The 111,618-nt window shown below is 28.4% G+C and overlaps 3 protein-coding genes across 13 annotated transcripts; 1 reads left to right on the forward strand and 2 right to left on the reverse strand.

Moving 5' to 3' along the window:
- Nucleotides 1–522: 522 nt before the first annotated feature.
- On the reverse strand, nt 523–23,965 carry Rad23 (UV excision repair protein Rad23). Its single transcript, XM_016062109.4, has 8 exons — nt 23,757–23,965; nt 13,507–13,585; nt 12,280–12,359; nt 11,819–12,021; nt 10,318–10,501; nt 8,504–8,594; nt 3,249–3,628; nt 523–998 (listed from the first exon to the last, which is right to left on the reverse strand). Exons 1-8 carry the CDS (start codon nt 23,820–23,822, stop codon nt 888–890), a joined length of 1,194 nt encoding a protein of 397 aa, XP_015917595.1. The 5' UTR covers nt 23,823–23,965; the 3' UTR covers nt 523–887.
- A 269-nt stretch (nt 23,966–24,234) lies between these two features.
- LOC107447246 (sperm-specific sodium:proton exchanger) lies at nt 24,235–73,669 on the forward strand. 11 transcript variants are annotated; one of them, XM_087163716.1, is made up of 24 exons: nt 24,235–24,333; nt 25,207–25,366; nt 26,096–26,350; nt 27,166–27,306; nt 30,865–30,981; nt 32,598–32,868; nt 34,668–34,811; nt 35,700–35,871; nt 36,530–36,611; nt 37,702–37,880; nt 40,000–40,146; nt 43,423–43,520; nt 47,553–47,613; nt 48,544–48,849; nt 51,656–51,847; nt 53,209–53,394; nt 55,917–56,081; nt 57,248–57,373; nt 58,904–59,002; nt 63,608–63,805; nt 66,090–66,218; nt 68,070–68,267; nt 73,091–73,240; nt 73,570–73,669. In XM_087163716.1, the coding sequence occupies exons 2-23, from the start codon at nt 25,234–25,236 to the stop codon at nt 73,235–73,237; spliced, it is 3,546 nt and encodes a 1,181-aa protein (XP_087019842.1). In that variant the 5' UTR covers nt 24,235–24,333; nt 25,207–25,233; the 3' UTR covers nt 73,238–73,240; nt 73,570–73,669. The 11 variants fall into 11 exon arrangements, 9 of the variants coding, with proteins under 9 accessions (XP_087019842.1, XP_087019838.1, XP_087019843.1 ...); XR_015433691.1 differs by lacking the exon at nt 73,570–73,669 and having other exon boundaries at nt 66,090–66,222; nt 68,108–68,267; nt 73,091–73,499; XR_015433690.1 differs by lacking the exon at nt 73,570–73,669 and having other exon boundaries at nt 68,108–68,267; nt 73,091–73,499.
- Nucleotides 73,670–73,845: 176 nt separating this feature from the next.
- Nucleotides 73,846–103,453, reverse strand: LOC107447244 (uncharacterized). Its single transcript, XM_016062112.4, has 11 exons — nt 103,201–103,453; nt 96,439–96,587; nt 93,015–94,220; nt 90,627–90,737; nt 90,043–90,132; nt 82,748–82,943; nt 81,013–81,172; nt 78,062–78,246; nt 76,707–76,818; nt 75,740–75,806; nt 73,846–73,998 (listed from the first exon to the last, which is right to left on the reverse strand). The coding sequence occupies exons 2-11, from the start codon at nt 96,566–96,568 to the stop codon at nt 73,907–73,909; spliced, it is 2,349 nt and encodes a 782-aa protein (XP_015917598.2). The 5' UTR covers nt 96,569–96,587; nt 103,201–103,453; the 3' UTR covers nt 73,846–73,906.
- Between the last annotated feature and the right edge of the window lie 8,165 nt (nt 103,454–111,618).

The following is a 111,618-nucleotide window of genomic DNA, read 5'->3' on the forward strand; positions in this document are numbered from 1 at the left end:
GTATTTAAGTATCGTAGTGTTTTTTATAAAAAAAAATTATATGCCTTTAATTCACATCTAGAGTACAGAAATTTATTCCTTCGATAAAGCTAAAACATTTAAGTTCAAAATAAAAAAATAATTTTGTCTCGCAGGCTGATAGCACACACACAAAAATTGATTGAATTAATTTGTTGCGTTTATAGATAATAATTTTTAAAGGAGAACCAGGAATACAAAATTATTTTGCCAATTTCACTCTAATCAGTTCAGCACATTCATCAAACTCTTTCAGAATATCTATGTTATTTTGAAATAAAATTGCTTTGATTTCAAGACCTTTCTTGAAATAAAATGCAAAGTGTGCAGCACTGACTGCCCTATTGAAATGTAAATGTTTCTTTTCAACAAAGAAACTTTCAGTGACCCTGGAATGACCACCCACTATTCTTAAAGAGTTTCTTGAAACCGTCTCAAATATTTATGTACTTAACATTCAAACAAGAATATTAGTTTTTTTTAAGAATGAAATCATAGACGAAATTTCTTTAAAACAAGTTTATTGCAGTAAGCAAGCTGAAAATGTCTGAATAAAATGTATCAGAGCTTGCAAATTCGAGAACAAAACTTTATTTCAGTTAGCAAAAAAATATTTTTTTATGTAATGAAATCAATTAACATAATGTTTAACGAGAAACGAAATATGTACATATGCATTCAATCATATAATGATCCAATGTACTCTATCTTCAAGTTTAAAATATTTTCATCAAAATTAAAATAATTTGTTTAATAATAATAATTTGGTAAATTTTTCAAAGGTTCTAGATGCATCAACTTAATAGTAGATAACAGAAGTATAAAACAATGTTCATTCTGCTGGATGTTAATACATTAAGTAATATAGATCAATCATCAAAGTTTTGAGACAAAAGGAAGTTAGCAGCAAGATTTTCATTCTTGTCACAGGCATAATAAGCTTGAATTACCATGTATTCAGGAAATCCCAAGGCTTTTAACTGAAAAACAAATTAGGAAAAATTATAATTTTACATCAATTAACAAAATTTTAATTTTCAGAAACTGCAGAAAATTTTCATTTTAGTTGATTAATTTACAATACATAATTACAGGGGTAGAAAAAAAAAATTTAGTCACTGGTCTGTTTACATGTCTTTTCCAAAATACTTTTTTTCTTTTTTGAAAACCAATGGGCCACTATAAATTTAGATTTCTGAGATAATTTATGCCAGACTTTTAATAGGGATATATATATAACTAAGCACTGGATATAAAGTTTTCCCCCAGGTTTGCATTTAGCAACATTCATGAGAAGTTTTGCTGTTGTTTCTAATCTTTCACAATATAGCCTCAGCTATATCAAACCCATGAGTCCAAACTCTTTGGCAAAGTCACAGACCAAAATTGGTCAAAAGAGAATGTCCTCAAAGGAAAATTCCAGACAATCAATGATGTGTGACAGGGAAGCAGGTTTCAATTTTTACTTGCTACACGTTGAGAAGATTTTGAGCCTTAATTCTATTTTAAATGGGCATTGATGGATTATGAAACTGACCCTTGAACTCTAGAGAACCACCAGGGTTTTTTTCTGTCAAACCAGTGGCGAACAGGAGGTTTTAACCTTAGTTGCCTATTGAAGTTTTTCTTCAGAGAGAAAATATCTTGATAGATAATGAGGTAGTCAGATGGTGCCCCTTTTAGCCAGGCTATCTGCGACTTCATTACCAGGCATACCAACATGTGACGAGATCCATTGTAAGAGGACAACTCCAGTTTTGGTGCGGTATTTCAATTTGATTATTTCTGTGCCTACACGCTTAGTAACCAGATTCTAATCCTTTAAGTTTTGTAAGGAACTGCAACTGTAAGTCAGGATCCAGATGTCACCAGAAGCATTAGCTCAAATACATACCAAAGCTCAAAATGAAAGAAAAATTGTGATCAGCATTCAAGCAGACACACATATGGCTTCAGAGAAGAAAATTCAACAGGATTGTTAAAGACCTTTATATTATACCTCTGACCGAAAGGGCTGCTCTTTTTTAATCTTTGACTGTTTTTTCATTCAGATAAATAGGCAGAGGTTCAATTTTGATTTTCATCACTTTAGTTTGAAGTATTTTACCACGTTTGATTCTCTTAGAAGACTTAAGGGAGGTAAATCATTCTTATTAAGCGCTACAGCATTCAGGCAGCTGTTTCTTAAGCCTGTGATGATGCAGCTGCACTTGATTGAACATGATCTAATTTAAGAAGTTCGGAAGGAGAGGTACTGGAAATTCATATTCAAGAATATGCCTGATTAGCATGATGTACATTGCTATGAAGGATTAGGCACCTGCACCCCAGTCTCTACCAGATATAAACTAGAGAATAAATTACACTCTCGTTTCAACTAAGGTTTCTTTTCTCCGGTTTTCACAAGATACCTATTTATTAAAGAGACCTAAACGACCTAAGTTCACCAAACATGTACATGATTTTATTTTACTCATATAGACTTCCTTTATATGAGTGGCTACAGCCGGAAATAATTTAAAAAGAGGTACAGAAAGATTGAAGAAATATGTATGTAGATGTTAAAACAGGACAACTTACTAGTTAAATGTAATAAAAAATTAAAACATTTAAAATTTCAAAAAGGCTCATGAAAGATTTTTTTAAATGTTTCTAGGTTGTAATCCACTTGTACATGCATAAACATTTAAATATATCCTTTATTAACCTTACATTAATTATAAAAAATATTTTAAAATAAATAGTAGAAAAGCTACATAAAATGAAAAACGTTTATCTTTTGAAAAATCCCTTTTCTTTGCAATGTCGAAAATGGACTATTTTTTTAAAAAAAATATTACAAATATGACAAATTATAGGGGAAAAAAGGTTAAAAAATATATTTATTTAAAATTAGACTTATATTAATTAAAGAAAATTTTATAACTCCTCTTCTTAATTATGTGCTTTTTGTTCTGTTTTATTCAACAGAAGAAAAAAATTTTGAAATACTGCAATAGTTGGAAAAAGAATAATTTTTCGTAGATTGTGAACAGAGAATGGAAAAGCTTTTAAGAATTAAATAAAAAGTAAAACCCATAAAAAATTATGCATCCTTAACGTAAAGAACATATTTTTAGTCTATTAAACAATAGGATTTCAATACAACCTTTAAATAGCATACACAATACTATAATACACAGACAAGAGAATTTCATGAAAATGTAAGGAACACTAAACCATCTTCTTACTCTTTCAATGGCTTCTCTATCTTGCGGAGAAACTTGAACTGAAGCTACTTGGCCACCACCAATGGTAGGTTCAAAAGTTATTCCGCCAGCTCCACTAAGAGCAGCAGCAGCAGCAGTTGCAGCAGCAGCACTACCACTTCCTCCTCCTCCACCACCCCCACTTGCAGGAGCAGCAGTATTGCTAGATTGCCCACCACTCGCAGCAGGCTCATTTAACATTCGTACAAAGGCCTCTTGATTTTGAGATATTAATAATAGTAGTTGTGGATTGTTTTGTCCTATTTGCTGCAGTACAACATTTAGTAACTGAGGATTATGTTGTATCACTTGACGCATTTGCTGAAACTGGGGTTGAGTTCTAAGAAATGCTAAAGGTTCAGCTGAAATGAAATTTAATATCTGTTACAATTAACAATGCTTTACTTAAACATTTTTCTTATAGTATAACCATAATAAGAAATATCTGAAAACTGCTAATAAAATTAAAAATATAAAACAATCTTTAATTTTTTAAAGCAACTATTAAAAAACAATTTTTTTCCCCACTACACATTACATTGAGTGTAGCATATTATACTTTGAAAATATTTAAAGAAAAATTAAGCATAACTATCAAGAAAAAATAATAGCTTATTTTAATTCACACAATAGCAATTCTGTAATATTTGCTTAATTGTCTATGAACAGAACTATTTTTTAAAGATAAAGAATATATAATTGTCCTTCATAAATAAGATGAAATTTGAAAAATCAATGATTTTAATTTGGGCACAATCAGGGATGGTAAGCCACCTCCACAGTTCTCCCCCTTAAAGAAATTTTTCCCCCCCAACCAAAGTGGAAAAAATAGAAAAACTCTTGGTAAAGAAATATCAATACAGTGCAACCTCGAAAATCCGGACTGCTGGGGGTTTGGAAGGTACGGATTTCCGAAATTTCCGGATTTTAGATACCTTACTTGAATTGTTAGAATTATCGAAGTTTCGAATTTGCCAGGCCGATTTCGCGATTAATCACGCGTGTGTAGACCTCCGACGTCAATTTTAACATAAATATACTCTTTAAATAATAAATAAAAGACATTAAAAATCAAACTTTCGTCATATTTCCCCCACAATCGATCGTTTAGATAACATAATATTAGCAATTAAAACTAAAAATATATGCTTAAAACGCGAGCTGAATTTCAACTTATAACCGAAACAGATGCTTCTAGACTAGACTGTACCAGCTGATACTAATCCTTTTTTGTTGGGGGATGAAAGAACTTGTCCCTGCTTCCTAATCTTCAAGGTTAAGAAAGAACCAGTTTTCTTTCATCACAAGGAGGGAAAACAAGGAGATGGAAGAATTCCTCCTTCTGAGGGGATTCCCTTTTGTATTCTTTGTTATTTATACAGAACTGATAAGAATGACTGGAATTTCCTTATCTGCTATGAGCTTTCATTCATTCCCCACCTCTACCTCTTCATCTACTGCTTCATTGTTGCAAAAGAGTTGTGGGATTCCCCTTCAGGAGGAGGGGATTTCCCTTTATATTCTTTGTTATCCATACAGAGCTGATAAGTATGACTGGAATTTCCTTATCAGCTATGAGCTTTCATTCACACCCCACGTCTACCTCTTCATCTACTGCGTCATTGTTGGAGAAGAGTTGTGGTTTTGCATTAAAATTTTTATTCTAAGCGATTTTTTTAAATTTTTTTCTTTTGAAATTTTTTTCTGAGGAACTGGACGTATGAGTCCGGATTTTAGAGATTTCCGGATTTTCGAGGTCATACTGTATTAAAATTTTAAACAACTTTTTAAATATTGTGAAAACACGATATATTGTATAATACTACAAATCACACACAGTATTCACAATTGCAAATAGAATATTAATTTTGATAATCAAATTTTGTTGTCTAGTACTCATTAGCAGACGTGCCAACCTAGCAAAATTAACATTCAGGAGTTTCCCTAACAAGAATTCAGGAGATTTCAGGAGGGGTAAAAAAAGGTGCATGGTATGCAACATTTGGCACTTCTAAGGAATTTTAAGTAAAAAATTTATTAAATATAAGAATGCAAGAAATTTTACACACTAATAGAGCAATAATTGTTTAAAAATATTAAATGGAAATAAAATAATTAAACACAGATTTAGCAACACAAAACTATATTAGGTAGATACTCTTTAAATAAATACCATTTCCTTAATAAAACATTATTCAAAAACCCGACACTGTAATAAAAATACACAAAAACTTTTAAAAAATAAACAAATTGAATAAGTATTTTATTTTAAAAAACCAATTCAATACTAATGTCCGTACAATAAAGAACCAATTATCCGGGATGCTCGGGACCATCGCTATCCCGGATGTCTTAATTTCCCGGTTTCCTGGATCGACAAAAAAGTGTCGTTAATCGATGTTTTATCAAACCCAAATTACAATGAAAAAATGTAAACACATTTTAAAGTAAGAGAAAAAAGAAAAGCACTCCTAAATCTAAAAAGGAAAAAAATTGTAGAAAAATAAAATTTAAAAGAATAAAAAAATTTGCAAGTTTAGACAAGAAAAACAAGTTTAAAAATAATTACGATTCCTAAATCAACTAATAAACAAAACCAATGATTAAATAACGGAATATATTTCATGGGGGGGGGGGGGCGAAAATAAAAGGAAAACCTATTAATCTAAATAAAAACAACACTTGAAAATTATCGAACCGAAACGATAGTTAAAAAACGGCACTAGCATAAATATTAAAACCTAGAACAAGGCAAGATCAACGGACTTTAAAAAAAAAAAAAAAAAACTAATGAAAAAATTTGGTAATACAAATAATTTTATTGAGTGCAAAATTTATCATGAAAAAGAAAAAAAAAACGTAGTGGAATCAGAAAAACGAAACTGCAATCTGCTTCATAAAATAATTGTATGCTTAAATTAATAAACAATTCTCCTTTTTTTTTTTTTTTATAAAAACGCGATTTTTAATTAAAGCAGGTGTGATTCCACATCAAGAAAAACTTGCGAATGATACCGCACTTCCAAAGAATCAAAATTTATTCAAAAGAAAAACATTTTATTTTTATTAATCGATGTCAAATAGATAAATATATTTTTCTCTTTCATCTTCTGTTCACCGATATGCATGTGCAATGCATTTTCCCCACCCCCTCGTAAATCAAACTAGCAAACGAAATCATCATGCCACTCCTTTGAGTTTAACGACCTAAAAGAGAATAAAGATCTAAAATCTTCAAGGTCGCGGAAGAAATGACGTTTCTCTGGGTAAACGGGGAAAAAAATTCTTCCCTTCCTCACATTTTCCTCTACTCAACTTCAAGGATTAGTCCAGTTTCCGCTTTTTTTTTTCATATCGTTTTAGTTCAAAATGGCGGGAGAACCGAGCAAATTTTTTTTCCGGATTATCTGGATACCAGATAAATGGTTCTCTACTGTATGCATGAAAAAAAGAGTTGCAGACTTAGCTCTCCGCAATTAAGTCTTGCTAAAGTCATTGGTACATGATTTGTTGAAATTGATCCATACTTCCGTTTCGACTTAAGACATCCTTGAATTTTTTTTTTTTTTTTTAAATATACGAAGACTAAACGAATAATTGATATCACGTTGCTAGTTTACGAGCTTGTTGAAAACCGTGGAAAAATACGCATTAAAAACTATAAAAACAGCAAGATACAATATCAATTCCAACTATCGAGAGTACGAGTTTCCCCACTCCTGAACGGACGTCACTCGATAACGACATGTGACGTCATTGCATTCAACTCCACACGAAAGAAGAGGAAGATTTCACCCGCCCCCAGTGTAAGGGGGCGGATGAAATAGGAGTGTTTTTAGAGGTAACGTTGAAGAGGGGGGGAAATAAAGCATGTTCAGCTACGCTTCAGGCAGATGGTAGTTTGATAAGAGGGGATGGAATTCAAGCTGAAAGAAGATCCATGAGAAAAACTTACCTTTGCACTCGCGGAAAAATTAGGTAATTTTGAGTTTGGCCGTCGATTGCAGTAAAATTCGGGAGTTTTTCAAATCAATTCCGGAGGGCGGGAGAATAACTCAAAATTCGGGAGACTCCCGCAAAATGCGGGAGAGTTGGCACGTCTGCATTAGTTTTTAACCTCCAAAATTTTTAATACAGATATCATGTTTACATACCGAATCACAAAATTATATAACTTAATTATAATTTCCTTAGAAAACCAAAAAAAACTTTCGATTTTTATTCACTAATTATGAAATCTCATTTTCAAATTAATGATTAATTACATAATTTTTTTTTAAAATATTGGATTGGGGGCATACACAACTTTAAAGCTTTTTAAACATTCGAATAGTAAATTTCGTAATTATTCATGAACATTTTAAAATGCATTTTCAATTTGTTTTTATTTTGAATAAAACTTGCAAGCTCTCAAATATAAATGTTACATTTTTTTACTTCACATATTGGTTGCTTTACAGTATTTTGCTTATAATTTAATTATTATAATTTTAGTATGACAATTTAAATCTCTATATTTTATTGTTAAATAATATCAGTTTATTGAAAACAAAATTACAATCTAAAATTTTTAAAAAATGAATTAGCATTGAAAAACTTAACCAGTTGAAATTTTTTCTTAAAGAAATAATTTTTAAATTAAAAATATTTTAATATGATTCTTTTAGATAATTGATTTTTTAATTAAAAGATGCAGGAAAGCTTAATTATACATAATTTTTCTAGGTATAAACGTAAACTTTTATTTCAGAAAATAATCTTTTTTTGAAACAATTAAATGTTGTTAATTTACGTAGCACTAGAGCTGCACAATGGGCTATTGGCGACGGTCTGGGAAACATCCCAGAGGATGATCCGAAGACATGCCATCACAATTTTGATCCTCTGCGGAGGGGATGGCACCCCCGCTTCAGTAGCTCGACGACCTGCACACGAAGTTGAGCACTTTAAGGTAGAACAGTTTAACGAGGACCAATAGAGCACACCCTCGGTCCCTACGCACACTGATACAAGTGGTCACCCACCCGCACACTGACCGAAGCCAGTGATGCTTGACTTCGGTGATCTGCTGGGAACCGTGTCTTAACGATCAGTCCACTGCGGGACAACAATTAAATGGAAACATTTTTATATATATACTAAATTTTATACATCTTAAAATTTTTTTTTTCAATGCAAAGAAAAAGAAATATTAATAAAGTTTAAAAATCATTGGAAATGTTAAAAGCAAAACATACCTTCATTACCAGCAGGAATTTGGATAGTACTAGGCTGACTTTCACCCTGTGATTCTTCTGCAGGCTCAGCATTCTCACTAGGAATCATACCCTAAAGTCAATCACAAATACAAAAGTTGTTAATGAAAAGTAATCTGAAACTCTAGCTAGAAATTAAAAGGAAATAGCAACCTTAAACAAGGAATACAAAAATTAAACTTTTTCAAACTTTCATAGGTTGCACAGAATAGTATGTAATTCACCCTCTTACCAAATACCAGGTTAAACAGAATACAAGACTTTATCGCCTGTCAAATATTTGGACATGTACTTTGTCATATAAATCACTAATTTACAAATTTTTTTTTTTTTTTTTACCATTGATGAAAAAATAACTTCATAAGTTATCAATACTAACAGGCTACAACTGAATCAATCAATGCAGAAGGAATGCAAGATTAAGATAAGCAAACATTTTCTTCTTTTTCAACACCAAACAAATCCAAATGCATTAGTACATTAAGTTTTACACATTTCTTTAAAAAATATTTCTAATGTTTATCAAATTGACAACTATAATTTTGCAAGATACTTTGATAAAAGTTAAAATAAGTTAACTTCAAATCAAACAGCACACGATTTCCAGTTACTGCAGAATTATGTGAGGGGAAAAATTTATTCATGTTGTGTAATACTACTGAAATATAATAAATGGTTGTAATGTAATAAATTCTTAAAAAATAGTATTAAGTTAATTAAAATAATCAGCTACATATAAATTTGTTGAGAGATTATTTTAAGAACAATTGACCACATACCAAGATTATCTCTACAAACCTTCAATATCAGACAGGAAATTACAGAGAAAAATAAGAGATTTATGAGAAATAAAATTAAAATAATACATTCATAAAATAATCAAGACTGCAGTCAATATTGTGTGCAACAAATTCATTAACTAAGATCTACAAAATAAACTATTCATTTAAATATGAAATATATAAATGGCAAAATTAAGATCCTTTTGTTTGAGAAATAATTTTGAAAAGAGCATAATGGAAGTTTTTAGTACTGTGGTCAATTTTAGTCATCCTAAGATATGTACAGAAATGCCACTGCAGTTTTAAAAACAGTTGAACTTAACACGGGTAACTAAAACTTCAGGAACATTATTTCTAAGTCAACAATTAAACCATAATAGAAATTACAGTTTAAAATAATTATATTAAATAAAAGAACTATTTTTTATAAATATATTCAGTATTTTTCACTTCAAATAACTACTTCCATTGTTTCAAAATGGTACTACTTTTAATTTGAATAACTTTTCACAAGGAGAATATAAGGATTAAAATTGAAATTTGATTACTACTAATCTTTTTAATCAGAATGAAATAATTTATTCAAATGCAATTAAATACTTTTTTATTAGTTTTATCAGCAAGAAATGTATTTTTTGGTGAAATAATTCAAACTTTAAATCAAATATAAAATTCAATTTAATTTTCTAAAAATAGTAAAGTAGTATACAATAGTCCCAAATTCTACCTAATAAACTTTTATAAAAATCTAATAATTTTTTATTTTTATTTATAACATCATTTAACAGTATTAAAAATTTTGGAACAAATGAGTTAGAATAGCTAAGGTACCTCAATCACTTTATACTACTCATGGATGGTTGTCCAGGATAATAGAACAAATCCTTAACAATTTTGGAATCTGTATGGAAATCAGTTGTTGTAAAAAAAAAAAAGAAGAGATAAGTCAGGGGAAATCGCAGATCAAAGGAAGAACCCTGTGCCTAATAAACGAAAATGCTTAAAAACACATACCGAAAGTAAATATTCCACAGCTCGATCTGGATTGTTAAAACTTGCTCTAAGTGCACGCTCAACATCATCTCTTTCGTACCCCATCTCCATTATTTGAGAAACCGTCCGCTCATAATCTGCACCAAGAAGAAGAGCAGATTCAGCTGCAGATATATTTAATGCTTCAACATTTACACTGGGAAGGCTGAAACGGAAAATACAGTTGAAAATAAAAAATTACAAACATTGAATAGTTAGATCATTCATATATATATACAGGGGTTGGACAGAATAATGGAAACACTTCCATAATAGTAAATTTTTTCATACATCTACAGAAATACATAATGAAATATTTTATAACATCAGAAGTGTTTGGATCATGCGATTTTTTATACATGTCAATGAAGTTTTAGAGGAGTGAGGGACCAACAGTAAATTACAAATGGAAAATAATGTTTTTGAACACCCTATGCCAAAAAATGTAGTAATAGATTTGTAACAATTACTAGATGTAGAAATAATTAAATAATTTTCAATAACTATCTACAAGGATATTTATTTAAACTTTAAGAAAGATAAAAAAGAATATATAAAGAAGTTTGATATAAATACATAATTCTAGACGTAGCTACAGATTAATGAATATAATTTACCTATTAGCATATATACTCAAGTCAGACGTATGATACCGAATAGAAGCTTTCAATCCTAAGTCTGTTTTTATTAAGTTTACATCCCTTTACATTGATAGAGAACATGGTTAATACCTTCTTGAAAGTAAACCTCCCATGATTCACAGTTAAATCATGAGGACCTATGGAGTTGATTATTCACAATTGATCACCTATCAAATGTCTGAATAATCGTTTCGTTTATATGAACACATCAAAGATTATATTTCTGTTCTCTTTTTTATCCAGCTGTGTTGTGTTAAATACAGTCTTCAAATTGATAAGAAAATTAAAGAAATTTTCAATGGGGAAGAAGCATTAGGAGCATTTAAGTCATCATTTCAACTTGAGGGGTGTGGTCCAGATGAAAAGATCAAAAAGTGCTGGTGTCCGAATTATTTCAGGAGAGCAGTATCATTTTCTCTCTCTTTCTTTTTACAAGGATAAAGGAAAGTGACAAGAGAAAGATTGATTCTTTAGTAGTGAAATAGCTTAACAATATTTTTAGTTATGGATAAGGCAAGAAATTTACATGTTTTAAAAGTGGTGAAAAGTTGCATTCAATGCAACTTAAAGAAGAAATAGTTCTTTTTTTTTCTTTTCAAATTTAGAAAAAAGTAGTGTCCAGTTTCGGTTATGGGAGCGTCTGTTTTGCGGAGAATGTATATAATGGTTTATGCATAAAAGATTCCATGGTATTAAAAATATGTCTGTATTGTGAGACGTACGTTTAGCAGGAGTTTCCATAACAGGAGGTTTCACTGTATATACAGATTCTTCCACGAAAGATATATTGAACAAAACATATAAAAATTTAAAATTAATTAATCAAAATAATTTTTTTAAACCTGGTATCTGAACTTTCAGTCGATTCTTTTGGCTCAGCTGTTTCTTCACCTTTTGCTTCAGCAGGTTTTGATTCTACTGCAGAAGCTTCAGGGTTTTCCTTAGGAGTTGGGGCTTTTGCAGGAGTTTGACTAGCAGGTTTAGCAGCAGCAACAGCTGCTGTGGCACCTGCAGACGTACTTTCTTCTTGAGGAGAGTTTTGAGGCTAGAATTGAAGAATGCGCAATTATTGTTTAATAAGAAAAACCCGATAAAAAATCTCAACAATAAAAACAAACAATACAACAATGAAAGGTCATTAAAACAAGAGAGTGAATGAAAAATACACAAGAAAATGATAAAGAAAGGAGCAATGAGAAAAATCATAATACACCCACCTATTGCATGTTCCAAATAAACAAATAATATAAATCAATGAAAAATCTTTAAATTTATTATTTTTTTAAAAAATATCTTAACTTACCTTTGTTACCATAATAACAACAAATTTCTTTTCATCAATATCATATTCTCCAATTTTTGTGTCATCACTTAGAATTTTGCCTGAAAGAAGATGAGATTAATACACAGAAAGATGATGAGATAATAGATAATTAAAAATGTCCAATATCTTTTAATTTAAATATAATTGTTCAACAAAGAAAAAATATAGACCAGTGTTCAGCATTCTTCAAGAAGAAACCTATAGTTTGTCTAAAATAAGAACTCCCCTAGACATTGTCTGGATCTGTGGTGGTGACTATAGTAACAAGGTATAACTATTTCAAGTTCGGGTGCGGGGATACTGTTTTGGAGTAGTTTCCTCTCGGGTCGGCGAGAGGAAGGGAATCATTTTCTTCGGTCTATTGTGTTAGTCCTAGAGTGAAGCTACCCTCTCTAAAATGTGCCATTCTTGTTTCCGTAGCACCAGGCAACCTCAGACTTTGTGGCGGGAGGACTTCTTAGCTTAGACAAACTATATTTCTTCCAGGACATTAATAAAACTGGAGAAAAAAAGTAGAAGTGGAAAATCCGCAGGAACTTTAGAATAACCAAATAAACAGAAAATTTGTCTTAAGTTGAGATATAATTGAACAAGTAAAAAGTATTTATTGTTTATTATTTATCAGTTAGAAAGTTGTTTAAATTGTTTGGTCAACGTTTAAAATTTTATTATCTATTTTAAAAGAAATATTAAAATTTTTTTTTGTTTCATTTACAGCAACAAGTATTAGTTATATATTTATTTAAACTTAAATATCTGTTACTGTAAATAATGATAGTAATAAATATAAGGATCATTTCCAGAAGAAACCTATTTCTTCTAGAACATTGTAAGAAACTGGAAAAAGAATCTTTTAATGATCAATACAATTGTTTTGGAATAACTACTGTAAGATCAGCTTAAATTTAAATAAATAAAATTTAATGTAGTAAAATAAAGTTATAACTTTTCAATATAAACTTTTTATCGAAATTTTTATATTTACTTTTTTTTCATAAAATATATAACCTATTATAATAATTATTTTTAAATAGAGAGACTTATGAAATCCTAATTTTTCTTAAATAAATATGTAAATTATTTATAGATAAATTTTTTTGATAAAAATTAAGAAGTTGGGCAAAAGATGTAGCATTACTAATATTAAAACATGACATTGACAGTTTAATAAATAGCAAAAAATTCAAATGCCAAAAATTTTATTACCTGCATATATTAATTTCTGACAGTTGGCTGGAAATTCACCGCCCTTGTGAGCTTCAATTTTTTCTTTAAATGTTCTAACCTATAAGCAAAACAATTATATTTCTGCTAAGTTGAAAATAACTTTCTCATAAATAAAAATAAGGTGAAAATATTTTTTTGATAGACATTTTCACGTAATATAATACAATTAAATAAAAAAGATAAACTAACGGTCTCATTAACACAGTGTTATGCCAGCTACCACTTTTTTTGCAAAATATTTTATACAGAGGTTCGCAATTAAAAACTAGAATTAGAGCAGAGGGTGCACAACCTTTTTGAGTGAAGGGGCACTTGCACAACAGATTAACTAACGAAGGGCCACAAGCATATTAAGCCAAGTCAGCGGCAAATATGGTATTTTTCATATAAACGTTAGTGTTCAAAGTACTAGATGCTCACAGAATGAAAGTGTAAAAAAACATATTTTAATCAGGGTTCGTGATTTTTTTGATTTTTTTAAAAAAAATCAAAAGAATCAGATTTTTTTGATTTAAATCGGATTTTTTTGATTTAAATCAGAATTTTTTGATTTTTATTCAAATACACTGTATGAACTTTAATTTATGATTAAAAAAAATTAAAAAAGTTTAATCAAATTAACTTAATATTAAAACTATATTGTACCAATACTTTAGAAGCTCTAACTAAAATAATTTTGCATTATAATACATGGCTTTGAATGCATAGCAACCATTTTGAAAAAAATGCATGATTAAAATTTAAAAGACTAGATGAAATAGAGAATTTAAAGAATATTTCAGGGGTCTGTTTTGGTTTTTCTGAGAGGTACCTATTTTGTGAAAATTAAAATATATATTAAAAGATCAACACAAATATAGTAAAAATATGGATTTATTGTTTCTTACGAGACACAAAAATAAAATTTTAAGAAAAAGTATTTTGTGTGACTATTCTATCATTTTTCCTGAAGTTGAATTTGTAAAGGTACCGGCTTGGACAGACCCCTGTGCTTTAACTATTAAAGCAAAGTTTCAGTTAGCAAACCATAACTTTAATTTAAAATTGTGACTTCTTTTTTTTTTCTCTTGATTTTTAAAATTACAAAATAAATGTAGCAGACTGTGTTTATAAATGTAGCCATTCATCAAAAAATAAATAAGCATTTAATCTATATATTTTTATATTAAAATATTCATTTTTAATTCTGTATGAAAATAGATAAGTTAAGCTAAAAAAAAAAATTTAAAAATCTATGTACTCATTGGAATTTTTTTTCACTTTTTTTCACAAAATTTCTTTAGAGAAAATCAGATAATGTCAAAGATACTGTAAACATATTATGATAAAAAAAATACCAGTTAAAAACCCTACTGCATCAAATAGACATCGAAAGAGTTTGAAAGAGAAGAATGACACTATATTAGGAAAAAAAAAACATCTGAATTCATCAGCCCTTTCCCCCCCCCTCTGTTTTTGGCATATTAGGGTAATTTCTTTTTAATATAACCTCAAGCTTCAGAAATATACATTTTCCACCAATAAAATATGATGTAGATTTTAATTCACGCTTTTTCATTCAAAAGGTAGAATTTTAATTAACATTATTTGTATTATTTTTTGAAAAAAATTCATGTTTATTAATTACTTTCTACAGCTATGCAAATCTATATTAAGACAGCATTAAATGTTTACTTTAATCTATACTTTCAATCTCAAGAATCAAACGATTTTTAAAATTGTAATTTCAAATGTGTTGGAATTTAACACACACCAAGAAAGTAATTTTGTTAACTAAAATTAATTAATGCAGCAATTTATTTAAATTAAATTTTAATACTAAAAAAAGAAAATAATAAAAGTATCAAAAATTTAAAACACTGTTTTTTAACTTTTGAAATCAATATATATAGATAAAAAAAATTAGTTGATTTAAATCAATGATTTTTTTAAAAAAATCATTTGATTTAAATCATGATTTAAATCGTGATTTAAATCAAGCTGATTTAAATCAATGAACCCTGATTTTAATTAAAGATAACTTATAGGGTTTAAACAAAACTATTATGTACAAAATAAGATTCAATATTTATTTAGTACTATATTTCAGATATTTCTATTTCTTGAATTAATAAACCTTTTATGAATTTTAAATAGGAATTGTTTTCTTTTTCACTTTTACTCAAAAAAAAAATCACCTAAGCTATTAAAAAAAAAAAAAATTACAAATTAGAGTTCTTCTCTAGTTTTCAAATTTCAGGTTGCAGTAACATTGTATAAAAATATTGGGACTCTAAATATGAGGTACAAATGCACAGCGCTTACAGTAGAAAAAAAAGAAGAGAGAAACATAACTCATATTTAAGATGAAATATGCACAAATAAATAGAATAAAAAAGTGATTAATTAAATGTGCGATAAAAAACTCATGTGTCGTAATAACAGAATCGTGAAGATAACACGGAAAAACATCGCAATAATTGTTATGATGAAATTGGCACGAATAAAACATGACAAGTTATTATTTAAATGCATGCTTTAAATTTGTGTGTTGCAATAAAAATCTGAATTTTTAAAATCACATGGGAATGCAAAGCAAAAACTGTAAAAAAATAATTAAACTTGGATTTATGATTAAATCGGTGAAAGAAAAGCACAGCAATAACTGCTTATATATATATATAAAAGCAGTTATTGCTATATATATATACAAAAATTTAAATTTATGATGAAATTGACACAAATAAAGCCCAACAAAAAGTGATCAATTAAATGTGATTTTTAACTCACAAGTCATAATAAACCTATCAAGATTTCAAAAACCACTTGAAAATTGGTTACTAAAAAAAAAAAAAAAAAAAAAAAAAAAAAAAAAAAAAAAAAAGAGATTGAAGCCTCATTCAGGCTTACAATAAAATTGGAAAAATAAAGCTAGTCGAAAAGTGATTGATCATTTTCACTATGATTCCTGCATCATAGTGAAAATGTTTTTATTTATTTAAAAAGAACAAGTTGAATTTCTTAGAAAAAGTGATCGAGAAACAGATTTAGAATAGTTCACGTGCAAATTGTTTCCATAAAGCAGTGTTTCCCAAAGTGTGGTACGCGTACCCCCAGGGGTACGGGAACAGTTCAGTGGGGGTACGCGTTCTTATGCGAAATATCTTGCAACAAACGATAATTTCAAAAAATTTTATTTAAAAACATGAAAATTTACTATTGCGTATTTTTCTATTAGCTATTTTTTGCAGAGTTAGCAGTTAATAAATAGTGGTGTCAACAGCCAGCTGTGATTTTTAATTTTCGTGCAATTTTTTTATGGTAAAATATTTATAAATTTTTTTTCGGGGTACACAGTTTTACGAAAAATTTAGAAAGGGTACACAAAAGTCATAAGTTTGGGAAACACTGCCATAAAGTGATACTCAAATAAATGACTAACATTTTTTTTTATTTCTGAAAAAAAAATGATCACAAGCCTTTGCAGGTAGTTTATCAGCAGTTGACGGGCCGCAGGTTATGCACCCCTGACTTAAAGACTTTTTCTAGCATTTAAAAAACCTAAGCAAAAGAGCTTAAACAAAGTGGCATTTCACATGAATTTTTGAATAATTATAACTTTAAATCAAATTTACAAAACAATGAATCACATATTAAAACAAACTTAACTACTAATAAAAGAAAATTTTTCAAAAAGCATAGAAAGTACGCAACCCTGAGTATGAAGCATGCCTGGTCACATAATCTGGTTGAAGAGCACAATGATCAAAAATATAGATAGACTAAAATTGTCACAAGCACAGTATAACTAGTCACAGTCAAAACAGCCAGTGTTTCTAAAACCTTAGAGCAGTCTTTAAAAGTGAGAACATTTTTAGTTCATTTTCTAAAAGAGGATGCAACTCTGAATCGCTCAATTCATTGCTCATAAAAAAATAACTTTCTCGCTAATGAAATAAGGAAAAAATACTTTTTCAGACAAATTCTAAAACAATTTAGAAAAATTTGTTTTTTTTTTTAAGTAATTTTTCTAACACATGAAATACACTAAAAGGTTTCATTAACAAAACCATAATGCATGTTAAATATTTTTTAGTAAAATATTTGAAACATTATTTGTAAGCTTTCATAACCTAGCAGTTACTGAACTGACTTATAATAAATTTTAAGCTTTTTAACTGTTTATTTATACCTAATAAAAATTATAATATAGGATTAATTTGTAAATAATATTTGTTGAAAAAAGAAATTAATTTAAAAAACTTACACTTTAATACAATTAAAGGGGAAGGATTCTGATCAGGGGTCTGTCCAGGTTTTTCTGACAAGTACCCACCTATTTTGTGAAAATTTAGACATAATTTGTGAAAAATAAAAATATTAAAAAATCCACGCAAAAATATAGATTTATCATTTCTTACGGGATACAAAGTAAAATTTAAGAAAAAGTATTTTGTGAAGGTACCGTTAAACAGTAGTAAATTTGGCCTGAAAAGGCCCCTGCTGATAAATCGAATTTACAGCAAGGTGGAAACTTAAGTTTCATACTTTGTCTTTTCATAACCTCAATTATAAGAAAGATAAGGTATTTACAACAAACAATTATTTAAATAAGTATTTTTCTTCTTCTAGATATCTTAAGTTCTTTAATGCAACTTTATAACTAGAAAACTTCTTCAGCAGATATTTTGTTCTTATGTACAGGTTCAAATTTCAAAATATTGCCTACAATAAAAGGCTTTATTCTCTAAAACATTTCTTTTTATCATTTGTTAAATTGTATAAGAAATATATTTAATCTTTGACCTAAACCAGGGTTGAGAAGTTTTTGACAAGTACCAAAAACTCAAAATTTTGTGGCAAGGATAATTATTAGCTATTATAAATATGAAGTATTTATAAATAAACATACATATAAAATTACAAGTGATTGATCAATTATGAGTTTGAATAATTTTAACTTTTTGTTTTGACAATTACTGTCAAAAATCCTAATTTTGATATAGAAAATATTAAATAATTTAAATAAAAATGAGGAAAAAGTGCAAATTATCCAATCTGTTAATTTTTTAATTATTGATAATAAAAATAAAAAACCATTATCTTCATTATTTGCAGTGTTTTCACTACAGCGCGAGAACGCGAGAATCTCGCATATTTTTTCCTTTTCTCGCAATAAAAAATGAGAAGTTCGCACACTCTATTGATCAATTTCAAAAGGAACGAATTTTGGAAAAAATTTCGTCTTTTGCCATTTTGAATAAAATCCGTTTAACTTCCTTGATCTTTCATTATTTTGAACATTGGTCCTTGTTATCTAGCTTCCCTATTTACCAGTATTGTTCAGAATCGATGCGCAGAGCAGAACATCACACCCCCGAACCACGGAACCCCTTTCAGAACACATTTCTCTGCAACCGCGTGTTCACCGTAGGTAAGGTTTCTTCATGTAAGACGCTTACATTTTTTGTGAATGAATGTAAGATGGATAAATACCCTGTTAAGGCGACATCTTCTACTCCATAACGGACAAATGAAAATGAAACGAATGTCGGTAGAAAGGTCAAAACGAAACAAATACGGATATTTTTCAGCCAAATAAATGTAATAGCTGATGAAAAAGTAGATATCGAACATTTTCCATTTGATGATGCAGCAAAAATATTCAATTAGAAGATGTTAAAAATGTATTATAATTAAAGAAATAATTTTTTTCCAAGTCTATTCGTGTTTTTTTTTTGTAATTTTTAGAAATCTCACCCTATTTTTGAGAAAGTGTGAGAAATTCTCTCCCATTTTTTTTCTGTACTGAAAACACTGTTATTTGTAAAATTAATTTCCATTTCTTCCCGTTTTGACTTCTTTCCCTTAGCATGTGATTACAAGAAAATAGCCCTGTGCACCCCAAGTTAATTTTTCAGTTTCATTTATGTATGAATAAGAGCAAAATTCAAAAATATTATTTTGGCTGAGCTGCATAGACTAGAAATTTGACATAATATAACAATAAAATAACATGTAATTAAGAAATTGATTCGAATAACAGTGTACTAAATATTGATAGTAATAAGTAAATAATCTGTAATAAATAATCTGTATTACAACATGGCCCTATATCTCTCCTTAATATTGACTCATAATATTCAAATTGTACCACATATTATATTACCGGGTACTAGTGTACCCCACCAGAGGAAATAATTATAGGTTTATTAGGGGGTTCACAATGTGGCCCTATAGGTTACTATAATTAAACTCTTGAGATGATTGATTTAAAAAAATTATTAACTCATTTAAAAACAAACATGTACATTTTTTGTAAATTATATAATTAGTCTACTTATGAGGGAATATATATAATCACAATTAATATTCATGTACTTATAAGCAGGAGTGCAAAAAATTCTCAGTAGGGATGTAACGAATATTCGTCCACTATTCGGTTTTCGGCCCTTTTGCCGAATATTCAGCCTAGCCGAATACTGAAGTTATTTGGCTGAATAAATTCATAATAACAAAGAAAGATATTTTTTTAAATGTGCTTTTAAGTATATTTAATCATGAATATTGCAGAGTTACATTTCATTGCATTAATTATTAGAAAATCTAACAATTACTCAATTTAAGTTGCATAATACATAAGTGTATTTAATAATGTTAAACAAATAAAAATGTTTTCTTGTTGCAAATTTATCATCATATGTATTTAAACAAGCATTGGAATCTTTTACATTAAATACAAATATATATAGTTTGTTAAATAGAAGTGTGAATACTATCTGAATCGGCAATTAAAATGTATTTGTGATTCCCTTAATTATATCTATTTATCAATAATAGCACTAGAAATATATGATTATATAATTTTTTATTATAAATGTAAAACATTAATTATCCATTTAATGGATGTCTTGATACTTAGAGAAACAAGTTACTTAACAAGCTTAATTTTCGGGGTTTTAATAATTTTTCTGACAAAAAAGAAAGTTAAGAATACATTTAACAGCAGTAATGAGTTCCTATTTTAAATAAAATAGCATATATATTACAAGTATAACTATAACTAAAATATGCTATTATTAATTACTTAGATTTATAAAAGCCATATTGCCTTGTTATTGGCATCAAGATATTTAAATTATTACAAAAAATAAATCAAGTTGTTAAATTTTTTTTTAAATATACAAAGAATAAAAAAGCAATTTTTTTAATATTTATTTCATTCTTAATTTAAAATTTGAGAATTACTTTAATTACAAAATTACAATCAAAAGACAAATTTTTAAAAAGTAAGTATTCGGCCACATCACTAATCTCAGGGTCTAATATTTCTAGGGTTGGCAAGTTTTTGACACATGACGGTTTTTACCGTCATGTCAAAAACCCATAGTTTTGGTAAAACTATTTTTATTTGAGTTTAACTGCTTGTAATTTAAAATTAATTCATTTTAGGCAATAAAATTAGAAAAAAAGTTGTTAAAAGATATTTAAGAACAGATTCTTGCATTTTCCCAACATGATTATATTAAAACATACTATTAGAAGTAAAATATTAGGATACTAAACAAAATTTTCAACATTTCCGAGCATCATTTTGTTTGGCATATTACATTACTGAAGAATGTCAAGTCATTCTTGACTTAGAGTTTGTTATTAGCTACAAGCCCTGTGGCAGAATTTTTCCGAGCTATCTGCGACAAAACTCTTCAGCACTAATATTTTTCTGCAAGAACTTTTAATAATAACAAGCATATATATTACTAATTTGAAATAATAAAAGCTCTGTGTTTATAATAAAAAACATAATATATATATTTTTTAAATGAACATGTAATAGTTTTTTATTCTAATATTATGGTGATATTCTTGAATTTTATTGAGGGGGGGGGGGGTAAACGCACACATTATTTCCCTCTTCGCATTTTGTAAATAACCATCACAATAAAAAAAATAATTAAAAACCATAAAGTCCTTCATACTATTTGGCAAAAGAAAGAATCATGTGAATCGGACTCCTCAAATGCGTGGTTCGCTTCAAGATTAGATTGTTGCACTTAATAATATTATATTAAAAATATCGGATTTAAAAACTAAGGAGAAATCAATAGTAATAGCTGTCAAAAATTCGACACAATTATTACCTTAAAAAGTAAATACTCAAACGCACGATTCGAATGTTCCATATTGCTTGAAATATATCGGGATATTTAAAAACCACATGAAAATCAATATTCCTAACTGCCAAAAATACAATCGAAACATTACACCGATTTATGATAGTATCGTACGGCGTAAATTGAAAGCGTCAAAAAGTGATTGCTTAAATGCATGATTCAAATATTCCTTTCAAATTTTTCTGTAGAAAAGAAAATTAAATTTTTTTTTTTGCTTTTCAAAAGAAAAATCTTTCTGCAAGAACTCTGCGACAATGTCGCCGTGTCGCTGCAATTCTGCCACTGGGGCTACAAGTTCTGAAAGTTTTGTTTAGCTTATTTCTAATATTTAAGAAATGCCAAATTTTAAATTCTTCTTTTTAATTCTTGAATTTGTTAATAGCTCCAAGCTTTTTTGTTTATTTGTTTACTTCTAACAATTAAGAAGCGAAAAATTTTGAATCCTTTGCAAATCAAGCTATAATAATAAAAATAAGTATCACTATTTTCAATAAGTATGTAACAATATTTCTATATGAATGTATATCCTTCTATAAGAATACATGTATATAGTTGCAAAATCAATAGCTACATTCATTTATAAAGGCAATTATGTGAAAATAATATATTGTCCGCTATATGCCATAAATTAAAGAAAACAGTAGGTTTTTGACGGTTTTTACCGGTAAAAACACTGTTTTTACCACTGTCATGTCAAAAACCAGTTTTTGACGGCAAAAACCCAACCCTGAATATTTCCCCAGAACAAAGTTTTCTTTGGATCAAAATTTGGATGTCCGAATTTCTTACAAAACCTCGTTTGCAAGATCATGAACATATTCTGCTTTTTTGCAAATAAGTAATAATAAATATTGAGGATCAAAATAAATTTTATAAGTTGAGATCAGACATTTATTGACGAACACTTTTTACTCAATCTAAAAAATCAGCTTAAATTGTGGCCTAAAAGAATAAAAATCAATATTTATATTAATAATAATTAATGAATTACCTATTATAGAAACTGAATAGTTATAATATAGCAAATAATATTGATCTTAAAGTATTAAAAGTACCATGCATTTAGAAAAACTAAGTTTCAATAATTTTCGCTATATATTTTATAAATGACAGATTATAAATCATAATTATAATAGTATAGTGAAAACTTTAGGGAGTCACCACTTTCTGTTCCCAAGTAAAATGGTCATTAATGGAGGTTGGTTGTTTTTAAAATCTTTAATATCTAATAAAATGTCCTCAATGACGACAACGAAACTTGACCCAGGTTTTTCTAAGTTTTTGTCAGATTTCGACAGTTTATTACACTTTTCAACATGTTATGTCACAAATCAGTCTTTGACGTCAAAAACCCAACCCTGAAAACACTACAATGCAACACAAGTTTAATATGAATACACCAATACAAATTTTTAAGTTTTTGACATAATGGTCATATTTATGGTTAAAACAGTTTTTTTAACACATGCCAAAAAACCGAAAACCATGCTCTTGGAAAGCAAGTACAATTCAGACAAAAACTAGATTTAACATAGCTAGTTTAATGACAGACATAGCTTATAAGTACAATATTTAATTTCAACAAGAAAGAGTATGAAATCTATAGATATCTAACTATAACCGGGCTCTATTTATAAAACTTTCAGCAGTACAAATTTTACTTACCTTGATATGAGTTTACTGGGGTTTTCTACCAAGTACAAAATATTGAAAAAAAAATGCTAACGAATAACTAAATGAAACATTGTACACACTTATAGAAACCTGGTTTGTATAACAGAAGCTATAAGTTAAGCGAGAAAGATAAGAGACAATAAAAGAACATTTGTAATCGGATTGCATTAATTATGCTACTTTAACTGAAAATATTTAAAAGTGATAACTCACAACAACAAATTCAATTCACTAAACCCCCCAAAATAATTAGTTTAACATTTCATTTCTGTTAAATGATCTCAAATATAAAATACAAATTAATTCGGGGGGTGCTTGGGATTAAAGAGACACGGCAGTTAAATGTATTTATTTTGTACCATCCGTCAAGTCATCAAAATAGAATGATTTAAGCCTACATACCAACTCCGATTCATCCACTTCTATTTTGAAAGTCTGTTGTTTTAGAGTTTTCAAAGTAATTAACATGGTTTAAAACTGATGAAGAACAACTACAAAAAATACAAACTAAAACTTCCAATGAACTCTAAAAAAGAAAAAACTTTCCAAACTGCACAATCATTCGAAGCGTGTTGTCGGCATTGGATTTAACGTCATTGCCAGAAATTTTATTCTAATATAATATACAAATCCAAAACATTTTGCATTCTTTTGCTAAATCATTTAAAAGCCGATATAAAATTTATATTACATTGATAAAAATTTATTAGTTTCTAAGAGTTTATTATTGCTAGTTAGTAAAATAATTTTGTGTAACTTTTAAAGAAAAAAAAAATGGCAAGTCAAAAAACCGATGTTCAAAATATTAAACTTTTTCTTCGGAATAAATTTAGTGATCCCGTTTCGAATATTCGCGTAATGAAAAATAGAAGGCAGATGTCTATTTAAAAAACCATACAGTCGCGCGGTTTTTTTCGAGACTTTAAGTTTATTTTGCGGATAACCAAGTTCTCTTTTTGATTTCTACCTTCTGTTTTTGGTACTTAAAAATACTGCAAATTTTTGATGTGTATAAATAAATAAAAGACTCTTATTTTATAAATTAAACTATATTTAAGTTAGAACGTAATTAAAGCTTAATATTCCAAAATAATTTTTGATAATAATTTTTAGAAACATGATAAAAATAATTATTCATTTTTATTTTTATAGATTTAAGAACAGTGGTATTTGATTTAAAAATGCCCATGAAGAGGCTCACTAACTCACTCCTTTCATAAAATATAGTTTGTTTCTTAAATTTTCAATTTAAAATATTGTCTTTTACTCTATTTTGGTATTCATGTTTGTTTTCCTCAAAAATAATTGAATTCAATATCAGAAACTGAGTCTAAAGATGTAGTTTTTGGATAAGAAATAAATATTCGTTTTATCATTTTCCTTAAAAATAGTTATTTGCTTTCTATTTACAATGCAGTTTATTATTTAACTTTTTAATGATGTATTAATTATCTATGATTAGTTCACAGTGTACCTTAATTGTTTTTTAACAAAAGAAATTAATTAAAAAAATGTGGAAAATATTAGATTTTTGAGACAATTCCATACCTGGATCCTTATTCCGCGAACTACAGCAGCCAAGAGCCACTGACTAGTTCTTGTACTTGTAGTTAAATAAAAAAAATATATGTTAATTTTGAGAAAAATTATAGGTAATAAATATAAAGGAAATATTCTCACCTTATTATGCCAATATTATTTGCTGCCTATATTTTTTAAGTTTGACTCCTTTTCAAAAATAGATTTTATAAAACATAAAAGTTTAATCTCTATTTATGTATTTATTTTCCTTTATGTTTCTATTATGTACTAAATTCACCTATAGTATTAAGATTTTTTTTGTTATTTTTAGGTTTAGCAAAATTCGGCTCTTGCTTTAATGGGTAATGAAACTAATATGAGCTACTCAGTTGCTGAGAATAAAACTTTTAACAGCTCTAGTTTTTTTTCTGAAGAGTATTTGTCTGGAGCTAGAAGTGTACAATTCATCATGTGTTGTTTATTTGCTGGAAGTATGTAATCTTATTAAATTTATCATAAGTCTATATATTTATTACAGTAATTTATCGACTTTTTTTAAAAATGATTTGTTAGCTAATTTTTTTAATAATTCTGTACTTATGTTCTGAAAAATCATTAAATGTAACCAATAAATGGGCTTACAAACACAAATTCATTTTTCTCACAATGTTTAAATTTCTAATTTGAAGATGAAGTTTACCAGTTAATGTAGTATTACATTTTGAAATGATTTCTATCTATTCAAATTGCAAATTTTAAAGTAAATGACACACAAAAAAAAAAAAAAAAAAAAAAATTAATAATGTTTGAAGTACCAAGTTTCTTTGTGTCTATAAATAATTAAAAATATATAATTTTATCAATAATTAGTTATACTTTTTAAGTTCTTAAATTAGCCTTCATATGGCAGGCAAAATATTTATAATAGATGGTGCTGCTAAAGTTATATGTCTACTTTGTTGAAAATAAACCAAGAAAAGTTAGTTGATTTTATCTGTTGGTCCTGTCGAGTTATTATGTTGAATAAATAGTAAACATTGTCTCATCAATATAGTATCAATTTCTTTTCTTTAATTTCCACAATTAAAGGTTGTAAAACTTTAGAATAAACTTCAGTTTAATAATAGATGTGTTACATTGTTTTTTTCATGCGTTTTAAAAAATGTGTTATGTATATAAACATGTATAATTATATTTAATGTTTATGTATTTTTTAACAGTAATTATTGACTTTGGTTCCAAGAAATTTAATTTTCCTTATACTGTGAGCTGTTTCATATTTGGAGCTTGCATAGGACTCTTGGATTTATACAGCAAGTTTATACATAGTTTTACACTTGTGGCGAGAATGAACCCCAGTGACATAATGCTTCTGTTCCTGCCATTTCTAGTTTTTGAATCCTCATTTAATATGAATCCACACATGTTTAAAAAAGCTTTACCTCAATCTTTAGTGGTTGCCATTCCAGGAACAGGTAAAATTTATTTTAATTTATGTGCTTATCATATTGTACAATTATATTATTTCCTTTGTGCCAAAGTGAAACTTTTATTTTGAAAGTTTTTCTTCTATTTTATTATTTTTTAAAAAGTTTTGATAGACCACAAAATTTGAAAAATGTTTAGTTGGTTGTACGCTTAATTGGTACATTTTGCATTTTACCTGAAAGTTATTGAAATAGAAAATATACAGTAAATTTTTTCTCTAAGATCAATTTAGTTTCTTTTTTAAATTTTAACTTTAATACTATTTGTTAAATTTAATTTTCTTCGTGAATCTATTTATTTATTTTTGTCTTCATCTCTTTCAACCTTTGCATCAAAATAACATATTTCTAATTGTAAATTATAATGTGTTAAAAAGGTATTTATATATAGAGGGAGGCTACTTAATGATTTTCTAAATTGGTCAGAAAATGTATTAATTTTCATTTTGAACCTACGTAGTATTTTTTTAAAAATTGAAATTCAAAAGTTTATCTTCATATTGAATGATATATAAGCTAATGATGATGTATATTTTTAAAAAATATTTTTTTGTATTTATACTAGCTCAATGACATGCTATTTTTGGTTGGGGGGGGGGGCGCATAGGTTGCTCATCAATGTATTACAGTATTAGTGGTTAAACTTGCTATAGGGTAAAATATAGGTAGAGCATTTTCAATTATCCAAAGCTAATTTAAGAATATTTCAACATTTTGACCTGGAAGAATTAACTACATCGCTTAAAGCATATGTATCACCACAGTATATAAATATGTTGTTAATATTTTTTTTAAAATTTCAGTATTCTGTTCTGTTTTGAATGGTGTTTTTGCAAAATATACTCTTTCCTATTATAATTGGAGTTGGCTTACTTCTTTTCTATTTGGTTCAATCGTGAGTGCAAGTGATCCTGTGGCTGTTGTTGATCTCTTGCATGAAATGCGTAAGTGCATATTCAAAGTTTGTTTTAATTTAAAAAATATCCGTTAGAAAATTAATAAGAAATTTAAAATTAATGTTATTTACTTTATTTCTTAATTCTTTTATGATTATTTAAATACTTAAAGGGGAAAATCAGTAAAAGTTTAAAAAAATAAGTAAAAAAAAAGCATTTTTTTTTTTTTTTTTTTAGTTTAGTTTTTGTTAGTTTTTTTAGTTTACCTTTTAAGATTCTTGTACCAAAATATTGATTTTGGTAAAGGTTATAGTTAATATGCTAAGTGTGGCGCATGTGAACTTGTATGTTTAGTTGATTAATATATTTGCTCACTCCTATCGAAACATTTTAGTTAGATACTTTCATTTTAACAATTTTATTGAAATAGTTTGTTTAAATTGTGTAAGAAACAGAATTACAATCTGCTTTCTATATAAATAGTTGAAATCGCAACTTATTTAGCTGTAATATTTTATAATGAAGATTGCAAAGATTATTGATAGTTTTGGAACTATTAGCAATAAATGTAGGCCCAGAATATAGGTAAACAGAAAATATAGGTAATCAAAATGAAAATGACTGCAGAATTTCAGCTGTTACTTTGAAAACATATGAGGGTAGATTGACAAGAAAAAAAGCTATGTACTAGCACTTGAGATTGCTGAAAATGATGAAGAAGAAGCATCTTATAGACCTGGTATTGATGCATTATAGTTAGTTGCAAAATTGTACATATTTAGTTGGATTATTGATCACAAAACTTAAAATGCAATTTATTCAAAACACAATTATGTTTCTCTTACTTGCGATATCTCTAACTAACTCAATTTTCAACTGATTTACTTCAATTTTGACGTGATGTTCATACGAAATATAGTTTTGTTTGCGCTTAAGGATTTTTAATTGGTTTAACTGCTTTTGAGTATAACATGAAAACTTAGCTTATTTTATGTCATTTTTTAAATTGTTTTTTCAAAACACTGTAATTTTGTAAAAAAAAAAATATTTTTTAAAAATCCTATGTGCAACAAAAACTACATTCTTGTAGTTTAAAAAAATCAAAATGGCATCAAATTTTGATGATTTTTTTTCAACTTACGAGTACAGCATGTAGTGGATAATTTAAAAAAAAATAAGTTGTAATCATTGTATTATATAAGTGTTAATTTTTTAAAAAATTTTATATTTGTGATTAAATTTTTATAACATGATAAAATGAAGATTGATTAAAATATGAACATTGAGATAAAAAAATTTATTAAGTTCGCCAGATCCTTTACATTATTTCATCACATTAGAAAGAAATTAGTTTGTTTTTAGTTAAAACTACTCAGACATCAATAGAAGACAGGCTAAAAAATACAAAAAAGTTCAAAAAAGTAGGCTATGTAATAGTATTACACTTTTGTCTTTAAAACAGCTATAACTTTTTTAATGCATATAAAATACAAGCTCACTATTATGAAAATAAAATTTTTATTTGACATATTGTGATTTGTACATATGAACCCTAGAAACACTGTCATTTTGGTCATAAAAAGAAAGTATGGTTTGTGTTTTCTTCTAAAGTTACAAAGATATGTATAGAGCCAGAATGAATGTCTGCATTTAGCTTATATGTTCTACTGTAAGAAACCTTAAGGAAATTTTAAACTTTCAGTTATATTCAACATTTTAATTTAAAAAAAAATTGCATTAATTTTGTAGCATAGAGTTAAAAAAGCAATAATTTTAATATTTCAAAGTCCTATCCAGTGCCATAAATTAAAAATAGAATACTTTTATAACTTTTGATCTAATGACCAGATTTTCACATACTAATGGTAATCAATGATTTAATGGGCCAACTTTAAATATTCCTATTGATTTGTTCACATAATATTTTAAGTTAAAAAATCAGACTAAAAAATGTGTTTACTCTAAATTTTTTTTCAGTTTTCGATTTTTGACTTTTAAAATATGGTGAGAAGAGGCAATTTCGAAAATATTTTCCCAATTATTTTAGTCAGGAATGTAGATGAAAGTTTTGACATCTTTCTGTTAATTTTATTTTTTTCATATTCAGTTATAGCTTTGAAACTGTTTCAGCAAATCAAAGAAATTTTTCACACAATTATAGAACTCGTATATCTTAAGATAATTATGTGTAAATTAAAGTCTTTTAGTATTACTTATAATTTTTTTATTAGTTAATGTAATAGCGTAAATTTTTTTTTATTGTCAACTATGCACATTTTTACGCCATTAATTTAAAGCAAGTAAATTGAACTCAATGAATTAAAGTTATGAGCAGGAAAATTATAAATATCTAACTTTTTTCAAATTTTATTTCGATGCTTTTTTATTTTAAAACCGTAGTTGAAAAGCCAAATGAATTTTTGGGTTTTTGACTGCTATTGTTCAATGCCGTCACCTTGTAATTTTGAACCTAATCCAGAAAACAAGGGAACTTTTGGATTGGAAGTATTGAGAGAAATTTGTCTTCGTGGAGGACGTTTTGATGGAATTAAGCCGCATTTGCGTTACATGGAGAGGAAAATGACGGTTAGCCTGACCGCAAAGCAACTCTAACTGTTGAGCTGTCTACCACCGAGGATATTTTATGTCAGCCGGGTGCAGAATTTGTATCAACCAGCCATCGCTGGGATTCGAACCAAATACACTTCATTGAAAGGTGAACACACTATCCCCTTAGCCCTCTCGGCTCTTTTTAAAATTTCATAGTTTAGAAGAATCACCTCTTGAAATTTCATTTTTGGCCAGAGCAACAATAGCTCCATGACAAAGATGGCCCTTCAAAGAACTTCCATAAGCCTAGAGCGGTTGATTATCACCCAGAATCCCCTCTAACAGAGCGTAAAATCATGTAAGAATAAACTGTTGAAAATAATTACTTTTTACAATTGTAAATAGTACAGTCAATACAGCCATTAACAATTGAAGTTAGTGGAATTTTTCAAATTTGTAGTTAACAAATGTTGTCGATTTCAAACTATTGTTCGATATTACAGATTTGCATACAATAGTTTAGAATTATGTACAATTTGTTTACCTTTTAATTCAACATATTATTTTTACCATTATGAAAGTAACACTTTTATTTTTGATGTAATAAATTTTGTATAAACAAATTTTTTAATTGTGTGCGTTTTTTTAACTTTGGTTCGTTTAAACAGTTTCAGTGATTTGAAAAAAATAGCATAAAGTAGATGCATTAAGGGTACCAAACTTAACTATTGAAAACAGATTTCTGCTTTCCCCCGATACATTGAGGATTAAATTGAACATGACAAAAAATTGGTATGTTCATACAGAGAAATAAGGTTTTTTATTTATTTATTTATTTTTATATCTGATTTTGTAATTTAAAAATGTACTTTGCTCAAATTTACATATTTAAGGTTAACCCCTTGAAACATTAAGATTGGATCTTAGTATATGACAATCTGATCATTAGATCAAAACTTATTAAAGTGTTTGGTTTTTTCCCCTTATAATTTTAAATAAAATACAATTTTTAAAACTAAATTAAATCGTAGATTAAGTTTAATGTTTTTTTTATAGGAATGCCCCATTCATTCATAATGCTAGTTGAAAGTGAGAGTTTGTTGAATGATGGTATTTCAATTTTACTTTATGAAAAACTATCGTACCAAATAATTTCTCCTGGAAAAATGAACAGTAAGTAGAATATCGTATATTTTCTCCAATTTTGTACTTAAGATTAATTATTTAGGTATTTCTTCATCGTGTTTTAAAAATTTACTGTGCTACCAAATTTTTATTATAAATTATAATTTACTGATCTATAAAGGTACTAAAAGAGCAATGTTCCTTTAAAAGTAAGAGGAAATTATTTTTAAATGATAATTTGATGCTCTTTTGAAAAGAATAAGTGAAGACTTATTTTCGTTAAAAATTTTTATTTGAAAGTTCTTGAACATTCAAATTAAAATAAAAATTAAAAGTTTTCTTTTCATAATTTCAAATATTTTATTTTTCCTTCATTGTGCACAAAATTTATGGAGAAAAAAAAAACGAGCACATGATTATCTCTTGTTCTGCAACTAATGACTTATTTTTTCATGTTAACATATAATCTTACTATTTCAAGAAGCAATATTAAATATGTAAATTAACTTACGCTATTTAATGAAATTCAATTAACTGTGACAATGGCTTACTGATAATAATGAATTATGAATAAACATTGGCTTCCTGGTCCCTCGACAATATGATTGGTCCAGAGCCATGGTGGCTAAGGATGTGACCAAAACTTGAATCCCAGTGATGTCTGGTCCATATGAATCCCACACCCGGCTCACATTGACCATAGTGCTGACGAACAGACATACTCTCAGTAGTAGACGGATCATGGATTCGAGTCCTCTTGTCTTCAAGCTGACCGTGGGAGGTTTTCACGTTTTTCCTCTTCATGTAATGCAATTGTTGGTTAGTTCCATCAAAAAGTCCTCCATGAAGGCAAATTTCCCCTAATACTTGATTCAGGAGTTTCCTTGTCTTCTGAATTGGGTTCGAAAGTACAAGGCTACAAAAATGAACATTAGTAGTAGTTGTAAATTAAAAATAGGGTCAACTGTTCAACGGCGGTTATAGAATAAAATATAATTTTTCCGCTCAAAGTTTATTTCTAAAGTAATACTCTTCTTACAAACTAAGGTAGACAACGTTAAAGAGCACAAAAATATTATTAAAAGCAGACAGCTGTTTCGGATGCTGAAAGGGCAACCTTCATCAGTACAACAGATGCACTGATGAAGGTTGCCCTTTGAGCATCCGAAACAGCTGTCTGCTTTTAATAATATTTTTGTGCTCTTTAACGTTGTCTACCTTAGTTTGTATTTTAGCACAAAGGTCGCCCAAACTAATGTTCTTAGTATTCAAGTAAATGTAACTATAAATTATAAACCTACTGTATGCTACTAAAAGAAATAAAAAATTGATATGATCAAGAGAGAGAAAAATTATTTATCTGAAATTTTTGCTTAATTTTTTTGAAGGAATTATTCTTTCATTTATTTAATATTCTAATAATATTCCTTTTTGCAAGCATGTATATCCTCAATTGTTGATTTAGGTTCTGGTGGACCACTTAGATTTAATTTCTTTCATCCTGGTCCACCTTTGATTGTTCAGAATAAGTTTTCATATTCCATGTTTTTCCAACTCGTAGATCTTAAGAATCGTTATATGTACTAAATGTACACATAGACCAAATGTATGTGCTTATTTATTTTTTTATTTTTATGAAGAATAAAATAGTTGTACAATTTTAGTTGCAGAAATAATTTGGGACTTCATCAAGACCAGTATTGGAGCACCATTAATAGGTTATTTTTTTGGTAAAATTAGTGATCGAATGTTACAGTGTGTATACATCAGTCCTGTTTCTGAGATGTCTATGACTCTTATTATGGCATACATAACTTATTTTGTTGCTGAATATGCTTTTGGTGTTTCTTCTGTACTGGCAGTGCTACTTTTTGGCATGACCCTTAGTGCCAACAAGATGTCCATCAGTCCTGAGAGTGAAAATTTAATTCAAATGTGAGTATATTTAGTACTATTTTATGTAAAAAAATATTTTTCCCAGTGAAGTTTAACCTTAGTTCTTGCTGCTGATCGCTATTGTAACAAGTCTTTTCATTTGGAGACAAAAATAACAATTATGTTGCAAGAGCTGAAAAAATTTTTTTAGTAAAAAAAATATTTTCTATTGCATGGGTGTTTAATTAGGTGGGAACAACAGGGTGCGTAGCGTTTTTAAAAAGTGCTTAAAGGTGCTTATTTTCGATTTACTTTTTTAAAAGCCATTAAAGGTGCTTTTTTTATTCGGAGTTTGTAAAAAGTGCTTAATTTTCTATCTTTTAAAAACAGATTTTTTTTCTTTGTCGTGTCGATTGTCGTTCTAAATAACAAAAAATGCATGATTTTTATTATTTTCTCTGTAATATTTATCAGAAGCTAGTTATTTTATCATTATTATGTATTGTTTTTGTATTTTATTGATTTTATGTTTTTAAATTAAGAAATTTTAACGATAGAATTTTTTTTTTATTACTGTACAGATCCTAATTATGATTTATTTTTTGGAAAGTGTTAAAAAATATTTTTTGAGTGCTTAAAAAGTACTTAAAAGTTTCTTATTTTTTGCGGAAAAATCTGGCTATGCACCTTGTTTAAGCTACTGCATGAAATCGTGTGTAATATCTTACCACTCCCTCTTTATTTAATTCAAGGATGTCCATGATCACTTTATATTCTACTATTATCAAATGTATCACATTCAGGGACCCAAAAATAGCCGTGTTCTATTAATCTGAGGTAGACTACCAGAATTGCATTGGGACCACCATAAAATAATAATCAATGGTCCTTTAGACCAGCAATAAATAACCATATCTATTGAGTGTAAAATAATGGTATGCCCTTTTAGTTTTTGTTCTTTTTTTGCTTGATGTTTTGACCTGTACTTCTGTTACAAAATCTTTGGTTAGTAATTTTTCTTCATAATTTTAAATATTACTGTATTTTTTTACTGTAAAAAAGTCGTATTTTAAAAATTTGATTCTCAGAAACTGTTTGACCAATTACGCTTAAATTTTATATTTTGCCATGTAAAATTACTTTCTTTAAAATCGTATAAAAAAAATTTACTCCTTATAGTTCAAACTTTTTTCAATTATTATCGAATAAAATGATAAAAAATACTAAATATTTACTTAAAGTTATTCAAAGTTATTATTATATTTATTTAAACAAATTTTATAGTTGTGTGCAAAAATTTTTCGATTCGCTTAAAAAGCTTTTGAGATATGGGAAAATAGGTAAAACGTAAAAATTACTTAAGGATAACTTAAAAATAGCTTCAAGGAGTTTGAATTTTGGACTGTACTCCTGACCAAACTATTGGAACCATATTTTCTAGATTTCAGCTACCCCTTCTATTTTGAGGGACAGCAATCAGAATCCATCAACAAAAAAAGTATGTTTATTCAAAGAAAGTACATTTTTGTGTCTGATTTCATATCTTAAAATATCGTCCGCACTAAGTAGCTAGCATATTTAAGGTCACCCTTTTGAACCGTTAAGTTTGAGTCATAGAACGTGAAAATCCGATCATTAGATCGAAAGTTATTCGGGTGGTCTTTTTTTTCTTGTGCACTGTACATTAAGTTTTATATTATACAAGCTTGCTCTGCTATATATACTGCACAGTCAAATGTTTTCATTGGCGATCTAATGTACTAAACAGTTGTTTATGTTTCATTTGTTCATTTCCTTATACATATTTTGCTTAATATATGATTTTTTTATATTTCTTCTTTTTTTTCCTTATGTTTTAGTTACTGGAAAATATTGAATATTTTTGCCAATACTTTGATTTTTGTCTTTGCTGGAGTAATAATTAGTGTTTATGTAGCAGAATATCATGACCTCTGGGATACAATATTTATTTTGATTACATATTTTGGGATAAACATCATAAGGTTAGTTAATTCTGTTTATCTTTTATCATTTTTAACTTATTGTAAACTGTGTTCTGAAATGAAAAGAAATCAAGCACACTCTGACTATATCTCTTTGTCAATGTCCCAAAGTCTTGTTTATGAGAGAAATAATTTTTATTCATTCTATAGAGATATTTTAATAACATAATGTTTTAACCTTTTGCTTTAATAAAATTTTTTTACACTTATTGTTAATTAAATAATTATCGAGTCCATTACTCTTCATTCAAGTCAATATTTGATGTTTTATGTTTAGTCGCATTTGTTATTTTCCCTTGTCAATCATTCACAATTAAAGATGCCATATAAAATGTAAGGTTCTACTATATTAGCAGGGTGCGTAGCGTTTTTAAAACGTGCTTAAAGGTGCTTATCTTCGATTTTCGTTTTTTAAAAGCCCTTAAAGTTGCTTTTTTCATTGGGTGTTTTTAAAAAATGCTTAATTTTCCCTATTTTAAAATGAGATTTTTCTTTTACTATGTTGATTTTTGCTTTGAATCATGCAAAAAGACTCAGTTCACTTTGTTCTATTTAACGTTTTCATAATTAATTCAACCCTATTCTATTTCGGCATATTGTCAGTCCATAGCGTATGAAAATGCCATTCGTTTTACATGATTCAAAATTTCATGATTTTTGACAATTGTCAAAAACAATGCCGAAAGGTATATTTTTTTGACATGATGGTTAAAACAAGATAAAACCGTCAATTGTCAAAAACTTTCCAAAAGTGCTTAAAAATATTTTTTGAGTGCTTAAAAGGTGCTTATTTTTTGTTGAATAATTTTGCTACCCACTCTGATTAAGAAACTGTTTAGCAAAAGAAGATATATTTTTCCCAGATTTTAATTTTGGGCAATATTTCAGGTTTCTCATGGTTATTATTTTTTATCCAATTTTGTATTGGACAGGATATAGCTTGACATACCAAGAAAGTATTATTCTTGCTTGGAGTGGACTGCGTAGTGGCTTTTGCCTAACATTAGCTTTATTGGTTGCTTTTGATCCTGAATTTCCCGAATCTGAGAATGCTAGCAAGGTAACATTAAAATCTTTGTGACCTTTTTATTAAACAGTAAATACCCTAAAGTGGAAAGACTGAATGATACATTTAAACTTTTTGACTTTAGATTGCAACATAGAGTCTTCAATATTTTACAAAATATTCTATACAACTCTTTTTTAATTTTGTTATTAAAACTTTATTCTAAAAGGTAAATAAATGATTATTTAAAAAAAATGTTAATACACTTATTTAGGTAATTTTTAATTTTATTTGGTAGAATACAAACTTTGAGCGAAATCGGTTGAATAGTTTCTGAGAAATAAAATTTTAAATATACGACTTTCTTAAAATTCAATTTTTCAGGAACTATTCATCCAATTTCGCTCAAATTTTCGATTTTGCCTTGTAAAATTAAATGCTTTAAAATGATGTAATAAATTGTATTTCTTACATTCCATAATTTTTTTTTGACTATTATTAAATAAAATAATGAAAAGTTTTAAATATTTACTAAAAGTTATGTTTTGCATGGAATTATCTTTAAATAAACAAATTTTATAATTTTGTGCAAAAAATTTTCATTTTGCTTAAAGTTCTTGTGATTAAAATAAAAATGTTTTTTTTTTATGTTTATATATTTTCTTCAATTTTCTTTTGTTTTATAACATTCTTTGATTACACTTTCTTTCAGATTTTAGTGCAAGTTTCTGGAGTTATTGTTTTAACTCTTCTTGTTAATGCAAACACAGTTAAACTTATGATGAAACTTTTAAGTAGGCATATTATCTAAAGTTATTACTAAACTTAAGATATTTGTAAGAGTATTTTCTAAAATATTTCTCATTCTTAAAATATTTTAAACACCAGTTAGTTTTTAAAATCTAAATTTTTTTTTGCAATATATAAATGAATATATACTTTTTTGCAATATATACAATAAATCTTGCGCTTGATTAATCCTCTTTTTTTGACATTCTCGATTTGCAGCAATTTCTTTCTAAACCAGGGTTTCTTAATCTGTGGTTCATGGACCTCTTTGGGGTTCATGGGTCATATTTTGGGGGTCCGCCGACTACTCCTAATTTTTAAAAGGTTTGGATCAATAATATTTAAATAACATTGATCTTTTCAGCTTTACAGATGTATCACTTTTTCTAGAAGAAAAAGATAACCCAATCTTCGAAAACTTAAAAAACAAAAAAAGATTTTACATATAAATTGGCTTACCTTTCAGATATTTTTAACCACATAAACGATGTAAGTCTTACAATTCAAGGGCCTGATATCACCATTATGGATGTAACTGAGAAATTACAAGTTCCATCCAAAAGTTCTCCACCAAAGCTAGTTTGTCCCAATGCTTGATCCAGGAGCTCTCTTGTCTTCTGGGTTGGGCTCAAAATTACAAGGCTACAGAGTTGAACATTGATAGTAGTAAAATCCCCCGGATGCCCCCTTACGGGGACGGGAAGGGTTTAAGCTTGTTATTGATAGTGGTAAACTCAGAATTGACTCGGTTGTTAAAGCTGGTTTTAAAATAAAATAAAATTTCTATCTTTAGTGATAGAAGTATTTAACATCTCCCTAATGCATTTTAAATTTAAAAATTAAAATACATTGTTACTTATATAGTAAAAATGTGAAAAGATGTATTGTAGCTAAAGAGAAAAATTTTGTAGGCGGAAAAATTTCACTTAAAATGTCTAGTTTCTAGAAACAATATCTTTAGAATAATTGCATCATTTTACGTAAAAGTAAAACTAAATACTTTTATAATTAAAATATGGAAAACAAAATTCTTATGTATGTAAATAAACGATTGTTAAATTAAATTATTTGTTAAGCTTTTTTTTTCTATGTTAGGATTCAAACAACTGACATTTGTGGATCGATTGTCAATGGGTAATGCATTAATAAGTGCTACTGATATAAGAGATAAATCTATTAGAGGCTGCAAGCGGGATTGGAAATATGGTAGAGCTGATTGGAATTGGCTGTTGCAAAAAACTTGTATGCATGATCCTTATAAAGGTGGTTTGTATGTAAGTACACAAAAGTTTTATTTTTTCCTTTAATGATACTTTTTAAAAATATTTAAGTAAGTCACCAATCTTTTAAATCTGTTTTGCCCACCAATATAAGAGAATAAACTTTAAGAGTTGAATTTTTCCAAGATGTTTTCTTAGCTCCAAATAACCAACACTATTGCCTTCATTATTCAAATGTTGTTGTCTTATGCCATTTGTCAAATACTAACAAGCCTATTTTTAAGGCAGAGGGGTTCGCTTCTTTTTTTCAGTGGTGCCATCTATGGCCACAAATTCGATTTCTACCACACACATATGTCCCAGCCCATTTTACATGAAGGACACATTCACACACCATTCACCCATCCGCAGATCATAATTTTGACCTGAACCAGAGCATGGTCTGTATCCGATCCAGTGCCCCCAGAGGTATTGATTTGTTATGAGAACTTGGAGGACTTATGACCCTGACAGATTTAGCATGCTTCAGTAACCATTTTGTACACAGAAAGTTTTCAGCCGACAGGATCGAACTCATGATCTTGGACATAGGCTGAACGCTCTTCCATCCCGGCCTTCATTATTCAAATAAAATACATGAATTAAAAAAATCTATTATTTAATAGCTAGTGCACAACTCTTTCTAAAATTGCATTTTAACTTAATTACACTCTTTTAATTTAAAACAATGTTTATAACCCTATTAAATTATTACCGATATTATATCTTACTGTTTTCCCCTTACATTTCATCTATTCATAAGGTAAATATGGTTTCTAATTAAATGTATTTTATAAATAAATATTTGAGTTTTGATTTATGGCATTCATGAACACCATAATAAACTAAGCCAACTTTTTTCATTAGGGGAAGATACTTTGTTTGAATCATTTACTTATACAAATATGGAAAAATTTATTCACAATTTTCTTTTGAACCTGTTCTAATTTTCTCTTAACAACTGTTCTCTGAATTTATCAAAAATTATTATTTTTCGTTACATTTTTTAAAAATGGTAAGAAATTGACAACTTTACAAAACACTTCATTATTCGAAATGAAAAGCTTTATTTCTTTTAAAAAGGAATGGGGCAGGACTCGAAAAAACTCAGAAATTTTACCCGTCCCCGAGGACGGTTTGTCCAACAATGTACCCGTCCTCCTTTGAAACTAACCCGTCGCTTCTAAATAAATAAAAATATAATTTTCTCTTATTTATTACAAACATTTATATAAATTGCACAATGAAGTAGTAGTTACTATGATTACAAATACTAGGATTACATTATACAATAATAAAAGAAATACTAGGTTACTAATAGTAACCTATTATTTCTTTTATTAAATAATTTATTTCTTTTATGAAATAATGTAAATGACAAAGGTCAAATTATCTGGAATGACAATTTATCCGAGGGTACTGCGTTTTTTAAATGAATCAAATATGAAATTTGCCAGTTCCACGATCAACTGAATGATTTACAGAGGTTTCTGCACTGATATCTGAAAGGGGTTTTCCATTTAGGTAGATGTTCACAATTGCGTTTAACGCTTCTTGTTTAGGACCAGTAAGTAATGTGTTTTTTTGTAAGTTCATTGCTGAAAAGCCCCTTTCAACCACTGCAGTACTCCCAGACAGAGAAAACATCAATTCCACCACATGCAGTATGTTGCTGAATTTCTAGATTAGAGGTTCATTTTAGAAGTAAGGAGCTAGACTCTTGTAAGATAACAAAAATTGAAAATGTATTACGAACATTAGCGGGAAAATGGCCGTCCACGCGGACGTCGGATTCGAGAAATTTCTTTGTCCGCTGGGAATTTTTGACCGCCGAGGACGGGCAGACGGGCGGTTTTTTGAGTCCTGGAATGGGGTATAAATTATTTTGATTGATTATACTTTAATTTATGCTCCATTATAAAAGAAGTATGTTTTTATTAATTTTTTAGATCTCTTTTTCTTTACCTCTTTGGGCTTATTAATGTAAACTATTTTTCATTAATTTACGTAATATATTTCGTATATTCGTATATATATTAATATATACGTATATATATTTACGTAAGATTTTGTTTTATTAATACACATCACTGTTTAATGTCTCTCTAATTTTAGAGTGTATAAATTTTCACAGGGTGATGAAAGCTGTATGAGCAGCCTCTTTCTTCCCTATGGAACCTGCCATGAATGTGTTGATCAAACATTACCTTATGAGCCGAATGAAAATGAATTAATACAATTAAAAGTTGCCTCTTGCTGTAGAGTGTTGAGAGCTTTGAAGGTATTTTTTCAAATTTTACCAATCTTTTGACATAACTGCTAATTTTAATGTACGGCTGCTGCAATGAAAATGAGATGTTTTTCATTGTAGTTTGTTTTGCTGTTTTTGACATTGTACGAGGGCGTTTCGAAAAGTAAAGATACAATGGATCGCATTCCTTAAAAAAAGCATTTATTTAGAAAACGTCAGTTACATCTTATTAACTCGATTATTTATTATTTTTCGACATAATCACCCCCGTTATCCAAAATTGTTTAAGTCGGTGCACAAGCTTTTGTATCCCACAGTCATAGAAGATTGCCGCCTGTTGTCGGAACCACATTTCAACTTCATCTTTGATATCATCATCGTCGTGGAATGATTTTCCACCAAGATGTGACTTCAGGTAAAGGAATAAATGGAAGTCGCTGGGTGCAAGGTCCGGGCTGTATGGAGGATGGTCCAATACTTGCCATTTGAATTGTTTGAGTAGTGCTTTGGTTACGAGCGCTATGTGAGGCCGAGCGTTGTCATGAAGCAAGCGGACTCCATTTGTCAGCATTCCCCTGCGTTTGCTTTGAATTGCCCTTTGAAGACGTTTCAAAGTCTGGCAATATGCAGCAGCATTAATTGTCGTTCCGTGAGGCACAAATTCCAACAGGAGAATGCCTTGTCTGTTCTAAAAAACAGAAGCCATGATTTTTTTCGCTGAAATCGAAATTTTAAATTTCTTGGCTTTGGGTGAATTCGAATGGTGCCATTGCATTGATTGTTGCTTGGATTCAGGTGTATGGTGAAAAACCCACGTCTCGTCACCTGTCACAATGTGATCAAGGAACTCATCACCTGTTTCTGCATAGCATGTGAGGAAGTCGAGTGCAAAGCCCATCCTTTTCTTTTTGTGTTCTTCTGTTAACATTTTTGGTACCCAGCGCGCACACAATTTCCTGTACCATAACTTGACAGTCGCAACTTCATAAAGAGTTGTCATTGACACTTCCGGTATAATCTGACGCAATTCTTTCAATTTGAGACGTCTATTCGCACGAATTGCTTCCTCCGTTCTCTGAAGAAGGGCATCACAGATGGCCGACCTGTTCTTTGTTCGTCATGAATATCGGTCCTACCTTCAGAGAAATGACGACACCACTTCGTTACATTTTGTCTATTCATAACGTTCCCATAAACAGAAACAATTTCTTCGTGAATATCCGCTGCTCTCTGACCTTTTACATGAAGAAAACGTATGACGGAGCGCACTTTGCATTTGGCGGGATTCTGAATCGCCGCAGCCACTTTAAACACGACCTACTCCAACCAGAATCAACGTTGAAATGCCGAACAACCGCGAGGAAAAAGCTAACGGTTCAAGGTTAAAACCTGTGTTGCCAACTTGCTCAACAAAACTTTTCTTTTCCTCTGGCGTACGGTGTATCTTTACTTTTCGAAGCACCCTCGTATTCTATAAATGCTTATTTGGCACTAAATTTCATTACTTGTGAAATAATACTAACCCATTTTTGTTACAATGATCTTGAAATAACTAAAAATTTTACTAAGATTTTTTTAGTCTTGTTATTCTCAGGATTTGTTGATTTAAATCATGATTTAAATCAAACGATTTTTTTAAAAAAATCATTGATTTAAATCAACTGATTTTTTTATATATATGTATTGATTTAAAAAGTTAAAAAACAGGTTTTTAAATTATTGATACTTTTATTATTTTCTTTTCTTAGTTTTAAAATTTATTTTAAATAAATTGCTGCATTAATTAATTTTAGCTAATAAAATTACTTTCTTTCTTGGTATGTGTTAAATTCCAAAACATTTGAAATTACATTTTTAAAAATCTTTTGATTCTTGAGATTGAAACTACAGATTAAAGTAAACATTCAAGTTTTTTTTCTCATAATATGTTTGCAGTATCTTTGATATTATCAGATTTTCTATAAAGAAATTTTGTAAAAAAAAAAATTACATAGATTTAAAAAAAATTTTTTTTAGCTTAACTTATCTATTTTGGTATAAGATTAAAAATGAATATTTTAATATAAAATATATAGATTAAATATTTATTTATTTTTTGAGGAATGACTACATTTATAAACACAATCTGTTACATTTATTTTGACATTTTAAAAATCAAAGGAAAAAAAAAAGAAATCACAATTTTAAATTAAAATTATGGTTTGGTAATTGAAACTGTTTTAAAAGTTAAAGTATTCTTTAAATTCTCTATTTCATCTAGTCTTTAAATTTTAATCATGCATTTGTTTCAAAATGTTTACTACACATTCAAGCTATGTATTATAATGAAAAATTGTTTTAGGTAGTTAGAGCTTCTAAAATATTCTTATAATATATTTAGTTTTAATATTAATTTAATTTTGATTAAGCATTTATAAACTTTTTTCAGTCACGAATCAAAATTCTTACGGTGTATTTGAATAAAAATAAAAAGAAATCTGATTTAAATTAAAAAAATCTGATTTAAATAAAAAAAATCTTAATTTTTATGATTTTTTTAAAAAAATCAAAAAATTCATAAACCCTGGTTATTCTAAAGGTTGGCTATTAATGATTTACTTTAATATGATAGATTTTTTGTCTCAGGTTTGTTAAAAGGCATATAATGTTTAATTTACTTGCTTGCTAATTAGCATGTTATAATTGAGAATAGAAAAAAATTTAAAAGGAGTATAAAATTTTGATAAATCATGAAGTAAGTATCTCCAAAAGATAAATAATTTTCCAAAAAATAAATTAGATTTTTGTTATCTTGAATTTTTTTTCATTGCATTAATTTTTTCTGTTAACTATTTAAAGTTGAATCAGATTTGATTTTTTTTTTAAATTCACACATTCTTTGCACTGGCTTAATATGGCAATGTTGTTAAAGCTAGTGTTCATAAAATCGAGATAATTATGTTTTTATGTAAAATTTTCACTTCTTTTAGACAAGAATGCTATGATATCAAATTAAAACTATATTAGTTAATTTTTATAAATAGTTGCAAAAATTTTGGTTTGCTTACAACTAATTAAAAATTTGTTTTTCTTTCTTTTTTGTTTTGAAAACTACTAAGCATGTGAAAGTCTGTTTATTGCCTGTAGGTTCAAAAACAATATTAACTTTCATTTTTTCCTATTACAAGTCAAGCAGTTTGACTTACATAAGTTTGAAGATCCTTCAGTAAAATGCATAATGACATTTTTGTTTTATGTATTTATGATTTGTGAAATTATTCTGAAGTATACCTGTTAATTGATATCTGCTTATATTTACTTGTTTAGGGTAATTTACTAAAGCAATTTCGAAAAGGTCTCATTCAGCGAAGAACTCTGAAACTTCTTTGTACTGCAATTGATAGCACTTCTGATACTCCTTACTTGTAGGTTTTTCATTGTTTGCTCTTGAATTAAAATTCCTGTGGCGCAGTTGTATCGCAAGAAATTTAATCACACTTGCTTCTTGTTCACAAATGTTTCACATTTGTTACAGCGTTCTACATTTGAGTTTTACATTTTTACATTACAGTTTTTCACCACAATTGCATTTCAATATATAAATAATGGATTGATTTTTAAGTACATATATATTTTATTTCATCACTTTACTATTTAAGATTACATTTTATCAGAAAGATCATTTTGATGTGACTTCATATATTTCTTTACAAGTGATAAAGGTGAGCTTTCGGCTATAGAAAATTTAAGACCAGACATGACAAGTTTATCCCAGATTTGTGCCGAGAATATGGAAAGAAAATGTTTGCGTTATTTTGTTTATAATTTTAAATTTGAGCTACGATGGCTCAGGGAATAGAGCATTCGCCTTCCAATGCGGCGAGCCGGATTCGAATTCCAGTCGATAAGAATTCTGCATCCAGCTTGCACCGACCACAGTGCTGACGTGAAATATCCTCAGTGGTAGGCGGATCATGGGTTAGAGTTCCCTTGCCGTCAGGTTAACTGTGGGAGGTTCTCGTGGTCTTCCTCTCCATGTAACGCAAATTCGGGTTAGCTCCATCACAAAAGTCCTCCACGAAGGCAAATTTCTCCCAATACTCGATCATAGAGTTTCCTTGTCTCCTGGATTGGGTTCAAAATTACAAGGCTACGGAGTTGAACATTAGTAGTCGTAAATCCGTAAAATTGGGTCGGCTGTTCAACGACGGTTATAAAATAAAATAAAATTACTTTTAAATTTGATTGTTTCAGTTGAATAAAATTTACTTGGGTATAAACCAATATATACTAAACTTATTTGAAAATATATTTAAAAACCTAATTTCCAAATCTATTATCAATAATTAAAAATCAGTCTATAAATTAAGGGTTTAAATGCAATTGGAGTGAAAAATAGTTTAAACTGAGTTAAGGGCAAACAAAAAGTTATATTAACTATTAAGGACAGGAGAAACTAAATTAAAATGAAAAGGTGTAAATTTAGCACAATGCAGCATTTGTAGTTGTTCTGATATTCCTGATTTTTTTTCAAAATATACCATTTCAACTAGCAAAATACTTATTTAGAATTTTTGTTTAAAAATTTTTTTCAATAGTAAGAAAACCAGTATGTTTTTATAGAAAAAGTGAATCCTGAAATGTTTATGAAATATAACAGAGTTAGCATAGAAAACCAAGCGTTTATTTTTCTTAGAACAAATTATTGCTAAATCAGTATTGAAACAAAATTGCCTTAATAAGCCGAGCCGTCTAAAAGAATCATTTTCTATTTTTGCCATTTTTCACTTCCTTTCATCATAAGCCAGTCATATGAACATCAGATGTCTTTTGTGCATAGGCTACTGAAGAGGAGCAAATTTTTTAAAGAAATAAAATGTTTCTTCTAAATTACAATTTTTTTTTGTATATATAAAAGAATCTGAATGTGCACTTGCTGAACTTTTAAATACGTCTGGTGTAAACTGCAGCATTGATCTTGGTGCAACTCCTATTCTAGAAAATAATGAAATTTTGTTAATTGTTGTGTAAGTTTATTGTCTGCTGTAAATTAACTATTATTTAATAAAATGATCTGGGACTACTAAAGTTATTTAAAAAACTGAATATGGTGTATAATTCTGGATTCTATTACAGGCACTTTTTGACGAGAAACTTTTAAGTTCATCTCAGATTTTTCCTATCTTTTCTTAGAGAAGACGCAGCTGGGCTACTCTTCCAGGGGGGGGGGGCTTACTAAGTGAATAATTTCTGTCATATAAACAAAGCTTTCTTTCCTCAATGCTTTTAATTTTGCTTGATTTTAATTGAAAATAAAAATTCTTAGTTTTCAATAAAAGTTTTCAGAATCTAAAAAGATGAAGCAATAATTTCACATTGCCCTCTATTTTTAAATCGTAGTGAATCCTTTTAAGTATTATTATTAATATTTTATTTTAATAAATCGTAAAAATAGTCATTAAATTCGGGGACAATAACTTTTTTTTATACAGAGGAATAAATTTCCAAAACTTCTCACTGTATGTATAGATGTGGGAAATTGCGCTATTTTTTGAAGTCATTTCAGATCAACTTGTTTCTATTTTAATTTTTAATTAGTAAGTATTGAATGTTGTCCACCTATTTTTAATTATTTTATATATTATTATTTTTTTAAAGTTTGCGCAATTAAAGAAATATGTCATACATAAATTTTCCCTACTAAGAAGTGGTAGTCTAATAGCTGTGTATTGTATCGAAAATGACTTAATTTTGTCCTGATTTCTTTATAAAATTCCTCCTTGATTCTTATTTTGAACCACTACAAAGCCTCCATGATGCAGGCACATTGCAATTCGTACCAAAAAAATTTTTTTTAACATTTTACCTGAAAGAAATTTCAAATTTCTTTTAAAAGTTTTCTAACTTTCAAAAAAAAAAAAAAAAAAAAAAAAAAAAAAAAAAAAAAAATTATATATGCAATTTTTATATATACAACTTTTTTATATACTTCTTTGAAGTTCTGATTTTGAAGACTTTTATCAATTATTTAGTTTTTCAAAAATATGTAGAAATTATACAAAAGCAAATAAAGATGGCACAAATATATGGATTGGAATGAAGTACTGATTGAGTTCTGGTTTCTATCTCATTTTTTAGGAAATCATTTTTTTCTTAAATTAACAAAATTAGTAGGATGGAATGAATAAATATTTTTACATTATATTTTTTGAACCTATTTATCTCATTAAAAAAATATTCACTAATAAAAATTTGTTTGTTAACATTATTAATATCTTTTCTTTTAATTGTATTTACTATCAGGATGCTGTTTAATCATTGTTCTCAATCGAATTTTCTTTAGATTTCTTGACAAAAGCAAAGATACAAAAAAGTGCACACCTTAGAGGTAGCAGAAATTATATTTATACAAGAGGCAAACAAAAACACTATCAAAATCGGTTCAATCACTATTGAGGTATACATGACTTAAAACACTAAATCCAGTTTGATTTTTACTAATCATCTTTCACTCTTCTCTGTTTTCTTTGGTGAAGAAATAGATTTCAATGTTTTCAAATTGGCCTTCCTCTGTTTTGATTTGTTTGGTTTTATCATAGTTTTTGTTTTTTAATTAGCTGAAATAATACTTAGAAACTCATAATGTGTGTAATTTTTGCTTCATTTTTGGCAAGAATTCTAAAAATATAGATTAAGGATAGTCAATATGAAAACCCCTTTTAATGTATAGAATTTCTTCACATTACTTACTATCTTTAATTTGTTTCACCTTTAATTCTATGTTCTTTTATTTATGTTTGTTTATGTTATTTAAAGTTAAATTATCACAAAAGGACATCCCATTAAGAATTTTGATTAATGCCATAAAAATTTGCAGGGTAACTTATGGCAACATTACCTTCCAAGATGAGTATGAAAATCAAAATCAACAGTAATAATGTTAATTGCTTTTGTTTAAATTTTGTTCAATAGTTTGAGCATAAATATTTTACCATAATAAACGGCTAATTTTATATATTAAATCGTCAAGTTTTTTTTCTTATTAATTCAAATACTTACAATAATGTGTGTATTTTTGGCAAGAATTTTAAAAATATAGATTAAGGGTAGTCAATATGAAATCCCTCCTTTTAATGTAAAGAATTTCTTCACATTACTTACTATCTTTAATTTGTTTCACCTTTAATTCTATGTTCTTTTATTTATGTTCATGTTATTTAAAGTTAAATAATCACAAAAGGACATCCTAGTAAGAATCTTGATTAATGCCATAAAAATTTGCAAGGTAACTTATGGCAACAATACCTTCCAAGATGAGTACGAAAATCAAAACAATTAGTATTGTTAATTGCTTTTGTTTAAATTTTAATCAATAATTTGAGCATAAATATTTTACCATAATAGTTTGCTAATTTTATGTATTAAAATTTATTGGAAGTAATACCAAGCTTATTTAGGTATCTTAGAACAAAAGATATTATAAAGTTAGTGAAGATTAAAAGCCTTGTTTCCAGTTTGGTAAGTATTAAAAACAAAATATTTTCTTAGTTTGGATTTTGTTTTTTTCAATTATTGTGTTTACTTTTGTTTAATTTGTTCTGTACCTGAGCATTTTGCGCATTAAGCTGTGCTAACTAATTTTATGTTAAAAGATTTACATTATGCACAATAAAGCACACATTGCATATATTTTAAATACATGATTATTTATTAATTTTGACTTCCTAACTGTATTACCGAATGATTTAATTATTTACTGAAATTGATAAAATCTTTTGCAGAATTATTTGATCTTTACCATGATGCACAAATTTTTTTTTCTCTAATTGATAAGCTTGGAGCTATAAAGTGATAAACCACACAAAAATGACATTTTATACATCAAACTGATTCATCATCAAACGTTTATACATTATACTGAACTTAATAGTGTTCCCAGATAGGTACTTTTCTTTTTTTATTTATTTTTTGAAAAAAATTTCTGTAACTGTCGTTGAAAATCTGACCCAATTTTTTGGTTTACGACTACTAATGTTCAACTCTGTAGCCCTGTAATTTTGAACCCAATCCAGAAGACAAGGGAACTCCTGGATCAAGTATTGGGAGAAATTTGCCTTCATGGAGGACTTTTTTAGGGAACTAACCCACATTTGTATTACGTGAAGAGGAAGATCACTTGAACCATACGCAATGACATTATTCTTTTTCAAGTTTTTTTTAGTTAAAAGCATTATTTGTTGACATAAGTTGTAACTAATTTCATAATCTGATGATTACAAAATATTTTTAGTTTCCTCAGCAGAATGTAGCAAACTATACATTTTTTAAAATTGAGTTTTCAAATTTTCTGACATTTTGGAAACACCTACTGCTTTATAATCTAGGTTCATATTAGTATGAGAACAACTTCAAAATAGATTATTTATTCAAAACTTCTTACTTTTACAGGCAATGAAAACTTCTGAATGGATAGAGTTGTTGGAGTTACCCAACTTGCCTTTACGTTCAATAAAGCAACTTCAACGCTCTGAAAGCCATAATAGACTTCGTCGTATTTCTGTCTGGCTTTACTTTAAGTGGTGGTTCGAACCTCTTACCAATATCATAATATTCTTAAATCTCCTACAACTTACAGCTCACTTCCTCTGCTTATATTTTTATATATTGAAAAATATATGTGACAAGTATCAAACTCAAATCAGGATATTTACTTTTCTCTTTGCTCTCTTTTATGTGTTTGAAACCTTTATAATGGTAATTTATGACTTCAAACTAATTAGAACTTCTTATGTTTTAACTATCTAGTCAGAGGTCTGTTTAGAAGAAATTTGGGTCTGTTAACGGACCCTTCACAAAATATCTTTTCATAAAAACGGACCCTTCACAAAATATTTTAACTTAAAAACGGACTTTTCACAAAATATTAACTTAAAAACGGACCCTTCACAAAATAATTTATCTTTTAATCGGATCCTTCACAAATTTGTTTATCTTCATTATTGTTTTGTTAATCGAATAAACCCTTCCCAGGAAGGGAGGGGGGGGGAGAAAGACAGATGTAAACAAACTAAATTTTGTCTTCGACAGACGCTTCTTCCATTATTCGTCCGAAATGAATATTCTGCGTTCAGCAGTATAGGCTAAATAGCAAATATTTGTATGTTGCATCTCTAATTTAGAAGCAGCAATTGCTGTTTATTTTTAAAAATTTTATTTTTTTATTATAATTTTACAGTGTGTATATTATCTGTGTGTTTTATTATAATTTTACAAGTGTTTAATCTTGTATCTATTTACAATTTAAAAACTCCTTGAAAAAGTTTTTTGCAACAACCGGACCCAATTTGCACAAGTTCATAAAAGCAGGACCCTGATTGAAAGAATGTGACTTAACGTTTATTTTATATTCACAAAGCACGAGTAATTTTTTCACAATTTTGCAAAAACCAGACCTTTTACAAAATGTCTGGACAGACCCCTGCTAGTACACAAAATAGTTTTAAGGCAATTTTTTGCTAATATTTTATTTTAAAAGGATACATATCTTCCTTTCATTAGAACATATCTTCCTTTCATTTTTCAAAAATACTTTAAATTTTTATTCCTGAGTTCTGAATAAAAATGCTGGAAGCAAGATGATTCTAACAAGAAAGTTAAATGTTTAGTAACTAGATTTTAGTAGTCATTTTGTTCAGTTAGCATTGCAAATTAATATACTTTTTTAAAAAAAAATCTATTCAATTTTTGGTTGCTTTAAAATTAGTTCATGTTTCTCACCATATTTTTTAGTAATATTATGTAAAGTTAATTCCTAATAACATTTTTGACTGGAAATGATTTTATGTAAAGCTCATCATAAAAGTAAATATAAAACATTTGCTGTTTAGTACTAATTTCAAAATTGTTAAGTACCTTTTTTTTTCAATATGTTTTTTTCTAAAATTTTTCAATATTTTTTGCAAAACATTACCTGGAAAAGTGATAATACTGAATTACTTTATAATAAAAGAATACCTTTTTCAGTTTTAAACTGTTAATTTTGCAATAAAAATAAAATAACAAATCATAATAATAGTAGAGAATAATATTACGAATGATAGAGGATGATAAAGAAATATTACAAGTAAATATCTGTAAATGATTAAAAAATAAATAATTTATCAGTATTTGTTAATTATAAACCTTACCTATTTTCTGGCCATAGGAATGTGTTGATAAATTTGAAAAATCGTTTTTGACCCTTTTATTTATATATTTCACCAAGAGCTAATATAAAGGACATATTGGTTTGAAAATTTTGAATCTTCTCAAGCATAATTGTATTTTTATTCTATAAACATTTTCATAAAAATATTTATTGCAATGAATTTAAAATTTTTTTAAAATTAAGCCTAATGAAAAAAAGTGGAATGATTTAAGGTGCTTAGATACTAGTAAGGCCTGTATTTACATAGAACTTAATTTAACATGACATAGTTAAGAAAACTATTCTCATGCATAACTCTAATTGAACTTTTTAGAATTAAATTTTGGCCCACAACTGAATATGTGATGCATGTCTAGCAGTGAAATATTAAAACTTGTTCTAAGAATTTTTCATTGTTTTTTTGAAATTTCTTTATTTACTCTTTTTTTAATCTATGAAAAAAATTGTGAATCTTAATTTCTGCACTTTAATTTTACTATTCAATTTCAATGAAATCATTAAAAATGGAGTACGGATTAATTTTATAGATATCATTAACCCCTAACAATCTGAAAATATTTTTTAAAAAACCAGCCCAGGTTTGCAAAAGTTGCCTGGTCCTACTTTGGCGAACCCTGTTAATACAATTATATCAGTACTTACATTATAATAAAATTGTTTATTATTTTTTTATTGATTGATTGATTTTATTTTTTAAGAAAGATGAATAGTAATTGGCTCTGTGACTGATGGTATATGTCTATTCAATGATAAACAATCATACAATTTTTAAAGTACTTAATTTTTTAAAAAAGTTCTTATTTTTTTCAAACAAAAGTCCTTAAAAGTTCTTAATTTTTTCTTTGTTAAAAGAGTGGGAACCCTGTTACTGAATTCCCATACTAATATTTACTGAATTCCCATAACAAATCAATACTTCTATGGGTACTGAATTGGAGAGTGATCATTTTCTGGTCCAGGTCAAAATTATTGGCTATGGCATGTGTATGTTGTGAAAATCGTATTCTTGATCATGGATGGCACCATTGAAAAGCAAGAAACTCACCCTCTCTGCCTTAAATTTGCTTGGTTTGAAGCTAACTTGCTGGCAATTAGCAAGTGGCGTCCAGAACAACAACAGAGTATATCACAGCATACATAATTGAGTTTTGGAAGATCTTCATAAGCAATTTTGAGGATTACTATAAGAATTTTTTTAAATTAGGGAGTAATACAGCTACTCAGAGGAGGAAGTTTTTACTTTCTTCATATATTTTATCAGATTGGAAACTAAATTAATAAACCCTAACTTGTAAGCAGTGTGTAATACTTTTTTTAAATTATTATTTTTACTTCTATTTTAATTTCTTACAGATTTTGGCTTTGAACTGGGGCTGTTTTTTTAAGTATAAAAGGAATATATTTGATCTGCTGATTTCTTGCATTGCTGTACTTGATGGCTTTACTGATTTTTTTATTATGACTTATTATCCTAATAAACACAGTATTTACAATCATGTTAGGATCGTCATAATTTTGAGACTACGGATATGCTATGTGTCAAGGGTAAAGTATAAGTTTTTTTAATAATTTGATGCCAATAAAAAAGAATCCGATAAAAGTTTTTTTTTTTTAAATTTTATTTCCTAAATGTACTTTTATGTTGAAACTTTTTGAATTTAAATAAAAATGCACAATGATAAAAAAAAAAATTTGACCATTAAAGTATCGTGTTTTTCAGAAAATATTTTACATAATTTGTTATAAATTGCGCAAAATGTTACTTTTTAATTTATAGCAATTTTTAGAAAATCAATGTTTGAAAATGAATAAAAACATAATGCTAACAACTTAATAGCTTGTTCCTCTTTTCTTTGTGGCTTATTTATATTGGATAATATGACTGTTTAGTTATGTACAGTGAGCCAATAAAAACGGACTTCATTGAATAACTTTTGATTTAATGATCGAATCTTTACATTCTGGGACCCATACTTAATGTTTCGAAGCGATGACCTCAAATATGCTAATTAATTACAGGGTGCGTAGCGTATTTAAAAAGTGCTTAAAGGTGCTTATTTTTGATTTTCATTTTTTAAAAGCCCTTCAAGGTGCTTTTTTCATTGGGTGTTTTTAAAAAGTGCTTAATTTTCTCTTTTTGAAAATGAGATTTTTCCTTGACCATGTTGATTTTCGCTATGTATTATGCAAAAAGACACATTGTTCTATTCAAAGTTTTCACAATTAATTCAACCCCAGTCTATTTTCATATATTGTCAGTCCGTAGCGTATTAAAACGCCATTCGTTTTGCATAATTCATGATTTTTGACAATTGTCAAAAACAATGCCGAAATGGTTTTTTTTTCTTTTTACACATGACGGTTAAAACAAGATAAAACCGTCAATTGTCAAAAACTTTCCAACCCTGCCTAATTGTGATATTTTCTTAAAGTGCTTAAAAATATTTCTTGAGTGATTGAAAAGTGCTTAAAAGGTGCTTATTTTTTGTTGAATAATTTAGCTACTCACCCTGAATTAGTGCAGACGATATTTTAAGTTATGAAATCAGACACAAAAATGTACTTTCTCAGAATAAACATACCCTTTTATCAACAGATTTATTCCATTTTAATTACCATAATTGTATCAAAATCGATGCATAAAATCAGCTTAAATTTAAACAGCATAAAGTTTCTATGTATAAGGGCCTTATATTTGTAAATTATATTTCATGTATGTTAGATTAAGCTGGATTTTTACTATAATAATTTTTGCCTTAGTTGAGGTCACAGACGAATTTGGATTAATGTAGATAGTGCTGCAGATTAATTCCATAAATTCTGATAACTGGAAAATGTTGCATTTCAGCTAAGTTTTATATTAATTATTTCAATTAAGTGTTTTTCAATTGTTTTTCTTCTTATAGGTTTTGTTACAAAAATGTTTGTCTGTGATTAGACACCTGGCATCTGTACACCTTTACTATTCATATGATCTAGGTAGAGGTTTCCTTTTTGCAAATGAACATGTGTTGAAAAATATTGAAACAATTGTTGATTTCAAACCTTGTGCAAAAGAGGCTTCTGAAATATGCATTGAAAACATCAAAGAGGTAAAAAGCATAGAGCAGTTTGTCTGTTGTCTAATGTAAGAATTACTCTCTAAGCTTTAAGCCTTTTGATAAAATTATGTGTTGTGTATTTCTTTTAATTTTTTGCTTTGTGCATCTATCTCATTTTGTGAAATGTGTAGAAACTGATGCTTTCTACAAAGAAACCTGGCTTCATAAATTTATTAACTTATTTAAAAGGTTGATATGTGATTTTTCTTCACGCAAATATAATTTGGAAGAGGTTCTGGTACATCATAGATGACAAAGGAATTAAAATTATAGTTTGTGCTACTAAATTATCGATAGAAATTAAATAATTTATTTTCAATCTCCTATTAGAGAATTCTTTGATTAAGCTGCACAGTGCTGAAGAATATATTGGATTATAACATTGTAGCATATCTACCACTACAGAATTACAACTACAATTCACTAGTATATAAGACATGTTAACTCGACTCTATGTAGGGGTACCTTTTCATAGATGAAGGTTGACATGGTCTGTAACTACTCTCCCCACATTGGTGACCCGGACGTGATGTGAACACGTCTACCTTGGCAAAAACGCCCACTTTGATCTGGATACGCCTACATCGGCAGTAACGCCTACTTCGTTGGATGGTTCACATTGAATAGTTGACTTGCTACTTGTGACTGCAACATTATCCACCTCCTCGCACTGTTGCTACTCAGTCTCGAGCACACAACGTCGGCCTGCATACACTCGACTGCTAAAGGCAACACAGGAGCGACTACGACCGTGAAGTTAATACACCTCTCACATTCAGCACTCATAAAGTAGGGTGATCTTAATACAGCTCTCCCGACTCAACCGCACAAAAACAGCAATGATTCAACTAGTGGTATTCATTAATCGAATTCTATCACAGATATAATTCTGGTGGGGGAGTACTGTAGCGTATCCACCACTACAAAATTACAACTACAATTCACTAGTATATAAGACATGTTAACTCGACTCTATGTAGGGGTACCTTTTCATAGATGAAGGTTGACATGGTCTGTAACTACTCTCCCCACAACATGATGGAGCATTGTTGCCGCATGGTTCGGCAGATTTAATTTTAATTTAACTTTTAATGACTTTTTAATTTCCTTGCTATTATGTTCTTGAGCTGTAAAAAAACCAAATTACTGCTGATAGATTCTGATTTTTTAAAAACATAATCAATATTTAAAACCTTATATGAAGATTGTGAAAGTGGAAGAGATTAAATAATTTTTTTAATAATTTTTTAAAACAAACTGCTGTATGAATCTACCTTTTATTTTTGATCACAAGAGAGTATATTTCTGGTATGGTTGTTGTATACCTAAAATTAAAAAAACGTAAAAAAAAATTAAGTACACAAATTTTTTAAGTTAAACTTATTTCACATTGTACTCTATGAATATGATACATTTGGCCTTAAATAAAGAAGCTATGAGGCTCCCATTAATAATAATTATAAAGATCCATTGCAAATGCTCTGAGCCAGTTAATTAGGTTCATCTTACTGCATGTGACTTATTTTATATGTTTTAAAAGTTTTCATAGTGTTATATTTTTAAATAAATACTTTTAAATAAATTATCAGAACTGATCCTTTTCTCTGAGTGTAATTTAAAGTATTGTTTCTAAAAAAAAAATTTTATACATGAATTTGATAAGAGAAAATGCAAAATTAATTGTATGTAGCTTTTAAAAAATAGTTTTTGAAAGGAGTAAATTGATACAGAGTTTTAAATATCTATCTCATTGTTTATAATGCATAGATATTTCACGATTAACAAATGTTCGACTTTATTACTGGTGTATGAGTCGACCCCCTAATTTTCATAAAATTTATAGGAAGTTTGAATTGATGTGTGTTTGTCTTGCTGTTTGAGATATTGTTTTGTTGTTTCTTAAATTTTTCCTTTTTATGTATTTTTAAAATTATTAATGATTAAATTTAAAAAAAGTGCCATAAATACTTTTTTATTAAAGTACAGTTAAGAAATCAATAATTCTCCAATATCAATATCGTGATATACGAAACTTTTCTTTCACTAATACTTATAACTTAAAGTAATATTTTGAATTTAGTGCAGAGAAAGTTTAATAATGTTAAAGACATAGTAGTACATAAAATTAAGTAATTAGATCTCAAAGTTATCTCATTGTAATAATAACAGTCAGCGCTCCTATGCCTGTTTGTACGTGGTATATTAAGCATCTTCTACTAATTTACATATAAAAGCTGTTAGAAAGGAAATATATAAAAATAGAAATTGTTTATAGTTTTCTCTAATATGTCATAATTCAGATATTCATAAAGCATGCAATTTTTTTCTCCAAAGTTTGATATTTGTAATTATGTGTTTTTTTGACATTATATAAAATTATTCTTAAATAATGAATTTTGAAAAAAAAATAAGTAATATAAAAATCAAAATACACAAAGGATTGATCTGTACGCAAAATAAAAACTTAAACAATTTTTGTAAAATTTTTTTTCTTACTGTAATTTTTTTTGTAGCTTTTAGAAATGTTAATGGATTTGGAAGAAAAACACCCAACAATTGCTGTTGCGTTAAAAACAAATAGAGCTGCACGAGGAAGTTTGAACAGAGTTAAAGCAGTTCTAGATGGTTTGAAGGGAAAGTCAGACATCAGTGGACATGGCATTCAAGAGTTGCACAAAGTTCAAAGTTTAATTTTTAATATTTTTCATTATTCTGTTTACTTTAATACACATAAAATGACTGATTCTGTTAGCTTTGTACCAGAATATTTGACTGTGGTAGGTTTTTATTTTTCTGGGGAAATTCTTGTATCTGATTTTGATTGCCACAACTGCAATTGGTAAAGTGCCAATGCAGGGTTCTTGTATTAATTTTTAATGAAATAAGTATAATCTAAATATAGTGACATCCCAGATGCATTGTGTAATTGGATGCTATGTTTTTTTAACCGTTTTTGGAGCGAAAAGTAATACCTGTCAAAATGTGGCCAATTCAAATTGATATTACAAATATAATTTTTTTTAAAATTACGAAAGATTTTCAAGTCATTGTAAAAATTTTGAAGGTACAAAAATTTTATGTTTAAAACAAGTTATGAATCAACAAAAATGTTTTTTTCAGTGGAATACATTTTTGTTTTGTTCAAGTGTGCAATATCATATTAAGAAGGCTTTTAATGAAAGTCAATTTTCTTTATTTCTTGAATCAATACCAAAATTTAAAAATGATAATCATTGATTTCTTCTTGCAATTTTAAGCCATTTAAACAGCAACGTCTGACAATTTTATTCGCTTCCTGACAAAAGAAAACTTTTTTTACAATTTTTGAAAATCCTGCAACACACTCCAAAAGAATAGACTTTTTGTTGACCAGATAAATATGATCTCTTATTTTCCTTTTTGACAGTTCACTATTAAAATCATGCCTATTCATAAAGAAACTAAGGAAACATGCCTTTTTCATTATTTTGTCTTTTCATTGCAATTCTCAACAGGCTTGCTTTAATGATTATTTTACATTATGCTATTATGAATTGTTGTTATTACTATGAACTTTTACTGTGTGGCTGGCCTGAAGGTGGCTATAAATTTTACTGTTCTAGTTTGATTCTTTTTCCTTTGGTTCCTTGCATGCCACTACCCAGATTTCACCAAAACTACTTTGCTTTTTTCTGGTACCAAGCTAATAAAATTGGACTGATTAATTTTCATTCAACTTATATACATTAATTTCATTATTTTTTCTATGCACACAAAGGATTGAGATCATGTTTAGTATAATGTACTTCATCTGTTTCGAAAATAATGTTTAGTTTTAATTATAAAATCATCTTTTATTCATTAGATGCATTTTGAAATGACTAAAAGTATAGCCTTTGCTCCAAGAACTCGGAAAATTGTGAAGGATGTCCCTAGTGTTTTGGAAGCAGTAGACTGGATTCGCAATTCTCAAATGTTGCAGATTATTAATGTGAGTTACAATTGCAATTAAACTTTCGTTTGTAAGCTGTAATGTTTTTGCTTCGAATGACATTTGGACAAGCTATGTTTGTTCACCAGTCCTTGTGAATTAAGTCAGGAAGGAGAGCATTTCGTTTTATAAAAGATTACTGCTGGAGTGAAAGTGTAACTTAATTCAGAACCCTCCATATATATGGCAACACTACTCATTAAAAAGGTTACTTCCAGAATATAGACATAGATCTGAAGAGGAAGGAGATTTTTCCAGATCCTTGAACCAGTGTTTTCACTACAGCGCGAGAATCTCGCATATTTTTTTCTTTTCTCGCATTAAAAAATTATTACCGCTAGAAATTTGCGTATTCTATAAATCAATTTCAAAAATCGCGAATTTCTCGCATTTTCGAACAAAGCTTAGAATTACGCCATTTAGAATAAAATCCGTTTCACTTTTCTGCCTGTATCTTTCATTATTTTCAACATCTGCCCCGTTATCTAGCTTCCCTATTTACCTGTATTGTTAAAAACCTTTTCGAACAACAGAACACAACCACAGAACCCCTTTCAGAACACATTTCTCTGCAACCACGTGTTTACCGTAGGTTAGGTTTCTTCATGTAAGACGTTCAAATTTTTTATGTGCTAATGTAAGATGGACAAATACCTTGTAAAGGCAAAATCTTCTATGATGATGCACCAAAAATATTCAATGCTTTAAAAAATAGAAGACGTTAGAAATGTATTATAATTAATAAAAAAATTTTTTCAAGAGTTTTTTTAAATTTTAGAAATTTCACTTAAGTTTTTGAAATCTCGCCCTGTTTTTGAGAAAGGATGAGAAATTCTCAACCCATACTACTATTCAGCGACCCACCACAAGACTTTGCGCATTTGCAGTGCAAAAAAAAAGCAAAATACTCTGAATAACTTTTGATCTAATAATCAGATTTTCTTGTTCTCTTAGGTCTCGATCTTAATGGTTTGAGGCATGACCTCAAATATGCTAATTAATTGGTGTGGAGGATATTTTAAGTAATGAAATCGGGCACAAAAAGTACTTTCTGGGAATAAACATACCTTTTTATCATGGGGTTATAATTTCTGACTTTCAATATATAGGGGGTTTGCTGCAATCTGGGCAATATGGTCGCAATAGTTTGTTCAGGAGAGTGGTCGAAAGTTTTGACCTCCTTATTTTACTTTATGCCTATTTCGCCACATCTCTAGAATTTTTTAAGGGAATTTAAAAAATTTTACTCTCAGTTGTAAAATTCGTTTATCCAAGGATAATTCTATGCGGAAAATAAATTTTCATATTTATAAATAATTTGATTTGCTTATGGTTGAAAATTGTTTCAATTGTAAGATATACAAATTTTTACATCATTTTAAAAAGTATAATTTTATAATGCAAAATACAAAATTTGGATGAAATCAGACAAATAGTTTCCGAGAAATTGAATTTTTAAAAAGTCAGACATTTTAATGTATAATTTTTGAAATGTATAATTTATTATATTTTATATATTCTGTATTTAAGGAAAACCACATTGTGCTTGGTTTTAAGGAGGGGGATGTTATACAAGATTATCAAGATAACCATTCTGCTATATTTGTTATTGCTAGAGGAATAGTAAAAGTAAGCTGTGTTTTCTCCTATCGAATATCTGTGTTTTTTTTTTTAACCCATTCAACAAATTGTGGCTTAAGATGACTCAGCTTTATGCATTGTGTATTTATATTTTTTGGTGTTTTTTTGGAAAATCTCAGTTATATTTAATTGTTTTCCCACTAATCAACCAATACACCAATTAATCTTCGATTTTGTTTGGAAACAGTATAACATTTTTAAACAATTCAGTTCATGTTTTTTTATAAGAGTTTGAGATTGTACTCTTTAGTGATACAGCAAAAGATGAAGTTGTATTTGTAAATCACAACCTGAAGAAAATATATTAAGATTTTACTATACTGTGTTCTTTATAACAATTTCATTCTAAATATGTACAAAATAAAAAAGACTCTTTTAGTTCTGTTGCTGTACTAAACTAATTTCTGTAGCCACCAGTACGAACTCTTTACTGAACAGGTGTTCTATATGGCATCTTTATTTTCTTCCTTTCATCTCTATTTTACTTTATTTTTTGTGACACGAATTTTGATAATGCTTGTAATTGTTTTGCCTAACCAGCTGTTAAAGCTATCATTTTATTACAATTAAGTCCATACAAATTCAAATTTTTTAAGGTAAGTCCATAATGTTTTCTACTTTGGTTAACTACTGCGAATAATAGATTAATAAATTCTGAAAATTGTTTTTGTTTCTTAGCTGTTTTTCTAAACATAAACGATGTTACAATAAGGCAATAATAGTATGAATAATATAATAAATATACAGAAAGAAGCATACATTAGGGACATTATGGACTTCCATAAGGATTATTCATTATAAAAACACTCTTTTTATTCTCTTAATTCTTTTGGATAAACAATGTTATCATCTCATGCTTGCGTGTTTGTTGAAAAGTATGCATTTATCTGTTGCATTTTTAAAATATAAAACAGGTAAAGCTGTGAAAAAATGGTGTCTGGTTACTAAAAGTTTTACTGTATATTAGGCCTCTAATTCATGTGCACAGAACTAATTTTTAACAATGTGTTCACCCAGTGTTTGTAGTTGTCTTGATATTCCTGACTTACCTCATTTTTAGCTTTTTTGTCCTGATTTCAGCATGTGTTCAGAAAAATCCTATTTCTAAGAATACAAATGAAAATTTTTAAAAATAAATTTGAAAAATATGAAAAACTTGGATTTTTGATCCAACATCTTTTTATTTAAATTAATAATACTAGCAAAATTCCTAAAATTTGATAGTTCCAATTAAGGGGCTGACTACTAATTATATGCAAGTTTTTGACATTTCGTCTTACCCACAGGATTTATTGTTTATACCTTTTTGGGAATTGAGTCATTCTTTGAAAAAGAAACTCAATTAATAATTTTAATTTATCAAATTTTTGTGATGAATTTAGGGATCATGCAGGAATTTAGGGATCATTTTAAGGGAATGCAGTAACAAATCTTACAGGATGGACTCTTACGTTATTATTGATTCGTCTCTTTCATGTGATTTTAAAAATTAGTTTATATTACCAATACAGTAATCATAATATAGAATTTTTAAAATGAGGACTTGAGAGATTATTCATTAAAATTGTTTTTGTACAAAAGTGTTAATTGGCATATTCCTGTGGTTTCATTTTGAGATTACTCAAAACCCTATTTTAAAATTATTTCATTAAGGAAATCTTGAATGAAAATACAAATTTGAATTATATTTTCATGTAAAGGAATATTATCTAACTGATACTGGTTATTCTTTTTTAACACAGCAGTACTTAAAAATTTTTGAACGCATTGATTTAAAACTTTATGTTCTAATTAATTCTGAAATTAAAAATAGTATATTTTATTATTCTAATGTGATGAAATTTCCTTTCATTACATTTCAGTAGAGCTAATTATACTTTTTTTGGTTTGCCATTTGCTTTTTTAAAAGTAATCTCGTATCACATATGTATGTAGGAGTCTGTGGAGCAAGGAAAGAAATAAAGACAATAGTTTAATTTAATAACGAAACTTAACATTTAATGAAAAAAAAAAGAAAGAAGTTTAACAGCGATATCATGATCAGTGAGTGCTGCCGGATCAGGAAAGAATGCTAAATCAGATTGTTTTATGGTAAAGAGTAAGAGTTATTAATTTATTTGGGACTTTTCCCGTCTGGACTCTATGGCACTGTGAATACCGGGGGCTTTCCCTTCTGGAGAGGCTGGCGCCTTTCAACGAGGAACTAGACAGGGATGAGATTTTTCCGCTTTTTAGCGGATTTCCGCTTTTTTCACTTTTATCTCTTAAATTTCAGCTTTTTTTTTAATCAAAAATTCAGATTTTCTAAAAATTTCATTTTTTGTAAAATAAGTATTCCGCTTTTTCAGAAAATTCACCGATTTTCAAAGAGAAGCAGAAAATTCAAACTACATAGCTACCAATCCTTTCTCATTTTTACCTATTTTCTCCCCTTTTACACGCAGCAGATAAGATTTTTCGAATTTTTTACCCGCCCTCTAGATAGATCCGATTTTTGTAGTTCAAACGACGCTGCTTCTGCCAAGCCTTTTAGAGGTCCCAAGCCTGGAATCTGCTAATATCTCGATTCTTATTCACACGATTTTAATATTGTACGTTGCGATTCTTATTTACGAGATTTAAAAATCCGATTACGAGATTAAAATTCAATGTGTTGATTTGCTCATGCGGTTTATAATATCAAACATTGATTTTCGTATTTATACGCGATTTTAAAATAAGGATTGGGATTCGCATTCACGCATTCTAAAAGTTATGCATCATAATTCTTATTTATGCTATCTAAAAATTACGCATCATGATTCGTATTTACGCTATCTAAAAATTATGAATCGTGTTTTGTATTTACGCGTTTTAAAAATTCTATATCCCAGTTTGTATTTTCTCATTTTCAAAATCTTATATCTAGTTTCATATTCATGTGATTTCAAAATCCATAATTGTTATTCATATTCACGCAATTTTAAGATCAACTATCGCGATTCTTGTAAGAAGTAAATTTTTTTCAAATTAGTTACTATAAAGGTGACTGTTTTTCTAACGACGATTATTAGTATATGTAAGTGTTACAACATCAGAGAAACTGGAAGGGAATATATTCAAAACTTACATTCTGTGCTTGCAAAGAAGAAAAAATAGGATTTGTCACAAGATGTTTGAAGATGGACTAACGACTAAATATAGCAAACATAAAAGATATAGCAAACAAAAGCAATCACTTTTTTATTTATAATTGCTGTTATTTATGCTATAAAATGCAAAATTCTTATCAAATAAAAAACAATTATCTAAACAGTTGCTGATTGTCATGTAATTTTTCAAACTAAAATAGCAATTTTTGTATGTTAAGGAGTTACTATATATTTCTACTTCACTGTTATTGATATGTTTCAGAGGGCTGTAGTTAGATTAGACTATAATATGAACATAATGATTCGGTCCATTGTTAAAGTTTTTTTTTTCCAATATAATTTAAAAAGTAATATTACTGATATATTTGCTATAAATCACATAACAGTATTTATTAAAAGAAATGAAATATTAATTTATATTCTCAGTTGTTTTAATTTGCTAAACTAGGTAGTTTTTCAAGTAATAATTGTCTCTTATGTGAACTGAGGAAAAATATAATTTCCAGCTTTATTTTTTCAATTGTTAATTTTTTTTTTCGCTAAATGTTAAGTAACAATGTAATCGTTTTTATAATAATAGATTAGTACATAATTGTATGTCAACACATTATTTATTACCTTAAACTGTCTGGAATTTATTATTAAAGGGTTGCGCTTGCGTAAAATTTACTATCGTGGAAATTCAGTTTTTTGCGTTTTGGCTAATCTCATCCCTGAGACTAGATGATTTAAATGAGGACGAATGATGCAATTCACTCAAATATAACATGTATACTGCACTAAAAATTTTACTGATTTTGTCTTGATTTTTTGAAAAATATTGTCCTGATTTTTTCTTTGACCAATTACAATACCTGGTTCACCTTAAATACCTTATAACAGTGTTTCCCAAACTTATGACTTTTGTGTACCCTTTCGTAACGCTGTGTACCACTAATAAAAAAATGAATATACTTTTTTAAAAATATGTTTATATTTTTTTTTTGGTACAGAGTTTTGTTGATATAAACCAGCGATCCATATTCTATGTTAGAGATAAAAATTATATTTTATAAAAATAATCAAAATAAATAGAATTTATTACAAACCTTTACTAAAAAAAATTACACAAAAGTAAAAAAACACAACTGTTTGTTGACACCACTAATTATTACCTGTTAACTCTGCAAAAAATAGCCAATAGAAAAATACGTAATCGTAAATTTTCATGGCTAGCTTTGTTTTTAAATAAAAGCTTTTGAAATTTTCGTTTGTTGCAAGATATTTCGCATAAAAATGCGTACCCCCACTAAACTGTTCCTGTACCCCTGGGGGTACGGGTACCACACTTTGGGAAACACTGCCTATAATAACAAAATTTGTTTTTATAAGGGTATAAATTGCATATAATAACAAAGGAACAGCTCAAGTCCATGTATTTCCAATTCTGTTTTAAATTTAGTCACATGTTTTCCTCAAATAGGTAACAGGGAGAAAATCGGATATGAAGAATATTAACATATACAACCAACTGCCCAACTCTGATACCTATGATATGTTTAAAGAGAAGGGAAAATCTCAAGTGTGTGAATATTTAACATCATCTCGAACAATAGGATTATTAGGCTATCTCCAGCAAACCAAGTCTGTAACTGCCGCAGTGTGTGAAAACGATTGTGAGGTGAGTAAAATATTTTCACAAATACACTTTATTTTTTTAGTTTTTGAGGGAATCTGTGAGGGAATAACGATAAAGTGTGGTTCACTGTATTGGAAACCACAGAGCTGTTGTTATCACTGTAGAAACCATTCTTCTAAGATTCTGCCTTCTAATTTTATTGGAATTAAGTGTTAATCTAAACTAATTTGCTTCATGTTGTCCACTAACTCCGGAATCAGGGAAAACCTGGTATTTGGAAGTGGTACCTGGGAATCTCTGTACCAATAATCACTTAAAAATTCACTGCTAATGTGTTTCAATCTATTATTGCACACTGCAGCTGTTCTAAAAACGTATCTCGTTGAATATATTTTTTGTCATTTTTATTTTGAAAATAATTCAATTTTTTCTTAATAAATAAATTTAATTAATTATTTTGACTTTTTATTAAACAAGCATATCTTTTATTAAAATTAGTTTTCGTTTGTTATTAAAAATTAAATTTATTTTCTCATTCATATTGATTTTGTGATTGTGAAAATTAAGAATTATTATGTATTTTATTATTTAAAAAAGCAATAAGTTTTAATTAATAATTTTTTTTTCTGCTAGATATGCTGGTCATATGTTCTTTATATGCATAAATATATGAAAACTTTAAATTGTCTAATTTTTATCACAAATATTTGGTAAATCTTTTGAATTTTATTTTGGAAATTTCTGGGAATTCAGTTTTATTTAGAGAATGGCCACCCTGTGCTTAGATACTTTCTTCTAAAAATTCAAATTTAAAACCTTTGCAATATTTCTACCATAATTTTGTTAAACTTAATTGGAGTATATTAATTTTGTTTAGCAAATAATGCAATAAGAGCGTCATAAATAATGCAATTTTCAAGATTAGTTGAGGATATGTGAAATGCAATTCTATAAACCGCAATTCTCCATAAATCATATTAACTTTTATGGGTGTAACCTACAAAACTTGTAGCTTAAAAAGTTTCTGTAACTGAGTAAAAACAATTAATTTTTTACATTATTTATTTTATTATTTGTTAAGAGTTTGCAATTTCAATAGCTAAGCAAACCCAATATTTTTATCTAATTCTTTAGATAATTTTATTTATTTATTTGTAAATAATAAATACTGAAGTGAATATGGTATTTTTAAGTATTTGTGTCCAAATTAAGTATTTGTGTCCAATTTAAAGCATTTTGTGATTAATCTGTTTCAGATTAATTTCCATGCCATATTTAGTAGGTAAGTTTAGGTGTATGTGAAATGATTTGTGTCCATGAAATGCAAAACCTTTTGTTTCAAGGTTTTAATTATAAAGATCTTCTACTGTATTGCATCTTCATGAGAAAGCTTTTCATTAATTTTTTATTTTATTTTCTGATTACTATAAAAAAGCGTTTAATTTTATTGATTACTATTAAAATTATTTAAAAATGGTTCAAAAATTTGATTTTCTACTAAATTCTTTTAGAAATTGAACTCTAATTGAGCCGTGGTGGCTCGAGGATAGAGCATTTGCCTTCCAATGAGATGAACCAGGTTCGAATCCCAGTGATGGCTGGTCGATACGAATACTACACCCGTATCGCACTGACCACAATATTAACATAAAATATCCTCAGTGATAGACGAAATGTTAACAAAATTTAGTAGCATCCCTGGTGCGGCGAACTTAGTCAACATAACATTGCATACTCAAATATGTTACACTTTCTTTGGAAGAGGGAAAATTTTTAGTTCCTTTTCTAAAAGAGGGTTCACTGTTCAATCGGTTAAATATCTATTTTGTATTAATTATGAAAATTTAGAAAGTTGACTGCAGGTACAATTGTATGTGAAATGTATTAAATGATTAATTTGATTAAGTACTTAAAAAATATTAAAAACTAAAAACATGTTTATACGTTTACTAAAAACCAATGTAGAAAGGAATACATAACAACTCTTATTAATTTTATCCTGACAATTCCTGATGATTCTGAAATGTAATGTGATTTGCTTGTCCAATAAGAAGAATCAGCACGAATTATCTGATACTTTGCACATAGGAAGGTACTGGATGTGGTTTAATTTGATTAATATTTAAATTTAAAAATGTAGCTACATTTAATTTTAAATATTTAATTAACATTTTATTTATTTTTGCACTATTATAATAATTTTATAATGTTTTTTATTATAAAAAAAAGTGTCTGAACCTGTGACTTTTTATAAATTGATGAAATGTTCCTTAATACTAATTTTGATATGTTAATGTATTGATTTTTACTGATAAATCATTTTTAGATGATACAAATTGAAACTTCTTTTCTGAAAAATGCAGAGAGGGAGAATAAACATCTTATATATTGCATGTGGAGAAGCGCAGCTTTAAATGTTGCTGCAGTTATTTTAAAAAGTCAGCGTCGATATATTGTATGTATGAAAATATATTATTCATTCAAAAATAAATAAGACTACTACCCAAGTTTTTCCTGTAGAGTATCATTCATATAAATGTTTGTTTGATAGGACAGTTGTTATTGAATTAGATGTTTTAAAAGAACATACAAAATCTTTACATTCACAACCTAATTATATATAGTATTTAAATCTAAATCACCATTTCATTTACACCTATTGGTCAACAGATTCTTTCTTTTAAAATTTATATTTATTTTTCACTTGCACTTCATCTTAAACAAACTATCCTACTACCTTAAACCAAACAATGTAATGCTTTGTGGATATTGACATTTAAAATGAATGATTAGATTTTATAATGAGCATTAAACAGTTGATCCATTTCGGAGTTTATGACTATCAGTGTTCAACTCCGTAGCCTTGTAATTTTTAAACGAACACAGACAAGCGGGGGTATTTAGCAATATGGAAAAATAAGAAAGACTTACAATAAGTACCAGGTTCAAATCCTGACTTATGACATTTGGAACCTTGTTATGAATAAAGTAATATGAAATATCTGTGAAGAAAGAATTTATGATATTTAGAGTCACACGTGCAGTGCACAATTAAAAAAAAAGAGGACTACCCTGAATCTAAATAACTTTTGATCTAGTGATTGGATTTTCATGTTCTTGGACTCAATTTAGATGGTTCCAGAGGGTGACCTCAAAAATGCTAATTAAGAAGTGCAGACGATATTTAAAGTTACGAAATCAGACACAAAAACGTACTTTCTCTGAATAAACATACCTTTTTTTTGACGGATTCGGAACATACCCTTTTTTTTTACTGATCCCCAAAATATATGGTCCCAATAGTTTGGTAAAGAGATTGCACCAAAGTTTGGACTCTATAATGTTAATTTTACTCCTTGCATATTTCTCTATATCTCGAGAACTTTTTAAGCCAATTAAACAGTTTTTGCACACAGTTATAAAATTCATTTGTCCAAAGGTAATTCCATGAAGAAAAAATTTTTTTAGTAAATATTAATTATTATTTTATTTTATAATGGTTGAAAATTTTTTAAATTGTTAAGGTATATAATTTTACAGGGCAAAATATAAAATTTGAGCAAAAAATCGGTCTAATACTTTAAATTTTAAATACCTGACTTTTTTTAAATCAAATTTCTCACGAACTATTCAATTGCTTTTGCTCAAATTTTGTGTTCTTCCATGTAAAATTATATTTTTTAAAATGACGCAAAAAATTGTACATATTACAATTCAAAATTTTTTTGACTATTATTGAATAAAATAATAATAAATATTTTCTAAAAATTATTTTTTTAAAATTAATTTAGGACAAATGAATTTTATAACTGTGTGCAAAAAGTAAAATGAACATTAAGGGATCCGAACTTTGGAGCGCTCTCCTAACCAAACTTTTGGAACCATATTTCCCAGATTGCGACTAATGGGGGGGGGGTCATAAATCCGAATTTGAAAAAAAGGCATGTCTATTCAAAGAAAGTATGTTTTTGTGCCCAATTTCCTAACTTAAAATATCGTCTGCATTTATTAATTTGCATATTTGACGTCATCCTCTCAAACTATTAAGATAGTCCTAGAATGTGAAGATCCAATCATCAGATCAAAAGTCATTACGGACTTTTTTTTATACATGTTCTAAGTATCTTTATAAAATTCGTTTACTTAAGAATTTGTCAAAGTGCTTAGTTTTTTGACCCACAAACTAAAACTGGGCCACAGAAATCATTAATTTGGAAAAAAATAAAATGTCCTCTCTCAAACCTAATAATCACTCACTCTAGCTAGAATGGAAATTAGCGATAACTCAAGTGCTTATATTTTTTAGAATTGTGCTGATGATATTCTTGATGCTCGTCTTCACAGAGGAATTCTTCCTGACATGCAGGAGATAACTAACTTGGACATCCCATCTGTTATCGACGATATGATTCTAGTTCAGGGGAGAGCAAAAGATGTCAGCACATCAGTCATTTTTAATGGACCAACTTATATTCAAAACAGTTATCGAAATCTCATACTGCTTGTGGGTATTTTTTCATTGTACTTAAACATATTTTATTTAAAATATTATTTCACTTTTATAGACTTTTATTTACTCAACTTTTATAGACTTGGAAAGAAAAAAAAACAATGCTGACAGAAATTAATTGTTGAACTTCAATCTTTCTGTTGAACACATGATTTAAAAACAGTTGTTTTAGTATGTGTTTGATTCTTAGAGATCTTCAAAAAATGAAAAGTATTTAATAACTAAATATCTCTAAACTTTTTTTTTTGGTATTCAGAGACTTAATTTTCAACAAAGTTAAAATTTCAATTAAGAAAAAAAATTGTTCGTAGTTTTTGTGAAAAACAATAAATGTTGATAACTATTAAAAATTTAAACTACAGTCATTTAAACTATGGTTCCCATAGTACTTGAAAGTCCTTCAACTAAAAAAATTGGGGCCCCAAATTCTGTGATAGGGTCCTTCATAAGTTTTTGGTTTTCTCGGAGTATAATTTTCAAATTAGTAATATCTTTCCTACAAAAATGCTCGATAAAAAGAAAAACGATAGAAATTTCAACCACTCCCCCTCCTTTCGCTGTCTTCTTTAGAAAGATACCCTTATCCTCATTTACCCCTATTCTGTGATTGGATTACAATATACAAGTAGGGTGTGGGAAAACCAATACTAAAAAGGAAATATTAAACAAAACAATACCTAATATTAGCTATTTTTAACCACGTATAGCATGCACTAATTTTTAAAAGATGTACGGGTTTTGAAACTTTTTATTTTATTTGCTAATCTGTGAACAATTTTTTTATATTTAGAATGGAAGAGGCTTACCGAAATTCGATATTTTTTCTTTTCAAATACCGAAAATTTCGTGATTTCTGATCGATGCAATTTATAATGCTATCAAATTCGAAATCTTAAAGAAATTTGCTCTCAGACAATTCTCGAAAAGCTCCAATGAGTAAATTCTTGAAGGTAAATACATAATCTTTCCCTTAACATAATTATCGTTCACCTTAATGTTTAGAAAGTCAGAATCTCTAGCAAATAATTTTCATTTATGTACATAGTTTTAGTTATTGCACAATTTCTTCGAATTTCAGGTGCTGTGCAACCAGAACGCTTCCTAATTTGAGAACATCTATTATATATAATTCTCTTACGTGGCTCCCAAATTTTGGCTGTATTTCTTTTCCGCCGGTGGCAACGTTTGCTTTATTTTGAAAACACCAACGCATTCTGACTTTTAATGATGTGTTTCTGATCTAATATATATAATTCTCTTACGTGGCTCCCAAATTTTGGCTGAAGTACTTTGTACAACTAAATAAGATTCTTTTCACAACAGTTAAATATTTACTTTATTTTCTTCATTCATAGATAAAACAGTCGGCAAAGAATTCTGTTAGGTTAAAAAACATTTCGCTAAAAAAATAACTAATTCTAAAAGAAATAAAAATAAACAACTTAAAAAATAAAAATGCTGTTGCCAGCCATAGAATTTTTTGAAAGTTAACTTAGCAACATAAATCAAAATGACATAGAAGCGCATCTAGATCAAAATTATGATACCTAAGCGCTTGACGTAACAAATCCTTCAATTCTAAAAGTGTTGTATCGCCAAATGCCCAAATTAACAATTGTGTTCTTTAAGAAATTCTATAAAAAGTTTTAAATAAACAACCTACTTCTACAACTGCTTCTTGAAGAACTTGGCTCATTGATTAAAAATATTGTTTTAATTTTTCAGTACTATCTTTACTTCTATTTTCATTATTGCTATGACCCTCTTTCATTACATTTTACAACTTCATGCTAAATTTGAGGACTTTAAGTTGTTTTGTGGTTGAATACTTGACATTTAGAAACGCGTACATAAAAAAATTAATATTTAGAGGTTAAGAGTTGCCTCAGAAAAATTTGAATTGTTGACATTGAACTTAACAATGGAAACAATCGTTTTTGTGAAAAATTGAATTGTATTGTTGACATCAAAACTAAAAATATTGTGTTTCAACTTAACAATACTACTTTAGAATTGCCTTGGAGAAATTTGAATTGTTAGCAATGACTTAAACAAAATGTTTTATTTTAACTGACAAATACTATATTATAATTTCAACTTCTTCTATGACTACAGTCATTTTCTTACTCTTCTCTTTGCTTTTTATACATTTTATTTTTTTGTGATAAAATAAAAAACTTATAGTTGTTCTACTTCTGAACACTGATGAAAACACAAAATGATGGGCTTCATCAACAATCAAAAATATATACATTTATTTTACAAATTCCATATTATTAAGGTGGCGCCCTTCAGAGAATTAAAAATACAAAATTATCTTCATCAAAGCCGATGCTTTACATCCGGCGTTCAGTGGCCGACTACTATTTCATATTGTTTTACAACACATGGCTTTAGCCCTCTGGTGGGAAAGACTTTAAAACAAAACCTACAACAGTTACTTTTCTCAACAACTGAAATTTGGAATAAGTTTATTAAGAAAAATATGTGAACTGTTTTCAATTTCAAATTAATATTGAAATGTACAGGTTTAGAATTTTCTACAGTGAAAAGTTTTCGGAACTTCAGTATTCAAAAAAGTATACAAAAACTAGACGTTTAGAACGTATCCAATGAGCGAGCAAAGCGAGCATTGGATTGCGAAGCAATCCGAAATGAACTGTGAAAGCAGTTCCGGGGGGTGGTGAGCGCCAGCGAGCAGGGGGCGAAGCCTCCTAGTTACTTATATTTTTGTAAATATGACTGTGTACAGTAAAGCGCCGATTATCCAAACTGCTCGGGACCGAACATGGTTCGGATAATTGGAAAGTTGTTGAAAATCTAGTGTAAATGATTATTATTTATGCATTAGCTTCCCTTTGCAGGCTTAGGACTGGCAGTACTATTTAAAACAGCTCTGGTGAGGTTAAAAAATTTTTCCTTTTTCAATTTTTAAATATTTTTAATTAAATTTTTTTTTCATTTTGAATTATTTTTATCATATTTCAGTTTTTTATAATTTTTTTGTCAATTACTGATTTTAAAACATTTTTCATTATTTTCCATTGCAAAAGAAATCCAGCAAAGATCTCGTTTTAAAGAAGACTCATATTTTTTTTAGCAGCCACTTATCCCTTATTCTTTTTAAATAAATCAACTGAACTGGATCAATATCATTTTGACGTTCTAGCCAATTCATTGCGAAATCTAATGGATTGCATGCTTCTATATAAGAAGGTCCACTATCTTGAACATGATCACCTACTTCTTTCACTTCGTCTGTAGAGTTCCGATTTTCATTCAAAATTTCAGCAACAATTTAATCATTTTCATCCGAAAGATCTACTTGGTTCAGAAACTTCAGTTTCGTTTGTTTTTCTGTTAAGAATTTTATTCCAAGATTTAAGATTCCAAGCACAGTAATCACTAATTATTAACCATAAGTTACAACTACCCATTCCCCAATTATAGAACTTCAGAGAACTTATCAATTCATAAACTCCTTCTGCATTCCAACCATTGTAGACTATCAAAATGAAGCTTGCATTCTTGGAAGATAATTTTCTGTTGTAAAGGGGTATGTAGGTTTAACTGTATCACAATACATGCACAGGGTTCATGCTCTACTTTAGAAATAAAATTCAAGTACTTTTCAAGGACTTTTTAAGACTTATTATAAAATTCTCAAGGACTTAAATTTTAGTAAAAGATAGACTAAAATGTTTTGACGATAATAGTTAGTTGACGATAAATGTTAGACGATAATAGCAGTACTGAAAAATAAGACTTCCATTGCTCTCTTGATTTCGGAAAGTGATCTAAGTATAAAAAAAGCAAGGGTGATTGTCATCAAGTCAAGAATTAAATTCATGATTCATAAAAACGTCAGATTTGAATTTTCACAAGGCCTATTTTAAGCTAGGTATACAACCTCTGAATAAGCAAAAATTCGGGCAGGACGGGGGGATGTTCTACATAATACTGTGATATCAATTAGATATTTAAAAACACCTCTGCCGGGAGATTTTTATTTAATATTTAAAGTGGCAGAAGCATTTAGACAGTGAAATTTAAATTGTTCTTAAATATAATTTTGAAATTTTGACCACTTTTCTATTAAAGAAAATTAATCAATTATTGGATGTTGCGGCTTAATTATCATTTTAAATTTATTACGGGTCAACCATTTTAAATAGAATCAGTTGCCAACTTTCACCTCAATATCTTCTGATAGATTCTTACTAACAATTTTGGTCACTTTGACGGTTTAAGATCGATATTAAAATGCCTGAATAAGAATCGAGATTTTGTCAGAATCTGGCGCCGTTCCCAATATTTAAAATTCCTAAAATCAGCCAAACATACATAAAATCCTAAAATCAAAAAGTACGTGTCATCATCTGAAAGGCGGTAAAATCATTCTCTCACACTTACGTGCGTCAAAAAGTTAAACACAGAAATGCTGGAATAGGGCTTTTCAAGAACTTCTAGGGGCCCTTGAAAATAAAATCCAAGTACTTTTGAAGGTTTTTTCAAGAGCGCGGGAACCCTGATGCATGTATGGCAACTATAAGAAAACTGCTAATAAGGTTGTAAATTAAATATGGTCTTCAGATGTAGGGGGTATTATTTATTTTTCTCAATTTAGAAAAATTGTCGATATAACCTATCGTGTTCTAAACTTTAAAAAAAAAAATCGAATTCAGACACAGTTCGGATAATCGGTGCTCTACTGTACTTTAGAATGAGATTTTTTAACTCTTTTTGATTTATAAAGTTGGAAGAATATATTTCTTTTTCTTTAAGAAATGCATATTTGTTATTGTATCTCCTTGCAGGATGATGTTATAAAAAGACCTCCTGTGATTATTGTTCTATTCCCTGATGAGAAGTATGACTTCAGTGTCTGTAATCACTGGACCAATGTTGCTGAAATAGGATGTTCTAATATATGCCACAAACATAACTGTAACAAATCGTTGTAGATGGTAAAGTAATATTCTTTATAAAATGTTTGACTTTTTCTTTAAGGAAACCATTTCATTACATATCAAAAGTAGTATTAATGTTTTATGTCGAAACCTATATACAAAGTATAGTTGTTTGACCAACTTAAATGGTGATTTGTTATTAAATATAAAAATACTGTAGATAATCCTCAATAAACAACACATTGAGGAACTGTGATATAAATTTATACATTATTTAGTAATTTAACAATAAAATAAAGGTAGATGTGTTAAATTATTTTTGGTATTGTTATTAAATATTTTTTTTGGCAATTTAAAAGTTTCCACATAACTTTTCTATTTTTTAGAATGAAAGGTTTTTTAAGCAGAATTATGACGAGGAATCATTACTGAGCAGGGACTGTTTTTAAACAGCCTTAATTCAATTTCATTTACTTGTAACTTTCAAGAAAATAACATCAAATGAAAAATAAAAATATTGTAATACAAGTCAGATTTATTTTATAGATTTTTTTTATATTTAAAGTCAATTGAATGAAAATGTGTATATTAAAAAAAAAAGAGTTACTTCATTCAAACTAAAACAGTTTTCAGCATGAAGAAAAATATTTAAAATACAAAGATTAGTGTTGTAAAGAAAAATATTTATTTGAATAATAAAAGAATCAAAACAGATACATTAAACTATTGGTATAGGCGCCTTAATGATTGTTCATTTTCCCTCTTCTGATTTTCATATACTTTTGACACACCTTCAAGTCTTCTTTGCAAACCAACTGAAATTGAAAAATGATGATAAATAGCAATTATTTAAAAAAAAGAAAAAATTGATTTCATATATATATATTTTAAACTGGAAAAATTTATCTGTAGCATCAGAATTCTTTAGGCCTAACAATGTAGCTAACTGAATATGAAAAAAAAAAATAAAACAATAGTACGAAATTAAATATTTTTTAGCATATAATTTAATTAGTAGTGTAAGAATTTAAAGTTTTGCACTTTGACAATAATTCATATATTTATGAAAACCTAATTATTGCGTAAGAAATTTGATCTAATGCCATAAAAAAACTTATTTTTTTCATAATACTGAAGCTGTGAAAAGTTGTTTAACATATTTTTTAATATATAAATGAATAATAATGTTCAATCTTATAACAATATAGTAATCAATTAAAAGAGAATCTTTTACTTCTAACTAGAACAATGTTAAAAGCACAGCACACTTTTAAATAAATGGTTAAAAAAAAAATAATAATTCATTTAGTTGCTACATAATAGTATTCATTTTTGTTGTTAGTTGATTATAAAAATACAACACACATCTAGAATGTCAATTTGAGCATTGAGACAATTTTACATAAATTTGTAGATTTTTATGTATAAGCCAATTATTTCTATTAATAAAACTCTTAAGTATTAAAAAATATTGTTTTAGACAAAAAAATTTTTTTTTTATAAATATATTAAGCTGCAAAATATCTTATGAACAACAGCATCAAAATTCGTTATTTTTATTTTTTTAGTATTACATAATACGAATAAATGTCTATATGAAATAAGTTTGGTAGCATATGGTACAATACCACAACCTGGTAAAAGACATTTTTATTCATCAAAGTAGTTTACAATTCAGTTATTGGAATGTTATATTTATGTGCTTCGAATTTGAATAAAATAAAAAGAATGACATAAATTTGTAAGATTCAGTACAGAAAATATCACATTATTAAGACAAATTAGTATAAAATTTTTTTTTGACTAGCAGTGTTTCTATTAACGACAACATGGTTTGTTGTGTGTAAAAAAAAATCATGCTGAATTTATTTAGGGGTTAATAGTCTAATCAAAAGTTTGCAAATTTCTATTAAAATTTTTCATTGAAATGTGAAAACAAGCTTTAACTACATCATAGCTTAAAGTTTGATGCAAATTTTTTTTCACACGCTTCTAGTGTGGGTGATTTAAATTCCTATGATTATAATCCAATACATTGGAATAGAACTTTGCTTTACCTCTTTTACTTAAAATATTTCAATAGTTATGAAGCATAAAATGCTTATTTGAACATTATTTTTAAATTACTATAAATAGTTATAATTAAGCATTATAAAAAAAAACATTAAATATTTTTTTCAATTGAATTCCTTATCTACCATTGTTTACAAAATTTTGCTTTTTCGTTTTAAGTAATTATTATAAAACAAATTTTTTTTTTAATGTTTTCAAAATTTGAATTAATTTTGATGCTAAGTACTTTATTTGTTTATTTAAAAAAAATCAAATACTAAAAATAATAATACAGCCAAGTCAAAATTTAATGAAATAATCAGGTATTAGGTTTTCTAAAAATTATTAAATTAAAAAAAACTTAAAGCAGAAGCTTATGATTAAATAATTTTAAAAAATGATGGATGAAAATTTTTTACATGTCAAATTAATAAGAATTTAGGCCTTTTTAAGAATATACATAATCAAGCATGTTTATACTATTTAAAACAAAATAACGTTCACCTGTATTTTGATCTACCCACTGCAAAGCATCCATATGAGCATTGAGAATCTTTGCAATCTGTTGTACCTGTGAATAAAAAATATTTATATTAAAATTTAGTATAGAATTAGCTAAAACAAAATAAAAGCAATTTAGAATTCATTTGTCATCTAATAAGGGTGCATAGTCAAATTTTTTAACAAAAAATAAAGAGTTAGGGATATTTGGCAAATTTTTGACAATAGACGGATTTATCCGGTTTTAACCGTCTTGTCAAAAGTAATAAAATTTTGAATCATGTAAAAAACGAATGGCATTTCCCTACGCTACGGACCGATGGTAAGCCGAAATAGATTGGGGCTGAATTGTGAACCGTGCCTTTTTGCACACATGGAGAAATCAACATGGTAAAGGGAAAATAAAGCACTTTTTAAAACCACCCAATGAAAAAAGCACCTTTAAGGGCTTTTAAAAAACGAAAATAAGCACCTTTTAAAAACGCTAAGAACCCTGTAATATCTTCTCTTTAATACACAAGTAAAAGTTCTCAGTTTAGAAAAAAGGGAGACCCAGAAGAGTAAACCATGAAAAATGTTTTCAAAACTCAAACAAATTATTGCAGAATTACTTTTCCACTGCTTAATCTTGAGTTATCTGTCTATAATTTTCATTAATTTGTCCATTTTGATATTTTGAAATTTTTGTTCCCATTTAAAACTTCATGATTTACTCACAGTTTACCTGAAGTCACTTTTTCTATACGTGAAAGAGAATTTGCCATGAAGGATTTCTCCTTAAGTTATAGCATTCTCTTTAGTAGGACTGATTGAATTAATTATAAATAATGAAGAGAAATATCTATCACAAAATATAAACAACTTTAAAAATGAGATGAATTCATAACATAGCAAAGAAATAGATGAATTTTATTTTGGCATAAATTTTAATGTCATTACTTAATATTCTAAATTTTTAAATATTACTTACAGGATCATTATCATCTTGAGTTTTGTTAGCAGTATTAACATGTTCAATAATTTCTTTAATATCTTCAGACATTCTCTTCAACTGAGCATCAATGCTCTCAGCCAGGTTATAGCTGAAATTGGAGACAAAATAAATAAAATCACATTGCTTGTATGGAAAATTAAGAAAGAAATTCTATAATACTTTACATAGGCATCATTGGATTGAATACATAGTGGGATAGGAGTTGAATGTGATGTCACTGTGTAAAATGCTGCTGAACATTAGAATACACAGGGATAAGTTTTTCTCTTCACATTTTGGCATAATTACGCCCCCCCCAATTAAATATAAAAAAAAGCTCCACTTTTTTAAAATTCCTGAAAAAAGGTACCCATGATACCCTTTTCCTACCTATGTAAACTAGTTTTAAAATTACATTCATGTGATTTAATATTACCCACCATGAGTAGTATTCAAGTGATTTAAAATCACATGCTACAATTCATATTCATGAGTTTTTAAAATCACACATCAACATTCATGGTCATGTGATTAAAAATGCATGCATCGAAATTTGTATTCATGTGATTAAAAAATTCTGACATTATGATTCGTTTTATACAATTTAAAAATTACACATCAAGATCTATGTTCACTTAATTTGAAAAAAGAAACAATCGTTGATTGATATTGTTTTTATAAAAACCTTTATAATATTCTTTGGATATATGATTCCTACATACTTTTTTTTGGCTCAAAATTCTGGTATTTTTAAATTATTTAAAATATGTTTTGCACAAATCATTTTTGGACTTTATTTTCATCTTTTATGGTTTTTTACCTAACTCATCCCTGAGTACAGTTTTGTTTTAATTTGAGAAATAATGAGATGAGAAGAAATTTGACATAAGAAAAGTTTATACAACTTTTTTACGTATTGCAACATAAGTCTTGACAATGTAATAAAAGAGACACATAGTAAAAAATTTTTTTGTCAGATTTCATTTTTTAAAAATAAAATTGTTAAGGTCAGGATTTTTTTTATTAATGTTTAAATTACTAATAATAGACACAATGATTTTAAAAAAAATTTATGTGGTTTAATATATTTGTCTTTATAATTTCAGGAATAGGAATTTAACCTTAAATGTATCATTTGCAACTTTTTTTATTTAACAAATTTAATAATAAAAGAACTTTCAACCTATCATAATTATTATACTTTGAAACAATTTCAATTAACATTATTTATTGGATAAATTTTTTCTTCAGTTCATGGAGCAAATAAAACAAATAAAATTGATTCAATATATAATAAGAATACAAACTTGCAAATTTAATATGCAATGAATGGAGAAAGAAAATAAACTTACGTATGTTCTCTCTCTACATCAGCATGTTGTTGAGCGCTGATATTTGGGGTCGATTCAGTACTTTTCTCCAATGGAAGAATAAGTTCTTCCAGCTCAGCTTGTTGAGCATGGATAAAATCTAACTCCAAATCCAATCGTTGTTGATCATGTTTTACTCTTTCAACAGCATCATTTAAAACTGTAATCTATTTTGAATTAAAATAAAATGAATTTCAGAATAAGCAGTGAATAGCATTTAGTTAAGATTATCACGATTATATTTTTTATGCACAATTCTAGACAAAGTAAGAAAAGATAACAAATATAGCAAGTTATTAAAAAATTCTAATTCAGCAGGAAAAAAATCAGACGCAGCAAATTATTCAGTGTTATTCTGCAAAGCTAAACACATAACTTTTTCTTTCTACTTCTTTAACAGCACTACAGCCTAGTGCAAGCCAAGGCTTTCGCAGTTTGGCTCTTACAGACAGTTTGATTTATAGCTAAATTTCTTCATCTATTCACTACCAAAACTTTCAGGTCCTTCTCCACACAGTCCAGCCACCTTATTGATGCTTTCCCTCGTACCTTCAATCTTTGAAAGTATTATTTATTTATTTTTTTTAAGCTGAATCAGAGTCTTCACGATGAAAAACATATCCCAACCATCTGTTATTGTATAACTTAATAACTCTTAAAATATTTGGTTGTCTATATTTATAATATACTTCATTGTTATATAAACTTCTCCATTGACGATTTTCTTTTGCTTTATTTAACGCTGAAGTCTCACAGTCATACAAAATAATCGGTCTAGTAAGTGTTTTATATAAACTTACTTTAGATGGAGATTAATTTAGATTTTAATTGGGTCTTCAGTCCAAAGTAACATCTATTAGCCATCAAAATTCAGTTTTCAATTTCTACTTTTCACTCATTTTTATTGATAAGTGTGCCCAGGTACTTAAACTGGAGACTCCGCTACAGGCATAATTGTTAGTCTTGAGTGATTACACAACTTTGGTGCTAACCACCATAAATTTAGTTTTCTATTCACTTAATGTTAAGCCCATAACTTTGGGAGAATCCTTAAGAGCCACACGTCTCTACTACATCCCGTTTCAATCGGCTCAATATATCAATGTCCTCGGCATAAGCCAATAATTATATAGATCATTGCAAAATGGTGTTCCTAGAGTTGATCTCTTAATCTCTCTCAGAGATGCCAACTGCTCCGGACACACCAAAATAATTTAAAAAACGGTAAATAACTACTAAGTAAATATTGAAAATATTCGACTATTTTTGCTTGTTTTTTAAAACGTGTAGCATGACGAAAGTACTACAAAGTGGCGAATTATGTAAGCCTGCGAATTATTTAGAAATAGTGGTGGATAAAAATCTACTAAATTAAATTCATTAAACCAAGAATCACAACTGATAAACTACCACTTTAAAGTATATATTTTCTGTCCGGAGCAAGTTGGCATCTCTGTTCTCTGAATCTTTTCTTTAATTATAGATATTTGTATGAAAAAATAAATAAATAGGATACACGCTAGAATTTTCCATTTTTTCGTATTTAGCTATGGTAGGGAATATAAATCTAATAAAACAAGGGGTATAGATTACAAATAAATATTGGTAGATTGTGAAGTAAGATTAAAATAGCCAATAACCTAACAATATTTTTTTTAACATTTAGGAGAATTATTATTACAGATGATTGTATTTACGTTCATAATATTTCATTCCCTAAATGCAAGGGTGCTAACTAGCTATTATCCGTAATCAGATCATACATATAATGTTAACAAAATTCAAATTAGTGCAATTTCTAGGTGCTTATACTATTGAGTTCTATAAAAGTATAAATCTAATAATATTTCACTATTAAATAAAAGAAAGTAACACTCAAGTGTTACTTTCTTTCAAATATTCTTTGCAAATAACAAAATTTCATAATTCTTGATAGTTAAAATGGGAAAGAACTTATTCTTAACACATTATTATGAAAATTCTCAAAAAATCTTAAAAGTTGGCACCTTTGTTAATGTCACACCAATTTTTATTTTGATTGAAACCATATTTCATTATACTGAACCAACATTTAGATAATCTTATTTTGAACAAAAAAAAAAAACTTTTGGACAAAGAAGATTGCTCAGTTTCAGCAGTTGAAAAATCAAAATACTTTTACATTTTTGGGATTAAAAAATTAAGACATTTCGATAAAACTCAAATTTCTATTGATTGACCTATTCAATGTGATACTTGTTGAGTTTCACTAGTTCAGTAAATATAGTATTGTTTTAGTATTAAATAAGCATAAATAAATTCTAGGGCAAAAACTTTGAAATTTCAAGTCATAATGATTGATCATGTTGCATAGAAAAACATGTGTTACATATTTCATTATTATTAATGATATGGGTAATAAAAATGATGATCCCATTATTATTTATAAAGAAAATATAGTCACTGGTCCACTGGAACTAAAATATATAACTAGTCTCTACACGTTTACACACATATCTCTCACATTTACTATTAGATATTTTCCTTAAATTAGAAAAAAAATGTGAAATGTTTATAATTATGAATGCAATTTTGGGAACATAAGGCATTTTAAATCAAAACTGAAATTGTTGGCTTAAGGGAACAACTAATAATTATTTTATGGTGGTCCAAGTCAAATTTTGTTGGTTCAAGAACAAGATAAATTTTAAACCCTGCTTTAATGTTAATAGTGAACAAGCCTACTTAGCAATATCACCTATTAAAGTTTATTATAATGATATGAAAGCACAGAAATTTGAAGAAGAACAAATGAATAACTTTGAAGCTGGCACACAAAAAACTAAATAAAACACACACTGTAATGTTTTTGAAGAAAAAAAATAGTTCAGCTTTTTTACTAAATTTATTACGAGATTATAAAATATAAATTCAAGATAAAATTTTTTCGTTACCTTTTCTCCATTGGATATCAATAGTCTATCCCAAGCATTGACTTGAGTAGCTTGATTTAAAAATACTTTTTCTTGTTCTTTCAGTTCAATACTCCATTTGTTGATAGAATCTTCTAACTGCCTGAAATTCATAGATGTTGGCGTAGAAGCACTGGCAGTTCTAAAATAAAAACAATTTTTTCCCCTTATTATTACATTTCAAGATCATAAGGAATAGCATAGATCAGGGGTGAGTAATTGTTTTACAGTAGGAGTCACTTTTTGGTAAGATGTCATACCATATTGCATTGAGAAAAGATATAAATTGTACCATAAAATAAACTGCATATGAAAATCACAGTTTTATTCAAATTATTTATTGTGTTAACTTTATATCACCTATAGCTACCAATCTATCCCACCACATTTTTCTAGAAAGTTTTTGAAATCAAGCGTGAGATTGCTTGTTGAGAGCCTTATCACAGCTTGTAATTTAATGTCTATCAAGAGCATCTAATTTTAGTTTTTTCGATCTTCAAGCGTGAAAAATTTTGCACACAAATATGATTAGGAGCAAATATTAAAAACAGTTTCACAGCAAATTTCTTAACACTAGAAAGTTTTCACCATAAAAAGATTTGTAAAAGTCAACCAGTGTTACAGCATCAAACAAATTTTTTACAGTGTGACAGAAGCAGCCTGAATTTCTGACTGTATAACAAGAAGTTCATGCTGCCCCTTTTCAGGTGTTATGCCCCCTGTTCAAGACGATTTTTTTTTGACTGTCTTAGAGAATCACAAAAAATGTTGGCTGGCCGTATATGGGTAGTGAGCCATTATCTACCCACCCCTGGCTTGACTAAAAAGCCTGCCAAGTAACATAAAAAGTGTTATCAAGTTCCTGTAACATATTATATATAGAAAATATTTTGAAAGAATATTTTCGAAACTTGTGTTATATTTCAGATAAATCTTTTTTTGGAAAATCTCCATATGAAACAGAAAGGTCAGAAATGTTTTGTAAATTTCAGTTAGATTGTTTCAGACATAATACTAGACCTGAAATTAATCACTAATCAAGTTGGAAAAAAAAAAGGCAACTTAAAATAAATAAACAACCATTAACTTTCTCCCATCGCTTTTTTTAAATATCGTTTAATAAAAAAAAGTAAATCAAATTAGAAAAAGACCCTGGGGAAACAGAATTTTCATTAAAATGTCCAATACTTTCATTCAAAAATATGAGATAATTCAGAATCTGTCAGTTTATGATGGAAAGCTTCATGTTCAAGGAGAATTATTTAATAATTCACATATTTCAAATTTGTAATGTACACATTAAATGTATTCTGCCTCCCCAAATAAACAAATTAAATAAACTTTTTTAAAGTCAGTGTCTTAATCTAAATTTTATCACATATTTACATTATTTTTATTGTCGAATTAACTTATTGTAGCTGTAAACAATTTTTAATATGGATTTTCTTAAAAATAAATATAACTTAATTCTAGCAAGAACAAGTTTGCAAACAGTGGCCATTGAATTAAAAGCACTTATCAATATCGGTCACAGTCACATTAGGTTTGAGGGAGAAGTTGCTATTAAGTCACTAGAGTCTACCAGCCATTGGCTACTAACTGAAAATTCAGATTTTCAGGTCTACATAACACAGTGCCTTGTTTCTACATTCTTTTTGAACTAAAATTTTTTTAATTTATGCTATAACCATAAAATCAGATGAAACTCAATACATACACAGTTGTAGTGGTATTGAGTGTAGCTGATGTAATTGCAGAAGACATTGATGGTACTGAGGATAAGGATGTTGAAGAAAACAGTGATGGTGCAGCAGTAGACGCAGCTGCAGCAGTTGTTTTCATTGTGGGAAATGAAAATCCTCCAGAAGTGGTAGTTGCTAATGTGCTACTAGTTGATGGAGCAAAGGAGAGAGCTGAAATAATCAAAAGTTAATAAATTTTAGGTTTATAACCGAGGTGAACATTTCAAACTGGTTTTCAATAAGACAAATGGGATTTATTGTTTTATTATGTAAATAAATATATGAAACTGCTTAGAAGTGTATCAAAAACCTATAATTCCAAAAATAGTTAAAATAATTATAACAACGTTATATACCTATTTCTAGTAGTCAATAAAACATCAAAATTTCTAGAACCCTAAGAAATGGAAAGTAGCATCACAGCTCCATGCTCTTATCAAATTACAAAATGATAAAAACAATTATTTCAGTTCAATGTTATTTGAAAATAAAGTGCTAAAAAATGGTCTAAAATTTTAAAGCAAATTTTAAATTTTTAATACAAAAATTATAAAAGATGTTAAGAAAAAATATTTCTCCTCAAAATCTTTTTTTGTAGTCAAATTGTATTAAAATATTGAATGCTAGTCACAATATTTTAGGTGCCTTGGTGATTGCACACTTGAGATTTGTATATCTTTGCTTAATGGATACTAGTAAAAAACAAATATCTTATTGTACCCTCTGCTGAAATTTAAATATTAGTTCAATATTAAGTTAAAATTCTTTAGTTCACAGCTTTCATAAAATTATATTAACAAATTAGAAAATATACAATTAATTAACATGCAAATAACTAATTACATGCACATAATTAGTTATGTACATATAATTAATTAAGAGATAGATAATGTAAAAAAAAGTAATGTTAGAAGCCAGAACTATAAAATTTTTGCATTCTTAAACAACTATTAGCACTCTGTTGAGGGTTTTTTTTTTTTTAAATATAAATTTTTATACAGACTGTCTAAAAGCAAAATTTGAACTTTTTCTATATTTGGTTAGCCAAAATATAGTTGTCTAAGATAAGGTATGTTTATTTCAATCTATTATCAAAAATTTAATCAAAATTGATGATAAAAAAGAGCCTTTGACAATGAAACAGCAGGGTTCATTCTAAGCGGGGTTTACGGGGCGGCCCGCCCCGTATGCCCTTTTGATATAAAATATCCGCCCTATTGCCCTTTACTCCTTTTATCCTGCCCTGATATAATTAAATGCGCCCTGTTGTGTCCCCTCCAAAAAGATACCACTTTCCTGTAAGAGAGGATTTCTTTGTCCTGTCTCTCCCCCCCCCCCCCCCCCCCCCCGCGCTTAGTAATACTTTTCTTGTAATCAACTTGTCTTCCCTCTAGCTCAAAAGCTATGGGTAAATGAGATTCTGAAAAGCTCCCCCCCCCCTCTTTACTATTTCCTCTTGAAGTTAGTAGTTTAAATAAGAGATCTTCCAAGAAGTTCCTCGGGGAATGCAACCCCTCCTGCAGCTGTGTGGGTTCCTATTTTCTCTTTTTAGAAAAATTTCTTTTTCTTAGAAATGGACGTATTGCTTATTTTAAGAAACCATACTGCTATGATGACGGTCAGTAGGCCTGGCAAGAGTTTTCCTGGAAAGAATTTTTTAAGGGAAGAAATCTTGTTCACAAGGCCTGTAGACAATTTTAGGGGTCAGACTAGGTCATATAGATAAAAGATACATTCTCATGTAGCTTCTGGACCCCTCTGTCCAGCTTTATTCTTTTGAAGGAAGAAAGAAATTTTTACTTTTGATTTCAAAAGTGAAGGGACTTAGACAATTAACTACGAAATAAAAAAGCTTTTTTATCCAAAAAAAAGAAAAAAAATTCTAATTTTAAAATAAACTTTTTTTTACAATGACGCAATACAATTCTTACAATAATAAGTTTCAAGTTATGTTACATTACAAGTTATTTTAAGATATTAGCAAACAATAATTTTTATTCCGTTTTTTTTTTTTTTTTAATATTTTTCTCATTCTTCGTTGGCACGCTGCCAGGAGTATAAACATATCCGTTCTTTTTTTTTTTTACTCTTAAAATATTGTTTAGCGCTATAAAACCTCTAACTTTCTTGTTTTCATTAGAATTTATCCTAGCAGTCGATCTTTTTATTAATTTGTTTATTTATGTTATTACTAGTGTGTGCAAAGGTATGACTGCTCCTCATAAAAGTTGAATCAAGCACACAATTTATTTGTAGATGAAGCATATTTAATTCAATTAATCGTTTTTCCCCCCTTTCATACATTTAGAATTTTTTACTCATAACTGAACAGACATTACGAGTGATGTAATTATATCGGTAAATTTAAATACGTAACTTTCCTTTATTTAAAAGTATTAAATTTATTTATAGCTGTATGCTTGTACCTCAAAAATATTAAAAAAGGAAATTTATTTGAAGATACAACATGTGTTATGCACAATTTTTTTTTTCTTTTCTTTTTCTGAATGATCACAATGCAGCTTTAATTTGGCCGCCCATTTTAAATAGAACTAAATAAATTGATAAATTAAGAAATGGTTCTCTTTCTTTAATAGTAACTCGTTTGTTTGACGATATTTTTCAAATGAGGTGTTTGATTCGACACTATCACAATTACCAAGCCGATCGATAACTCTATGTTGTATTTTTCATATATTTAAATATGACACTTCTATACTGTTACTTAAATTATTTTTTTCTCGTTATTATAGAAATTTGGTCTTTATTTTTGCGCTTATTGCAATTTCGGCTATGATCTATATCACATACCATGATTTGACAATGCATAGTAATATTAGATAGATTAATTTAAATACCAAACTTTTTTCATTTAATATTTTTCAGCTTTTTATTTATTTATTCTTAATATCAATGTTATCGCTTTACTAACTCTGCGTTTGTAAGATCGTGCGTCGTAAATATTGTAAATTGAATTTATTTTAATATAATGAGCAAATTTTTATTTTGATTCTTCTTAAAACTTAAAATTTAATTTAAATACAATAAAAAGTGCTGCGGTCGCAAATGAATCTTTTTTAATAACTTATTTATTTACTTTAATTGTTTTATTTTATTTCTCTTAATCACGGGGTCCGTACGCGCCAACCTTGATAAGTCATGGAATTGTCATAGAAAAACGTAATTTTACTTGTAACGTACTTGTACGTTTTTGATAACGTAATTTGCGACATTTCCCCTTTCGAAATTGAAATTTAAGAAGGAAAAAAAAAGTTTTTTTCCACACCGATCTTTATTAGGTGCATCCATACCCAGATAAAAAAAATCTGAATTGGCAAAATCAGTGGTAAGTCTCCACTCAGGGGGCGTCGCCTTTAGGCAGGGCATAATTAGTACAGTGACAGTGATTTATAATAGAGAATCACTTAGGCTGTTCCATGGTCATTCAATGGTTAAGAAAATTGAACAGTGCGAGCGTTAGTCTCTTACACTTCAGATAAGTTATATACATTTCTTTTTTTTTTTTTTTTTTAAATATATAGTATTACTTTTTGTGCTGATTTAGTATTTATCATGAAAGCAATTTTCTTTTTTTTAGTTATTTATTATTAATTTCGTTTCTTTAACATCTTAATTTATACTTCTTTTTTTATCTATTTATCCATCTTATTTATAATAATTTTTTTTTTGTAAGAGAAAATCTTGACTAAGTGCATTTTTATTATCTTTTTTTCGGGTTTTTTTTCCTTCTCTTCTTGCAAAAGTTCATGAATTGATGAAGTACGATTTTACTTCGCTTCAATGCAGATTATTGGGTAGTATTTTTATTAAATTTTTTTAGAATGACTTAGTTTTTGAGAAGTTCTTTTATTTATTAGTTTGTTTATTTTTTATTAATAATTTCTCCGTTTATTTTTCGTTGTCTTGCAGCTTTGTTTCATATTTTAGGATAATTTATTTTATTTTTTAGCAGACAAAAATATGCGATTTTATCCTTTATTTTTTTTTTTGCTTGTACTTTGATTTGTTAGTTTCTTTTTAGGGTGATTTGATATTAAAAATATGGCTTTTTTAATGTTTTTCTTTTTTGCATAATTTATTTTTATTGTAACACTTTATTGCAATCTTATTTTCCTATAATTAACATTTTAATTGATGCTCATGTATTGGATATTTTAACTGTTTATTGCGTTTTTGTGTTAAAAAACAACGGTAGCGTTTCTAGCTTTCGGTAGCGCTTTTGTGTTCAAAAATGTTCTTACATTCATTAATTTGGATTTAATTTTGCTTTCACACAGATTTATTTGTATAAATTTTTTAAACAACTTCGTAACTATAAAAAAGTTTATTTTCTATTATTTTTTTATTGTTGCTCTGTAAATTCCTTTAGTCTTATTTACCCTTTCCTTGCAATTAATTATCATAGGGGTGCATAACCTGCGGCCCGCGAGAGCTACTGATCACAATAAAAAATTTTAATCGCACTTTTGAGTCATCGCGTTTTGACACGTTCAATTTTAATAGATTCAATAGTAAACGTATGTTTAACGTGCTTTCTTTAATTCGAATTCATCGTAAATATAAATTATTTTGTTAAACACTTATTTCCACTTTGTAACGTGATTTCGAAAATCCTGAATTTTTTATTAATTTCAATAAACACTTTTTGGTGCAATTTATTTGTGACAATTTAATCTTAAATCTAAGTAATTTTTTTCCTTCTTTTTTTTGCTTTTCTTTCTTCTTTTAAGCTTTTTTTTTTTTTTCCGGTAGTTATTGCTATGCATTCCCACGTACTATAAAAAATTCCTATAATTTCATTACGACATGCGAATTTTAAATCTCACATTCGACAAACTTTATTCTTGCTGAGTTAAGCAGAAATTTAAGTAATTATTATTACTTTTTTTTTTTTTGAATTGCCATACTTTTCCACGTGATTTTGTAACTACGATGTTATTACAACACGCAAAAAGGAATTTTTTTCTTCATTTTTTTTTTAAAGAAAAGTTTATTAATAACGTTCATTGAAAAAAAATGCTGTGTCATAATAAAAATGCCTATAAAAAGAAAAACAGAAAAAACAAATTGTTCTTGGTTCCTAAAACAAACTTTTAACACTGAAAATCAGTTTTCTATATTTCCAGTTATTTATATAACAGTACAGGGAAAGAGTGATAATAAATTAATAGTATGAGACGTTCTGTTAAAATGCTGTGTTATAATAAAAGCAGCAGAAAAAGTCAAGAAAGAAGAACTAAGTCAACAGAAATGCTCTGAAGCAGAATAGAAAAAAGCAAAAATGAAAAAAAAAAAAAAAAATCGTTCTCAATTCTCAGAATTAGAAGTATCGAAAAAATAACGAAATAGATTTGTCTGATTGAAAAAAAAAATTTTTTTTAAAAAAAAAAAGCAGTAATTCAAAAACTTGTGGTTCAGAATAAAGTAATCTAGTTTTCCAACTTTCTTTTTTCCCTTAGTCCTTCTACAAGATAAATTTGCAGGCCATGTGCAGAAACATGGATTTTAAAATTTTTGAAATTTATGTTAAAACTATTTCTTATAATAAACAATACTATAATATAGTCAAAATACAATTTTATATTTTTTATCATATCTATACAAATTCAAAAGAAGAAAAAAAAAAAAAACTCAGAAAAATATATTTTTAAAGAAATATTCTGAGGAATATTTGACTGCTCATTTAACCAACTAAATTTTTGACTAAAGTGCCAAATGCTCATTAAATCCTTAATTTAAATGCAATATGATAGCAACCTGAGAAATTCATAAGTGGTGGAAAACGTGAATTTTTAAACTGCTCACTGTTTGTTGCTTAAGTAATCATTTTCGATAAAAAAAAAAAAAAGATAACGTTTACTATATAAAAAAATCTAAGAATTAATAAAATGAAATAATAAAGTACATTACCAAATAAGTATTGAATTTTATTTTGAACTATAAGTTTTGTTTTTATTTTAGGTTTTTGTTGAAAACTTATAAGTTTTCTTCAATTAAAATATTTAATTTGAATTTATATTACTTAATTCAACACAAATTTTTTTCTTACTTTCATTCTGCGAGCATTGAAGTTTTTTTTTATTATAATTTATCTTTAAAATGAATTTTTGTATTGCACGATTTGATAAAAATGGCATTTTTTCTTTTTTTAAAAGTATTAGTTTTTTTTTATTTTCAAATGAATTCTAATAATTGAACGACTTTAATTTTCAACAAATATATTATTAGGTTTATTGATAAAAAAAAACTAGAACACTAATGTTAAAAGAAATATTACTACATTTGCCATTAACGTGTAAGTTTGATATTATTGCTGCGACTGAATTCAAGTATAAAACTTCCAGTATTTTTTATTTAAAATGACTGGAAGTATGAATTTTATTTTGCAATTTTTTTTGTAAATATTGTTTTTTATGTATATACTTCAGAACTTCGTTTTCAACAGTTAAGCTTAAAAACGCAGTTGATTTTATTTTTTTATAAGGGAGAGCCAGATACATAATAAGTTTATTTTCAAGATTAATATTCATATTTTATCTGAAAATAGTTATTCTAATCATCAACTCGAGAAAGAAAAACATATCTGAAAAATTTCAGTTGTTTCCCCAGGTCTTTCAAAGGTATGTGTAAAATTTTAAATATATTTTTAGTGAACTAAGAAATATTGAGATAAAGGAAAAAAACCTCGTTTGAATTTTTTTTTAAATTTTTCAATTCAAACTGTAGCCTTTTTTCCTTGGAAAATTGTAGTTATACATTTGATAATTATAATTGTGATTAGTGATAAAAGTAAACTTATATATAATTATTCATTTTAACTATGCAAAGAAGGGTAAGATATTTGCCCTTTTTATAAAATACAATGTCCTTTTTTAAACTTGCTGCCCTTTTTTTTAAAAGTATAGTGCCCTTTTCAATTTTTAGCACCCTGCCCTTTTTTTAGTCTAGAATGAACCCTGGAAACAGATGTAATCTATAAGTTTAACACAAAACAATTCAAAAATATATTAAAATATTTATAAAGTTTCAGTTGTGTGAATTTTTAAAAAAAATTTATTATGTCACAATTAAGATTACATGTTTTAGATGACTTCTCTGAAATAATTAAAATAATTTCAATCTTACTTTAAGTAATACTTATTTAATTTGATAATAAATTACAGCATCTTTATATTTAATGGAAAGTTAAATCATATCCAAGTAAAATAATTCTTAAAGCTTAGAAACATTTTAATTAAAATGTATATACCAGGAGCAGCTGGTGCACTAGGCAAAGAAGTTGATAAAGCAGATGTGGCGATAGGTGTACTCTGGCTTGTTGATAGGTTAGACAAAGGTGCTGTAAAATAAAATATGTGACAGTTTAGCATGAAATTAAGTAGACATAAGGAGGGTCAATTTTAAAAGCATATAATAAAATTTTCAGTTTCCAAAAAAATTTCTACCAATAAATTAAAAAAAAAAGATTTGCAATGAAACATAGATATTGCAGCATCCTGACACAAATAAAGGATTAATAGCAAGTAATGGAGGATACATTTCATCAGATATTTAAATAAATCATATGATATATTTTATAACATGTTATCTCTAGCAATTTGATTTATTCTCTAAGTAAAGAAATACTAATGATAAAATTAAATGTTTTACACATTAAAACAATATTATAAACATTTTATTTATTAAAAAATTTCCTTAAAATTAATGTAATAAAAATCATCGATTTTTATGAATTGAAAGCCTTTATCTTTTAAAGCTTAAATCCAATAAAAAGTTATTTTTCCAATACACTGAATTAAAATTTATGATGAATGGGAAATAAAGAATTCTTACCAACAGAAGTCACTGGTTTACTTGAAAACAATGATGACATTCCAGATGTTTCAGTTTTAGTAACAGCAACTGCACTAGCAGAAAAGTTTAAAGGAGCAACAGGTGTAGTTCCTAAATAGGTGGAAATTAATTAATTAAAGATAACATAATTAATAGTCAGTACACTTACAGATCAGAAATTGAGAAATAACTATTTATAATATGTTAAAGATCTGTGCAAATCTGTTAAAGATGTGCCAAAAAGATGAGTGGGAAAAGGGTTGGTAAAACTGTGACAAGTTTGAGAAGGGGTAATAAATAAGCAGTGTAACACCCCACATTATAGTTAAAATAATGTTTTTATATAATTTGCAATAATATATTATTTAATTTTTTTCATCAAAATCAGTACACATCAAATTATTGTTATGCTTACAATTGCAGGAGTGATTGTGAGCCCAACTCAAAAAAACTGAAAATTTCTTGAGTAAAATCATTAATGACACACATTTCAAAAAATTTATGTCTTTATAAATTTAAATCATTGATATTTTCACAACATGAAATTTTTAATAAATTATATGCAGCAAAAATTTAAATTAATAATTATGTATAAGTTTACTTTTATCTCTAATCACATTTATCATTCTACCAGAAAAAATATTTACAAATGAAAGAGATGCCAAGTATAAATTTTAGTTCTAACATTTTTAAATAAAATATACAAGAATTTTTATACATAAATGCGATCGGTGATTTCCTGAAACTTCCAGATTGCGGTTAGCGAAAAATCAGGAAATCCGGATTTTTTCCAGAGCACAATCATCTCTGCAAATGTCAATAAAAAATTAATACTTAAAATATTCTCTATAATGTGTTTTTCTAAACTGCCAGCAAAAGTTTTGTAGCAATATATGTGACAAAAGGGAAATGATGCAGCAGAAACTTTTTGTGACAAAGGAAAGGATCAACAATATAGAAAGAGTGACATCATTCATAATAGCCCCTAATGGTAAAAATTATAAGTTTTTGCATTTAACACATTTTTAGATCATAAGTATAACCATCAGAATGGATGGAAAATACTAAGTTCGACTTTTAAAAATCATTTGTTTCAGAAATGAAATTTATAATTTTTAAACATCTATAACTTGTGAAGAACCATTAGACCTTAAGAGCTGAATTTTGAATTTGTTCTTTTGATATAAAATTATCTAAACCTCAATAAAAAAAAAATCAAAATCTTAATTTTTTTAAATATATATACACAGAGGATGCACAAAATAATGGAAAAAGTTGGTTGTTAATTTCAAATTTAATTAAAGTTGGTAGATAATTTCAAAAGAAAAAAAAATATTAACTAAAAAATAGTAAGTTTCAAATCAGAATTATTAATTATTAGGTGCCATTTTAACATCTTAAACATAATGTGAAGTTTTATGTTAAATCATACGACATTAAGTGTTTAAAATGTAAAATAAGTCCTAATTTTCATAACATTATTATTTTGTTAATTACAGTAAAGAATATGTAAGAAAGGGAATCAATTAACACCCCTGTTAAAACAACATAGGAAGATCTATTGATTTTTTTTGAGACATTTAAAAATAAAATATATGGGCTAGTTGTTTGTATTTGCTAATATCACATTAATAAGTTAGTGTTTTATGCAGAAATTCAATAACTTACAACAAGCCCAGAATTTATTTTAAAATTTCTTAAAAATAAATTTTCTAATTACAAAATAAAGAATATGGGAGAAAGCGATCAATTAACATCCTTGGAAAAAATAACATAGGAAGGTCTATTGATTTTTTAATTAATTTCTTACTTTTTTTAGTTTATGTCTGGCTCAGACAAGGTGTTGATTTTTAATCCTCATAGTATATATAATTTCTTTGAGGATCATTTTTTTTCTAATTTATTTGTAAGACATTTAAATAAAAAATACATGGGTTAGTTGTAAGTAAGTGAATTTTAGCATAAAACACTAACTTATAATTGTGGTGATTAGCAAATAAAAACGAACAACTTGAACTTTATGTTTGTTTCACTTCAAATAACACAGGTACTTTTGATAGAATCTTTCAAAACAGCAGATTATCTGCACTTTCTATTCAAGACCTTAAACCTAAGTTGCATTCCGAAATATGATAGTTCTTTTTGGCAAACTTTCATCTATAAAATTCTGCTTACACACTCTAGAGTGTCAAATACAATGAAAATTGTAGGGAAAACAAAGATGGACAGTCTTTTATTGCAACATAAAAATAAAAGAATAAAACTAATTTGGAGTTAACTTTTTGTTGTGTAATAAAATATTGCAAAGAACAAAATTATGGCAGAGAAGAAAAGTTGTCTACAATGTACATTTGTGAAAAAAACTTGAACTATAAAAAACTTCATTACCTGATTGTGTTGTACTGCTATTATTTACTCCAAAATTCATAGCAGCCGTAGATGTAGCACCAGGTAACTGGAAAGGGCTAGCTGTACTCACAGTTGTTTGAGGCTGATTGAATGCAAACCCAGTACCAGCTGCAGTGGAACTAACTGCAGTTGCAGAGGTACTATTAGGAGTAGCAAACTGAAATCCCGTTGAAGGTTGCTGTGGTGTAGCACTAAATCCTGAAGATTGTTGTGAAGTGGTATTAAATCCTGAAGATTGCTGTGAAGTGGTATTAAATCCTGAAGATTGCTGTGAGGTGGTATTAAATCCTAAAGGCTGTTGTGGTGTAGTGCCAAATCCTAGGCCTGCAGTTCCAATAGCAGTTCCTGTAGCAGCAGATGTAGGGGTTGCACCAAAACTTAAAGGAGCCACAGTAGCAGTACTGACACCAAATCCAGTTGAAGGTGTTATTGCAGAACTTGCAGTGGGAGTGAAATTGCCAAATAAGTTTGGTGCTGTTGTAACTGTAGCACCACCAAACCCTCCAAAAGCATTTGAATTTTGTGTATTTCCAAAAGCTGTATTACCAATAGGTGCAGTGGTTGTAGGAGCAGCACCACCTAAATTAAACCCTAATGCTGAAGTAGCAGTAGAACTTGGCGTTCCAAAAGCGAAACCACTGGCAGTAGTGGCAGCAACTTGTCCAAAAGGTAGCCCAGTTCCTGTAGCTGTAGGAGTGCCAAATGAGAGACTTCCCCCACTCTGAGGGGTGTTAAAGGCAAATCCAGCATTTGTAGTTGTTGCTGTCCCAGTTCCGAAACCAAATCCAGTATTTGTAGTACTAGTTGCTCCAGTTCCAAAACCGAATCCGGCAGCTGTAGTAGTAGCTGTTCCTGTACCAAATCCAAATCCAGCAGCTGTAGTAGTAGCAGTTCCAGTTCCAAAACCAAATGCACTTGTAGTTGAAGATGGTGCACCAAATCCAAATCCAGAGCTAGCTGTGGTAGCTGTCGCACCAAACAGATTAGATGATGGAGTTGAGGTGGGTGCAGCACCAAAAGCAAATCCAGAATTAGCAGTAGTTGCAGGTGTTCCAAATGAAAACCCTGTATTTGGTGCAGATGCTTGAGCTCCAAATGCAAACCCTGTATTTGTAGTAGCAGGAGCTGTATTACCAAATGAAAATCCAGTTGAGGCAGTAGTGGCTGCAGCTCCAAATCCAAACCCTAAAAAAAATAAATACATACAGAAATTTTAACGATTACACAAAACATGTAGACCGTTTTCCAAAAATAATTTTGCCACTTAACTAAAAAATCTTTTATTTAATTATAAATCAGTAAGAAAAAAATCAATATGCACTGAAACCAAGTTGTACACAAATTTTAAAGTGAGTGAAATTTTACTTTATAGTTAGGTCTATTGTGCTAATACAGGTTACATTTCTAAACTGTAAGTAATAATCAGCTTTTTAATTTAGGTTTTGATACCATTAAATTAATATTCTTAGTTAGTTAAAAATTGAATTTATTTATAATAGAAAAAAATCTAATTATATTTAAATGTAAATTTGAAAGTCTAACAATAATTGTTATTTTTTGGTGGCTGGCGATTTCATCGTTTTCCCCTAAGCTTTGGCAGTTTTTGCTAGTACTACTGATTTTTACCCTGCCTTTAAATCCCATTATTTGTCAGTAGCAATACATGAAATTCGAATCGTGCAATTAAATAATCACTTTTTGACGCACTCAATTTGCTCCAATAGTATAGTAAGTCCATTTGGTATATGATTGTATTTTTGGCAATTATTGATATTGATTTTGATGTAGTTTTTAAATAGCTCGATATACCCTGTGGCAGAATAATGGCAACACAGCGACATTGTCGCAGAACGTCACTGAGTTCTTGCAGAAAGAGTTTTCCTTTGATTTTTGAAACGGAAAGAATTAGTGTGTTTTTCCGACTACAAAATGCTAAAATATTAGAATAATAATAATACTAGAAAAAAAAAATTATGAGTAATAGTAGTATATGACTAATACACATTAATAATACTAGAATAAAAAACATATTTTGTTTACTACAGGGATAAGAGTAGTCGGAGAGTAAAAAAAGAGGAAATCCAAGAATATATATATTATAAAAATAATATGTAGAAACTATGATATCCAAAAATTTACAAAAAAGTGTGATTTTTAAACCATGTGATTATAAATCCTGATGATTAATTTTAAAATTGTATGAATAGGTATAGCAATATTTGATTGTAAATTGAGAGAATATGATCCCGATATATGGCTTTTAAATCACGTGAATATGATATGAAACTCTATATTGAATTTCAAAAATTTGAAAACACAAATAAAGATGCATAATTTTTAGATCGTGTAAATACGAATCACGATTCATAATTTTCATGATGCAAACAGGAAGCAGCGAGACGTCTGAATTAAAAAAATACGAGCTATCTGGCGGGCAAAAATACGGAAAATCTTATTTTCTGCATGTATAAGCGAAGAAAATAGCTAAAATAAGTAAAAATGCGGAAGGGTTGGCAGCTATATAGATTGAATTTTCTGTTTTTCTTTGAAAATCGGAAATAGATATAATTATTTTATATCAGCGACTGAATTTCCAGAAAAAGTGTAATATATTTAAAAAAGAAAAAAAAACTAAATTTTTAGAGAATCGAAGTTTTTGATAAAAAGGCTGAAATTTTGAGAAACAAAAGTGAAAAAAGCGGAAGTATGCTAAAGAGTGGAAAATCTCCTCCCTGTTACTATTTACAATTTTTATTATATACGATGTAGATTTATTTTGCAAAAACACACTTTTTCCCCCTTAAATTAGCAATTAATATTAAAAGCATTTTGTTGAACAAATTCTGGCTCAGGGTTTAAGAATAAAGAATATCATTTATTAACGATTTTTATATTTGAAATAAATAAATATAGTTATTTGGCAGACTTTTTTTGGCCTTAATAATCAATATTCTGCTAAATCGCTATTCATGACATCACTAATAATGTATTTAAAACTTTTATTACCCATATAATTTGAAGTTTTTTTTTGTTGTCCAATTACTTTTTTCATTAATATATTTTTAATATATTCCAGTAAAAAGAACATATTCATAAATTAAATGAGGCAGTCAGCCAGCCAACACAATAAAGATTTTAAATACTTTAAATACTTAGCGGGATTATTAGTAACTGAGTTACACAAGTCAAAAAAATAGTAATTGCTGATACCAAAAATAGACTGATCTAATTACGAGTGCAATTACACTGTCAAATTTATTGGATTGAGTGATTAAGCATTGTCACTCTGTACATAGGTAAAATTCTTTAGACAATAAGTCAGAAAGCAATAGATATTTTGTAAAGAACTATGACTTGATAATTGTAACATTTAAAAATATAAATTGAAAAGTAAGTAACAAACCAGTAGATCCAGTAGTTGATCCAAAACCAAAACCTCTATTTTGATTCTGTTGCTGAGGTTGACCAAAAGCAAAATTAGATGCTTGCTGTTGGGCCTGTTGCCCAGTATTCGCTCCAAAAGTGAAACTCATGATCAAAATACTTCTTTATCTGTAACAGAAATTTTTAAAAAAATAACAGCAAGATCAATTGGGGCTGTAACTATGAATAAGAGATTGATAATAGTCTATTTCAATAGGGTCAGGAGGGTACGTGGAGAAAGTGAGCATACACTTAAAAAAATCTATTTTCTCGTATTAAATTGAGATGATTAATTTAATATTTTTAGAGACATTTACTGGGATTGCAGTAAGCACTTTATTTCAGTTTTAGAAACTGATAAAAAGTTTAACATTTAGGGTGACCTGGGGTAATTCCTGATCAAAAAACGCAAACATCTATTTTGTGAAAAAACTATTCAAAATAGAATTTTAATATTTACTGGAAGTTTGAGGCTATACGAGATGAGTCCAATGCCACCTTCTTTTGTTTGAAAATCTAATTAGAATTTAAAAGATTTTAAATTTTTAGTGATCAGGAATTACCCCATCTCTTGATCATTTCTGGGGTAATTAATTCCTGATCACTTTTGGGGTAATTACTGATCACCAGTTTTTATAGTAAAGAGGCTGTTTAAAAATAATTATACAAATGTAATTAACAAATAAGAGATTAAGATCAAACAAATAAACCAAAAAGATATGTTTAAGCAGCTAATAAAATGATTTATTTAAAAGCAAGAAGATCGATTAACATTTTAAATTTTCAAAAATCTTTGCATCGTGCCATACATTTTAGGAAATCAGCCAACTCATTCTCATGTTCTTCTGAAATATAAGAGAGTTCCCACATGGGTTACTTTTGCTGGATTTTTTAACTTCATTAAAGGAAAGTGTAAAGTTATGTAAGGTATGTCAACAGCTCTGGCAGCAGCTCTCACACTGAAATTTTCAATCATTAAAAGAAATTCATTAATTTTGTTTTCTAGAAGCTTAGTATCCTTTTTAGGCTTATAATTTCTCACCATATTTATACTAGGCTAATTTATAAACTTAAAAATTATTCTAACGATGTACACACATAAAATTAAGATAGAAGCAAGGTAAGATAAACCAGAAATGGGGCAAATCAGAATACAGTCTTGTATACAGTTAAAAACAAATTTTGTGATGACAGTTAAAATATATTTTATAGTTGTTCCACTTAATAAATATGAACTGTTATTTAAGAAAAGACAATTAGGTATTTATAAGCTATTTTATATACTATTTATAAGAAGAAATGACAATGATCAGGTACCCCAGTGATCAATAATTACCCCATCTGTAGGGGGCAACATTTGATATAGTTTCCTATAATTAATTATAATGTTTACAGTAGATGTGAAACAATTAAACAAAAGCTTACACTACTTTTATATCAAAGAAAAAGAAAGTGACTCAAAATATTTATTAAGAGAAGGGGGGGGGAGGGGACCTTTGCAGAAATGTGCACATTTTGAAACCCATCTTTGAAATGGAAAATACAGAAAGCAGTTTAAAAGATACTTATTTTGGAAGATTAAACAAAAAATTATTATTAAGTAAATGTAGTTATACTTTAGTAAAGTGTACAAACATTCTTGTCCATGTCTTAAATTTAAAAAAAAAAATAATTTTTTTAAAATAAAACTTAGGTGATCATTATTTACCCCAGAAACAGAGTGATCGTGAATTACACCGGGTCACCCTACAAACTATCTGTTTAAACTACTGATAACTTTCTAATATCATTAAGAAGTGGCGAAAACTAATTGTTTTTGTACAAAGACCTAAAGGGACAGCTAAAGAGCAGATATACATAGAAATTTAAGAATAAATTTCAAAATTCATTTTATTATGAATTATTTTCTGAAGTGGGGTAAAGTGGGTATATATGCTAAGTGTTTTATAATAGGTATATATTTTTTTACTTCTGTGTTAAATCTAGAAAATATCTAATGCTCAATATTTCATAATGAAATAACTAAAAAATAATTTACTTGTTTGATTATAGCTTTAAATTGTAATTTTAACACTGAAAACAAAATTTAATTTACAGTTTATTTTTTAAATAGAAGGATAAAAATATAACAGACATATTAAAATACTAAAATAACAGAATAGTACAACACAGCGAGCCTATTTAAAGATATGAGTTTCCATGAAAGTTTCTGCTTTCATATGGCAGTTTTTTATGGAAAACCAGACAATTTCTGTAAAATAACTAAATTGAACATTTACATATGTTTTTTTTAATGAAATACATACTAATTTTAGAACTATAACCACTTTATTTCAATCTGGGATAAAGTGGGCATATCAATTCTTTTGAATGCATTACTGTAAGAAAACAATCAAACAAAATTGATAAGTTATGCTTCATAATTAATCTATATGAATCCAATGCATATAAAATACATAAAATTTTTTGATCAAATAAATTTAATAGTTCGATTTTATTACCTTCTTTCAAAAAATCCTTCTTTTGGCTAATGGTAAATTACCGATTAGTAATATATTATTTCCAACTTTTCTCCAGAATTTTCTTATATATTTTTTAGAGTAAGGAACACTAAATTTAATCTTGTCATACAGTTATATAAATATTATTATTTCAATTGTCTTGAAAATGGTTTAAGCAATTTATGTATCCCTTAAAGAAGTAGTTCAGCTACAAAGGATATAATTCAGCTACATAATTTAAAATTAAACGTCATTTTACTTTAACTTTTAAAGTGCTCCCTAAAGGGCAAAATCAATGATGATAAACAGCAAATTTTTTTAAACAAATAATTGAGTGAATATTTATTTTGTAATGTACTTCTTATATTATTTTTATTTATTGAATTACTCTTAGAAGTTTTAAGAATGTTAAATTATAGAATTTTTCTTTTTTCCTTAAAAACATCACTTAAGCTGCAAGAAATTGAAATTAAAATTATGAACAGAAAGCAGTATAAAAATTAGCATATATTTTGATAGCATATATCATGATAACTCCTTATGCTTCCATTATTAATATCATGGCATTAAAATATCAAAATTCATAAAACATACACTTCTCGGCCGTGGCACACAAGAAACGAAAACAAGAGTCACACAAGAAGAAATTTGAATGAAGGGTATAACCAGTAGTTAACTCAGGGCAAACATCTACGAAGTTTGTTTTTCGATTTTCAAGAGTTCATTCGCCAATTACAATCTTTGTGTCAATATATACCCAATAAACTGAAATAATCTCAGTAAAAATGCATATCTAATTAAAGTTTTTGAAGCCCGGTGACTGAGTGGTAGAGCTTTGCACTCCTGTGCCACAGGTCCTGGGTTCGATCCTCGGGCCGGGCAAGGTTGACTCAGCCTTTCAGTGGATCAATAAAGCTTGGGAACAACACTTTGTGTTCGGCTGACCACCTAACCGAAACATAACATCTGCTCCTGCACCCCAGAGCCCAAGGTCAAGAAAACTGAGATGGCGAAAACTTCTCGTAGGTGTTGCCTTGGCCCTCCATGGGCTGTCGCGCCACTGAGTTTAGTTTTTAATTAAAGTTTTCCACTTAAATTTTTATTTGTCAAAATCTTTTGATGTTTTCTTAGCTGTTTACGCATATCTTCATTATAATATCTAGTTTGACCAGGATATTAACTATTTTTATATCAATACAGTAGAGCGCCGATTATCCGAACCCTTATTATCCGAACGTCCAATTATCCGAACCATGTCCGAATTCTTTTTTTTTTTAGAGTTAAGAATACTTTTTAACTTATCGATAATTTTTCTAAATTTGGAAGAATAAATAAGATCTACTACATCTGAAGATCATATTTAATTTACAGCCTTTTTCAGCAGTTTTCTTAAAGTAGCATGCATGCATGTATTATTATACAGTTAAACCCACATACCCCTTTAGCCCCCTTCAACTGAAAATTATCTTTCAAGAATGGGATATTCATTTTGACAGTCAACAATGGTTGGAATGCGGAAGGAGTTTATGAATAGATAAGTGCTGAAGTTCTACAATTGGGGGGTGGGTAGTTGTCACTTACGGTTAATGATTAGTGATTACATTGCGCTTCTCACAGCTGGTTACTTTTCGAGGAAATTAACAGAATTCGGTTTCATCATGTAAACTAGAAAATGACCAGTAGAATGACCATGTTTTCATGACGTCACTTCCGAAATGCACTATTGGACAACGGGTTTTCTGTTGTCAAGATTACAATCAGTTGAAAAGTAGAGTTACCTGAGAAAAGTGCTTTTCATAAGAATCTAGAAAGATGTCATGCAAACGTAAGAGAATCGTTCTTTCCTTAAGTGATAAAACGAAAATTTTAAAACGATTGAAAAATGGAGAAAGTGGAAGTAAATTAGCGGCAGAATATGGCGTAGGAAAATCGACAGTATCGGAATTGAAAAAAAAATGAAGAATCGGTTATGAATTATGTTCTAGTAATGGACAAAAACAATGGAAATTTGGATCGAAAATGCATGAAAAAGTCAAGCAACGATGAAGTGGACAAAGCACTTTACTTGTGGTTCCTACAAAAAAGATCTTTAGGTCAACCAATATCTGGCCACCTATTATGCGAGAAGGCTTTATTTTTTCATGAGAAATTTGGTGGAAAAGATACTTTTCAGGCTAGTTCGGGATGGTTATGGAACTTTAAACATCGACATGGAATACGAGAGTTAGAAATTCATGGCGAAAAACTTTCCGCGTCTACCGAATCCGCTTCAAATTTTGTGAAGGAACTAGAAAGCATTATTGAAAATGAAGGATATGAAGAAGAATTTATTTACAATGCAGATGAAAGTGGACTGAATTGGAAATCGCTACCACGAAGAACTTTGGCTTCAGGAGATGAAAAGCGTGTTTCCGGGAACAAAATAATTAAAGAAAAAATCACAATTAACGTATGCGCAAATGCCACTGGAAATCATCGAATACCTTTAATGATGATTGGAAAATCCAAAAATCCAAGAGCCTTCAAAAATGTGAAAACACTACCTGTCATTTATGCATCTCAAAACAAAGCGTGGATGAACACCAGCATTTTTATTGAGTGGTATGATAAGACTTCCATTCCAAATGTGAAGAAATATCAAAAGAATTTGGGAAAAACAGGAAAAGTGTTACTCAGCTTGGACAATGCTCCGTCGCATCCAAATCCAGATCTCTTAGATCGGGAGAATGGAATGTTTCGTGTTGTTTTCCTGCCACCCAATGTGACACCTTTGATTCAGCCGATGGATCAAAGTGTCATTGAAACCTTAAAACGTCTTTATAGAAAGCAACTTTTAAGGAAGATTTTACTCTCGGATGAACAAAATGAGGGGGATTTTCGAAACTCAATCAAAGCTATTGATTTAAAAGACTGCTGCATGATGATAGCTGATGCCTGGAATTTAGTAAAAACATCGACACTTAGAAAATCTTGGAATAAGATTCTTAAAACAGAAAAACAAACGAAACTGAAGTTTCTGAGCCAGTAGAATTTCCGGATGAAAAGATGCCAGGTTATACAGCAGAAGAAATCGAAGACTGGTGTCGAGACACTGAAAATGACCCAGGATTTCAAATTTTAAATGATGATGAAATTGTTACTGAAATTTTGAATGAAAATCGGAACTCCACCAACGAAGAGGAAGAAGTAGGTGACCAAGTTCAAGATTGTGGACCTTCTCATATAGAAGCATGCAATGCATTAGATATTGCAATGAATTGGCTAGAACGTCAAAATGATGTTGATCCAGTTCAGTTGATTTATTTAAAAAGAATAAGGGATATGGCTGCTCAAAAAAGAGTATCTTCCTTGAAACAAAAGTCTTTGCTGGATTTCTTTGGCAATGGAAAATAAAGATAAATGTAGTAAAATCAGTAATTGACAAAAAATTTATAAAAAGCTAAAATATGACCCAAAAAAATTTAAAATAAAAAAAACTTTAAAAAAAAATTTAAAATTCAAAAAAAAAAAACTTTTAAACACGCCAGAGCTATTTTAGATAGTACTGCCAGTCCTAAGCCTGGAAAAAGTGTGAAGGGAAGTTGGCGCATAAATAATAATCATTTAAACTAGATTTTGAACTACTTTCCAATTATCCGAACCACGTTCGGTCCCAAGCAGTTCGGATAATCGGCGCTCTACTGTACTTTTAAGTTAATATTTTAAAGACATAGATCCACATTTAATGATAGTTTTATTTAATAATAAGTAACTAATTTTGCATTATAGTTTATTAATACCTCAATCTTTTTTAAAATATTGTTTAAATGAAACTTCAGCAAAATCTAATTATGGTTAGAGTTTTGGACATTTGGCAGATGAGTTTTGGGCAGAATGTAACAATCATCATTATACTATTGTAACCAAAATCGTACCAACTCTGCTTCAAATAATGAAACTTAGTTACCATAACTCTGGCTGTGCAATACTGAATGCAAGCCAGTACTTGGTATTTGCTTTTAGGAAACAAGCTTGCTGTTTCACCTTCGATAGGGAGTGATAACTTATAAGTTGTATTGCTCTAAAACGCAAATGATAACAAATCACTAAATAACAACCTGGATTCATTGTATAATTCCAACGGTACCAAAAGCTTTGAATGAATAATGACCTCAGCTCTAGCAACACAACTAGTATATAAAAATAGTTGAAACGTTAAAATATTCATAGAAATGTTACTTTAAACTTAAAACAATACTTACGAATTGAAGTTTACAAACAAAAATCGACAACTTTGTTCTACCTTTTGCAGTCTTCAGTTTTAAGTTAGGTTGATTAATAATTGATACGCTTCCGACTGCTTACTTTATCATTATAAAATCTGAACAGTGCCATCAGCGAAAATTAAAGATTTTCATTAGTACTTGTCGCCTTTTTTATATTAATCGCAAAGAACTGTAGGTGGCGTTGTCATTAAAACGAATGCCTGCTAGCAGAACTACACGATCACATGTTGGACTGGAGATGTCTTCAGCGCAGCATTCTAACATTCCTTTTTTATTGTGGCTTATTAAATTTAAAAGGGGAAAATGTTTGATATTCTTTCTAATGCAAGCGAAAACAAAATGGAATCTCTTTCTTTTATGGAAAGAACATCCAAAGCATATCGAAAATTTTTTGTAAATAAGCAGGAAAAAAACATGTATCTTCTTATTAGAGTTAAAACCTAATGGCTGTGAAATCGCACGACTAAATTTACTGATTTAATATGAAAGGACTATTTAAACTTTACATTCCATACTTTTCTGAATCATATTACTTCCAACATTAAAATTCGCAAACAGTTTTACAGAAACTCATAAAGCAAAGCTCGAATGCACCATCTAGGGAGAAGACCGCTTCCATGCCTTTGGCCCTTCTCACTTCCCTCTCCTCCTCTTCTCAATTGTATAGGAATGTACTGCGAGATTTTCCTTTTTCATTATATTTTTCGTATTTAATTAATAAAAATATGTTTTGAAATTTCCATGATGCTTGTTTTTAGAATAGTGTTTAATATAGTTTTCAGTTCCTATAGTTTCCCAACTTGAAATATTTTAATCTATATGAAAATTAAGATGGAAACTAATGTTCTTCCTTCTTCTGTGACTTTACACACGGAAAGCATGCGAAGTGCTACCGTAGGTTGAGAGTTCTGCTCTACTCCACCTGTAGTCCATTTCGATCGCTAATAACTGCATAGGTAGGACATGTTTTTTTCCATCAGCAAATGGGAAGCAATAAGCAATAGGCTCTAAGAAAAAAGTTGAAGTTTAAGTCTGTCAAAGTTTAGTGTCTGATTTCCGAACTTAAAATATATTGTCTGCTATAATTGAGCGGCATATTTGAATTCACCCACTCGATCCATTAAGATTGAGTCCTAGAACGTAAACATCTGATCATTAGATCAAAAGTTAGTTTTAGATTTTTGTTTACTGCTCGCTGTACACTAAAACGTGATTCTTTTTCTTTTGAATTTTCGATTTTAATGCCATTTCTTCGATCTCCATCGGGTTGTGCTTACTTTATAAATTTAATCTCAACTATATTTTTCTCTTCACTTTTAAACTGTAAAGACTTTTTCTCCATTTGTAAATTATGAAAAAAATTATTAATCTGATTGTGTAAACAGTTAATTCATTAAAATTGGACATTCTCAATTAATTCCTTTCAATAATCATTTATATTATTAATAATTATTATTTACACAAAATTATAATGAGGGAAAGTTTGATTAGAAATTTAAAACTTTTTGCTGCTATAATTAGGGAATTTCTATCGACAAAATTCAAATAATTTTTTTTCCGGAGCAAAATGCATTTTTATTTTAAAGGGAACAATACTGACTTAATATTTATACGATAAAAGACTCCCTAATCTTTAACACCGATGACAGGAGAAATTTTCAATTTTTTCTTATCCACAAAAAGTTTAAAACTTAGATTGTTGTTCTTTCATTATAAAGCAATCGTATAATATTCTCGTATCATCTAAAACTTTATAACGAATTTACTTATCTACCGTTTTGCAGTTATAAAATGAAATAATTATTAAATTATACTTGCATTTTAAAATGTAATACTCAATTGTTCAATGAATTTTACGATTATTATTATAAAACTGCGAATAATGAACATTTCAATTAAAATAATTAGTACAAAATAGCTGCTAAAAATTCTCTTAAACATTTATAAATATTATACATTTATAAATTTCAGCTTTTCGCATTATTGCTAAATAATCTCTACGTCGAAAAATATTTAAAGAATTTCATAATAACAGAAAATTAAATAAAATTTTAAAAAAATTAAATGGTTATCGAGCAGAACCATTAAGTTTAATTAATGAATATAGAATTGGAAACTAAGTCTCTGATAAACAATAAAAGAAAAATTTAATCTTTTAAGTAAACAAACTTTATTATAATAATCATTTCATTATTAAGGATTAAAGGTTATTGTGAAATTATTAATTCTAATTAGTGGATAAGTAGGAAAAGAATTTCACTACTCGAAATACATTCAATGAAAGTTATGAAATTATAGAATATGTAATAATGTGTAAATTTTCTATCTTAGTTCTATTACGACCTTTTAAAAAACGCTAATAATCACAATTCAGTCAACAGATACAAACGATTATGTCGGCACTATAACAAAAAAATACGCTTTATATTTTATTTGATGCAGAAGAATCAAATGAAGACCCGCTTAATTAAAATGTCGCACCTATATTTAACTTGTTGAATGTTATGCGATACCGAAAACAAAACAAAAACATAAGCACACAGCTGTTTGGCGATTTGCGAGAACGCTCCTTTAACGCCAATAGAAATTTTCGCCAACCCTTTGCAATCTACGGTATGTTTTGGCAATTCGCGTGTGGTATGGGTCCTCGTTAAACTGTTCTACCGTAAAGTGCTCAACTTCGTGTGCAGGTGGTTGGGCTACCGAAACGGGGGTGCCATCCCCTCTGAAGAGGATCAAAATTGTGATGGCATGTCTTCGGATCATCCTCAGAGATGTTTCCCAGACGGTCGCCAATAGCCCATTGTGCAGCTCTAGTGCGACATAAATGCACTACAACAACAACAAAAAATATTTTTCCAACGTATCTTAGATATTCCTCATTTTACAGAAAAAATATATTCTATTTCAAGATCTATATTCTGTAGTGTCACCTGCACGACAAGGAATATCAAAATTCTTTTTTCAAATTGAATAATCCACTATGCTGCATTGAAGAACAAAGCAACTGAACGTGTTGTTCTTCTAGCAGTCATTCTTCTCAAATAACAGTGCCCCCTATAGGTAGTTGCTTTCGTGAATCAAGATTTTGTTTTGATTTATTTTTCCGCTTGCCAAGTAAAAATAAAGTAAAAAATAGCATTGTTTGTCGACGATTTACTCTTTTCAAAAATTTATTCAGTATGATATCAACAAAAGCTGGAAAGATGTTGTAGCCAAAGTTGATTCGCACGGAATTGTAATTTTTTTCCAAAGAGTTTAGGCATTTCTTTATGCTTCAAGATTAGTAATACATTAAGAAATTATTTGTCATGGAATGTTTTACAAGGAAATTCTGACAATGATGCAGTGACTTGTAAAAGCTTGCATTTTTTTTAATATTAATACACAGTTTATCATTCGATAAGTATTTTTTTTCTTCTTCACTTTAAAGTCACGATGCATTTTTCTCAAATCGCAGGATAGGGTTTTATAAAATAGTGTTATTTTATTACATTTTATATGAGAGCTAGAAATTTTTTTCCTTTGTTTTTTAAAGACGAATGAAGTAAATATCAAAATTAATATCCAGGAAATAAACGGAGGAAGTCAAATTGAAGATATTTGCTCGAGATAAAGCCATAGATACGTAAATAAAGTAGCGACACGCCGCCATCTTGGTGACATCAACTTGTGACCTCAACTCTCAATGTAGATATACGGAGTTTCTATTTTTAGACTCCACTTTTTATTGATACTTATTTTCATATTCTTAAGACAATTTAAATATTTACTATTTATTCTTTTAATTACTTTTTCTCTCTGAAATTATGTGTTTTATTTTTATTCTATTCAGTGAAAATATTACCTGATTTGTTAAATCTTTCTCATTTTGTCCCTCATAATCTGATGAAACTTTTCTTCAAATTTTTGAAATTTTTTGAGGTTCAAAGGGTGGTATGATTTAGGATTTAAAACATTAAGGGCATTTTTATCACTATACAAAGAAAATGCATTTTCCCAATAGTTCAAATCTTTTTCTTCTTAATCAATACCAATTGTTACATGGTCTTTTAGAATAAAAATTTTCTAAAACTTTCGGTTCAATTAATTACATATGAGATGAAATCTCAATCAAAATTTTAGATGCAAATAACAAAATCGAATAATATTTCAAAATTGCTCTTTATTTTGTAAAGCTCTAAAAATAAAAATGTGTTTGTCAATTAAAATATAAAACATATCAAAAATATTAAACTAATAAATTCACTTGAACAACATCTTCGGAAAAATTTCACATTTTTTCAGAACACCATAATCTTGTCTTTAATTGCATTATCTTATCATCATCTTATCCACATTACAAAAATAAGAGTTAAATCAATTTAACTTTTATTTTTATTTATTCAATTTAACTATTATTTATTTACCAATATTTAATTTATATATATTCACTATGATTGAAATTACATTATTTGAATAAATAGTTCTTGATTTTAAAAAAACAACAACATTTTAATTTTATCAGTTAGCTAAAGTAAAACAATCAACTTCCGTGACACATTAAATAAAAAAATAAATATATATTTTACTGCATTAGTACAAGGGTATTTAAATTATGCTAAATCTGATTCTTTAATAGTTTTATAATTTATTAATGAATATAATTTACTAATGATATTAACAACATAGCCTTAAGGCCGTTATACACGGTCCAAGTTCTTGAATCCGAGAAATTGGAAGAATTTCTTTGTCCAAGAAATTGGATGATTCGTCGACACTATCCAAGTTCTTGAATGTCACTGATTGGTCGGACGAAAAATTAGCGCATGCGCATTGTTCTTATTCAACCTTATAAAATAATACTTACATAAGTTTAAAATTACTAAATAAATTCAAATAAAATCATAACAACATAAATAAACCGTAACAGATCAATTTATTTGGACTAAAATGTTTGACACAACAAAATGACATAATCTGATGCTTGCTTGTTGACGTCACAAAATCTAAGACGCTGATTGGTTAAGGGAGGAAAAACTTGGATGGAAAGTAGAACATGCTCTACTATAGTCCAAGAACTTGGACCAAGTACTTGGATGATCGCTTACACGATCCAAGCTCAAAGCAAAACAAGTTTCTATCAATATCAGTTAATCTTCGTCCAAGAACTTGGATCGTCTAAACAGGCCTTTAAAGAGGAATATACTTGTCATAGTTGTTTGTTTATTGAAAGAAACACATTATTCTTTTATTTAAAAAAAAAAGAAAAAAAGAAAAAGCAATTTACGTTTTCAATTGCCGATCAAAATGGGCTGCAGGTGGCGTAGAGCAGAACTCTCTACCTTTGGCAACACGTCCTATTCTTTACCCTTTACCGTGTGGAGAGTCATAGAGGAAGGAAGTACGTTAGTTTCTCTCTTGATTTTCATATAGATTAAAATCTTTTGAGTTGGAAAACTATATGGAACTGAAAACTACATTAAACACAGTACTAAAGAAAAGCTTCATTGAAAATTTAAAAAATATTTTTATTAAGTCAAAAGGAAAAATATTAAGAAAAGGGAAAATATCGTAGTATATTCCCATACAACTGAAAAGAGAAGGTAGAGGGGCCAAAGGCATGAAACCGGTCTCTCCCCAGATGGCGTATTCGAGCGTTGCGATCGCCAATAAAGATATCACGTTTAAATTAGAAAGGCAAAATTCCACAAAAGCAAACAAAATAATGAGCAATTTAAAATATAACCGGACAATTTTTTCAGCATTTTCTAATTATAAAATTTTATTGTACTTAGTATCTTTTGGAATCCATTTATTTCTGCCAATTCCATGCACGTATACTTTTCGTCGTTCCTTATTGCGATATCCAAGAGGTAAGCAATATAATTTAAAGCTTAATTTTGACTTACTAGAACACCCGAATGCGCAACAACCTGTAATATTAAATTAATTAAATGTATGAAACAAATAAAGTAAAAAGAAAAACGAAAATAGAAATAACAGGTCGAGTGCAATGATACTTAACAGTTCAAACAAGTTAACATAATGGCGACTTTTTATCCATGCATGTAATCGGCGACAACCAATCAAAATCGAAAGCGGCACAAAAGTTGCTAGGAAAAGAGTGATGCTACTTAAACTAAGTAATCTAGGGCTTTAGTTGGAGGAAGATATTATGATAATGATGATGTGATACTATTAAAAATAAGTCCATCTCTTAGCACATGAAATCAGTTTATTTGTTCGTTTTTATTTTACAACTTTTAGTAAAGTAAAATATTATTTTATTCAGAATAAACATCTTATTCTACACATTTTAAATACATTCCAATTTGTGGCATTTGGCTATTGTTATGAAGAAAAAAAAACTGTAAACATTGTGCTTGATAAAGAATTATAACTATTTTTATACTTATTGTACACATCGACAAAAATAAATCCAAAATACAACAAAGTTCTTGCATACTATAACTGACGAACTCGATTTCGTAAATTATCATATAATTGTAAATATGCTGATAGGATATCTATGCTAATTAAATACGGATATTTTTCTGAGAATTTACACAGTTGAATTATTTTATCAAAGAATTATTTTATAAGTCATGCAATTTCGTTTTATAAAATATGTATTTCTCTGATAAAGGGAAGGGGGGAAAAATATCCGATATCCAGCACATTGAATATAAATACACAGTTAATTAAACCTTTAAAAATAAAATTAGTTAATTTTTAAAATTATTTTGAAATGTTCGCCTGCATTTATACATTATGTATCAATCTTAAATGGGATGATTAACTACTCCAATATAGAACCAATTTGATGACAGAGATTTCGAACTGCGTTGAAGTCAATTTTATCTCAAAAATGAGAATAAATAATTTTATAAAAGTAAAGTTGAGAAATTTTTTTAAACTTTGGCCATAAACATTTTATAATCAGGAGTAGCAGTTTATACGTTTCGTTCCGGAATAAAACATGTAAATCAATCAAACATTTTTACATTTATTAAGGGCGTGTAAAATATATTTCTCACCGACCAACTTCATTAATATTTAGATTAACCCTTTATAAGGCCGTGTAAGTACATTTCCCATCAACTTCATTAATTTTTAAAAGTCATTAGTTTTTTAATTAATTTTTGAAAGAGGCCATTTTTTCGCCTATGATTTGTGTAGTCATCTGCTGTTAACTTTAAAAATTATGGGGAAACAACGCTTTGTTTACAAAAGTGTGGGTAATAGTAAAGGTTGCGTGGGGTCAAGAAGAAAGGCCAACACTAAAGAGCTGTTTTCTCTTGTGCGGTTTGCGTTCATTGTTCATTAGTAAATTATTTGACCATTTCTCGTCTAGCTAATTTGCATCTATAAACACAGCATTTTTAAATGTGGTTATTTATAAGCACATAAAATCAAATTAATGGCCAATTCTTCACAGTACATAAAATTTTGAAAATCCCTCCCACCTTTATAATTTTAGATAATAAGCTAAATGAATTTCTGTACATTAATCACTCTCAATCCCCAAAATATTATTACATAACATTATTAGAAAAAAGGCCCTATAAAGGGTTAATTTTGCATTGAAGAATTATTTTAATAAAAATATTTAAAAGAAAAAAAATGCGCGTAGATTTATTTTTGAAGGTGTTGTCTGTGAATAAAAATGATAAGAGGATTTAAAAAGTAATGAACCTACTGCTATAAAAATCACGAGCATTCCTAAATTAATATATATCTTGTTTACAATAATAGTCAAATCTATTCTAAATATTTAGATTTTTTGACTTGTATAAATCGTTTACATCCTAGGTTTGTTGTTTTTTAAACTCCTAAGAACTAGGATACTGTAATAAAATATGCAAGATTATATGAATGATTTTTTGTTAATTACATTTCTCAAACGTTTGGAAACAACTAAATCAGACCATGCAAAGCGGATATTCAGTTAATTTTGGTGAAAAAAATTGTCTAATTCATTTTTAATCTTGATAATAAGTTTAGTTAGTTGATATTCATTTGTCGTTTGTCTGTTCTTGTGTGTTGTTTTAAATTTAAAGAACGAAATAAAAAATAATATTTTATCTTTTTAGACATTTGTAATCATTTTTAGACCAAGAATTTAAGATATTAAATTTTTGAACTGAAAAAAAAGTGGCTTCGGTTAGGAATGATTCTTGCTAATTAATTATACTTCTGAGACGTTTGGTAATAACCAAATCAGACCATGTAAAAACAGCTATTTAGTTAATCATTGTGGTAATAATAGAGATATTTAATTAATTAATTTCTAGTCTAAATAAAGCTAGGTTTGTTGATGTTTCAATCCTTATTGGTCATTTGTATTATATTAAGTGACATTTATATTTTTAAAAATCGATAACAAACGAAACTTGAATCTTACAAATTTTC

The sequence above is a fragment of the Parasteatoda tepidariorum genome, chromosome 5, assembly GCF_982258835.1.
Source record: "Parasteatoda tepidariorum strain Cologne lab strain chromosome 5, Ptep-v5.0, whole genome shotgun sequence".
Taxonomy (NCBI): Eukaryota; Metazoa; Arthropoda; class Arachnida; order Araneae; family Theridiidae; genus Parasteatoda; species Parasteatoda tepidariorum.

What these genes read in the sequence shown, in the direction of transcription:
- Rad23 (XM_016062109.4), bottom strand. Translation starts at nt 23,822, where the DNA reads ATGTTAATTACTTTGAAAACTCTAAAACAACAGACTTTCAAAATAGAA. An exon ending in AAGTGGATGAATCGGAGTTG is followed by an intron (nt 13,586 to 23,756) that starts GTATGTAGGCTT and finishes TTTTGCTTATAG; the next exon opens with GTTAGAACATTTAAAGAAAA. An exon ending in AATTCCTGCTGGTAATGAAG is followed by an intron (nt 3,629 to 8,503) that starts GTATGTTTTGCT and finishes ATTTCATTTCAG; the next exon opens with CTGAACCTTTAGCATTTCTT.
- LOC107447246 (XM_087163716.1), top strand. Translation starts at nt 25,234, where the DNA reads ATGGGTAATGAAACTAATATGAGCTACTCAGTTGCTGAGAATAAAACT. An exon ending in ACTTCTGATACTCCTTACTT is followed by an intron (nt 43,521 to 47,552) that starts GTAGGTTTTTCA and finishes AAGCTTATTTAG; the next exon opens with GTATCTTAGAACAAAAGATA. An exon ending in TTGCTAGAGGAATAGTAAAA is followed by an intron (nt 59,003 to 63,607) that starts GTAAGCTGTGTT and finishes TTCCTCAAATAG; the next exon opens with GTAACAGGGAGAAAATCGGA.
- LOC107447244 (XM_016062112.4), bottom strand. Translation starts at nt 96,568, where the DNA reads ATGAGTTTCACTTTTGGAGCGAATACTGGGCAACAGGCCCAACAGCAA. An exon ending in ATCAACTACTGGATCTACTG is followed by an intron (nt 94,221 to 96,438) that starts GTTTGTTACTTA and finishes TATTTTTTTTAG; the next exon opens with GGTTTGGATTTGGAGCTGCA. An exon ending in GATGTAGAGAGAGAACATAC is followed by an intron (nt 76,819 to 78,061) that starts GTAAGTTTATTT and finishes CTCCAATTTCAG; the next exon opens with CTATAACCTGGCTGAGAGCA.